Source organism: Camellia sinensis, chromosome 3 (genome assembly GCF_055761805.1).
Source record: "Camellia sinensis isolate YWXY chromosome 3, ASM5576180v1, whole genome shotgun sequence".
Lineage (NCBI taxonomy): Eukaryota > Viridiplantae > Streptophyta > Magnoliopsida > Ericales > Theaceae > Camellia > Camellia sinensis.
In genome coordinates, this window is record NC_138963.1 from 9,682,980 (window position 1) to 9,801,509 (window position 118,530).

Here is a 118,530-nt window from a genome sequence, read left to right on the forward strand (position 1 = left end):
TCTCCTTTCTCTCTTTTCTGGTAAGAAAATATAATCATCTTGCTCTCTATGTTTTCGTATTTTACTTTCCATGCCTTGTATGTTTTTTGCAAACATCTTTCTCCATTTATCTGCTTTGCTTTTGTACTTTTTATGAAGAAACCAGTAGAACTCCATGCATGTATGAACTATTTTGTAGGAAAATAGTCTTAGATCCAAAATCACCTAGCAACCGGACTAGGATACTGTTTGTGTTATGTATGTAGATAGATTCAGAGAATGACCGAACTAGAACTTGTAGGAATGTCAGTAGTTTCTTTTGACCCACTCGAGCCAAGATAAGTTCACCGAACAAGCTTGCACTTACCGAACTAGGTACTTCGGTCTCCAACCGAGCTAAGACCTTGGGGCCAAGCCGGCTTTCTTAGTTCTGAAACCGAACTCGGAAAGCCGCCCCTAGGGGCTCAGTCGGAGTAACTTTCCTCACACTGCAACCGATTTAGGCCTTGGGACTAAACCAGCTTTCTTAGTTTTTTAGACCGAACTCAGAAAGCTGCCCCTAGACGTTAAACCGGTCTAAACTGCTCAAAACCGAGCTAAGAATCCTTCTGATGAGCCAAGGTAGAACCAGCCCACTAAGCCGAAGTAGGATTTGTATATCTTGCTTATAATTTGTAGCGCGGTCCAACGATCTGTGCTTAACCCCTTTGTTTTCTACTTTGCAGACTTAGGTTGCCCAGGCACTCCTGCGTGTGCTCAACCGAGCTACTGAGCCTAGTTTTTGCACCGAAATAATTCATTCATAAATTATACAACAAATGGGTAAGTATAGATATTTAGTCGAAACCCCTGGTGGCATGGCCGAATTTAGGCAAGATTACCAGATTCCTGATGATGTCCATCTGACGTTGGCCGAAAAAGATGCTACCCCCTGGAACAATGAAGGCTTCGTGCCCTTTACCCTTCAATCCATAATAGAAACCGGACTACGGTTTCCTGTCCAACCGCTAATCTGCGAATTTCTTAGACAGACTAGGTTATGTCCCACCCAACTATCCACCAACACATATCGTATTATAATGGGGATAGCCGCATTAAACCACCAAACCGGACTGAATCTTGGTCTGGCCGAGATCTTTCATCAATACTCTATTGGCTCAAAGAATGCTGGGTGGGTCTACTACCTTAGAATTCGTCGCCGTCGAGAGAAGATAATTAAACATACTCCGGATAAAGATCTAAATGATGATGATTTCTTTTGGGTCTCTGGGAACTTTGAGGATTTTCAAGCTCAAATTCCTGGCCGACCTATAAATTGGAAAATGGGAGAGCCTGGTAATTTTACTTCGGTCTTCTGCTTTGTAAGTTATCTCGGTTGTTTAGTCTATTAGCCGAACTAACACTTCTCTTTTTTACAGATTTCGCCCATCTCCATTCCTTGTATAGCTATCCCAACCTCGGAGTTTTGCGAGCCGCATTTCGGGTTAAAGAAAGAGATTGGGCCAAGCTTCTAAATTTCGAACCGACCTACCGTTACAGCGGTCGACGGAAAGCAAAGGTAACCGATTTTCTTCTCGAGGAAGACCCAGAACCGGACCCAACTTTGCCCGAGATAAGACTTGTCCCACTAACAGCTGAAGAAGAAATGGCAAAGAAAAGCAGAGTTAGGGCCCTCCTGACCGCAACAACCAGGGCCGAAGTAACACCAACTACTGAGGTTCAGCCCGCCGTCGTAGCCCTTCCTTCACAACGGCCTTCTTCATCTCGTCCTTCAAAACGCGCCCGATCTACGTCAGCCGAACAGCAACTTGTTGATGAAGTCGAATCCGTCCCCCAAAGTCCTCATCCTGCCTCCCAACCAGAGCAAACTGATCGAGCTCGATCTCCGAAGTGGGCTCCGCCTTTGATCTTCAATGACCGAAACATCAAAGCCACTGATTCGGTCGTGGCTGAAAAAGACCACCAACTGGCCTTTAATCTGGCCAAAAGTGTGTGCCTCCCCAAGGACATGGAGCACCACTTGAAGCAACTGAACACCGAAATGAAATCAATTCGGTCTGCTTCCAAGTCCATGATCTTGGTAAGTAGCTCTGTCTGCTTTTTCCTGTCTAAATTTTTCTAACTTTTACTTCGGCTGAGACGAGATTTTTGTTTTGCCAGGCCTTGCAAAAGAACAATGTCACTTATAGGAAAGTCCAAGAGCTCCGCAAAACCACAAGGCAGGCAATGGCGGAAGCCGAAGCAAAGTCGGCCGAACTACTACAAGCCGAAAAGAGAATGGCCGAGCTAGAAGCGGAAAACGGCCGTCTTGCCGATCTAGTTAATTCGGCGGAAGCGGAGAAGCAGAAAGCTGCCATCGTTATGAAGGACAAGTATTTGCGGGAGTTGTTGAAGCTTGAGAGGAGAAAGGACGCCGAAATAAGCGAACTGAAAAAGAACATGGAGGCGGTCGACAAGGGGGTGTACAAGCGAGGTTTCAAGGAGGCAGAGGAGGCCTACGTCAAGCAATGTGATGCCGCCAAGGAGCTTTTCTTCAAGTGCGGCTGGAGGGCGGCTGTGGAGAAGCTCGGTCATGATCAACAGACCGAGGTCTTCAACCCTCCAGAGTACTTTATACCGAAGTCCCTTGCGGGGTATGCGGATGCCATGCAGCAGCAATTCCTTGAAGGTTCAGATACTGACGAAGATTCTGCTTCTGAGGGTACTCCGGTTGAGAACGTGGATCAGATAGATCGGCCGGAGTCCAGAGTGGAAGATCTGACTACTGAACAGCCAAATGAAACTGTGGCTCCGGTCGATGCCACTGTTGTGACTGAAGGAGTCCTGCCACCAGAGACCGGTCTTCCAGCTGTCACTGATGCTGCCTTTGATGCCGAGATTGAAGATCTTTTCGCTTGACTTTGTATTCTGTTTTTCTTTGTAACCGAACTAAGCCCCCTTGTAATGACTTCTCTTGCAATGAAAATTTTACGTCTCTTATTCCGGTTATTGTGTGTATGCTTGCATTTGTAATGTCTTCTATTACTCCAAGTGTTATTTCGGTTTTTGGTTGGTTAAACTATACTTACCAGCCAACCACGCCTTAGCCGACATAATTACTTCGGCTGAGGAGTACTAAGCGTTGGTTTAATCCAGCCAACCACTCTTCAGCCTTACACTTACTTCGGCTGAAGAGTGACAAGAGTTGGTTTATTCCGGCCAACCACTCGTCAGCCTTGCACTTACTTCGGCTGAAGAGTAACAAGAGTTGGTTTATTCCAGCCAACCACTCTTCAGCCTTATACTTACTTCGGCTGAAGAGTAACAAGAGTTGGTTTATTCCAGCCAACCACTCTTCAGCCTTGCACTTACTTCGGCTGAAGAGTAACAAGAGTTGGTTTATTCCAGCCAACCACTCTTCAACCTTACACTTACTTTGGCTGAAGAGTAACAAGAGTTGGTTTATTCCGGCCAACCACTCTTCAGCCTTGCACTTACTTCGGCTGAAGAGTAACAAGAGTTGGTTTATTCCAGCCAACCACTCTTCAGCCTTACACTTACTTCGGCTGAAGAGTAACAAGAGTTGGTTTATTCCAGCCAACCACTCTTCAGCCTTACACTTACTTCGGCTGAAGAGTAACAAGAGTTGGTTTATTCCAGCCAACCACTCTTCAGCCTTGCACTTACTTCGGCTGAAGAGTAACAAGAGTTGGTTTATTCCAGCCAACCACTCTTCAACCTTACACTTACTTTGGCTGAAGAGTAACAAGAGTTGGTTTATTCCGGCCAACCACTCTTCAGCCTTGCACTTACTTCGGCTGAAGAGTAACAAGAGTTGGTTTATTCCAGCCAACCACTCTTCAGCCTTACACTTACTTCGGCTGAAGAGTAACAAGAGTTGGTTTATTCCAGCCAACCACTCTTCAGCCTTGCACTTACTTCGGCTGAAGAGTAACAAGAGTTGGTTTATTCCAGCCAACCACTCTTCAACCTTACACTTACTTTGGCTGAAGAGTAACAAGTGTTGGTTTATTCCAGCCAACCGCTCTTCAGCCTTTCACTTACTTCGGCTGAAGAGTACGAAGTGTTGGTTTATTCCAGCCAACCACTCTTCAGCCTTACAATTACTTCGGCTGAAGAGTAACAAGTGTTGGTTTATTCCAGCCAACTATTGAAGTTAGTTTTTCCAGCTAACTTCTAGTATTTGGTTATTCCGACCAAATGTCCTGCAGCCTGGATCCTTATCCTGGGCTTAGGAAGGGTGTTGGTTTAATCCAGCCAACCTCTAAGTTTGTTTTTCCGGCTAACCGCTCTTCAGCCTTTCACTTACTTCGGCTGAAGAGTACGAAGTGTTGGTTTATTCTAGCCAACCACTCTTCAGCCTTACAATTACTTCGGCTGAAGAGTAACAAGTGTTGGTTTATTCCAGCCAACTATTGAAGTTAGTTTTTCCAGCTAACTTCTAGTATTTGGTTATTCCGACCAAAGGTCCTGCAGCCTGGATCCTTATCCTGGGCTTAGGAAGGGTGTTGGTTTAATCCAGCCAACCTCTAAGTTTGTTTTTCCGGCTGACTTAGAATGGAATGCTTGCAATATACTTAAGTCTTGAAAGCTAACTTTTACAAAGAGTAATCTGTGCTAAAAAGAATCTCATTTTATTGAAGGAAGAGAAAATTACATAATGTTTGAAAGAGAAAAGCTAAAAGTAAAATATCTTGAGATTGGCCGTATTCCATGGCCTAGGGATTGCCTTGCCATCCTTGTCTTCTAGGTGGTATGCCCCTTTGCCGGCTAACCCAACCACCTTATAAGGACCTTCCCAATTTGGGCCTAACTTGCCGTCTCCTGGGACCAAGGTGTTTCCCATTACTTTGCGCAATACCCAATCGCCAATTTTGAATTGTCTTGGATGAACCTTTTTGCTGTATTTTTTGATTAACTCTCGTTGGTATGAGGCGATGTGGACCAACGCTCTTTCTCTTCTTTCTTCTGCAAGGTTGAGTTCTAAGGCTATGGCTTCTCCATTTAAGTCTGGATCAAAATTTTCGCTTCGAATTGTGGGGAGGCCAACTTCTAGTGGGATCACTGCTTCCATGCCATAGGCCAAGGAAAATGGTGTTTCTCCAGTTGATCGCCGAGGTGTGGTGCGGTAAGCCCATAAAACATGAGGAAGTTCATCCGCCCACTTGCCTTTTGCTTTCTCTAGCCTTTTCTTTAGCCTGCCCATTTGCTTGAGGATACGCCGGTGTGGAATTGTAGAACTCTATCTTGTATTCTTCACAAAAGCTTCTGAAGATTCTGCCGTCGAACTGAGTTCCATTGTCTGAGATCAGTGCTTTTGGTATGCCAAACCGAGTGATAATATTTTGCCAAACAAACTTCTTCACATCTTTTTCTTTGATTGATGCCAATGCTTCTGCTTCCACCCATTTTGTGAAGTAGTCTGTTGCTGCGAGAAAGAATTTTCTGCCTCCGGGTGCTGTTGGAAGTGGTCCTACTATGTCTAAGCCCCACATTGCGAAAGGCCATGGGCTAGTTAAAGGTAGGAGTTCTCTTGCTGGTTGATGTATTTGGTGTGCGAATTTCTGGCATTTTTCACACTTCTTCACGTATTTCTCTGAGTCTGCTTGCATATATGGCCACCAATATCCTTGTGAAATAGCCCTGTAGGCGAGCGACCTTCCCCCTTGATGACTTCCACATACCCCTTCATGTATTTCGAACAGGAATGTTTCTACTTTGCTGGGATGAACGCACTTGAGGTAAGGCCCAGAGAACGACTTCTTATATAATGCCAAAGATGGAGATAGCCAAAATCGTTGTGACTTTGCCCTTATTCTGTTGGCTTCTTTTTTCTCTTCTGGTAGGATGCCGTCTTTCAAGAACAGGATGATGGGATCCATCCAAGAAGGGCCTAATTCTGCGCAACATACTTCTTCTGCTTCGGGGTCTTCTATGCTTGGTCTTGGTAAGAAGTCGATGAGTAATGGATGAGGGATTGATGTATCTGCCATTGAGGCAAGGCCTGCTAGCTCGTCCGCTCGGCTGTTTTCCTCCCTGCCAATTTGTTCTATCCTTACCACATCAAACTTCTTGATCTCCGTTCTGACTAGCTCTTGGTACTTGGCCATTCTGTCATCCTTTGCTTCGTATTCCCCAGAAATTTGGTTTACCACCAGCAGTGAGTCACTGTACACCATTAGTTCGGTTGCTTTCATGAAGTGTGCCGACTTGAGTCCTGCGAGAAGCGCCTCATATTCTGCTTCGTTGTTGGATGCTGGGAAGCCAAGGTTGATTGCTTGCTCTATAACCAGGCCGTCTGGAGAGATGAGGACTATGCCAAGCCCTGCACCATGTCGGTTGGATGCTCCATCCACAAAGAGCTTCCACATCTCCCCAACGAATAGTTTCCAGCAGGTGGAAGGGTCAAACGATGCCGTGGGGTCAAGGATGGTGATTTCTTCAAAGTCCATATTGGCTGTCTGCCCTTCGTCCTCTGTTTGAACTGCTGGTGAGCCTTTGTTTGGCTCCTCCTTGTCGTCCTTAATGTGGTCTGCCTTTGTGCTTGATGGACTACCTTCCACTAGGGGTTGCGCTATTCCGGCGTCAACTTCCGTCCCTAGTTCGGTTGATGGACTACCTTCCACTAGGGGTTGCGCTATTCCGGCGTCAACTTCCGTCCCTAGTTCGGTTGAGTCAGTCAGGTCGACTGGGCAGATATGATGACTTCCAGGAGTAAACTCTGCGACGAAGTCTGCCAAAGATTGAGCTTTTATTGCGGTCTTTGGTTGGAACTTGATGTCGAATTGTCCCAACTCTACTGCCCATTTCAAAATTCGCCCACTGAAGTTCGCCCTTTCAAACAGAGCTTTTAATGGAAAGGCTGTGAGGACGACTATAGTGTGGGCGTGAAAGTAATGCGCCAACTTTCTGGATGCCATCATTAACGCTAATGCTAGCTTCTCTAAGGGCAAGTACCTTGTTTCGGCTCCCAACAATGTCTTGCTTACATAAAAGATGGGTAGGTGTTGTATTCCTTCTGCACGAACCAACACTGCGCTAACTGCGTGCTGAGAAACTGCTAGGTACAAAAAGAGTTCTTCACCAGGAACTGGAGTAACAAGTAGTGGTGGGGAAGACATGTACTCCTTCAAGCTTTCCAGAGCTCGGTCGCATTCTTCATCCCACTCAAACTTGGCCTTTAAAGCTTGGAAGAACGGTCGTAGTCTGTCCGACGATCTGCTTATCAACCGGTTGAGTGCAGCCGCCATACCAGTGAGATGCTGCACTTCTTTGACTGAGTTTGGTCTCTCCAACTCCTGGATTGCTTTGATCTGAGAGGGGTCGGCTTCTATACCTCGGTTGGTCACCAGGAAGCCCAAGAATTTGCCAGATCCAACTCCGAATGCGCATTTGGACGCATTGAGGCGTAGCTTGTGTTTCTTCAGGATCTGGAACATCTCGCCTAGGTCTTTCAGATGGTCATTCTCATCCTTGCTTTTGACCACCATGTCGTCGATGTACGCCTCCATTGTTCTGCCTAACAATGGTTCAAACATCTTGGTGACCATCCTTTGGAATGTCGCCCCTGCGTTCTTTAGGCCAAAGGGCATGACCTTGTAGCAATATAATCCCCTTGGTGTTGTGAAGGATGTGACCTCCTGGTCTGGTTCATGCATGGCGATCTGGTGGTAGCCTCTGTATGCATCCAAAAAGCTAAGTCGGTTATGTCCTGCCGTTAAGTCCACCAGTTGATCTATCCTTGGTAGAGGGAAGCTATCTTTTGGGCACGCCTTGTTGACCGTTTTGTAGTCGACGCAGACACGCCATTTACCGTTCTTTTTTGGCACTACGACGGTGTTGGAGATCCATCTTGGGTAGTGCACTTCCCTTATCGCTCCTACCTCCAGCAGGTTGCCTACCTCTTCTGCCACTATTTCGGCGTGGTGGAGTGCCGATCTGCGTGTGCGTTGAATGACTGGTCTGGCAGATGGGTGGACATTGAGTTGGTGACTGATGAAGTTTGGATCAATGCCTGGCATGTCGTAAGGTGTCCAGGCAAACACTTCGATATTAGAGGTCAAGAATTCCAAGACCTCTAATCTCTCAGCGCTGGTCAATGATGAGCCAAGCAAGAAGAACTTATCCGGGTTCTTCTCATCTATTTTTACCTCCACCAAGTCTTCCACCGCTTTCTGATCAGCCTCTTTGCCGACGTCAGCGAATAGTTCATTACTTTCTGGCTCTTCCACCGAATGAACGTATCCTTTGGCAGCTCGGCTTCCATTTGCTGTGGCGAAGCACTGTTTTGACATGATCTGATCGCCATAGACTTCTTCGATTATACCGGCGTCATTGGGGAACCGCATTACCTGATGGTATGATGACGCTACCGAACGCATGGCATGCAGCCATGTTCTGCCCAGGATGATGTTGTAGGTGGAGGGGACCTTTAATACCCAGAACTCCACCTGTTTTGATACACTTCCTGCTCTGACTGGAAGGATTATTTTGCCGACAGGCCACTCTGGCATGGAGTTGAATCCAATCAGGGGAGAAACTACAGGTGCCAAGTCTTTGTCTTGCAGCTTTAGTTGTTTGAATGTGTCGTAATACATGATCTCACATGAACTACCCTGGTCAATCAGAATCCGCTTGACGTCAAAATCCTTGACTCGGAGAGTGACAACCAGGGCATCATTATGGGGGCAGTAAATTCGTTCCAAGTCCTTATCCGAAAAGGACATGACGTTTGTTGCCTCTGTCCTCCCCTTCTTGATGGCGGGTTGGGCACTTAATACTTCCCTAAAGTGCTCAGCCTTCTTGATCGAACCTCTAAGCTCGCATACGCGCTCAGGTTCAAAAACTCCATGAATTACATTGATAATGCCTTGTGGTGGTGCATCGTTTGGCATTCTGTTGGGTTGGTCATTATGATCTTGGGGGGCCGGTTTTGCTCCTCCTTCAATGTATTCGTCCAAGTGGCCTGCTGCCACCAATTCTTCCAAATGCTGCCTCAGTGGCGTGCAATTCTCAGTTCGGTGTCCTTTTTCTTTGTGGAAGGTGCACCGAGATCTGTCGTCGTAATTCTTCTGAGCTTCCCCAAGCTTGGCTGGCCACTTGACAAAAGGCTCATCTTTGATTTCGCTCAGAATCCGATATATTGGTTTTTTGAACACCGTTGTTATGGCAGTGCGGATTCTCAACCATCTTTTGTCTGGGTCTTCTCCGTTATCCCGTCTGCCACGTCCGTTCTTGTTATTTCGGTCAACCGTGTTGACCTTGGCAGGGGTTTTCTTTTCTGATGCCGCGATCGTACTTGATTTTGCTTTAGCACGCGCGCCATCCTCTTCTACCCTGATGTGCTGATGCACTCTTTCCATCAGGGCCTCCATGGTGAGGGGTGGCGTCATGGTGATCGAGTCCCTTAATCGGTTTCCTACTGGTAGGCCTCTTTTATATTGCGCAATGGCCAGATTGGTGGGGCAGTCTCCAATCTGGTTGAATGTCTCCCAGTAGCGACTGTTGTAAGATCTGAGGGTCTCTTTTTCACCCATGTCGATGGAGAGTAACTGGTCTATCTCCACCGGTGTCTTAGTATTTGTCCGAAACCTTGTTACGAACGCTTCTGCCAACTGGGCCCAGGAGGCTATGCTGCCCTCTGGGAGCTTTTCGAACCAAGTCAAGCCTAGGTCGCCCAAACTTGATGGGAAAAGTATGCACATTAAGGCCTCGTTTCGCCTGTACACGGCCATGACTTGGCGAAAGTGGCTCAAGTGTGAATACGGGTCCGTCTTCCCTTCATATGTATTGAACTTCGGCTGAAGGAAGCCTGATGGTAGGGGTGCGTTTTCGATCGCTGGGACAAACGGCGAGGTCTGTAGTCTTGCCAATGCCTTGTCCGTTGGTTCGTAGGCCGGTCGCGGTATTGGCATTCCAACCTCGACGCTTCCGTGCGTCCGAGGAGCCAACCGTTGTAAGGCCGAAACTCGGTGTGGATCCCTTGCCCTGGCATCTTCCTTGCATCGTGCTTTTTCTTCTAGCACGGTTCGTAAGTCGGATGACCTGGGTAGCTCGGTTTGTATGGATCTGGTTTGGTGTGAATGTGAAGGCCAATACGTGCTTCCTTCAGTGTATGATCTTTCGGATCTCGTCCTCTCAGACCTGGAGTGACGAGTCCTTGAAGATAAGGAGTGAGTGTCGTCTGTCCTGAGGCTTCTGCTCTCTCCTTGGGAGGGTGTAGTATTCCTACTACGACTTTCTGAGTGGCGAGGGGGCGTCTTGTGCTTGCGCCCCTCTCCTGTCGCCACATCTTTGGTCTTCATCTGGCGTTTCAAGGCCTCCATGTCCGCCGCCATCCTTCGAATTAGTTCATCTTGTTCCTTCACGCGATCTTCCAGGGCTTGAGGATCAATCCTCCTCCTTTGCCTGTCAGGACTCTGAGAGTGACGAGGGCTGCTATTCCGCCTTCCCCTGCCACTCCTCCTGGAGTTATGTTGTTGGGGCTCCAGATCCGCCATAGGAGGGACAGAGGGTAATCCTTCGCGCCTTGCGCCCCCCTCTGGAGTTAGTCCGTCGACGGCGGACTGCGGCAAGTCTTCAATGTGTGCCATTGAATGAGAAAAGGAGAAGCTTAGTCAAGAGGTTTTTGTTCTTGTCTGTTCTTCCCACAGACGGCGCCAATTGTACGGGGAGGAAATAACTCTCCTCGTATAATCCTGTTGACCAAGTCCACGCTCCTCCGTACGACGTCGCTTTGTTACCTGAAAACACAAATGTGAGCTAGCCGGCGGGTGTGTGCCGGAAACCTCTCCGATGCCTAAGTCAGAAAACTTGACAAATAGACAAAGCTCTAAGTTCTCAGAAAGATTGTGTTCAATTACCTCCTCCAAGGTGATGCTTGTGAGCTTTTATAAGTTTCCCGTGGCACAATCCTAGTAGGACTTGTACTTCTCCATGCAGAGTCCTCCTAGGATTCATTCTCCTAAGGATAATGCTTATCCTTTTACACCCTCCCCCACTGCTTAAACCAAGTGGGATGGTTTTCTTTATGGCCGAACTTCCATTTGACCGAAGTAAAATTGGCTATACCGAGCCACAGAGGGCCGAACTATCCTTAGCTCGGTCTTCACCTCCAACTCTTCACTTCGGCTGCCCTGTTCAACCTTGATGTGCTTAGTTCAAACTTCCAAGTAACAAGTTCTGACCGACCTAACCATTGTAAGTCACGACCGGACTGATTCCGACACCGGCCTTCCCAGAACATACTGTGACCGGACTAACTGAGACCGGCCCAACTGTGAGTTGCTTCCAAACCGGAGTAGTTTTACTCTTCCTTGGACCGAAGTAACTATCTCTTCTTGAGCCGGAGTAATCTCACCTCCTTGGGCCGGAGTGAGTTAACATCTCCTCAGAACCGGAGTAAATCTATCGTTCTTGACCGGAGTAACTCTAACAGCTTGGGCCGGAGTGCCTTTAATCTCTCCTGGGCCGGAATACCCTTTACGGCCTTTTTTACTCAGTCCTTCGCGTTTTGGGCCTCAAAACCCAACTCGAAGCTCGGCCCAATTTTTCCAAAAATTACCCTCTCAGTAAGATATTAGCGGGTTAAAAAGGCCAAAAATAAATAATATCTTATTATTTATCTTGGTGATATAAAACAAAAATAAAATAAAATAAAATAAAAGAGATACGTGACTCTCCTCATTTCTAAACGTCCCATCGCAATTTACTACCCATCATTTTACTTAAAAGACCAAGACTTGGAATGCTAGCCGTACGTGGTCCCTTTTGATCCAATCCCTTGCTGATTCATTTTCTGTGTACTACTTTTCTTTTCTTTGCTTTTCTTTTTTGTCTTTTTTTTTTTCTTCGTTCATTTATTGTTCCATCCATTACTAAAATTCAACTTTATTTGCCAGTGGGAATGAAAGCTTCTTGTGACCATAGTGTTTGGCTGAATTGTCAATTTTTGTTTTTTGTTTTTATTACAAAAAACTAAAAACTAGTTTGGTAAAAAATAAAAATAAAAACTCATCATTTTTGTATGGTTTTCTTTTTTAGAGTTAAAATAATTTTGAAAAATTAATGTTTATTTTCATCAAATTTAATTTTGTATTTTTAAAGAAGAAAAAATATATATATATATATTCTAAAAATTCAACCAAACAAAATGTACTCGGGAATTCTGAAGTGTAGATTACGGCATTGTTCTATGGTCTGTATTTACTAGGAACCAATGCCAATCTTCTTCATTCATTGAGACAAACGAAATCAAGAAAAAACAAAAGCACTAAAGAGACTCCAATTCTCATTGGACTGCAATTGCAATCGGTGTGTATTTTTCCGCTAATTGTGCCTCAACCTTTCATAATCTGTTTTTGTTCAGCAATGAGAAAATGCATTTGAAGAATGATTGGAGTACAGAATGGGAAAGGGATCAAAGAATGGAAAAAAGGAAAAAAGAAAAAAAAAGAGCCACGTGGCGAGCCACATCATTTTCATTCGAGTAACATGGCATAGCCACATTGGTACTACAAATAATTTCACCCAAGATTGAGGCATGTAATTGATGGCAACTCACACAATTTGTACATGCAGAAACAAAAATTAGAGTATCTCTTTTCCCTTCTATTTTATTTTTCCTTACACAAGTTCAAAATTCGAAAAACAAGTGTACTCTTGAATTGTGATATTCTTTTCATCAAACGTAAATTCTCTGAATCAAAATTTTGTGAACTCTTCCTTCTTCAATCTTCTTGACAAAGAATATTGAAGAGAGCCTTTATTAATATGTTTCCAGTACCAATTTCTCCATCTTGTACAATGTAAAGAACAAAAAATAAATAAAATAACAACTGGTTATGTCTTTGAATAACTCTTTCCAGGACATTATCATACAATTGTTTTTTTTTTGGGGGTGGTGGTGGTGGGGGGTAGTAAATTTATTTATTTTAGTTAATAAAAGTAGTTAACAAAATAACTAAAGAAAAAATAATAAAAGGAACACAAATATCAAACACCTGAATGCATTCTGCCTCTGCTGCATTCAACTTTCCTCTATTCAGAATTATTACAGGAAAAAACTAAAGCCGACCTATTCTTATTGGCATCACTGCACAAGATATGGTTAATTTGTTGGCTATTGGGAAAGCTATGGAATGCAAATCACACATCAATAGTGCAAAGAACGAGTCAAATTGTCATTACCATGACATCATATACCAATAATCTTCATTTCACTCATCTAAGCTAGTTACCATGGGCGCGAGGCCTGCCTGACCCCATCAATTTTATCTGATATTGTTAGGGTTTGGGGTATTTGGCCCATGGGATCAAGTTGAGCTGAGATTTTGAAACCGTTTAACTTTCAAGGTTGACTTGGGACAAGAAATTGTAACCCAACTTGACCTGGCCTGCCCATTTATAAAATATTTATTACACAAAAAACTAGAAAAATACTAAAAGACAAGATATATATAATGCTCCATTGTGTGGTTTAAATTTAAATATTTCTTGGAAGGCCAATTCAAACATTTGTTAAAAAGCCCAAATTCGTTTTACTATTAGATTTGGTAACGACGTAACTTCGCCAGGGTTGTTTAACAACTCTACTGGTCCCAAACCCGGGTAAAGGAAGAGGGTTGTATGTTAGGTAGCCGACAGCCAACACGTAAAAAATAACCGCTCAGATCCCTTATGAAAATGAATCTTATTTTGAATCGATTAAATACTAGGTTGTTCCCCTTAAAACTAACCAAATGGTTGCTGATAGAATCGAGTGGAGAAGAATGATTCATGTAGCCGACCCATTTGATGGGACTTAAAACTTGGTTTGGTTTGGTTTGGTTATTTGATAATGATCTAAATTTAAATAATTATTAAAGGGTCCAATTAATTTAATACTAGACTCAGAACTAAAAAAAATTAGTAGCCCGTATATATTGAGTTAAGTAGACATGTTTAGAATTTAAAAAACCTTTTAAAGTTGTGCTTAGGATGACTAGATTAAGCCTAATATCAGATAGACCGAGCCTAGGATGGCACATATATCCTCAGAATGTAGTGCAAGCACAATCCAACCCGCTCTATACCCACCCCTTTACTATGCAAGCTTCACATTATCCAAAAGTTAGTCACATACAACTATCATGCAATAGTATATGCAGGTTTACCAAAGGCATTGACAATTTGACACATTTTTTTGCTTCTTTGCCTTTGCATTGAAAACAAATTGAGCCAAAGCATTCTGCTTTCAACACTTTTCTTCAGCAGTGATGATTTCTTCAAATCAGATTTATGTAATCTCTAACATGAAACTCACCAATGTATAAAGCATCACATTGAATCCACCCTTATAAAAAAAGTAAGAATAAAAAAAACTCAGATACCAGCAATCATGTATATTAGGTAAAACTAGGCACCACACTAGTAAAAATCAAACCAAGGACAACAGACAAGGTTTATTTTTCGTCCCAAGATAAACCACTTTACCACTGAACTATTCGTGCAGGTTTTTAGCGTAGGTCTTGCTGACATAGAATCATGAAAATAACTTTATCAACATGCTTGTAGTAGCATTTTCTCCATCTTTTGCAATACACGAGTGGCCCAATAACAACTCCAAAGCCCACGCTAAACCCCAATGTAGCGCTTATGTTCACCCAATTAATGTGAGATTCACAAGAGTATGAATGTCTATCATTAATTGTTGGTGTAGGCAATCCTATCGGTTCAGCTTCACCGCGACTAGGGTTCAAAGGAAACCAACGTAATCCTTTGTTTCCTTCAAATGAAGATTCTGGAAATGTTTGAATTTGGGAGCCTCTTGGGATCATTCCAACCAGTTGATTGTATGACAGGTTCAAGAATGAAAGAAATGTAAGACTTGCAAGTTGCACTGGAATGCTTCCACTTAGCTTGTTCCATGAGAGGTCTAATGATTCTAGCTGTGTCAAGTTTCCAAGTGATGATGGAATTTGACCTGTGAGGGAATTGTGCGATAGGTTGAGACCATAGAGGTATTTCAAATCCCCAATTGTATCTGGTATCTCTCCTTGAAAACAATTGTTTGAGAAATCAATGGAGGTAAATCCAGTGGAGATCTTCACCAGCTCTATCTGTATCCCTTTGATGGTAACTGTCACTGTACCCTTGTAGAAGAAGTGGTTAACCATCAGGAACTCATAATGCTGCTGATTGTAAATTGATTGTGCATTACCCCCATCAACCATCATTGCCTTCCAAGATAAGAAGCATTTATTTGGCAGAGGACCACTGAAGTTGTTCAAAGCTAGGTCAATAATTTGAAGCTTAGGCCAGCTATTATTATGGTCCTCTCCACATTGAATGCCTCCTTGGAACCTATTGGATCGCAAATCCAGTACACGCAAAAGCGATGAGCTCTTCAAGAAGCAAGGGAAGATATCATTTATGTAGTTGTTACCAAGATTTAAAACCTCCAACTTTGTTCAATTGGTTAGAGATTCTGGAACATGTCCTTCCAAGTGATTCCCATCAAAGTCCAGTGTCACTAAAGAGCAACTTATGGGGAATGTCCCGAAAATATTACCAGTAAGACTGTTATTGCGTAATTTCAGTACCCCAAGCGTCGTAGTACAATTTTCAATCAAACATTGTGGTATAGTGCCACTGAATCTATTATTGGACAAATCAAGAAGTTGAAGGTTGCTTGAGTCACATATTGATTGAGGGATGACACCAGTGAGGTTATTATTTGAAAGAGAAAAGAAAATAGAAGATGTTAGGTTGTTGCCAAGTTCTAGAGGGATAGAAGAATTGAAATTGTTGCTCGAGTAGTCCACATAGACAGCTGATTCTGGTGGTGTTGGGATCTCACCATGGAGTTGATTGGAATGGAGATCAAGGACAAAAAGACTAGGAATAGTATATGGTCTCTGCATACCCACTAGGAGATTATAAGAAAGATTCAAACACATTAGAGTTCCATTGCCAACATTCCAAATCCAATTAGGTATTGCCCCAGAAATTTGGTTGTCTGAAAGGTCTAAATAGACCATGCTTGACCAGTTCATTAGTGGAGGAAATTCTTGCAGCTTGCAAGAAACCAATCGTAATGTGCTGAGCTGGGGAAACGAAGTCAAGCTAGAATTACTCTCACTTGTACTGATTGACAGGTTGTTGTACGAAAGGTCAAGTCTCGTAAGATTTTGCAGCCTTTGAAACCATTCAAGCTGTATGGTGCCACTGAAGTTGTTGAAAGAAAGTGAGAGGATATCGAGACTTCCAAAATCAAAGAAACATGTGGGAATAGGCCCTTGCAGTTTGTTACTACTCAAATCTAGTGTATCCAATGGAGACAAGGATCCATTTGGAAATAAGGCAACTTGACCAGCAAATTGGTTGTTGGAAAGCAATAATTTCTGCAGAGATGGAAGGAAAAACAGAGATGAGGGAACACGTCCATTGAATGAATTATAAGCTAAATCAATAGATACAAGATCTAAAAGCCCTTCAAAGTAACTAGAAGGAGCTGGACCTGATAGAGCATTATGAGAGAGGTCTATATAGGTGATATTCTTGGACATATGAAAGGATGGGATTGGACCACTAAAGTTGTTAGATGACAAGTCCAAATAAACAAGATGACTGAGGATTGAATTTGGAATGGGTCCGCTGAAATCACAGAATGAAAGATCTACCCTGGACAGATTTCTCAGGTTACCAATAGAATCGGGTAATTTGCCTGAAAAATTCGTGTTGCTAAGCACAAGCCTCTGAAGGGATCCAATTTGTCCAACCTCTGGCAAAGAACCATTAAGAAATCCATTGTTTGTCAAGTCCAGAGTTTGCAATGTTGGTATCTGGAAAATCTTTTCTGGAAATTGTCCTTTCAAGTTAGAAGAACTAAGACTCAAGACTGTCAAATTTCTGAAATTGGCAAAGAACTCCGGAACTGGAGCAGAGTAATTGTTCGAACCCAGATGGATTTCAGAAAGAGATGAAGCTTCAGAAGAGAAGAATCAATAGGGCCAGAAAGATTACAATTGGACAGGCTCAAAACTCGTAGATTAGGCAGTGAAGATGAAATTGCCTGACACCACTCACTCCCCTTGGCTGATATATTTACGCCATCAAGATAAAGTTCTGTAAACCCAGTAAGATTCTGAAGAAGGGTTGATAAATTTGGGTTCTGAAGTTGCAGTGACTGAATTCCAGGGAAGTAAAGAGTAGATAGATCAAGAGTAACCAACCTTATCATGAGCGACAATTCAATTGGAATCTGCCCAGAAAAACCAGCATTTGACAAATTCAGATATTTCACTGGCTAGTGATGTTGAGGATCGGGGGCACACCAGGGAACTCAAACAAGCAATAACACACAAGTTTTAACGTGGTTCGGCAAGTCGCCTACGTCCACGGGCAGCGGATTCACTATATTGAACAAATGGTAAGAATTACACACTCTCTGTAATTCTCTCTCTCTTTGCTCTCAACTCACACCTCTCAGCTCCACATCTGATAATTATATCCTCACCCTCCCGTCTCTATTTATACACAAAGGAGTAGGTGGGAGAGCCTTCACTCTTGACTTTTGACATGGTTGGTGGCCACCAAGCTTGACTTGGTTGGTTGCCTTGGTAGGTTGCCTTCCATTGTTGACATGAGGATCACCCCTTTCACATGGGGTGACCTCCAGAATCTGTAACCAATATTCAACAAATCTCCACCTTGGCGAGGATTCTTTTATCCAACATAGTGATCGATCAACACTGCCATGCACCCGAAGGTGCTTAGTTCCGAGAGATGTTGACCAAGTCCAAACAATGTTGGAACTTGATCCCAGAAACTACCTTTGTGAGCATATCGGCTGAATTATCTGCAGTACCAATCTTTTGAAGCAGAATATCCCCTTCATTCACTATTTCTCGGATGAAATGGAAACGGACATCAATGTGCTTAGTGCGGGCATGATGAACCTGGTTCTTTGCCAAACAAATGGCACTCTGACTGTCACAAAACACCTCAACGTGCTTCTGAACAATTCCCAAGTCTTCAATCAACCCATGTAGCCAAATAGCTTCCTTAAAGGCTTCCGTTACTGCCATGTACTCTGCCTCTGTAGTAGACAAAGCCACCGTTGACTGAAGCGTTGACCTCCAACTTACCGGCCCTTTAGCAAGCGTAAATAAATACCCTGTTGTTGACCGGCGTTTGTCTAAGTCACCAGCATAATCTGAGTCCACATATCCTTCCAAATTCTGCCCGAGTCGGTTATCTCTCTCGAACTTCAATCCCAGATTGACCGTGCCATGTATGTACCTTAGGATCCATTTCACTGCCTGCCAGTGATCTTTTCCTGGATCATGCATATACCTGCTTACCATACTCACAGCATGCGAGATGTCAGGCCGTGTACAAACCATAGCATACATTAATGCACCAACTGCATTTGCATATGGAACCTGTGCCATATGCTTCCGTTCTTCTTCTGTACGTGGAGACAACGAAGCACTAAGCCTGAAATGAGGGGCCAATGGTGTACTTACAGCTTTGGTTTTCCCATTGATGCCAAATCTGTCTAACACCTTTTTCAGATACTGGGTTTGTGTCAGACAAACCATGCCCTTCTTCCTGTCTCTCTTGATCTCCATGCCAAGAACTTTCTTTGCTTCTCCCAAATCCTTCATTTCAAACTCCCTTGCTAACTGTGCCTTGAGTTTGTCAATCTCCACCTTGCTCGTAGATGCTATCAGCATATCATCTACATATAAGAGCAAATAGATGAAGGAACTGTCGGGAAGCTTACGGAAATATACACAATGATCAAATTGACTTCTTGTGTATTCTGTCTCCATCATGAACCGATCAAATCGCTTGTACCACTGTCTCGGGGATTGCTTCAATCCGTACAGCGATTTGTTCAGCTTACAGGCCCAATTCTCTTTTCCAGCAATTTTGAAACCATCTGGCTGGGACATGTATATCTCCTCTTCAAGATCTCCATGTAAGAAGGCAGTTTTGACGTCGAGTTGGGCGAGCTCGAGATCAAACTGTGCAACCAAAGCTAACAAGATGCGAATAGACGTGTGCTTCACAACAGGTGAGAATACCTCATTGTAGTCTATTCCTTCCTTCTGAGCATAGCCTTTAGCTACCAATCTAGCTTTGAATCTGATGTTGTCTCTGCCTGGAATGCCTTCCTTCTTGGTGTAAACCCACTTACACCCAATTGCTTTCTTGCCTTTTGGAAGTTGCACCAACTCCCAAGTCTGGTTCTTGTGAAGTGACCCGATCTCTTCATCCATAGCCTCCTTCCATTTGACACTTTCTACATTATGCACGGCTTCTTTGAAAGTGCAAGGAATATTGTCTTCAATGATTGGAAGTGCATAGGCTACCATATCGGTCATCCAACTGGGTTTCTTAGTAACCCTTTTCCCTTTCCTGATTGCAATGGGTTCTGATTGTTGCGGAGCCTCTGGATCTTCATTTTCATCTGAACTCTCTTCAGAGCTATCCTCTGAGACTTCTTCAGGATGGTTGATTGGCTGACTAGTCTTTGTTGGAGTCTCAAACTCCACCTGCACTGACTTCTTCAATGCTTCCTCATTCTGTTGAGGATTTGATTGCTTCAGCATTGCAGACTCATCAAAGGTAACGTCTCTTCTGATGAGAACTTTCTTTGATTCAGGGCACCACAGTCTGTATCCCTTGACACCGTCACCGAAGCCCAAGAAGATGGCTTTCTTGGCTCTTGGATCCAACTTAGATTCTGTAACATGAAAATATGCTGGACATCCAAAGATACGTAACTGGTCATAATCAGTAACTGGGACTCCTGACCATACCTCTATGGGAGTCTTCCCATCTAATGCTGCAGTAGGTAATCTGTTGACAAGATGACGAGCATAGTTCAATGCCTCGCCCCAAAATGCCTTGCTCAATCCAGACTGTGACAGCATACACCGGACTTTCTCCACCAAAGTGCGGTTCATGCGTTCTGCAACTCCATTCTGCTGCGGTGTTCCAGGAACTGTGAAATGTCTCACTATCACTGCATTCTGGCAAACCTCAAAGAAGGGATCTGATGTATATTCTCCACCATTGTCAGATCTGAGCTTCTTGATCCGTCTGCCTGTCTGGGTCTCAATCATCTTCTTCCACGTAAGAAAGATGTCTAAGACTTCATCTTTGTGTTTCATTGTATAAATCCAAACTCTTCTAGAGAAATCATCAATGAATGACACAAAGTAGTGTTTACCTCCCAACGAAGCAGTCTTGGAAGGACCCCATACGTCGGTGTGGACATAGTCTAGAATCCCTTTGGTACGGTGAATTGCAGTACCAAACTTGATTCTTGTTTGCTTGCCCAATACACAATGCTTGCAGAACTCAAGCTTCCCCGTCTTGGCGCCTTTCAACAGGCCTTGCTTTACCAACCCTTGTAAAGCCTTCTCACCGACATGCCCTAGGCGCATGTGCCAAAGTTTGGAAGTGTCTGATGCATCATCTTCTGAGCTGGTGGAGACAGCCACTCTCCCTGTGACTGTAGAGCCATCTAGGAAATATAAATTTCCCTGTCGAGTACCCTTCATTGCAACCAATGCTCCTCGAACAACTTTAAGGACTCCACCTTCCATGGTTACTCTGTAACCTTTGGAGTCTAAAACTCCCACTGAGATGAGATTCTTGGTTAGATCTGGTACATACCGTACATCTTCAAGAATTCTGATTGTTCCATCATGGCTCTTCAGTTTAATTGTTCCAATCCCCTTTGTCTGGCAAGCTTGGTCGTTGCCCATCAGCACAACTCCTCCATCGAACTCTCGTAAGCTCGAGAACCACTGCTTGTTAGGACACATATGGAATGAACATCCGGAATCTATTATCCATTCATCTGACTGGCCATATGATGAAACTGTGAAGGCTCCTCCTTCATCATTATCTCCATCTCGTGCAATATTCATCTTCTCTTCTGTCTTGTCTTTATTTGGACAATCTTTTGCCCAATGTCCCTTCTCGCGACAAGCTGCACACTCGTCTTTTGCAAGACGTCTTTTGTCTGAAGGTTTCCCCCTGGATTTTGAGCGAGACTTTCCTCGCCTTATATTTCTTCTGTTATTTGTTCTGCCTCTGACTGTTAATGCCTCGGATGTTGAGTCCCTGTTTGCAGACTTATCTTTCCTTCTGAACTCATTGTTCACCAAGGCGTTTGCAACATCAATATACTTGATCTTCTCTTTACCGTACAGTAAAGTAGTAGTGAGATGATCATACGAGTCAGGCAAGGAATTTAACAATAACAGTGCTTTGTCTTCATCACCAACGTCATCATCCAAATTCTTCAAATCCGTAATAATTTTGTTGAAATTATTTAGGTGTTCGTTCATCGAAATACCTTTAATGTAGTCGAAACGAAACAACCTCTTCCTCAAGTAGAGCCGGTTCTCAATGCTCTTTGTCATGAACTTATCTTCCAGCGCCTTCCAAAGCTTCTTCGCAATATCATATTCTGTAAAGGCATACTTCTCCTCTTTTGCAAGGCAAAGTCGGATGGAACTGCAGGCCAGGAGATTCACCCTCTCCCATTCTATCTCGTCCAGGTCATCTGGTTTGTCTCCCAGAGTGAAGTGCAGGTTCATTTGGACAAGCATATCCTTAACTTCGCATCTCCACATGCCGAAGTTGCTGCTTCCATCGAACTTCTCTACCTCGAACTTGGCATGGGACACCGGGGTCCAATGCCTAGAAGTGCTTGTACTGGCTGGATTACTTACGGACTCGGATGCTCTAGATTATGCCATTTTTTAGAAACTTCAATTCAAAAAACTGACCGTACAGATGTGTCCGAAATACTCCAAATAGTTGGGAAGCACTATTGGATCGTCAAAAACGGACTCCGAATGGCTCCGATCTGGCAAAAACACTTTGGACGGGTCAGATCTGCAGAATCTGGTGCGCTGAGATGCACCGGATAATTTCTCCCGTCAACGGCTGGTCAACGGCTCGGTCAACGGCGCAGGCGGCGCGGTCAACGGAGGATCGGCGGCGCGGTCAACGGCTTGACGGCTGGTCAACGCGGCTGGTCAGCGGCTCAGGCTGACTTGGCTGACACGTGTCTGACACGTGGCCTGACGGTCGGACGCGTGGCGATGACGTGGCGGATGACGTGGCGCTGACGTGGCACTGACGTGGCGCCACGTTGCTCGTCTTCTACCTGGGAGACGCGCGTGTGGCGCGTGGGTGAGATTGGAGATCACGCGCCGGTGACTGAACGGCGCGTGGCGGCGCGTGGTGAGACTGGGTCTGACGCGCTTTGTGCAGAGAGCGCGTGAGGGCGCGTGTGAAGGCTTCTTGGCTCTGTTTTTGCTGTTCTGGACTCCTCTTGGGGAGTTCTTCCTCCTGGTATGGTCAAAAGTGGATTTTGAGCACTTCGAAATCTGGGCACTTTCGGGAAAAATTCGATTTTTCGCAACCCGAGCTCTGATACCAATTGTTGAGGATCGGGGGCACACCAGGGAACTCAAACAAGCAATAACACACAAGTTTTAACGTGGTTCGGCAAGTCGCCTACGTCCACGGGCAGCGGATTCACTATATTGAACAAATGGTAAGAATTACACACTCTCTGTAATTCTCTCTCTCTTTGCTCTCAACTCACACCTCTCAGCTCCACATCTGATAATTATATCCTCACCCTCCCGTCTCTATTTATACACAAAGGAGTAGGTGGGAGAGCCTTCACTCTTGACTTTTGACATGGTTGGTGGCCACCAAGCTTGACTTGGTTGGTTGCCTTGGTAGGTTGCCTTCCATTGTTGACATGAGGATCACCCCTTTCACATGGGGTGACCTCCAGAATCTGTAGCCAATATTCAACAAGTGAGGCTGCCGAAACTGGATGGAATTTGCGTGAAGATGAAGCTATTGTTGGCCAAATTCAGGCACTCAAGAAACTGGAGTCTGAAAAGACTGCTTGACTGGTTGACTCCACCGGAGATTGATTCACTGTTCAGGTCCAGACCTGTAACATGACCCGCTTGATCACAAGTCACACCCTTCCAACCACAACAATCATTGCTTGGAGTCCAATTCACTAACCTGACAGAAATAGCTGGATTAAATTTGAGGCTATTCTTCAATTGGAGCAACAAAGATTTTTGATCCTCCAAACATTGGCTATATACTGGAATGGCTCTAATGCAAAGGATAGTAAGTATGGTGATTGAGAAAAGCCGGGTAATGAAAATAATTCTCATTTTTAGCTTATGGTGAAGCACACAAATGACAATGAAATGAATTGCTAAAGTTTGGAGTGGTGGCTTTAAGATAGCACAAAAGAGGCCTCTCAGTCATGCATGTGGACTTGACTCGAAATATACTTGACAAAAGGCAAAATTGTTATTGGCTTATACTGTTTGACAGAATGGACTCAACACAAAACTGTACGGAAATAAGTTGAATACGAATCGTAGAATACGATTAAAGATTGCTTGCACCAACTTTGAATGTTCTAAGTCGTGCGTAGTCGGACAATGATATGGGAGAGACAGACTAATCAGCAATGAGGTATAATTTCACCAGAAGTTCATGTTGGTACAATGGTATTGTATTCATTTTCTGTGTTCATTTGCCAAATAGTCTCGTTGAAATGGTAGTGACCCCAGATTCGTGACTTAAATTCACCCTTAACGACACGTCAGGAAGTTGGATTTGAAGCGATTAATAAATGAGACGAAACAATCCACAAATTTGAGATTATGTTTTTAGGGTAGTTTTTTCCATGTTCTGGTGGCTGTGGGACCACTACATTCACTGGTGGCAGACTTGGACTTATCTGTTCCATGCCAAGGTCGAGGCCTACGTCGTCTTCTCTTAATTAATTATAAAAAAAAAATACTAGGAAAAACAAATGGCTATTATCTTTCATTTGATTTAGCTTTGGTGAAATGCTTAGAAACAAATTAAAGCTTACAGGAATGTTGAAATAAATGACTGAATTAAGGACACAGTACATAAATAAAATTTACTCTACATGATAATGCTGTTGAATTGTGGAGCGCAGACTAGGGGTAGAGGTTACAAATCTTAGAGCATCCTTATCTGACTATCTAAATTTTATCCTAAAATATTATTAAAAAATTCATTCTCTATTTTAGGAATCACTTTTTCATCTACTTCTTCTAACAAACTCCCTATTCTTTCTCTGTTCTACTAAAATAATATTTTTAATTACTTTTAATTTAAATATTTTTTTAATAATAAAATAATAAAAACAAATGCAATAGCACATGCAACAACATATCAGAAGGAGCAGAGTAAAGATTGGGGCGGTCGACCAGTCAAGTTAATTTTGAACATTTTTCTTCTTTAGTTCCAGGACTCTCACGGGACATCCAGGAAGATGTCTGGGAGGACATACTTTGCGCCTTCAACACGAAATAAAATAAGAATTTATCAGATTAGAAATATGGAGTCACTGTAGCAATACTTATATTTGGGGATTGGATAGGGGAACTGCGGGGGGTGTCTTTTGACAGAAAAACTCCTTATTTTGAGTAAGGAGGTAATATAAGGAAAGAGATGGGGATGCTCTTAGGCCATGTTTATTTAAATGAATTAGATTAGATGATATTAACACTTATAGGACTATTAATCTTAAGATCATATATTATATCTAATACTTGGTTAGGTCTAATATTATGAAGAATGATTAACAAATAAATTTTGTAATCTAATTCATTATTCTAATTCTTTTTTTAATCTCTTATATTGTATTTCACGCTTCTGGGGATTTAATGGTCACTATATGAGGATATTATGTATGGAAAGACTATTTAAACCAAACGTATGGATAGACTATTTAAACCAAACGAGTACTCATATAAACAGAATCTCTAGCCAAAATTATGTTTGAATAACATTTCTATTACTAATTTGCACTACCTAGCTACTTCTAACAAGTTAACAATCTTGAAAGAAACTTGAAATTAGAACTTGAGATTGAATTTGATTTAAGATGAAAAGTGATGAATAGCATATAAAAGATTAAAAAAAAAATTACAATTCCCCGTTTACTTAGCATTAAAATGGTAAAACAAATGTAGAAAGTTAAATTTCTTTTTTTTTTTTAACAAATCATATTATCATGGTATAGGTAAAAAAAATGAGTTCCGATTCGTAGTTCGAATTTGGAGATTCGAATTCGGAGAAGAAGAAGAAGAGAAGAAGAAGAAGGAGAAGAAGAACAGGACTGGAGGGGCCAACAAAATCTGGTGGAGGCGGCGGCGGGCGGAGGTGGAGGCGGGGCTGCGATTTGATGATCGGCCAACGAGCGACGAGCTGCCAACAAGCTGCGACGACGACGACGGCGACTCTGTTTCTCTCTCGCCTCTGCTCTTCTCCTGTGTTCAACGAAGAAGAAGAAAAGGAAGAGAAAGAAAAGGAAAAGAAAAAAAAAATTCGAGTTACGAGTCATTTTTCAAAAAAAATACACCCAAAAAAATATTGTGAAACTGGCCAATTAATTTCATCACCAAATCCCAAGAGTTTGGCAGAGCAGATGAGACTTGAGATTTAGGTGTTTAATTCTTTTAAGATTTCACATTCGACTACTTACGATTCCCTTCGTCAACAAAATTTTTTGGGGCTACAAACCAAACTTAGTCAAATGCGTGCAAACTATAAAAAATAATAATAATAATAATAAATCATCACCAAAATTCCCCTAACCAAATAGAATTTTCATTCATTTCACTTCTATCATCTTTATTTTCTATCTTATTTTCCACTCTAAGCAAAGAGACACAAAAATTTTAGATTAGAATTGGAAAGTGTAAAATTTTGAGGAAAAATTTTTGGTTGCATTTTAGAATCATAATTTGATAATAGAGTTGTATTTTGAGTTTATAAGTTTTAAAATTATGATTTAAGTACAGAAAATTTATTTGGTTATGAGTTTTAAAAAGAGTTTTAATTGAATGATGTGACATATAATATTAAAAAGTAAGTGTTTTGAAAAGTGGATATAAAATTAATTATCTAAAATTATAATCAAACAATACACTCAAACTAATGAATAGAATTAAACTTCAAAATCTCTAGCAAACAGAGTTGAATTCAATTAATAAAAAAATAGTTTAAAGTCAATGCAGTAACATTCTAGTACGGGTTAGGCATTTTTCGTGGCTAACATTGGACTCGTAACCAAACACACCAGGCTGCAACAATTGAAAGCGAATAGAATTGCAGAACCAGCAATGGCGAACCCAGATCACCACCACCAAAAGGTTCGTCACATCAACAGATAGAACGAACGAGATTGAAGACATTGAAAGAGCATATTTCAAAAACAATGGAAGTTGATGGCCAATCCTCAACCAAGGGTACGCAAAACTCACAAATTCCATATTCTCTCTAGGGTTTCGATTAGTTTCCATAACAAATTGAAGTCAGTCTCTATGTGTATGTGTGTGTGTTTGTTCAAATAGGTGAAGAAGAGAAGAGGAAGGCCATTGTGGTGATTCTGGTGGGTGCACCTGGTAGTGGCAAGTCCACCTTCTGCGACCACGTCATGCGAGTCTCTACTCGGCCCTGGGTTCGTGTCTGCCAGGTTGGTTTCTCCCTCATTTTCACGGTCCATCTTGTGTTTGATGAAATGCTTAACTGGGTTTTTTCATAGTCATCATCTTAGAACTGTTTATTATGTTTGTGTGGATCAATATTTGTATTCCTTCACACTATATATATATATACAGAATTCCAACTTTAATATATTGTTCAGCAATTAGTTTTTGTGGGAAGCTCTATTAGCGGCATAGAAGTTTGGGGCAACATAAGCATTGCTCATAACTCAAATCTTACCAATATGATAGAATTTTAGTGAAAGCATAAGATTACACACACACCATTTTCTACCGCCTAGTCACAATCCACTCCCATTGTAAGTAGGCAGTGGAAAATGGTGTGTCCATAGCATGACTAGGGAAGGGAATAGACTTAGTACAGTTATTTCAGTTCAGGTAGCCATTAAGAACAAGCCCGTGGCCATCATCGTGCCCACTCTCACAAGCGTTAATTTTGATACTGGACCCCACAAATATTAGCTTGAATTATAGATATGCACCGAAAGAAATCTTTGTCTAATTGTATCAGTCTAGAGCTTCCAACCCAACTAGCCGTTATGCCTTTTTCTATTTTATTTGCTAGTTCTTAGCTTAAAGCCATGATTATCATTTTCATTTGTTCACCTTTGTGCTTGGGAATCAAACCTTTAAGCCCAACCTTTATGCATTCATCCAAAAAACATCTCTTTTAAAGTTCCTTGAAGTGACTTTAAGATTTGATCAGTTGATCTCTTTTAACAAAGAAGCTGATGGCTCAGGTTGCTTAGATTCCCTTTGCATTTTCATACAGGACACTATTGGTAATGGTAAAGCTGGAACAAAAACTCAGTGCCTTGCAAGTGCAGCCAGTGCATTGAAAGATGGAAAAAGTGTATTTATTGACAGATGCAATCTTGATAGAGAACAGCGTGCAGACTTTGTGAAACTTGGCAGCCCCCAAGTAGATGTGCATGCTGTGGTGCTTGATCTTCCTGCCAAGCTTTGCATATCTCGGTCTGTAAAGCGGACCGGACATGAAGGAAATTTACAAGGTGGAAAAGCTGCTGCAGTTGTGAATAGAATGCTGCAAAAGAAGGAATTGCCTAAACTGAGCGAAGGGTATTCTAGGATCACATTTTGCCAGAATGAAAGTGATGTTCAAACTGCTATTACTACATATAGTGCACTCGGTCCACTGCTCACCCTTCCATCTGGCTGTTTCGGCCAGAAGAACCCAGATGCCAAAATTCAACTTGGAATAATGAAATTTCTTAAAAAAGTAGACGCCCCTGTTAAAGCCGTATCTACAGGACATAGCTTGCAAGATTCTGTTACCACTGAAATCACTAAAGAAAACGACTCCTGCTGCAAAGGACCAGAAGGTATTAAGGCAACTGCTGGTAAGGAGGTAAAGGAAGGTGAAGATCTGGCAGTAGGTTCTGTTGATGGCACTTCATCTTTGAACAATGTTCCAACTTTGGCATTTCCATCTATTTCAACTGCAGATTTTCAGTTTGACCTTGAGAAGGCATCTGATATTATTGTTGAGAAAGTTGAGGAGTTTGTGACTAAGCTTGGCAATGCCAGGTTTGTTTTCGTAGATTTGTTCCATGGATCGAAGATACTGTCCTTGGTTAGGGCTAAATCTGGACAAAAGAACATTGACATTGATAAGTTCCTGACATTTGTGGGAGATATAACTCGACTATATTCAGGAGGACGTTTACACTGCAATGTAATAGCTAATGCTGCTAACTGGTAAGGTTTTATACAATGCTTTTAATTTATTACATGCACACCCTTCATTAAGTGTTTGTCTATCTGCAGAAAATACAAGTATGAATTTTGTGTCTTGATATAAATTCAAGTAACCAAAGCACTGCTTTCCAAATGTTTGTTTGGAGCAAGAATCCAAATCACCATTTTATCTTGTTTCCAAGCAATAGCATTCACAGAGTATACATTTTAGGTATTAAGGTAGATGTTGAAACTTTAATTATGGTCCTGCGCTTTTTATTTCTATTTATATTTAGAAAAAATTATGAATTTGGAATCACATGCAACCCTATGAAATTGAGTGTAGTTATAATTGATGATCTCCCGAAGTCCTAGACTTCTACTTTTCTTCTGATAATATGTTAAAGTAATCTTGGGAAAACCGGATCTAGTCTTTCTGAATCCATGTGTACAAGAACACATTTATTCACCCATACGTTGCAAATTCGTAGATAGTGTGATACTGAAGTGAAAGATAATTATCTTTCTGCAAATATAATCCAGGTGATATTGAACTACATTCCGGCTGATATTGAACTAAGACCATAAGGTTGCTCATATTCGCAGAACACTCTATTTTGATTGCATGTCTGCCCTTTTAGTGATGATGGGAAGTCTAACCATCTTCATTACTATCTTAATGAAATATTATACCACAGTAAACTTGTGTCTATAAATATATATATACAACGGGTGATTACAAGTTTCTACATTTCTTTGCCAAGAGATCAACTGTAAAGTAAGCTTTGTGCAGGCGATTGAAACCTGGAGGTGGAGGTGTGAATGCAGCTATATTTAGTGCTGCAGGCCCAGCCCTAGAGATCGCAACCAAGGAACAGGCTGGATCTCTTACCCCTGGAAAAGCCGTGGTTGTTCCTCTCCCTTCAACTTCTCCCTTGTTTAGTAGAGAAGGGGTAACCCATGTCATACACGTTCTTGGACCAAATATGAACCCACAAAGACCAAACTTTCTCAACAATGACTATATCAAGGGCTGCAAAGTTCTTCGTGAGGCTTACTCATCGCTTTTTGAAGGTTTTGCATCAATAGTGAGGTCCCAAGAAACATTATATGAGAAAAAGACTGAACGGATTGAAAAACATGAGTCAGTGCTGTCAGAGTCTCCAGTTGACTTTGAGATAAGTCATACAAATCAATTTTCAAGTACTGATCAGAAGGTCAAGAGAGAGGCTGTTGATGAATCTGAGAAGAACAAAAGATGCAAGGGATTTCAGGAAGAACTTCGACCTAATATAAGTGGTGCTACAGATGGAAAGGACAATGCAAAGAATGAAAAGAACTCCAGAACCATGTCCAAGGCCTGGGGTCCATGGGCTCAAGGTCTTTACCGCATTGCCATGCGACCTGAGAAGCATGATGATGTGATAGAGATATCAGACGATGTTGTTGTAGTGAATGATCTTTATCCAAAAGTAATCTCTCTCTCTCTCTCTCTCTCTCTCTCTCTCACAATTCATTTTTGAAGTTCAAAAGAAAATAAAATTCCATTCCTGTTTGCAGGCAAAATGTCACTTTTGAACTTAAAAAGAAATTAAAATTCTATTCCTGTTTGCAGGCAAAATGTCACCTTTTGGTTTTGGCGCGTTACGAAGGACTTGACCAACTTCCAGATGTAGGTAAAGAACACCTTCAGCTATTAATGGCAATGCATGAGGTGGGCTTGAAGTGGGCTGAGAAGTTTTTAAATGAAGATGGAACTTTAGTTTTTCGTCTTGGGTATCATTCTGTATGTACTCTTACGCTCCAGCTACTTGCTGACCTTTTTATCATCTTATTCCATTCCACAGTACCACCATTAATTTGACAGTGTCCCCTTTTTTTGGTTTTTTATTAGTTGCTTTTTTCTTAGTAACATTTTGAACTGTCTCTCTGCTTGCAGGCCCCATCAATGCGACAATTGCACCTTCATGTCATCAGCCAGGACTTCAATTCAAAACATTTGAAGCATAAGAAGCACTGGAATTCATTCAACAGTCCTTTTTTCCGTGATTCAGTAGATGTAATAGAAGAAATCAGCAATAGCGGACGAGCCACATTGAAAGATGATGACAAAGTCTTGTCGATGGAGTTGCGTTGCCACCGGTGCAGAAGCGCACACCCTAACCTACCCCGCCTCAAATCACATATTGGCAATTGTCGAGCACCTTTTCCTGCATCTCTACTTCAAAATGGTCGTCTAGTGCTTGCCCCAAACAAAGATGGCTCTAATCAATAGGTGTGTTTGCATCCTTTAGCTTAAATTTTTTGTGTTGTATATATTGTCTAAGTTGCACTGATTTACTAAGTCTTTTCCTCACCAGCCAATGGGGCTCTGGTGAAATCCTTGAATGTTTTGATCCATGGAACTATCAAGTTTTTGCAAGTTAGGACTGGCAATTGGGTGCTTTTATATGCAATTTTCCGATCAAGAAAACTTTTTGTGTAGTGATGATGCTGGAAGTCTCTGCTTCACTCATGACCCTGGGATTCTTGATTGTTGTGTTGCTGAAAGACCTTTTTCGGGGCAGTAATGCTAAGAACGCAAATTTGAAATACATAATAAATCATAGAAAATGTATTGACAGATTGAGATTTATTTTGAACGTTCATTCACCATAACTGAGTTTAATCTGAGCCATTTCTGTAGTACATTTTGTATTCCTACCATTCTGTAATTGGAAATTAGTCCCATTTCCTGTGGAAACATGTGTTGTAAATGGAAACAAAGTTTAAATTTGTCAAAGGAAAAGAAAATAAAAGAAGTGAAATTACTTATACAAAAAAAAAAAAGAAGAAGAGGCAAATGCTTATTTATTTTCTTCTAATTTTCTAGCATTTTAAAAAAATTAAATTTTACTATTTTTTTTTCTTTTTTATTTTCCTATTCTTTCTTTTTATTTTCTCTTTTCCTCCATAAAACTAAATTCAAATTTTACATTAACAATCGGTTTAGATAGATGTGTATTTCAAATAAAGGGATTTGAAATTAAAAATATTGGATTGTTAAGTTATTATATGTACATAAAAATTTATGAAACAATTTTTAAGAAAAATTATTGTCGAAGAAAAGTATTTTAGCAAGATCTTTGGCCCTGTTTATTTCACTGGATATAAAATGAAGAATATAATATGATGTGAGATTTAGTCAGGATATATAATGAATAGGATATAGGTATTAGATAATATATCCCCCAATTTATGTTTGTCGACTTGATATATAAGATTGGATATATATTATCCATGTTTGTTTTAGAAAATATATTGTGGGATATAAATAAGTAATTTTCAAGATTGCCCTCATAATATTATATTATATTATATTCAAAATTTATATTAAATTATACTATATTAAATTAAATTCAATAATATTATATTATATTCAATTCAAAATTTGTATTAAATAATATTATATTAAATTCAATTCAATTCAATAATATTTATATTAAATTAAATTCAATAATATTATATTTTATTAAATTCAATAATATTAAATTAAATTCAATAATTATACTATATTAAATTCAAAATTTATATTAAATTCAAAATTTATATTAAATTATATTATATTAAATTCAAAATTTTATATTAAATTATATTATATTAAATTAAATTCAATAATATTTATATTATATTAAATTCAATAATATTAAATTAAATTCAATAATTATATTATATTATATTCAAAAAATATATTAAATTATATTATGTTAGATAGACAAAAGGGTAAATTGAACTTTTTAAATCATATCCCAACCAAGGGGATATGATATAAGGGTGCTGTTATGGTGTCCAACCCTTTAAGGTTGCACACCATATGCAACCAACACAAAAGGTGTAAGTGGAAGGTGTAAACATAAAACAGGACAGCAAACAGAAAGGCGTAAGTGTAAGGTGTAAGTTGCACACTTAAGAAAAGTCCATGATATAATGGGGGGGTGATATTGTATATCCTCCACTTTTGGGGGATATACAATCTCATGGGATATTATATCCTCTTTGAAAAAAAAATTACAAGCATGGGATATGTAGGCCCCACAGGATACAATATTCAATCCTACTCTTTATATCCTGTAATCAAACAGGGCCTTTGTAACTAAAAAGGAATTTTTAACATGATATTTTGGGGTGTCTTAAATAAGTACACTCTTTGTCTTTTTGGACTAAAAAGTTAAGGGAAAAAATATGGATGTTTGGGTTAACTTTTTGACTTTTTATGAAAAATTTTGTATTAAAAATTTGTATTAATAAGTGTGTAGGGGAAGATAGGATAAAGAAATGGTACGGATTGGCAGCGGACCGGCTGGGTGAGTAGATGAAGAAATATTGTCTAGTTTGTGGTCTTTGATTGGATGGTGTTGTTTGGCCCGTGGGGGCCCACCACAGGTCCCGTTCTTCTAATCGGAACCGTTTAATGTATAAAACTCGTCGAGTACTATATACTTGTAAAAAATCACATTGATTGGATATCGATAGTTATCTGATCGTGTTAGTTTTTCTTGTTAACTGTCCTAAATAACACTATCCATTTTTATACAAAACTGATTTGATCATATAATTAGCGATATTAGGTAGAAGTAATTTTTTACAGGCATATAATATTAGACGAGTTCTACATACGGTTCAGATCATCAAAACGGGACCCATGGTGACCCCTCACGGGTCCAACTTTACCATGTAATTTAGTTAATATTCTACTACAATTTTTTTTTTTATGCTGTCAGCGACTAACAGTATCACGTCAATCATCATTTGGGCTGGATGTTTGATTTGTATTCATATTTATATATTAATTTTTTAATATTTTTTTTTATGAATATTGATAACTTTTTAACTTTTTGGAGAACTTTTTAGCTTTTTAGATTTTTCTAAGGTTGCCAAACTTGGCCTAAATAACTATTTTTATAAAATTATTTTAAATTTATTATAATAAATTTATTTAATTTAATCGTAAAATTTGGATGTAAATTATTATATCTAAATTTAAATTATTTTTCTTGAATGATAAATGTTGAATTCATATATTTCAAATTCACATCCAAACTAACCCTAATATTTTAAGTAGAAACTACAAGATAGCAGAAAGTGAAAAAATTATTTACCAAAAGTTGAAGGTATAACTTTTGATGTGATTTTTTTGCATAGAAAAATTTATATATTTCTATATATTTGTAACTATTTTTAATCTTTTATATCAATCTGTAATTTTTCCCTGTTTTAATGTGAAAGATTTCATACACAAAATGACAATGGATTTGTGATGTCCGAAAAAGGTTCAGGAGATTGGACTAGAGCATGGTATCGGGCTCCTGAGGCCTATTATAAATTCTGTTTTAATAATTCAAATTATTGAATCTGTAAAATTTTTTGAATATTTTATTTATGTAAAATTCATATTGATTGGATATCGATAATTGCCTAAGTAGAATAGATTTTTGTCAATAATTTTTTTTTAATTTATATTTATCGTTGACAGAAATATAATTTGATCAAGTAATTGTTGACAGAAATCTAATCTGATCAGGTGACTATCGATATCTTATTAATGTTATTTTTTGTAGTGATGACATATTCAGTGAGTTTTGTATATTAAACTGTTCAAATTATCTAAACAAGAGCCGTGATGGGTCTCGTGACCAAAACAGCACAGAATCTAATTCCTGTTAAATTCATATATTTCAAATTCGCATCCAAACTAACCCTAATATTTTAAGGAAAAATTACAAGATAGAAAGTGAATGTTATTTATCAAAAGATGAAGGTATAACTTTTTATGTGATTTTTTTGCATAAAAAAAATTACATATTTCTATATATTTATAATTATTTTTAATTTTTATATTAATTTGAAATTTTTTCATATTTTAGGGGTTGTTTGGGATGATCTAAATAAATACATTTTTTGACTTTTTATAAAATATAGGTTGGGTTTGAAGTGATGTGTTAGAGAGATAATGTGACTTAAATAAGATGATGTGACTTAAATAAAATAATAACTTTTTAATTTTTGATCTTTTTTTAAGCATGCCAAACTTGACCTTAATATGAAAAATTTCATACACAAAATGACCAGCTTGCTTGTTTTGGTTTTTTAGAAAATACTTTTCAAAAAATTCTGCATTCTTATTTTTCGTGTTTTTTTTGTTTTTACTGAATTTTTTTTAATATTTTAAGTAATTTTTTTACTTTTTAGACACACCTAACATAAATACACCTAAAAAGTAAAAAAATTATAAAAAAAATCTTTTAAAAATTCACTAAATACCAAAAATATAAAAAAATACAAGAATTCAGTATATTTTTTATATTTTTATGTATTTATTAATTTTTTAAAATATTTTTTCACAAATTTTTTATTTTTTAGATATATCTAACTAAGGTACATCTAAAAAAGTAAAAAAATATATTTAAAACTTAAAAAATATTCACTAAAAACAAAAAAATACAAAAATTAAAAAACTTAATTTTTAAAAAATTTAATCTAAAAAATTTAAACCAAACACACTGAATCAATTTGTAATGTTCCAAAAAAATAGTAGACTCTATTGAATGCCGACCACATTAAGCCTCTGTTTGGCAAGTGAGGTTGGAGGCTTTTTTGGCTATTTTAGCCACAAAAAATAAAATAGGCTATTTTAGCCATAACAAACAAAACATCACATCCAACCCATAATCATTACATTCTTCTCTCACAAAAAAACTCAAAAAAGCCAAAAAGCCAAAAAGCCCTTCCCAAACCAAGCTTTTAAGCCCAGGCTAAAATAGCCAAAAAAGCCAAAAAGCTAAAAAGCCAACCCACTTCCCAAACCAAGCCTAAAGCTGCTACAAAGGCTAAACTTAAAAAAGTGGGTTTGACAGCATCGTACACGACATGACATGTCACGTCCCAATGCCCCCAAAGATATTTTCAAGTCCCATTTACTCTGTCATTTTCATGCCTGTTTTCTCACTTTAATCATGCATTTATTCATGCTCTCTCTTTGAGGAATGACAACGGGACAGGTCAGGGTCGGGAATCATACTTTTCGTCTCTAATTTCCGAAGTTATAGAGTTTCTCGCCCCCATTTCCGATCCTCGACGGGGAACCTATCATCTCCTCCGTCCCCGTCCCTTAACGGAGATCAGATTTTTCCGACCCAAAAAAATCCCCGCAGCGCTCTTTCTCTCTCTGTGTGTTTAGCTTTCTCTCTTAATCATAAATCATCATTAACAACATATTTTCATCAACAACAACATCATCAACGGCAACATCATCAACAACATCATTTTCAGCAACAACAACAACATCAACAAAAAAAAAAAAAAATTGAGATAGATTGAGATAGATAGACACACACACATATATGTATACATACACAGATCTGCTCAGATCTGCCGTGTATGAAGGTTCAGCAATGGTGCGGAGGAGGAGGAGGAGAAGGCGACGGAGGATGAGGAGGCGACGGCGGACTGCGTACTGTCGCGGAAGAGGAGACAACGCCATCACCGACCGGCGACTACAGAGAGAAGAGAGAGTGAGAGAGAGCTTTCGCCGACTGTGGAGAGGAGAGAGTGAGAGAATCGCCGACTATGGAGAGGAGAGAGTGAGAGAGAGCCACTGCGGAGTGAGAGAGTATAGAGGGCAGAGAGAGAGAGTGAGAGATCAGGAATGAAGGTTATATTATATTACATATATATATATATATATGTGTGTGTGTGTGTGAATAGATAGAGGGGCATTATAGTAATTTTATGTCGGGGAGAAACGGAGCCGGGGCTGGGCCAGGTCGGGCCTGTGAAAGCTATCCCCGTCTCCGGCCCCACCTCGAATCTGATCGGGGATTCAATTTCAAATACCATTCCCGGCCCGTGGGGAGTATTTTTCGAGAAAAAACCGCTCTTATCGAGGACAGGGGGTCGGGTCCTCGTCGGGTCGGATTTAAATTGCCATCCCTACTCTCTTTCATACCCATCAATCACGCATTGTTGCACATCACCGGGGTGGTAGCCTAGACATTTTTCGTGTGACTCAGATTTAAATTTTGAGAGGGTAAAATATTAAGTAATTTCTTTTCTTTCTTTTTTTTGAAAAATTCACTCTACATTTTGATTGAAATCTAAGTTCATATAACATCTAATTAAACTTTATTGATACCTCAATAATAAATAGTTTCTTACGAATTAGTTTAAATTAAGCAGACAAAGCATTCTTTTTTTATCGTTCAAAACAAAAAATAAAATTAAAAAAAAATCATGCATTGTTGCACCGGACAACCCCTTCACACACACACACACAACACACACACTCTCTCTCTCTCTCATCCAAATATCCAATCATTCACCCGTCAAGTTGAAAAGAAAATCTTAACATGAAAGAGAAAATATAGGTGAGGCAAAAAGATTGATACACATCAGCATTGTCACATTCATGGACTATAAATTTTTTAAAATTATTTAAATTTATGTATGCCTAATTCCTTTTTTGAATTATTCAAACATATGCATGTCTAATTGGTGCATGTTAATCTTTCAATCGGCCATTTGAAAAGTCATTTGATCAGTCATCTAATGGATGTCAACTAACACACTAATAGACGAAAATGATAGCCACAATTAACAAGAATAATAAGCCTCCGTTTGAAAAATGGGTTAGCTTTTTGACTTTTTTAACTATTTTAACCTGAGCTTAAAAGCTTAGTTTGGGAAGGACTTTTTGACTTTTTAAAATTTTTTTGTGAGAGAAGAATGTAATGATTATGGGTTAGATGTGATGTTTTGTTTGTTATGGCTAAAATAGCCTATTTTATTTTTTGTGACTAAAATAGTCAAAAAAACCTGCAAACCCACTTGCCAAACACAGGCTAACTGTGATTAACAAGATGCCGATCGTCTAGTCAGTTGTCCAACCAAACATCTGGCTTATGTAATTCGAACAATTCAGATAAATTCAAATTCGATAGATCAATCATTTTCGATAGATATTGAAAACCAAAAGAAAATACACACAAAATCAGCAATACTCAGCAAAATATACAAATCCAGTGGCTCAAAACAAACAACATAGTATTCCCTTAAGGAAGCACAAATATGCTGGTCCACTTTAGCCAGCGACTGATTCAATCCCTCTTCACAGCAGCAGTGGAGAATAATTTAACAAATCTAGTAGACACAAAATTTTCACATAATGAAATGTAAATGTGAAAGGATAGCAGTCTCATCCTTTTATCAAACAACTGTATCCTATTCCTAAAATATCTTATTACTGAGGGTTTGGCGGGCGGCTGTTGGCAGCGGAGACTCTTGATCCCCATTCAAGCAGCTCTTTGCTAGTGTCATCCTTGTGGACTATCACTTCTATGAAGCACAAGCAATCTTTCTTTGCACCCGTGGCTGTCTCAATTGCTTCAGTGAGCTCTTCTTCACATCGCACCTGAAACAATGAAATTCAACAAAAGCTTGTCACAACTATTAATCATTGTCCCATTTCGATGCATTAAAGCAAACGCATTGAGATTTTCTGACTCACCTTAGTTGTCCAGCACTTGCCTTCGCCATTATGGATTGCTTCAACCAAGCCAGTGTAGTTCCAGTTCTTGATCACATTGTAAGGCCCATCATGGATTTCAACTTCTATGGTGTATCCACCATTGTTTATCAGGAAGATGATGCTCTTCTGTCCGCATCGCAGCATTGTCGACACATCTTGTGCAGTCACCTGCCAAAGCATTTGCCAAAAAAGTGTTAAAACTCACCCAAAATCCATGTATGCACTCTCAACTGTACAAAATAGAATCATGCATTTGTGTGTATACCTGGAAGCTACCATCACCAATGCAAGCAATCACTCGTTTGTTCTGTGCAGCCTGAGCATATCCAAGTGTTGCACCTACTGACCAACCAATTGAACCATATTGCATCTGGAACTCGTACCTGAAAAACCCAATTTCACAATATTTGTTAAAAATCATAAAATGTGAGCAAAACCAAAAATCAAACTCTTTTTTCGAGTGTTTTGTGTCCAGTTCCGTGACCTGTTATAGCTCAAAAACACAACATTCTCTCCACTACTTACCCACATCCCTCAGGCAATTTCAGCTTCTGGCAATTAAACCAAGAGTCCCCTGTCTCAGCAATCACTGCTGTTTCACTTGACACCACCTTCTGAATATGCTGGAACAGAACATTGACCCTTAAGGCCTCTTTAGGCTCACATTTCAGAGGATGCCCCTCAGGAACATGGATCCTATGGTAATTCTCATAAGCAGTCTTGTTGCACTTAAGCCGCTTCGCAAGAGCTCTCAAGAAATCCTTCATCAGAACACACCCAAATGTAGGGCCATTCGCAATCACCACGCGATCAGGATGCATGATGATCGCCTTCTCTTTCTTCAGAAGCAAAGAGTACCCAACAGAGCTGTAGTCATTGAAAATGGGTCCTGCAAACAAATAAGCATCCGCGGATTCCACGATTTCAGCGCAAAAGGCAGTGCTCACCGCGCCCCAATAAGTCCCAATGAAACGAGGATGGTGTTCGGGCACAAGCCCTTTCGCCGATGGCATCACTGCGAGAGCATAGCCACAAGCATCAGCTAATTCAACAAATGCTTCACAAGCTTTAGCCACTCGAAGTTTCGGCCCACCCACCATTACCGGCTTCACTGCCTTGTTTAGGAGCTCTGCTGTTGCTTCCACTGCAGCTTCCAAACCCATCTGATTACTCAATCTGTACACCCACAAAAATCACAATCAATTCAAATTGAACCAAGAATTCTACATACCCAGATCATGAAATTCAAAGATTTACCTTGGGGAGAGAAAGAATGGGACTGGTTCGCGGCTAAAAGTGGGATGTGGAATTGCAGGCAAGTTACAGCTTATGCTGATGTAAACAGGCTTGCTTTCTTTCAATGCGGTTGAAATTGCAGTATCGATCAGTTCATGTGCATCCTCCAAGTAGTTCACAACAGCCTAATATCATTAAAAACAACACAATCCCATCAAAACCCACAATTCACACAAGGATTTCACTTCATCAACAGAATGACATTCCATTTCTAATGTATTTTTTATTATTTTTAATCAACCAAATCTGAAAATAGATGTTTGGGTAAAACTTAAATAAATAAATCTACAGCGGATCTTATAAACAAAACAAATCCTAAATTTTAACTAAAATCGATGAAAATTTTGTATTTTAATTATTAAAATTAATATAATTGCACGTAAAATATCTAAAATCCTCTTTTTGTTTAGTTTAATAACTTTTTTATTTTATTTTACTTAACATTTAAATTAAAAATAAATTAAAAATTTTTAAATTTAAATTAACAAAATTAAAAAATACATATATTTATTTTATTCAAATAGTCAAACCTAGGATTTTTATTTTTTATTTTTTAAATTTTTTCAAGCAATATTTTTTAAAGAAAAATGCTTGGAAGCATGCTCCCACTAATTAGGTGGCAGTGAGTCCCGCCATTAATGATGTGATGTTTTGATCTTGGAATTGTATTTTTTTTTTTTTTACTTTTTTAATGCATTAGTGCTATTAGTGGTGATATTTTTAATAGGATGTTTTTTAAAACAGTGGTGCTACATACCACTAAAAAAAATCACTAAACCAGTTCCGGCAGTGCTAAAAATTAAAAAAAAAAAAAAGTACTATTAGTGGTGATATTTTTAGTAGGATGTTGTTTTCTAAAACAGTGGTGCTACATACCACTAAAAAAAATCACTAAACCAGTTCCGGCAGTGCTAAAACTTAAAAAAAAATAAAATAAAATAAAATATCAAATCAATTGGAGTTAGAGCTATTAAAACTCATTATTTTAAAGCTCCTAAACAATTTTCTTTTTAAAATGTTTCATAGTGTAGATGTTTTTAGTGAAGTTCACTACAATAAAATGAATATTTTATTAAAACATTCATATTGGCTAAATTAATTTTAAAAAATAGATTACAAATCTTCAATCACCATCGTAATATCTCATTGAATTGAAATGAACCAGAGAGAGAGAGAGAGAGAGGATCAGAGTTCTTAGTTCTCACCTGATAGCAAGTAACAGTTTGAAAGCATCGAAGCTCTTGACTAAAATCAGGTAATCCGATCGTGTGGTGGAGAATTCTGTTAGTTCCATAATCATTCGAATTCGGACCTCCAACGATGCAGATCACCGGAAGGTTCTCACTGTAAGCCCCGGCGATGGCATTGAGAACACTGAGGCCGCCGACCGTGAACGTGACGACGCAAGCTCCGACGCCGCGGGATCGAGCGTAGCCGTCGGCGGCGTAGCCGGCGTTGAGCTCGTTGCAGCAGCCGATGAGGTTGAGGCCCGGCTCGGCTATAAGGTGGTCGAGGAGAGTGAGGTTGAAGTCGCCGGGGACTGAGAAGACGTCGGTGACGCCGATCTGGACGAGCCGGCGAGCGAGATGGCGGCCCATGGTGGAGTCGGCTGAGCCGATGAGGGTGGAGGAGTTTTGGATGGTGGAAACGACGCCGTTGTGGGGGAGGCTGCCGACATCGTTGCAGGTGACGTGGCAGGCGTCGACTGCTCCGATCTTAGTGTCCATTGGTTGAAATGGAAAATCGGAAAACTCACAAGCGCGCACACACTATACTTCAATTAAGAGAGATATGTATAAATAAATGAGAGGAGTTAGAGAGAAAGAGAGTTGGGGGGTTTTGTGGTGAGTTTGGTTTTTTAATTGTGTGAGAGGAAGAGAGAATGGGTTGAGAATTTATATGGGTGGTGATGGTGGAGGTAGTAGTGGTGGATTAAATACAAGGGGCCGGTTTTGGATTTTGGGATGGCGGTGCTATCTCTATGTTCTCTTGCGCAATTACAGATAAAATCAACGTCAATTGACCACAGTGCTCAGGAGGCAGATGTGCGGCAGCACGCTGTCATTGGCTCTCATTTTTTAGACCTCTTGTTTGGTAGAGCTGTGGAAAAGTGCTTATAGCTTATGCCTAAATAATTTATAGTTTATAACTTTCAGCTTAAGCTGATTTTTAGTTTATTCTTAAAGCATCTCCTGCCCCACTCAAAGAATAAGCTGATTTCTGACTTCCACAAAATTATAAGCTATAAGTTATAAACTAAATCAAACACATCAAAATAGCTTAAATTAAGCTGAAAGCTGAAATAAACTGTAAATAATTTCTGCCAAACAGGCACTTCGTTTGGGAAGACATGATTTGGACTTTTTTGACTATTTTAGTCACAAAAAATAAAATAGGCTATTTTAGTCATAACAAACAAAACATTACATCCAATCCATAATCATTACATTCTTCTCTCACAAAAAAAATTCAAAAAAGACAAAAAGTCAAAAAGTTCTTCAAAAACCAAACTTTTAAGCCCAGACTAAAAGAGCCAAAAAATTCAAAAAGTCAGCCCACTTTCCAAACGGAGACTTAATAATTTTAACTATTTATTTTTTAAGATATATTTAAATAAAATATATTAAAAAAATAAATTGATGATTAATTATTTTATCAAATTATATTTGTATTTATAACAAAAAAATAAAAAAATGTAATTTGAAATATAAAATTAAACACAAATACTAATCGATAAAAGGATTATTGATGTCTATTCAATTTATTTTTTACAAATATATTTTATTTAATATATTTTAAAAAATAAATAATTTAAATTATTAAAATAGACCCAAAATAAGTCTTAATAAGCGCAAAACAGAGGTCCTATTTGGTGCTGCTGTTAAAACAGATTATAGATTATACCTTAACAGATTTTAGATTATGACTTTAATCAGAAGTTGTTAATCTATTTAGTGTAACTGTTGGATTATAGATTTAAGTTGCTGAGTAGTATTTGTTAAATAAGCTGTGAAGTAACTTTTTCAATTAATTTTTATTTTTTATTATTCACTATTTGTCTACATTTCTCATAAAAAAATAATAATAATATTCTATAGTCCATTTAGGTCTTTTTTATTTTTAAAAAAATAAAAAATAAAAAAATATAAGAGTATAATCATGAATTAACATGTCCACAGCAGAAGCTGATAATCAGAAGCAATGAATGAGCAGCTTCTCAGAATCAGTTTTTTTGACTTAAAATAAGTTGCTAGAATCAGAAGTTGTTTAAAATAAGTTTAACCAAACAGTCCAAAATAACTTTTTAAAAGCCAGAAACCATAAGCTGACTCAAAAAAGCCCCACCAAACACCCCCAGAGGTTGTTCACAACCACCCCATCCATCTTCTATTTTGAAAAAGATAAACAATCTATAAGAGTATCTTCAATGGTGAATCATTTTTCTCATCAAATCTGAGAAAAAAAAAAAAAAAAAGTAATTTCCTCAATTTGATACAAGGTGTTCCAATGGTTGTACTGTAACTTGCATCAAAATAATGTGGACGTCTGGTGAGACAACCGGCTAGTAGACCGATTAAGGGTTTGAAAAAAAAAAATTCCCTCCATTTCGTTTCCCATTTCTTTTTTTCCTCCATTAAATATTTTTCACTTTTTGTTGCTTCCAATTTCAATGGGTTTTTTTAATTTTGCTTTTGTCTTTGTTGCGTAAAAGAAATAGGAAGTGGTGAAAGTTTGGGTGTTCCAATTTCAACAAAACTGGTAACTGTTAAGGGCTTAGCCTCGGCTTGCCTTTTTTTTTTTTTTTTGGTTGTGTTTTCGGGTGTGGCACTACAGAAAACTAGAAGCATCTCATTTTTTGTTGAGTGTGTTAGGAAAGTGAATTCTTTAGGTTTTTGTTTGGTGGTTTGTGTGCCAATCATATGGTAATGGCTTCAATCCAGCTATTGTGATTTTGTTCTCTACTCCCTCTCACATGCACACAGACACCCAATGTTCATAGAGAGTGGCTTTTGCATTTTGTCGATTGATCACTGGTTGATGATGAACATATATTGCTTTCATGTGGGTTTATGGCTTTCTCTTTCACATTCAACATTTGGTGATGATCATGGGTTCATTTGTTTATCAGATTTTCTCTGATTTCTCTAAGATGATTCTTTTGAGCTCCTCAAATTTTGTTTGATTGTTCATTAAATTAAATAAGATATACATATTTACAACACTTCATGTTGTTCTTGATCTTCTCATTTATTGCAGTGCTTCAGTTTGCAAGCCAACCAAACATTGAAGCACTGCACAGCAGCTTCGCATTTTTTGTATGCAAGGGATGATTGGTGGGATGACTGGTGGGACAACCGACCGGACATCCAACCGGTTGTCTAGTGGGATCCACCTCCATCGTAACACACAATATTCTGGTAAAATTTGTCTAGCTTCTCAGTTTGGTGAAATTTTTGAGCTGTTCTCATTTTGATATTATTTTGATAAAACCGTTAGAGACAAAAAAAAGTTACATTTTTTCACCAAATTCAAATTTAGTGATGATTCTGCTTCATCGTTGGAGATGGTCTATGTAGAGATAAAAAAAAAAAATTTAAACAGTGATATAATATTATAATTATTAATAATTAAAATTACAAAAAAAATTATTAATGTGTAATATTTTTTAGGAAAACCTACATATTAATGGAAAGTTTATAAAATATTTACAGATTAATAAAAAAAATATAAATTTAATTATTAATATTTGTAAAATTTATTATTGATTTGATTTTTTTTTTTTAATAAAAAAGATCCTGATGGGTCGTTGAACACACCAAAATTAAATACTAAACTATACCAAATTCTATCAGAATAATGGCAAGTCCAGGTATCGATCCACAGTGACAATTGTGAAATTAAACTAATTTAATTGTTAAATTCCTAAATTAATTTTGATAAAAAGATTGATTGTTTATAACCTAATTTAATAACAAATAAATTAAACTAAGGAATTAAATTATCAATAATAAATGAAATTGGGTTTACTAAATTAGGGAAAAATCCTAGGGTAGAGAATTCACCACTAACCACATGAATGAGATTTAACATCAACCACCAATCGTAATTCGGTTTGAACAACCCAATATTTCACAGAGGGTTGTTACATTCAATGTATAGGCACGAATCATCCCGAGTAGTACGAGTCGTTTGCTCTAAACTATATTAGCAAAACGACCCGTCTCTCATAGCATGACTCGTCTCATACTTTGAATACAAACACAAAGAATACTAATGTATGGAAAGCATTAAACAATCACAGAGAGTAAAAATGCTTGAAGAGAAGAACGAAATAATTATTTATGAACTTCTAAAACATCCATACATTCATTCAAACCAATTTACAATTAAAGCTCATGAAAAATTTCATTACATGGCTAGGATTTCATCAAAACCCTAGAAAAGACGACTAGCCACTCATGGAGGAGTGGAGGGAGGAAGAAGATGAGGAAGACACCACCATGGGAGATATCCTTGAAGCTTTTTGTTTTTCTTCCCTTCCAAACCCTAGCCTCTCCCTTTAGGTCAAAACAACTTCAGAACCCTAGAAAAGCCTTTTTCTTGCCTTTTTATCCTTCTACTCACTTCCAAACAGGTTTAAAACGTCGATTTGACTTTCCCGGAAAAAGTCAACGCACGTGCGGGAAAAGTCAACTCTGCCCAAATTCTGTCTTTTTGCCCATTTTATGCTCCGACGATGTACAACCTGATTGACATTCAACACACATAAAGTATACAGTTTGACCAGCAAGTAAAGTTAAGAGATTCTAATTAACGGCATCAATGATGTACGTTTCGGCCTTAATCAGATCCACTAACTTTTAACTTCCCCGAATTTTTAAAAATTATCAACGATAATTTCTCATTTTATAAATTGGTTATTTGAATTAATTTTTAAAGTTTTATAAAAAGATGTGTAAAAAAATAAGTAAAATAATTGCTTCTTTTTTTTTTTTTTTTGGTATACTTCAGTCAATTTTGGCTTGTTTTGGCAACTCGGCTAAAAGTTTTTTTTTTTAGTTTTTTGACTTTTTTAGATCACATCTGTCATGACCCAAACCCGTCCCTATGGGTTTAGCACCGTAATCGGCTAGTAATCCGAGATTACCGAAGGCCTGCTTAACAGTAATACAGTAAAACAGAGTACAGGGGCCTGGCGGAAGCCAATACATTAAATAAACAATGTCCAATGAGCTGTGACAGTCTGTATGCAAAAGACTTTTTCATACATATATGCAGTTAGTGACAAAACAATATGTACATATATACAATCATTCAGTTCTGAGACCTAATCCCTATTAAACAGTACGGTAACAGTCTACAGTTTACAAAACAGAACAGAATGGGGAAAACTAAAACACCCCATAGCCTTAGCTTGACAGGCTCGGAATCTCGCAGTGAGGCACATAGGTTGGCTTGACAAAACTGGAGCTTAACCCCGACGCTTCTAGCAGCAGTCTGGTGCCTGTACACCTACATATATATATAAGCAGTGAGCTAAAGCCCAGTGAATAATATAATGCGTAAAGGGTTTAGAATGAATGTCCTTGCAGTAATGAAAATAGTTCGTTAATTCAGTATATCAGTCATTCAGTCATATGTGGTACATCCATTAGCATAACAGTACAGTAAACAGTAGGTCTTAAAAGACCGAACAGTAAATAATGGCCATCAATCAGTAAACAGTAGTGGTTCCAACAAGGAAACCGACAGAGATCTCTGTAACAGTAACAGTAAACAGTAGTTGCTAAGGATGCCACAATACAGTTCAGAATATAGGACGTACATTCATTCAATTAACAGTATCAGTTCAAAAAGTAATACAGTTCAATTGTTCAGAAGATAATCATTTTGAACATATCTTTACACAGTTGTTACTCATAGAGTTCTGGGCTACAGTAAAGCTAGAGCGCATCCCCAGTCGCCAACCCTATACAGTTACAGATTGAACACACACTAAGCTACACAGTTGGGAAAGATAAAAATTTAATCCCTAATTTGCCTCGGTGTGTTCTACATTTATACCCTCATTAAGATGCCTTAAACTAGGCCTAAGGATGCCTAGGATGAAATGAGGATGCAAAGATGCACTTTAAAAGCATTTTCAGAATTTTCAGAAAACAGGGGTCCCACTCGAGCGTAGGTTAATCCGCTCGAGCGGACATGCAGACAAAAGTTTCCGCTCGAGCGCATACTCAACCGCTCGAGCGTACCTCAAAACAGTCAAAAGTGCTAGATAGGTGAAATCCACGCTCGATTGGGCGCTCGACATCCGCTCGAGCGTAAGACACAAGGTCCCGCTCGAGCTGGCTTAAAAACAGAACAAAATGCTGGGAGCACGATTTCCACGCTCGAGCGCCAGTCACACCGCTCAAGCGTGAGTTCAAAATCTGGAATTTCCAGATTCGAATCTCAAGCTCAAAATCAAGTTCAAATGCATTAAAACCAATTCCTTTGGGCCCTTTTCCTAGAAAACGTTTGTAAATATATAGAATAACATGATTCAAAGCTCAATTTGTAAAATCAAGGCCCAAAAGAAAGATCAATTCAACTCAATTTGAAACCAATTTTCATGAACATAATTCAAACATAACATGCATGAATTTAAACCATTTCAAAGCTTCAATTTCATGCTCTAACGAGTCAATATCTTCAAAGACAAGATGAAATCATAGTCTACACTCAAAACATGGACATGCATGTGAGGAATTATGGACTACAACCTCAAAACGTCAATATATATACATGCATGCAACACTTAAGCTCCAATTCAACAATTTGAGCCATAAATTGGCTCTAGACTTCAACTTTGCTCAAAACCATGCAAGAACAAGCTTAAACACAACAATGAGAGGTTGAATTCCCTTACCTAGGTCTCCAATACAAGGTGAGAAAGCTTAATTTGCAACCTATATTCCAATTCTTCAAGCCAATGCACAAAATCAACTTGAATTCATTCCAAACCTCTCACTCTCCTCTTGGTCGGTTGTGATGTTCAATTGTGGCTGATGAAATGTTGCCTAAGTATATAATAAGGCTCAAATATGGTTCATCTAGTGGGCCACTAGTGTGGTGTTTTGGTAATTAAGCCAAACTATTGCAATTTAACTCATTATTATCCAATTTAATCATACCAAATCACATTTTAGATAAATACACCATAAAATCATATAAATTCCAATGAACACAGATCATCAATCAGTTTCAGATTCGGCCGCCGATAATGCCTTCAATTCGCAATTTAAACATAAAACATGAACAAATAATCGAACAGTCAAACAGATAGATAATGCATTTAAACAGATATAGTCAATTAACCAGTTTCAGATTTCAGTCAGTCAATTCAGTATTTCAACCAGTTCAATTACTTTTCATAATCAGTCTCAGTTTAGCGGTAATCGGTAGTTTATCGATAAACAGTGGTGAGGGTTGTTACAACATCACTTTTTTATTTTTTTATATGTTTTTCTTAAAAAAAAAATTAAAAAGTCAAAAAATCAACTTTTAACTTATTTTCCAAAACAAACATTTATAATCCTTTGGATTTTAGGTCAATGGAGCAAATTGGTTGTTAGCTGTTAAATAAATACCTATGAAAGTTTCTAACGCCATATTTGATAATATTGAATTTTAGTCCAAAAAAAAAAAGTCATTATAAGTTCTGAAATCATTCTATCTATTTTTATATACTTTTTTTTTTGTAAAAATTAAAAAAAAAATACTCTAAAATCTAATTTCCAAACGAATCCTAAGAAGGTCAAATGTACATCTTCAATCCAAAATTTTAATCCTTTTTTTGGTTACTTATTTAAGGAGCAATGCTACCTCAACTCAATTTTTTACTAATAATCTTACTAAAAATATATATATCCAAACATCATGGAATGTTTATATATCATTAATTTTTTGACAACTAATCACAATGAGCCTCTTGTATTTTTAATAAAAAATTTAGTAAGGTTGTTAAAATATGTAGAATCATTCCGAGAGATTATACTTTCAAGATTAGAATAAAATGTAATTGTATTCCATAAATCTATGACACATAATTAAGTACAAAATCAATCACATAATCTTTTCCCATAAGTTTTACTATGTTATATATGGCTATGAGTATTTTATGTGATTTATTTTATATTTAGTTAAGCGTATAGAGGCCCTGTTTGGTAGAGATTATTTTCAGCTTATTTCAGATTTTAACTTAATTTAAACTATTTTGATGTGTTTGGTTCAGCTTAACAATACAGCTTATAGCTTTTTATAAGTAAAAAATCAACTTATTATTTGAGTGAGGGAGAAGAAACTTAATTTATAAGTCAAAAATCAATTTATGTTCACAGTTATAAGTTATAAGCTGTTAAGGTATAAGTTATAATCACTTTCTCATAACTCTACCAAACGGGGCCAGAGTCTTGTTAAATTATATTTATATATAAACATAAATTATTTTATGTAACAATTATGTTACATGACTGAATTGACATAATAAAATTTTAATTTGTTACTTGTTATTTGTTATGTAATAAACATATAATTTAAGAAATTATTTTCTGCTCGACTTGAACTGCTAAATGGTTGGGTTTTTATCAAATTTTAATTGCACTTTTGATAAATAAGTAATAAGTAAAAAAATACATTACCTCAGCTCAATGACGTGGAATATTTAATAGGAAAAGACTTTCACGTAAGGTATTCGAAGGAAAATAGCATAGGGCTACCAGTGTCCAAACGTGTATACCATGTTCACATTCCAATGACTGAGGAGGGACTCTCGGACCATTTATTTTTTAATATTTGGAAATGAACCCAAAATTGAGAAGAGCAATTCATCTTTTCTTCTTCCTCTTCGATGTTTATTTTTTTAAATAAAAATGTAGACACATTTCTAAATAAAAATAAACAAAAAAACAAAAGCATGTATACATTGCGATTTTGGTTATTAATTGGCTCACAATCCCTAATTAGTGTTATGTTAAATATTTCTTTTCTTTTCTTTTTTTTTTCTTTTCTTTTCTTTTGGGATCTTTATTTGGTTTGTAATAGTGGTGATATTAATGAGTGTTGTAAGAATATTGACTTAAATATTAAAAATTACACTAAAAACAAGTGATTTGAACAAAAATTTATGTGCATTTTTGTTTGAATTTTCAATTTTTTTTTTTTGTGAATTTTTTTTTCATATTTTGGTAAAACTTTTTTACTTTTTAAATATATCTAATCTTAATGTATCTAAAAAGTTTTTTTTTTAAAAAAATGATTAAAATAAAAAATAAAAAAAAATCAATAAAAACAAACAAAAATCTATTTAAAAATAATTTCTAAAAATTAGAACTAAACAAAGCCATGTGGGCTAGAATAGAAGAAGATGGGGAAGTCAAATACAATGACCAAGTTGAAACCCTGATTTTGCTAATTTCCTAGTTCCAATCCAACCATTTGAGCACGCGTTACGTAATTGCCTTCAAACCCGCACCACGTTTTTAAATGTCCTAATGTATTTTTATTATTAGATTTTATCTTAAATTTCACATATAATTTAATAATTAAGAATTTATTAAAATTGAATGACAAAATAATTTAAAATAAACGATACTCGGGTTTTCAAAAGTCAAAATTCAATCATCTTTGAATGCATGTCAGGATCCTAACACTTTTTAATCTCAATATATATCAAAATATCTTTACACATTTTAATATATTTTTTCAACAATCTTAAACGTTTTTTATAACATTTTTTTTATGATAATATACTAATAAGATGTTCTTTTTATTAGTGCGCATGGTAACTTTTTAGGAGAGATTATACAATAAACACCATTAAAAAATGTATTATATATAAGTTCTGACATGTTGTGATGTTTATATTACTTTGTGTCATAATCAAATTACTTTCATTATGACAAAAAAATATTACAATAAATTATAATTAAACATCACTTAAAATTATTATGATCCTAATCAGAATAACAAGCGTACTATGTGATAACTAAATCATAAACAATATTACAATAACTAATAACCAAATAATAATTAACACAATAATTAGGAGCCATAACCAAATATTATTTTTAAAAATGACGAATATGAGGCACTATATTTCTATTTTTATTTTTATTTTGAAGCCTGTGTTATAAAAATTTGAAAAATTACAGAAAAAGGGTTGTTTTCACAAAATATTTATAAATTTATAGAAAAGTTTATAATTTTAATTATTAAAATTGAACTGGACATTTGGTCTAGTAGTCGTGTAACACCCTTTGTAATGTGAGATTTATAAGTAATAGTGAAGTGGTTATTAGGTTTTGTTAATTTTTTAATTACTGGGCTAGAAATATAAAATATCATAAACAATATTACAATATGTAATAACTAAATCAAAAATAATATTATAATAACTCATAACCAAATTATAATTAACATAATAAGGAACCATAACCAAATTTCATTAAAAAAAAATGAAGCATATGATGCACTTTATTTTTATTTTGAAGTTTGTGTTATAAAATTTTGAAAAATTACAAATAAGGGGTGTTTTCACAAAATATTTATAAATTTATAGAAAAACTTATAATTTTAATTATTAAAAATTGAACTAGCGGATTTGGTGTAGTGGTTGTGTAACACCCTACAGGTTTGTAAGTAGTAGTGAAATGATTGTTAGGCTCTATTGAGTTTTTAGTTACTAGACTGGACTACCAGTTTATTTGATAATATAATTATTCTTTTATCAATTGATAAAATTTACCATTTATAATTTTATAAAAAGCGTTTTGAAAATATATTTTTTAAAAGTAAATGCTAATAAGTGACCTATTATTTAATATTGGAAAGCATGTGAAATTTTTTTTAAAAAATGTGTAAAAATATTAAAAAATTATATTAATTTCAGCAAAAATATATTGAATTTAGCGAAAAAATATCTTATATTTTTTAAAAATTTTATTTTTTATTTATATCATAGAAGGACTTATTAGCAATACTTTTCTTGACAAATTTAAGGGTTGTTTGGGATGACCTAAATAAGTGTATTTTTTATCTTTTTACGAGAAGATGTGCAGAAAATTAAAGAGGTGATGTGATGTAAAAAAGATAAAAAAAATAAATTATTTTGTGTATGTCAAACTTGATCTTATATTGAAGTCCAATTTCCTAGAAATTTCTTCCTAGGTATACAATTTGTCTTGTAAATCATTTTTAAATGGGATACCCCAACTCTACTGACCAACATTACATGTCCAAACTTTCACTTGATTGGCTGTGAACAGCAGCCAAACAGAAGTCCGCTGGTTTTAGAAAACCAGTATTCAGAGTTCGCTGGTAATAATCCAACTGATTCTGACTCCTCCTCGAACTCACTTTCTTCCTCTTTGTTACTTGTTGCGTTTAAAATGTTAAATCTTACTTGTTGCGTTTAAAATGTTTAAAAAATATATAGGATTATTTTGAAAAGTTAATTAAAAATTAATTTTTAATTTTTAAAAAAATATATATATAAAAAATTAAAAAGACAATATAACTCAAAATAAATTAAAAGTTAAAAAATAATTTTTTACTATCTTCTTAAAAAAGGCCATAACTGTATAGAGGTGACTTTTGATTAGACTGTACAAAGTACAGGCACAATTACTCTTAAAGAGTGATATATCATTTGGGTATTTTGGCACCATGATTTTTAGTCACTTTTTTAGATTTGTAGAAAAAGTTAAAAGTTAACTTTTGTGTGAAGTTAAAATTCTACCTTCTAATGAGTTAAAATGTGTTACATAGATGAAGTTGTAAATATTTTAAATAAATAGGGATAGTTTGATCATTTTATTGTGATTTGACATCATAAATAAATACTAATCAAAAAAGTCAAAAGCAACTTTTTACTAACTTCTTAAATCATTTGTCTAAAAAAATCAAAAACTTAGTCAAAAACCAAAAAATAATTTTTTACCATTTTTTCAAAATAAGCCATTGTCACCTAAATCACGAATTCATAAATTATGAGACGTTGGCAGATTGGATTGGGTTTAATAACCTCTTATATGTCATCCGTTTAAATTTAAGTAGATTGAAAAAAATCAATCTATATTTATTTACCTTGTCTATCTTATTAATAGATGTGGATTGAATAGGCTATCCGAGTTGATGGGTAAATACGAATTTGGTGATTTGGATTTTACTATCTTATTTTTTCTTATAACTATTTTAGAGTAATTTTTTTTACTATTTTAGACTTTATTTCAGTCCAAAATATTTTATTTATCATTTTTTATAATTAAAATAAAGATCAAATTTTTATATTTGATAAATAGTTAATATTATTATTAAATAAAATATTTATTTTTAATCGTATAAAGCATAAAAATATAACATAACTTTTTAACAGAATTGACGAATAGAATTGAGTCCAATTATCGATTCTACTATAGCCGAATTAAAAAAATTATATCTGCATCCGTTAAATTATATTATCAAATTATTTTAAAATGAATAGATTTTTAAAAATGAATAGATTGAATCGGAGTAAGGATCTTCTAAAGTTTTTTTTTTTTTTAAGTTTCTTAGAGTGGTGCATTGTGTGGTTGAGATTTAATGACAAATCGCATTAATTTTTTAATATTAAATCTCAATCACACAATACACCACTTTAAAAAAATTTTAAAAAAAAACACTCTAAAAGATCTTTGCTGATTGAATCGCGTTGATCCATCTTGACATATTGGTCGGATCGTGACCAATCCTACATGATACTGCTACTGTGTTAGAAATGTTTGCTTTCTCTTTTCTTGTGTCTGATGAAAAACAAAGGGGACCTACACGTGGTGTGATGGAGTAGTTGGCTACATCACGAGATTGATACACCATTGGTACACTGGTCGATTCCACAACCTACTTACCAATTTTTTATTTCATTTTACTAGTATTATGATATTATATAAATAATTAAAAAATAATATTAATATTAAATAATATTTTAAAATATTAAAGAAAAAAGATTTAAAATCAAATAAATTTTAATAATTTTTATGTCAATTACAATTAATGTTTTTTTTTAATCTTGTCATCAATAGTGCATTCTGGGTATGTTTGATTGGAAGGATTAAAGCATAGGATTGGGATTATTAATCCGTGGGCCCAATCATCCTATGTTTGTTTTGACATTTTGGTTTAGGATTATTAATCCAATGGATAATTAATCCAACAAATTTGTAGGATTATTAGTAATGGGGTAGGGGTAGGATAACTAATACCACACTAATTTAATAGGATTATTAATACCTCACTATTAGTGTTGTGAATCAAACATGGCCTCTATGTATTAAAAACAAAAATTTGTGTGATAATATAATTAGTAAAAATTAAAGACAAAATAAAAATAAATTATAAAAACTGTACTTACGATAAAATATAAATAAATTATGTCATTGAAATTTTGTAATTATAATTCATCTTATATTAAAGTTCATCTGATTATATAAAAAATACTTAACATTAAAATTAATTTACAAAATAAAATAGAAAAGAGAACAAAGGGAATAGTCCTTCTCTCGATCACTCAAATTAATCTTTCTCTTGTTACGCGTAGTTGCAAGTTTTTTTCTCAAATAGTTCAATTACGATAAAATTAACTATTGAAAATAAAAATTAAAGTTCAAATATGGAATAGGCTAGTCTAGCATTTAACCCAATCCAAAATCATTCTTTTAGTCTGACATTACCATTAAGATCAATATTTTCTTAATTTTAAAATTAATATATATTTTAAAAATTTTCATATTAAAAAGAATAAATTACACTAATATCCCTTCAACTATTTATCAATATCAACTTGTCTGCCAAAATAACTTTTCTTGGTTTAACTAATAAAACAATTCTCATTGTCTTATGATTCAAATTTCTTTTTTGACTTTCTATGTAAATTTTTTAATAATAAATATAGCCAGATACACTAATAATTTTATGCCACGTGTATTTTATAAATTTTAAAATTAAAAATTTTAGATTAATAATTTAAAGCTCCTAAAATCTTTTATCCAACATATCACTTTGCACTAATTTATGAATATAAGTAAAATATATAGAACAATTACAGGAATAATTAATTATTGACAATTTCAAAGTGCACTTTTAGATGTCATTCACACACAAAGTCTCAATAAATATATTATAAACACCATAAAATTAAAATCATATTAATATACTGTAAAAGTTTTGTATGTATATATTTAAACTACATGTACGAATTGTCATGTATAAATTTTATTTGATAAACTATGTTTAGATTGAAAAGACACCAACATAAATGGTATTGAAATTGAATACTTTATGATTTTGCGTAGAAAGATGGAGAGAAAGTTTTTGAATTTATTTAGTAGGAATTTCTTTTCATGATCAAGATACAAAACTTGTAAATTTTTTAATACAAATTTTAAATTTAAACTATATTAATTTATAATTTTGTATAAAACTATAAAAACACAAAGAGTCCTACTTTTTTTATTATTATTATTATCAATACACAAAGAGTCCTATAGTCAAACACAATACTTCAACCGATATATAGACTGATGTATCTAACCTCCAAATAGACGTGCATCGTAATTATTTTTTTTCGTTAATAATTCAAAATTTTTCCTTGTTGAGATATTTTATAAATCATTTGAAATTCTCTTGAAACGATATAAAAGTCATCTACCCATGAACCACATAATACATACTAAAAAAAGTATATTAAAAAAAAAAAAAAAAAACACATGGTATGAAACAATCACATAACTAAAGTGCTTATTTTGAAATGATAATAAAGGTTTAAATGTCTTAAAAATACAATGTGAAAAGAGAAGAGGAGAAAATTTGTATAAATTATCATGAATTTAACAAAAAATAATTTTAAAAACATGTGGTAGGAAACATATTGTAATTTAAAAAATAATAATAAATTTATTACCATGAATTATGCAAACATATACTACATCTACCAACACCATTCTTAGAGATTTTTTTACAAATCACTTGATTATTTCGAAATGATTAGGGATCATTCACACCAGAATCAAAACAAATATAAATGATTTAAAAGTGAATATTATATGATAAATAATTGAAAAATATCTATATATACACATTAACATAAATTTTACAAAATGAATAGTTAATAGAATTACTTGCAATTATGAGGATAAAGTAAATTGGGTGGTGTTAAGAGAGTTGAGGAGACTACAAGAGAGATTGATAGACTTCGCAAGAGCTCCAAACCACATTCATCTATAGACAACAAGATTTTGTGTTTATGATTTTTTTTTTAAAAATTTTTTATGACTGATACCTAAGCCAATTTATGTATATATTGACTAATTTTGAGACTCACACAAGCGCTGCTTACGTAGATCGAGTAAATTTCAAGTAGAGTTTATAGACGTGATGTGATTCTAAAAGTTAATAACACAATAAAAATTGAACCTGAAACCTGAAAAGGAACGCAACCCAAGCCCAAGTTGCAATTACTAGGCCAACCCTGAAGGACTTTTTGTGTTCATGTGATGGAAAAATGGAAGAACATCTAAACTAGGATGGTCTCTCAAATAAAAATGAAGAATCAAATTGATGACAAAGATTTAGAGAGTCAACAATCACGGAAAAACATGTATCAGGCCAGTAATTGTGGTTTTGCATTTATAATTATTGACGTAATATCCATGTTATGCATGGTTTTAAATAAATAATAAATAATTAATTTTAAATTTAAATTAAACAGTAAAAAAATAAAATTAATTAAATTTTAATTATTTTATCACAATTTTGCTTATAGATTTTTTTTTTTTACCATTAATGCTATGTTTTAAGTTCTAAATAACAATAACATGAATCATAATGTAATTAGTAAAAATTATGATAAATTATAAAATTACACTTTTTTATTTTTATTTGTAGAAACAAAAACTATGATTAAACATAAATACATTATTATTTTCTAAGAGTTTCATAATTTTATTTTGATAATATCGTTAATTATGTGAAACTCAATAATAAGTATTATTTTTTTTTACAAAATACATTTTTTTATATAATAGTAATAATAATAATAATATTTTTGTGAAATTCAATTTAGCAAAATTTGTTTAAATCAAAAAATTGAATAATAAAATAAAATGATAAACAATAAATTAACAGTGGCTCCTATCATTTTATCTTTCCTGAAATCAGCATTTACCTACCAATTATAACATTTAGATTTTCTCACAATCACTAGATTCAGCATCTCACATTGGTCATTTTCTTATTCTTCTCTCTTACTCATTTTTGCTTAATGGATCTTCATAGCACAGGTGTAATTTTTTAAAATTATTTTATAAACCATTATACTCATGCTATGCACGGGTTTAAATAAATAATTAAAAATTAATTTTGAAATTAAATAATAAAATAAAATTTATTTATAAGAAATAAATAAACTATGGTGTAAAATTATAGTTTTGCAATTTAGTTTATTTAAAAAAAAGTGCAATAAAATTACAAAAACCATATTTACAATGAAATATAAATGCATTTTGCCTTATAAGTTTTGTAATTTAGTTTATTTTATGTCATAAATAGCCCAATCATATAATAAATTATATCTGTCAATCTATTAACTAGACATTGTCAATTTTGTAAAATTTTAAAAATATGTCTACTTAGGTATAAAATTATAGTTTCTCCTAGGCCATAATTTATAAATACAAAAGAACAAGAGTTGGCTTGAGAATTTATAGTTGTACTAGACACTAAAATGACATAATCCAATTGACTTAGCGTTTATCTTAACTTGATCATGACCTAACCATTAGAGAATTGTCCTAGTCTTTCCCTAAAAAAGAACCACTTAACTCATTTATTTATTAAATTGGTGAATAAATATATGTTAGTATTTTTTTTAATAAAATAATAAATATGTACATGTTTATGCATAGTTATTAAAAAAATCAAAACTTTGATAAAATTTTATATTGATATTTAAAATTATTAAGGATTTATAATTGTGCTGTAACGCCCCCAAAATAATACAATAAAGATAGCTCATATGCGGAATAAATATGAGAAACAACATACTTTCATATATCAGAGTTCACTGTTTAACAGTCAGTTAAATGCCATGTAGGCTTACATCTTTCCAAGTCGTTGCTTGGTTACACAAATTGAGTCTCGCTCATTACAACTTAAGCCTCTGGCTTTACAAATAACAAACATACATACATAAAGCATAAATAAGAAGCTCTTGCTTCCCAAAAGTCCATCCACCTTATTGCCTTGGAGGAAACACCTCGCCTGCACCTGAAAATTATATTGCCGTATAGGTGAGCCAACAGCTCAGTAGAGATAATCTAACACAATATATGAAGTTTAGCAAAGATATAAATATCACGTGCATACACAATACCGATACTAAAACATTTACAAAGCCTGCATATTCATATGCCACTAAGACCAAACCTCATTTCCATTTTCCTTCAATTCATTTCAAGTTCATATATGTTACACAATTCATGAGTTAAATTCATTATCCTTCAATAATCAAAGTGAGACTACAACTCAATGGTTTTCCAACTATACAAAATACACATAAACACTTCAAACCTTGCCATTTTACGGATATTTTGTCCGAAGGAACCGGCACCCATTTATATATAAAATTTCGTGTCTTTCACCTAGGACACTCCGGCCAACTTGCTTTAGATGGAGTCCATCCCCTTTCTCCTCCTAAATAAACATACATATGCAATGTATTTATAAACATAATCATATATGGAGTATATCCCCTATCTCCTCCCAGTAAATATACATATATAATGTATTTATAAACATAATCACATATGGAGTACATCCCCTATCTCCTCCCAATAAACATACATATACAATGTATTTATAGCACGATCATATTCAATGACAACCAACAATTGATTAGCATTAAACCGCCTAATCCTCATACAATTTCTACAACAATCATGACTATCCTCCACCGATAGCCCAATACATTTATCTCTAGGCATATATTAAATCTCAAGATAAATAATTATTTAAAACTTCCAAAGGTGTGAGATAATATATATCCAATTTCACCACCTACATCAATAACCATCCAATTTAACATATTCAATGTTAATTCCAATTATTTATACAAAATAATCATTTTATCAAGTTAGGGCAAAAATCCTCATTTTTCCAATATTGACCCAAATATCCAAAATTAACTATTTTGGTACACCAAGATCTTATATTCAAACCCCATACTCGTTTATCTCTCATACATCAAAAGCCCCTATTTTCATTTCACACCCAATTCTTAGATTTGTCCAAACCACAGCCATATCTCATCATCTATACACAATAGCAAATAACTAAGCTAAAAACCATATTAGAGTGTATAAATTCCCTACCTCAAGTATTGAAGAAGAATAGAGACGAAACCCCAAAATTTACGGTGTCAAAACTCGATCTCCATCGTACACAATAAAGCCCTCAAGAAATTATACAACTTTGGTGAAGAACTTAGGTCTAAAACCAATGGATTTGAAGAAATCAAAGGGAGAAGATGACTTCTAGAGAGAGAAGCTCTAGATCTGGAATTCTGGAGAGTTTTAGAGAGAGAGAGATCTGAAAAAGTGATCTAAAACATCAACTTTACGGACTGATATAACATGGTCCGCTTGAGTGTGGAACTCCTCGCCCAAGCGTCAGACACAAACTCCCGCTCGAGTGTGGAAAGATCCGCTCGAGCGTCGAATACAACTTTCCAATACTTTTGCAGACAGGTCAAAGTGCAGGAACCAAACATTCTCCGCTCGAGTAGGGAAATGGACGCTCGAGCAGACAAGCAACTTCGAATGCATTTTTCCTTTCTACTTCGAGGGGCGCTGCCCCTCAACCCTGCTAGGGCACTGCCCCCTTGACCCTCGCGAGCTGACCGGGCAGCTCGACCCCCGACCGGCACAGTCGAAGTGGCAAAACGTGAAAAAAGGATCGAAACCGGGATCGCTATATGTGCTAGACACTAAAAGTGAAATAATCTAATTGACTCATTATTTATCTTAACTTGGTCATGACCAAATTATTAGAGAATTGTCTTAATCTATGCTTAAGTATAAACCATTTAACTCATTTATTTATTAAATTCCTGAATAAATATATGTTAGTACTTTTTATAATAAAATATATAAGAGTTGAATTGAGTATTCATAATTATGCTAGAAACTAAAAGTATATAATTTAATTGACTCAACATTTATCTCAACTTGGAAATGACCTAATTATTAGTGAATTGTCTTAGTGTATGCCTAAGCATGAACCGCTTTCTCACTAATTTATTAAACTTGTGAATAAATATATGTTACTATTTTTTCTAATAAAACAATAAATATGTACATATTTATGCATACTTATTAAGAAAATTAAAACTTTGATAAAATTTTATATTTATATTTAAAATTATTGAGGATTTATAGTTGTGCTAGACACTAAAAGTGATATAATTTAATTGACTCAACATTTATCTCAACTTAGCCATGACCTAATTAGTAGAGAATTGTCTTAGCCTACGTCTAAGCATGAACCACATAACTCATTTATTTATTAAATTGGTGGAAAAATATATGTTAGTATTTTTTATAATAAAATATATATGAGTTGAATTGAAAATTTTTAATTGTGTTGGATACTAAAAGTGACATAATCTAATTAATTCTATATTTATCTCAACTTGGCCATGAGTTAATCATTAGAGAATTGTCTCAGTTTATACCTAAGTATGAACTACTAAACTCATTTATTTATTAAATTGGTGAATAAATATATTTTAGTATTTTTTATAATAAAATAATAAATACGTACATGTTTATGCATAGTTATTAAAAAAAATTAAAATTTTATAAAATTTTATATTTATGTTTAAAATTATTGAGGATTTATAATTGTAACGCCCCAACTTCCGGACCGTTAAATACGTACAATAATACAACACAATTAAGATAGATAACCAAAACATCTTAATACACATATGTAACCAGAGTTAATATCACAGATAATTCGTTTATGTTCCATTTCAGGATTACCAAAACATTGCCATACCAAAAGTCAAAAGAAAAAAAAACTACTAGTCTAAGTCTTCATATGAATCACACCTCCAACACTTCATCTTATTTGCCTTCGAAATAACCTTCACCATTGTAAACTGTTTCATCACCTGGCATGACATGCCATGAGCTTGGAATGCCCAGTGAAAACACACGCATCCCCATATATTCTATCAACTAATCAACCATACACAGAACAAATAGGGTAACATGACATACAATATTACAACAAGGTTCTATGAATTAGTAGTTAGACTAGACATCTAGAATCTCCCAAAGAGATCCTTCAATCCAACCACAAGGATTAAACACCGGACTATTCAGAACTCCCCATTTTGCTGCTTTGCAGACCTTACCACCTATACCCACCTCCCGGTTATTTATCGGTCATGAGTGACATTGATGGACCTCAAAAGGGACGGCCAAACAAGTGGGCTCGCTTACGCCCAAATCATGCCGTGGGCTCGCTTATACCCTGCACATACCATACCAAAGGGCTCTCTTACACCCTGAAATCACTGCATAGAGTCTGAATACATCCGTGTCAACCTAGGGGTTCGCTTAGACTGCTTGCACAAGACTTAACTCATTTGGTATTAATTCTATCACAATTCATCTCACTCATATGTATATTACATAAATTATTTCGAAACACTAGTGTGAACGTCACCCATTACTAACCCCTTTTCATTTCTCGTTTATTAGATATTTTGATAAGCGAGTTAGTCACATTCGGTAATTTGGTAATATATAAGAGCATAAGACAACCATAAGAGAGGAAGTATAGCCCATGATAATCATACATAAGTATGGTAAGGCAAGCAAAAAACAACATTAGGCATGCTTTGAAATACTTTGAGGCAAATAACACAATAAAACACCATTTCCAGCACTGTTCAGTTCTGCAGGGTTAATAAGAATGCTTTGGTAAAAATACTTCCAGGTCATATTAGGGGCTAAAATTGCACAGAAATAATAATCAACCTGTCTAGTTTCAGTTCCAGTTCTTAGAATTTGCACAACACCTTCAGAAATTCATTTACAAGCTATATTCGAAAACCTGTCCAGATTTGTTACCCTTTGAGAAAACTAGTTTTCCTCGCAATCTACCCAATGATTTTCACCCAAATAAATTCCGTTGGAAAGAGGACTCGGAATTCTAAATTTTGACAGAAGAACCAACATGAGATGATTTTTCTAGAATTTTATAAAATTGAAAGAAGTGGACTGTTTTTCAGAGACTCAGGACCAGATTTTTAAACAGAATATCCAAGCCCTAAAATCACACAAGGAGTGGCTAATAAAATTATCACAAGCTTTAAAAACACCAAATATCCTACATTAAATTCAGATTTGAGAAATAAATAGGTTTGATATTTCTTTTAAATTAGAGAAGTTGCAGCAGTGCATAATTTGACAAATTTATAAGGTAAAATCACTAAATCAAACCCACACTTTCATCCACATCAAAAACCCTATTTACCATTAATATGCAACACAAGAGGGCATCTAGACAATAGGATGAGATGGGTGAAAGAATTGGAGAAGACATAGAAGGGGTGTGTTCTTACATTAACTCAAGAAATCAACTTTTCTTCCTTCTTCTTCTTCTTCTTCTTCTTCTTCTTCTTCACTTCCTTATAGTTCACAATCTCCTCCTTTCACCCTCTCCTTGGCTGCTGAAAATATGTGTAGGGAATGTGGAAAATGTTCTCAATTTGTAGGCAAGGGATTTAGGTTGAAAAGACAATTGTATCCTTACTCAATTATTGTTTTTTAATGGTTAAGAAAATTATCTTAATGACTAAGGAAGGCATAAATATCTAGATATTTTTTATTTTGTTTTTCAACCAATTTTCCACCAAAAAATTATTTATAATACCTATGTACATATTCAAATAAATAATAATATTCTATTCAAATAAATAATAAATGAAAGAACAATAAAAACAAAAATAAAAATAAAAATAAAATGTATGAATTAATTCATAAACTAGGAGGTAAGTAAATAAAAACCAAGTTTTAGGTTATTTCCAATTATAAAGTGATGTTCCATGATGTACTTATGATAATATACGGGAAAATTATCCACTACAACAAAAACACATTTTAGTGGCACTACACTAGTGGCATATTTTTAGAAAATGTCACAAAAATAATATTTAGTGGCACGTTTTTGAAAAATGCCACAAAACGACAAACATAAAAAGCTTTTGTGACATTTCAATAAACAAGTGTCACAACACTACAACAAAAAATACACTTTAATGACACTATACTAGTGAAATGTTTTTAAAAAATGTCGCAAAAAGAATATTTGGTGGCGCGTTTTAGAAAAATTTCAGAGAACCACAAACATACAAGGCTCTAGTGGCATTTTAATAAAGAAGTGTCACATTACTATAACAAAAATGTGATTTAATAGTATCAATTTTATGGCATTTTATAAAAGAATGACATAAGAAATTATTTTAATGACATTTATCAAAAGATGTCTCAAGAAGTAGAATGTAATTTTCAAAATTACAGGGAGCAATTTGTATTTTAATCAAATCTCATTGAGTGTATTTATAATTTACCCTATTTATTTTTTATATCACTTTTTCATTAAATGTGATTATATATATATATTTTTAATCACACATTTTAATTAAAATATAATTATATTTATTTTTTATGTCACTTTTTAATTAAGCCCCATTGTATATTTTTTTTAAACCACAATATAACTCTTCCTTTTCAATTCTTTTTGCCTCTCTTTTAGATTCATTAGCCTTAATTCAATTTTCTTAGAGAGAAGAAAACGCAAGAAAAGAGGATACACAGAGGCCAACAGACCACTATCATTGCGTCAAAGAGACCACCTTTCACATGAAACATTTCTACAGGCTTATCCTATTTCTGTCTCGTTGGACCATTGGATCACTACCATCACACCATTTCCATACAGGTAACGAAACTTCCATTTCACTCTCTATTTTCTGAAATGGGTTTCCATGAGTGAAATAGTTTTGAAATGATTTGATTTCAGTTATGAAATGGTGTGATTTCTTTGAAATGGGTTTCCTAGATAGTTTATGTTTCTATTTTCTGAATCTGAAATGGGTTTATCAAATGGTTTCCATCTTTGATTTCGGATATTAGTACATTAGCACTCTGGCAAATTGTAGTAGACATGAGAACTCTGTTTTTGGACTTTGGTCTTCATGCTTTGTGAATACTTGTAATCTGAGTGCTCTCGTGCCTAATATTCTTCACTTGATGAATGTGAGGCATGATCTTGCTTCTTCACAAAAAGCATTCCTAATGATTTCTGTGAAATAGTTGTGAAATGGGTCTCTTTCTAAGAAATGAGTTCTATGGGTTTCTCTTTAATGGGTTTCAGGGGCTTCTAATACATTAAAAGGCAAGAAATAAGGGAAATCAAGCAAAAATGAGGCTGCTTCTGTTTCTAACTTTAACTATCAACTAAAGTTAATAGGAGTTTCTCTAATTAACTTTAGTTCATAAATTTTATTATCGAGTAATGGTTAATTTTTCCATTGTGATTCTGTGGGTGGTTTCCATTCCAATGTGATTCATGGCTCATCATCTTATTAATAAATATGATTCATGTTTCTAATTTTCTTATAATTTTTTTATGATTCATGTTTCTTATGTTTGTAATTTTCTTATGATTTTGTGAGTGAAAAGGTGATTATTTGATTCATGGTGTTGGAAGGAATACTTTTCTTTTGTTCAGGTATGAAATGTTCTTCCTTAATTTCTTAAGCTTCTGCTTATATATTTCTTCTCTGTAGATTTTATTTATTTTGGGTGTATTATATGGCATTTAGGTGTATTTTTTTTTTTATCTCTTTAAAATTATGCTATATTTTCTCTTATGTTGGTGTAAATAGGTGGTGCTTTTGGTGTTAGAAAGACTCTTTTTGATTTTAGGTAAGAAACATCTTCTATTCATTTCTCATGCTTATTCTTATTTTTATTGGTTTACACATTTTAAATGTTAAATAACTGTAAATCCTTCATTCACATTTGTTTCCTGTGGTTTTTAATATTACTGTTGGAATTTTTGCTCTATCCCAAATCCCTGTTTATTTATATTAATAATTGTTTTAGTTTAGTTTGGATTTTGTGAGCAGTATGTTAATTGGTGGTGTTTGGTTGGGTAGTGTTGGAACTCATTATTTTTATGACAAAATTTATAGAGAACAAATCTTACTTGAAAGTAATTAATTGATTGTCATTTTTCACAACTATATTTGATTTATATTGTTGAGTTTAAGGGATCTTAATATTGATAATAGGTACGGTTTTGATTGTTGTTGATTGGTGCCTTTGGTTATTATTGATTTTTTAAACTATTGTTTAATATAGTCTAAAGATTTATAGTTTTTACTTTTATGTAATTTGTTGTAGTGTTGTAAACCAATTAAGGGAGTAAATCATGTGGCTTGCTTATCTAATTGAGAAATGTATATCAATTTCAGTTGTGATCATCTTCACTCTGACACTTTGTACTAGTTTATTTTTTAAATATTATTTATTAATTGTAAATATATAATTACTTAAGTAGTTAAATCTTGATTTACAAGTAGGGGATATAGTTGTCTCAAAAAGTGTCATTAGGTCAACAAAAACAGTTGCAATTGGAGTACTTAAAAGTACAGACCCATCTAAATAACTAAAAGGGCAAGAACTAGGATCTGACTAATATGGAAGGCACATGTTCAAGTGTCAGTCAAACCTAATGAGAGCTTGATCCGATCATATGGACTTGTCAAAACAATTAGACAAGCTATTGGAACTCATGTTGCTTGGCCTTCTCCATTTGTGGTATATTTCTTTCTTAAATACTAATTTCATTAACAAATTTATATTAACTTAATATAATTTCAATTACCTTTATATATTTATCTTTTGGATGCAGATTTCGCAAGTTATGGATACTAGTCGAGAAATTTATACCGGTGAGGTTGAGAATTTGGGAACTAAATTTGTTTTGATAATGTCTCTCCGGAAGATGGATATCACTATGGCTTTTCAGAATTTATAGTTGTAATAATTTTCTTTTAATTTTTTTTTTTGCTTTAACTTTGTTAGTGTGGTGGAATATTTTATAATTTTGATTATGATTTTTATTGCAATATAAATAAATTTATATTTTTAGATAAAAAAAAGGATTGTGGTTTGAATTTTTTTTGTTTTGATGTGATCCTATGGTGATAATGTTTGTTTATTATTATGAAAATAATACAGGATGAATGGATGTCAAATTAATATAGGATGTGGCAATTAATATTCAATTATTTATAAAATCGATTAAATTTTTATAGGGATTTACACATGCTTAGTTGTGGCTTTTAAAAGTGTCAATGAAAAGAACATATAAGTGGCATTTTATAGGAGTGGTAGTAGCTTTACAAAGTGTCACTAGAATAAGCTCCAATGGCACTTGTATCCATTTAATGGCACAAATGTATTGGATTTAGTGGCATTTATGAAGTTGTTAAAAATATCAATTGTGGCATAATAAGCGCCATTAAAAATTCATATAGTGACATTTTTTAGATTGTAAGTCTTCTTTAATGGTACTTGATAGAGTCACGAATAGTATCTAACATGACATTAAAGTATCACTAAAAGTCTTTAACCCTGATGGTGTAATGGCACTTACAAGTGTCACTAAGACTTTTTTTAATGGCACTTGATAGTGTCACAAATAGTGTTCATCATGACATCAAAGTGTCATTGAAAGTTTTTAGTCATGATGGTGTAGTGGCACTTGCAAGTATCTATCGTAGCATGGGTATAAATGGCATTTGTTCAAAACGCCACAAAACTAGAAAATGTCACTGAAAGAGTAGTTCAGTGACACTTTCAAGTGTTACTAAACTAAGAAAATGTTGTAGTGATCCATTATTGGGCCACTTTGTAAAATTTTATGAAATTTGGGACTAAAATGCAATTAACCTAAGGCTTAGGGTTTCAAGTGTAATTAGCAAAATTTAAGGTCTCTACAATAGTTCTGCTAGACACTAAAATTGGCATAATCTAATTAGCTCAACATTTATATCAACTTGGCCATAACCTAATTATTAGAGAATTATGTTAGTCTATACCTAAGTCTGAACCACTTAATTCATTTATTTATCAAATTGTTGAATAAATATATGTTAATATTTTTTTAAATAAAATATATAAGAGTTGACTTCAGTATTCATAATTGTGTTAGACACTAAAAGTGACATAATCTAATTAGCTCAACATTTATCTTAACTTAGCCATGACCTAATCATTAGAGAATTGTTTTAATCTATGCCTAAGTATGAACTACTTAACTCATTTATTTATTGAATTGGTGAATAAATATATGTTAGTATTTTTTATAATAAAATAAAAATATGTACATATTTATTAAAAAAATTAAAATTTTGATAAAATTTTATATTTATATTTAAAATTATTGAGGATTTATAGTTGTGCTAGACACTAAAAGTGAAATAATCTAATTGACTCAACATTTATCTCAACTTGGTCATGACCTAATCAGTAGAGAATTGTCTCAGTCTATACTTAAGTATGAACTACTTAATTCATTTATTTATTAAATTGGTGAATAAATATATGGTAGTATTTTTTTTAATAAAATTATAAATTTGTGCATGTTTATTCATAGTTATTTAAAGAAATTAAGATTTTGATAAAATTTTAAATTTATATTTAAAATTATTGAGGATTTATAGTTATGCTAGACACTAAAAGTGACATAATCTAATTAACTCAACATTTATCTCAACTTAGATATGACCTAATTATTAGAGAATTGTCTTAGTTTATGCCTAAGTATGAACCACTTAACTCATTTATTTATTAAATTGGTAAATAAATATATATTAGTATTTTTTATAATAAAATATGTAAGAGTTGATTTGAGAATTTATAATTGTACTAGATACCAAAAGTGACATAATCTAATTGACTCAACATTTATCTCAACTTGGTCATGACTTAATCATTAAAGAATTGTATTAGTCTATGCCTAAGTATGAACCACTTAACTCATTTATTTATTAAATTGGTGAATAAATATATATTAGTATATTTTTTAATAAAATAATAAATATGTACATGTTTATGCATAGTTATTAAAAAAAATTAAAATTTTGAAAAAATTATTGAGGATTTATAGTTGTTTGCAAGACACTAAAAGTGATATAATCTAATTGACTTAACATTTATTTTAACTTGGCCATGACCTAATTATTAGAGAATTATCTTGGTCTATATTTATGTGTGAATCACTTAACCCATTTATTTATTAAATTGGTGAATAAATACATATTGGCATTTTTTATTATAAAATATATAAGAGTTGACTTAAAAATTCATAATTGTGTTAGATACTAAAAGTGACATAATTTAATTGACTCAACATTTATTTCAACTTGGCCATAAACTAATTATTAGAGAATTATCTTAGTCTATATCTAAGCATGAACCACTTAACTCATTTATTTATTAAATTGGTGAATAAATATATGTTAGTTTTTTTTTTATAATAAAATATATAAGAGTTTGCTTGAGAATTTATAATTGTGCTAGATACTAAAAATGACATAATCTAATTAACTCAACGTTTATCTCAACTTGGCCATGACCTAGTCATTAAATAAATATCTTAGTCTATGCCTAAACATGAACCATTTAACTCATTTATTTATTAAATTGGTGAATAAATATATCGTAATATTTTTTTAATAAAATAATAAATATGTGAATGTTTATGCACAATTATTAAAAAAATTTAAACTTTGATAGAATTTTGTATTTATATTTAAAATTATTACATGAATAATTAAGTGTATTTATGTGTGAAATAATTATCCAAAGTCAACCTAAAATATGGGTACTGTTCTAATCAAACTTTGGATCTTATTTAAAATTTTGATTGATCAATTAATAGAAATAGTTGGTAATAATCTTTTTAAATTTTATGTTCAAATTATATAATAATTTCTCAAGTTTTAAATATTATGAACTAATTTTAAAAATAGTACTCGCATTAAACATTAAAAGTTGTTTAGAAGTTAGATTAAAATCAATTTTTATGCCAACAATTAAATTCTTAAAGAATTATCTTCATTCATACACAATTCATGATCACTTAATCCAATTATTGTTTTTTTTTTATAAAATCGGTAAATATATTAATATTACTTTTTATAACCAAAATAAGAAAATGTATGTATATTTTAGGCATATTTATTTATTTTTTGTAAAAAATTTATATATTTATATTAAAAATTCTTACACAAATAATTAAGTATATTTATGTATGACAAAATTATATAATACTGGGTCAACCTAAAATGTAGAGCTTGTTCTAGTCCTATCGTGGGTTCGATTTAAAAATTGATCAATTAATTAGTGAAAACAGTTAATAATAATCAATTTAAATTTATGTTTAATAATTTGTTAAGTTATGATGGGTATGAGCTAATACTGGATTAAATACTAAAAGTAGTGTAGAAATTAGATTTGGTTGATTTTTATGCTATACATCAATTCAATTTTTAGATAATCGTTTTGGTTCATACACAACCGTCACTTTGCCCACTTATTTATTTTTTTAATTGGTAAAAATATTGTAAATTTTTTTATAACCAATATAAAAGAATATGAATATATATTTTGCATAGTTATTAATATTCTAAAAATTCAAAAATAAATTATATATTTATTCTTAAATTATGTCTAATTAAATTATATTTACATCTAAAAGAATTATTTAAGATCAGATTAAGGTAGTTCATAAATTTTAAGAAATTTTTATTTAATACAAATTATTGCATAAAATACTTAATATTTTAAAAATACTTAATATTTTAAAAATAATTAACTATTTGAGAAATGAAGTTATCATTATAAAAAAACACTAAAAAAATTGTATTTTAGTGGCGTGAAAATATATTAACTAAAGAATTAAATTGATGAGATATAGAATTTTTTTTTAAAAAAAAACAAAATCAATGAATGTAGTTAATAGGAAGGGTGCTTATAATTGTACACACTTAATTTCTTTACACACCCATCATATATATTAAAAAAGGGAGTTTTTTTGATAAATCATCTTTCTAAGAGTTTTATTCTATCAAACCCATATTCCTTTTGAGTATTCCATTAAGTCCTATTTGAGGTAAGAAGACCAAAACACCGTCAATCTCTTCTACTCCTATTAATGTTGATATTTAATGTTGATTGTCATTATGTTTTGGTAGTTCCCATGTATCAAGATGTTAATTATCATTATATTCATATTAATTTGAAATGAATTTTTGTCATTGTGTTGTCAATTAAATGATGTGAATATTCACATCATGTATATGAAATGAATATTCACATTAATTTAAAATGAATTTTTATCATTTTATTGTTTACATGATGTAAATATTCATACTAAAACATACAAATATGAACGTTCACATCACTATGTTAGATGAGAGAGAATGTTCACATGTTGTGAATGTTCACATCACTACATGTTGTGAATAAGAATGTGTTGTCAATTAAAAATATAATGAACGTTACTTTAATATGTTGTCTATTAAAAATAATTAGGTTCACATATTGTGAACGTTCACATCACTACATTAAATGAGAGAGAATTTTTCAAAAAAGTGCTGTAAACGTTCACATCAGATGAGAGAGAATGTTCACATTATTTTTAATGGGTTGTCAACTAAAAATATATTCACATCAAATGAGAGAGAATGTTCACATTATTTTTAATATGTTGTCAATTAAAAATATATTCACATTATATAATAATATAAAATAATAACATTAATACTATTTAATTTGTGTATGAAATTTCTTATGCCTTGGTCCTTTCCCTTCTTTCTCCTTTCCCAACATTAAATATCAATATTAAATACAAGGGCATAAGAGTCTAAGAAAATAATGTAAATCAATAAAAACGACTTTATGGAATAAAGGTATAAATACATGGGACTAAGTGGGTTAAAAAATTTCTTCATGGACTTATTGGGTTAGAACACTTCTCAATGGAATTTATTAATAAAAAGCCCATTAATTTGGGCATAAATATTAGTACATATACGTGTACAAAACAAATCAAAAAAGAAAAAAGTGTACAAAAGAAATTAAATATGTGTAATTAAATCAAAATATTTTGGAGGTTCTTAATCTTTATCATGAATTGTAAAGATTTTAGAGTAGTTATATATGATATGAATAATATAGTAATATACTAAGAAACACGTTTTAATTTTTTTAAAGGAATAAAAGTTAGTGGGAGAGGATTTGGTTCGAAAGATATAGAATATTTTTTTTATTTTTCTTTTTGAAAACTATAAATTATGAAATTATTAATATTTTAAAAATTACTATTTCAATGGATTAGCCAATGCTACTTTTTAAATTTATTTTTTAATTCAATAAATTCACAAATTTATTATGAGATTTTGGAGTTCTCACAATGCTCCTCATAAAAATCTCATTTTACTTATATAATACTAGCATATCACCTCGTGCTATGCACGGATTGTGTTTACAATTATCTATATATATGAATTGTGATTTTTAAATCTTTTTTTTTTAATGTCTTCTTTTTTTTCTTTTTTATATTATATTAAAATTTAATATTTTGATAATAATCATATGTGTTAGACTTTTCAAGGAATTAAATGTCTTTTTTTTATTATTATATTATATTAAAGTTTAATATTTTGATAATAATCATATGTGTTAGACTTTTCAAGGAATTAAATGTCTTTTTTTTATTATTATATTATATTAAAGTTTAATATTTTGATAATAATCATATGTGTTGGACTTTTCAAGAAATTTTTTTTATGCTTGTTCTTAATGCATTAAAGTATTATTATGAGGGATAATAATCATATGTGTTGGGACTTTTCAAGGAATTCATATGTGTTGGATTTCAAAGAATTTTTTTTATACTTGTTCTTAATGCATTAAAGTGTTATTATGAAGGTAAGACTTGGGGGTTGAGAGAAGTTAATAAATACTAAGGTTTTTTTTTTTTAAATCAAAAAATCAAGAAATTTAGATTAGAAGATCGGAGCTCCCACAAGGCTTGGGGTTAAAAATCCTCTTTTTTTTAATATATAGTATAGACTAACATATCACCCATATTATACACGGGATTAAATAAAGATTGATAAATAGGGAAACAGCCAAATCGTGCTGTGAAATTGATAAATTCTCATATTTCTTTTTCTAAATCATAAATTATGATAAAAATTATTTTTTAAACTTAAAAATTCATAAATTTAGTATGACAAACAACCAAATTAGTTTATTTAATTTATTTAAATGGAAACAATTTAATTATAGGAAAACAACCAAATCAGTTTTCCAAATTAATTTTAAGGAAACAAAATCAATCAAACAAAACGATTTAAACACATTTGAGTTGATTTTTGTTTAATTTATTTTAAGAAATGAAAGATTTTAGGTAGAGATATTAGACGATGGATAAATAAATTGAAAAGTCAACAAACTGTGTCTATATATTTGATTTTAGGAAGTGATCATCTTTTAGAAAATGATCTTAAGAGACGGGCTTGATGATTTTTTTATTTATTTACTCTTTAAATAAAAATTTATTTGAAATATATGAATAATTTTTTTTTAATTTGAAAAAATAAAAAACTGAAATTAGACATGTGGAGATTTTAGAAGTTTTCTCACTAAAAAATTTCTTTTACTTATATAATATATAAATATAGATTTGACTTTGGGTCTCATAAAAATTAAATTAATCGGACATTCCTATAGCCAAACCATTAAATCACATATGTTCTTAAAAATAATAAAACGACAAACATAATTTTAATAATAGACCCTTCTTTCTTTTTATTTTTGAAACAATTAATTAGTGTTTAGTTCATTAGAATAAAATAAAATAGAATGATCATTCTATCAAAATATATATTGTCACGTTCGATTTACTAAAATAATGATAAAAAATACATTATAAATAGATTCATTATTTACTATTGTAATAGAATGGTTTTAAAAAGACTAAGAATGATTATTCTATTCCATTTCAACTCATTCAAATGAAGTGTTAGGACATAATCATGTAATTATCATATTCGATTAACTTAATTTTTTACATAGTTAATCCACTTGATGAGTTCTACAAAATATAAAAAATAGACCCGAAATGAATCCATTCTTGATAGGAACCCCTTACTATCAAGGATCCATAGTTTCTACGATTTTATTTTAAGGCTAGGTCGGGCTGGGCCAGCCCATTGCTGAGGCCTACTACTGATGCAGATCGAGTGATGATTGGATTGTTGGGTTACAACCACAAATATGTTTCCAACTCAAAATTTTTGAAGTGTATCTACAAGTAATCTCCATCAAATTGGCCATGACATGGGTCTCTGATATTTAATTTTGCAAAGATGACCAAGTAAAAAGAGAAGAGCTCACACATACAACAAATGCTATTAAGATAATTGGAAGCACTGCGAAATTCAAATATCAATGAAGAACTCTTCACAATTTTATTTAATCTTTGTATTTTCTACAAGAAACTAGAGCAAAAGGTATAAAGAACTATCAGTATAAAGAACTATCAGAAAAGTCGAATTCTAAAATTTACACCATACCAACAAGTCAAAAGGACTTTTAAATTACAGACCATTGACCCGATTACAGATTTTCCAGAAGGGTCAAGCATTATACCTACCCTGTACTACAATATCTCGAAAAATGCTTTCCTTGAAGACGATGACACTCACATTTTGTACACTTTAATGCTGTGTTTAGTTGGGAGATTTAGGGAAGGATTTGGAAAGTGAAAAGGAAAAGGTGTGTGAAATATAGGTATGTTTTATTCACATTTCACCTACTTTTTCCATTTCCCTTTCCAAATCCCCCAACCAAACACCAACATAAAAGTGTTGTTGGGTCAACGAGAAAAGAAGAATATTATACCTCAACGGGCTGAAGCCAGGTCAGCTTCTTCAACTGATGACCAAAGACAGAAGCAGTCTTTTTGCAATTTACATATGAATTCAGAACCCAAACAACCTAATTCTAATACTGTTAGATTTATCACTTGATTTTGGGTTTTTGCCTCGTCTTGGTAAACCGTATGATCCCATTAAGGACCGAACTGATAAACCTCTCCACTTCCTCTGTAGTCATGCCACCAACGAATGCTGCAAACTTACCCTTTCGACGTTTGTAGGCAACGAGGAGATTGTCAAATGATTTGAATCCAAATTTATCAAATGAGTTCAAAAATGATGAATGCTTGGAAGCATCCAAAAGTGAATAGAAAATAGAATCCCCAAAACTGGAGGCCACATTCCGTCGCCTTGATAATGATTTCTAAGAGATCTACAAGCACAAATCATGCAAGAAATGAAAAAATTAGTTGTAACCGGGCAATTTATGTTAGTGTCCAGCCTATTACCAAAATGGAACTCCCACTTAGTCCACTTTCAGATAATGGAGAAAGTGGCTCTCCTACTCTTCCATTCACTCACTAATGGAAGAGGTTGGTGACACCCAATAAGCTCCTCCCTTAATTGTGTATAAATTGAGATAAGGAGGAAGGGTTAGATACAAGAGATTGCAATGTGTAATCTGAGAGAGATTGTGAGAAACAACAAGTGAGAGTGCTATAGTGAGTGTTTGTGAGGTGTGAGTGTGTAAACTCCCTCCGGGAAATTCTATAATGGATAGCTCTCCGTGGACGTAGGCAATTGCCGAACCACGTAAATATTCTTGTGTTATTGTGTGTGATTGATTTTTGGTGTCTCACAGTCCCAACAAGTGATATCAGAGCCGAATCAGTTGCGTTTCGAAAAAACAGAGTGCGTTTTTTCGAAACTGCCAGAAATCAAGTTGCTCGAAGTCAGGTTTTGAGCATACTAGGAGCAAGGTCTCATCAAGAGGAGTCCAAAACTGCAAAGCAGAGCTCCAGAATCCTTTCCACGTGCTCACACGCGCCACCCAAATCAAGTGCGTGAATCCCAGTCGCATCACGCGTTGCCACGCGCCGTTGAACCAGTCGGCGCGTCTGCCCACTCTCGACACGCGCCTCACGCACGTCTGAAGGTAGAAGACGAGCCGCCTAGCAGCCACATCAACGCCACCTCAGCACACGTCAGCACCACGTGTCAGAACACGTCATCGCCTACGTGTCAGAGTTGACTGAGCCATTGACCAAGCCGACAAGCCGAGCTGGAGCCAAGCTGCCGCGCCAAAACTGCGCCTCATTGACTAGCTGTTGACCTAGCTGCAGAGCTGTTGACCACGCCCTTGACCGCGCTGAACTTGAGAAATCATCTGGTGCTTCTCAGCCTCACCAGATTCTGTAGATCAAAACCGTCAAAACTATTTTGGCTCGATCTGAGTCATTCTAAGTCCGTTTCTGACGATCCAATAATGCTTTCCAACTATTTAGAATATTCCAGACACTTCTGTACGGTCAGATTTTGAAAATCAGATTTCAAACATTTACAGTTTTTATTTGGACAATCCGAAGTGCTTTTCCAGTTAATTTAACTAGTCCGGACTCAACAGCGAAGCCTGTTTTTCAGACAGAGATTATTTTTTGTATAGAAAAGTACTGATGGAGGAATCAACGTTGACTTTAGGGTCTATGTTCAAATTGACTCCTTCCAATTATGCAATTTGGGAGTCACGGATGGAAGACACCCTGTATTATAAAGACCTGTTTGTCCCTATTTTTATAAAAGGGATTAAACCAGAAGCAGTGAAGGATGATGACTGGATAAAGATAAACCGCAAGACTATTGGTTGTATCAGACAATGGATAGACCACGGTGTGTACCATCATGTTGCCGAGGAAACAGATGCCTATTCTCTATGGACAATGTTAGACGATATGTGCCGGTCAAAGACCGCTCGGAACAAAGGTTGGTGATGAGAAGACTTGTAAATATAAAGTTGAAGAATGGTGTGTCTGTCGCCAAGCACACTAGTGAATTCAAAAGTCTGGTAAATCAGCTTACAACCGTCAAGATGCGCTTAGATGATGAAATGCAAGTCGTCCTACTGCTCAGTTCATTACCGGATAGTTGGGAGACGTTGGTGGTTTCTCTCAGCAACTCTGCACCATAAGGGAAACTGACCATGAGCATGGTCACAGACGCCATGTACAATGAAGAGACAAGGCGGAAAGACTTTGGTGAAGATCAATCCCATGCCCTCATCACAGAAAATAAAGGTAGAGGCAGAGGAAGAAGCAAAAGTAGAGGACGCAGCAGAGGAAGATTTCAAGACAGAGGGAAATCCAAAGAAGGTATGAGCTAGCTGAAGTTCAAGTGTTACCATTGTGGCCAAAAGGGTCACATAAAGAAATATTGTTATGCCTTGAAGGGAGAACAAAAATAAGGCAATAAACAGCCAAAGACTGAAGATGGGAACACTGCAGTTACTGTCTCAGAGGATATTGCATTATTCTCTATTGAAGAAGAAGAATGCCTCCATATGTCAGACAACGGCACCGAGTGGGTGGTAGATACAATAGCTTCCTACCACGCCACACCCCGGAAGAAGTTCTTCAGTATGTACCAAGCTGGAGATTTTGGTACAGTGAAGATGGGCAACTCTAGTTTTTCAAAGATTGTGGAAATCGGTGATGTTCGCATCCAAACCAAAGTTGGGTGCACGATGGTGTTGAAAGATGTCAGGCATGTTCCCGATTTACGCCTGAATCTTATCTCAGGGATAGCCTTAGATCAACAAGGTTATGAGAACTACTTCAGCAAAGGCATGTGGAAGTTGAAAAAAGAATCTCTAGTGGTAGCCAGAGGACAAACAAGTGGCACGTAGTATAAGACTCATGTGGAGGTGCATTCAGATACCCTCAACGCAATAGAAGATGAGGCATCACCAAATTTGTAGCACAAAAGGCTGGGTCACATGAGTGAGAAAGAGTTGCAAATTCTGGCAAAGAAGTCACTTATTCCCTTTGCTAAAGATGCGAAATTGAACCTTTGTGACAACTGCTTGTTTGGGAAACAACATAAAGTCGCTTTCCACTCATCATCCAGAAGACAATCAGAGTTGTTGAGCAGAATATACTCTGATGTATGTGGTCCCGTAGAAGTGGAATCTTTGGGTGGCAGAAAATACTTCTTGATGTTTATTGATGACGCATCACGGAAGGTATGGGTTTATGTCCTAAGAACCAAGGCTGAGGTGTTCCAGCATTTTCAAACATTTCATGCTATGGTGGAAAGAGAGACCGGAAAGAAGCTGAAGTGTCTCCGAACAGACAATGGGGGCGAGTACACGTCAAAGGAGTTTGAAGCCTACTGTGCTACTCGCGGCATCCGACATGAGAAGACTGTTCCTGGAAACCCATAACACAATGGTGTAGCTGAAAGAATGAACTGGACCATTGCGGAGAAGGTTATATGTATGCTCAAAATGGCAAAGCTGCCAAAGCCATTTTGGGGAGAAGCTGTTCGTGTTGCCTGCTATTTGATCAATAGATCGCCATCAGTTCCACTGAATTTTGAAATTCCAGAAAAAGTATGGTCTGGAAGGGAGATTTATTACTCTCATTTGAGGGTATTTGGGTGCAAAGCATTTGCACATGTATCTAAGGAGCACAGACAGAAACTAGATGATAAAGCTACTCCATGCATCTTTATTGGCTATGGAAATGAAAAATTTGGATATAGATTATGGGATCCGAAAAACATAAAGGTCATTCGAAGCCGAGATGTGGTATTTTAAGAAGGCCAGACCTTAGAAGACTTTGGGCAACCAACCAAACCCAAAGTTAATGATGTTTTAGAAATTGTTCACAATCCTGCACCATCACAGCATGCCACTGATGAAGAAGAGCTACTGCAGCATGCAGCTAATGATGTAGAGTTGCAGGATGGATTGCCGGAAGAAGATGATCCAGAAGAAGAGGGTGTGGAGCAGGGGGAGCCACAACCTCCTCCGCCAGAGACTGTTGGTCCACAGCTGCGAAGATCAACAAGAGAGTCTAAGTCGTTGTCAAAATACCCTACTTCTGATTATATTTTGCTTACTGATGAGGGGGAGCCAGAAAGTTTTCAAGAAGCTCAGAATCATAAGGAGAAGAGTAGCTGGCATCAAGCTATGCAAGAAGATATGAGGTCCTTGCAGAAGAATCAGACTTATGATTTGGTAAAACTTCCCCAGGATCGAAAACCATTGCAAAACAAATGGGTGTTCAAGTTGAAGAAAGATAGCAGCGGAAAACTAGTCAAGTATAAGGCTCGATTGGTTGTAAAAGGTTTCGAGCAGAAGAAATGTATTGATTTTGATGAAATCTTCTCGCCAATTGTGAAAATGACATCCATTTGAGTAGTTTTGGGACTAGCGGCCAGTTTGAATTTGGAACTTGAACAGATGGATATAAAGACGACATTTCTCCATGGTGATCTGAAGGAAGAAATTTGCATGGAACAACCAGAAGGTTTTGAAGTAAAAGGGAAAGAAAACTTAGTTTACAGATTGAAGAAAAGTCTTTACGGCCTCAAACAAGCACCTAGACAATGGTACGAGAAGTTTGACTCATTCATGGTGGGTCATGAGTACAAGAGAACTGCTGCAGACCAGTGTGTTTATGTCAGGAAATTTCTCGATGGAAACTTTATCAAACTCCTGCTTTATGTTGATGACATGCTGATTGTTGGATAAGATCACTGAAGAAGGAGTTATCACAGTCCTTTGACATGAAGGACCTAGGCCCTGCACAGCAAATGCTAGGCATGCAAATTGTGCGTGACAGAAAAGCCAAGAAATTATGGCTATCACAGGAGAAGTACGTTGAACGGGTGATTGCAAAGTTTAACATGAAAGATTCCAAGCCAGTCAATACTCCGCTGGCCAATCATTTCAAACTGAGCAAGAGTTCTTGTCCCTCCTCTACTAAAGAAAGAGAAGAGATGGAGGTTATTCCCTACTCATCCGTTGTAGGGAGTTTGATGTATGCAATGGTGTCTACCCGACCAGATATTGTTCATGCTATTGGAGTAGTAAGCAGATTCCTTTCTAATCCAAGAAAAGAGCATTGGGAAGCAGTCAAGTGGATTCTGAGGTACCTCAAGGGTACGAAAAAAATGTGTTTGTGCTTTAGAGATACTAAACCAATCTTGGAAGGCTATACGGATTTCGATATGGCGGGAGATCTTGATGGTAGAAAATCTACATTAGGATTTCTGTTCACTTTCGTAGGGGGAACTGTGTCTTGGCAGTCCAGGCTGCAGAAGTGTGTTGCTTTATCCACAACCGAGGCAGAATATATTACCGCAGCGGAAACTAGAAAAGAGGTGTTGTGTGACGCCCCAAAATTTAAGGACATCATAATAAGATTTAGACCTTAAAACTAATATTGCCACCAATATTATTAACATCCATTAATTAACAACCCAGAATTTAAAGTTCTTACAGAACAGTTAGACAGTTTGAAGACAGGCGGGGGAAAACAAACAAAACACCCCAAAGCCATAGCATGGCAACTCGGAACCTCGCAGTGAGGCACAAAGGCTGGCTTGACAAAACTGGAGTTACCCTGACGCACCTAGCTCCGATCTGGTGCCTGTACACCTACATATATATATGAGCAGTGAGCTAAAGCCCAGTGAATAACATAAAGCGTAAAGGGGTTTAGAATGAATGTCCTTACAGTAATGAAAACAGTTCAATTCAATCAGTATTTCAGTTGTTCAGTACAGTAAACAGTCATATGTGGTACATCCATTAGCATAGCAGTAACAGTAGGTCTTAAAAGACCGAACAGTAATGATGGCCATCAGTCAGTAAACAGTAGTGGCTCCACGAGGGAACCGACAGAGATCTCTGTAACAGTAACAGTAACAGTAAACAGTAGGTACTAAGGATGCCACAGTACAGTTCAGAAATAAAGGACATACATTCATTCAGTAATACCAGTTCAGTAAACAGTTCAGTTCAGTATTCAAAAGATATCAGTTGAACATATCTTTACACAATTGTTACTCACAGAGTTTGGGCTACAGTATGCTAGAGCGTGTCTCCCCAGTCGCCGACCCTACACAGTTAACAGATTGAACACACACTAAGCTACCCAATTGGGAACGGTAATAACTTAATTCCTAATGCCTCGGTGTGTTCTACATCTATATCCTCAACAAGATGCCTTAAACTAGGCCTAAGAATGCCTAGAATGGAATGAGGATGCAAAGATGTACATTTAAAAGCATTTTCAGAAAAACAGAGTTCCGCTCGAGCTCAGGTTTCCTCGCTCGAGCGGACATGCAACAAAGGTACACGCTCGAGCGTAAACTTTCCCGCTCGAGCTTACCGTAAAAGTACTGGATGGGTGAAATCTCCGCTCGATGCCCGCTCGAGCGTGAGACATGACTCCGCTCGAGCGCCCAATCCTCCGCTCGAGCGGACTGCAAAACAGTGCAGAAATACTGGATGCTCGAATTCTACGCTCGAGCGGCACTTCCTCCGCTCGAGCGGAAGTGCAGAATCTGGAAATTCCAGATTGCACCTCCAAGCCAAAAACCAAGTTCAAAAGCATTAAAACCGATCCTCTTGGGCCCATTTTCTGGAAAACATTTATAGACACGTAGAATAACATGATTCAAAACTCAATTTGGGAAATCAAAGCCCAAGGGTGTTTTATTCAAACCCAATTTCAAACAATTTTCAAGAAGAAGAAGAACATGCAAACATGCATGAATTCAAACCATTTTGAAGCTCCAATGTGATGCTCTAAGGAGCCAATTCTTTTCAAAACATGGTGAAAACATGGACCATTACAAAATTATGAACATGCATGTAACCTTTTGCCATGAACTCAACTCAAAATCCAACAATACTAACATGCATGCAAAGATTGAGCTTCAATTCACCATTAATGGACCAATTCATGACTTAGCTCTACAACTAGACATGAACCATGCAAGAACCAGTTCAAACACAAGAATGAGAAGATAAAATCCTTACCTAGAGCTTGTATTCAAGGTTTAGGAGTCCAATTAGGCAAATCTCCTATGATCTCTTCAAGCCTTTCAAGCCAATTCTCTAGAACAATTCCACTCTCTCACTTCCTCTCTCTCTAGTTCGGTGGTGTGCTCAAAATATGGCTGAAGAAATGTTTTGATAAAGCATACACAAGGCTCAAATATGAGTAAACAAAGGCCCCACTAGATGGCAAAAGTGTAATTACGTCAAACTCTTTAATTGGCTTATTTTAATCTAATTTAATCATACCTAATCGGTTTTCAGATAATTATACCATAAAATTACATTAATTATGAGGATCATAAAACACTGACCAATTCCGGATTCGGCCGCCGATAAGGCCTTCAATTAGCAGTTTAAACATATAAGCATGAACAGATAATCATACAGTCAAACAGATAGAATGCAATTCAAACAGATGTATTCATTTAATTTAGTTTAAATTTCGGTCAGTCAGTTCAGTACTTTAATCAGTTCAATTATCAGTCAGTTATCAGTCATTATCAGTTCCGTTTAGCAGTAATCGGTGATTATCGGTAATCAATCAGTCATTAATCAGTAAACAGCATGAGGGTTGTTACAGGGAGGAAGGGTTAGATACAAGAGATTGTAGTGTGTAATCTGAGAGATTGTGAGAAACAACAAGTAAGAGTGCTATAGTGAGTGTTTGTGAGGTGTGAGTGTGTAAACTCCCTTCGGGAAATTCTACAGTGGATAGCTCTCCGTGGACGTAGGCAATCGCCGAACCACGTAAATATTCTTGTGTTATTGTGTTTGATTGATTTCTAGTGTCTCACAGTCCCAACAGTTTCCACCCCTTGAACAACATATATATATATATATATATATTTGTAATAAACAGTAATTCATTCAAGTTGTAGAGGCAAGCCACGTATTTTGAACATTCTTATTAGCTAGTGTAGAGAGAAAGAGAGAGAGGTATGCTACTAAGAGAGTGGAAGAGAGACCTGAATGCACTGATAAGAGAGGCGAGAGAGGGAGAAACAATAATAAATGGAGAGTAGGATAAAGAAAGAGAGATAAGCCATCCACCAGGCAGCCTCCACAAAAAAAGGCTTCCATTTTTCACACATACTAATAATCTAAAAAGGATAAATGTGGTATCCAATTCAAGAACATTCACTAAATGCTTATATTTCATAATGACTATCATAATCAGCAGACTCAGAACAAACTTGATGGCTATTAAGGCATTTCATTAAAACAACGTTATTTTAAATTAGTAAAAGTTTTACTAACCGATGATAAAATTGTTTCCAACTTATCTCTTGCTCTGGATGATCTGAAAACACCAATGATGCAAACAGGATTGGTCTCTCCACAAAGAGCATCAACATTAGTCCCAATAAGTAGGGAAATTCGTTTATCCCCTGATTCACTTTGCTCTTTTTTAGCCTAACTTGAAGCTGCCTTTTGATTCTTTTTCTCAAAAAATTCAAGTAAACCACTAAGATCTTGAACTACAAAGTTTATGTATTTAAGAGAAATCCCTATTTTTAAAATAAGTGTATCCTCATTTGACAACCAACCAACAACAGCAGGAAGCACATCAACTCCCAATCTCCTCACTGTTGGATCTGAAATATCATAAACCTACATACATGTGAAAATAGTAATCAATAAACCATTTCGCACAAATTATAGAAAGAAGGGAAGATTCTAATTTACTTTAGAATGAAAATGATCTTGGACAAATCAATTATTCCAAGTTGAGTTTCATCGTCATTAGAGAGCATAATAATACAATGACAAATTTCCAATATTAAAAGCATATGACTCACATTCCTTTTAAGAATAAATAAATAAATGAACAAGACAAGTGCATTACAATGCAATGCCATGCCAAATAAAAACAATAGACCAATGAGATCGTAAAAAGAAAAACGTTTGTGATGCAAGCCACTAAGAACATGCCAAATAACAGGTATATCTTTCTTTGTTGAGAGAAACATCACTTTAGGTAATGTTTCCCCAATGCCAGACAATAACTAAAAATGACTCGAGTTGATACGTTTTGAAACCTTGGTAGATGTTCTTGGCAAAATGTTTTCAAATTTTTCACAGTTGATCCCCAACATACTCTACCAAGGAACCACTGTCATTTGCTTTGTATGAATAAACAAAACCCTAGGTGCTCTGCAAGGTTATACACCCAGGTCCTTGCAGAAAGACAACTCGGTTTCACAGTTTACGCTTCCAACCTAAAAGATGACATAACAATTAATATATGTTTAATCAGAAGATACCTAATGGAAAAGAACACACAAGAGATACACCATACCTTTAAAGCTCTTTGCAATGAATTAGCTACTATGAAGCACGGATATTTTAAATAGGAAGACATATCCGTATCGGATACCGATACTTTTTGGATACTTACGGATACGTATCAGATACTTATTAAAAGTATCAGATACTTCTTAATTAATTTTTCATTAATTTTGAAGTATCTGATACTTAGTTTTGAAGTATCTGATGCTCCAAGTCACATATTATCGGATACTTTTGAAATATCAAATGCTCCAAGTCACATATTACTCCTTTTACTAAATTAGAATTGTATCATTTCTTGCATAACATCATAATATAATATAATTGCGAGGATAAATAGAACATTTTTACAATACTTTGCTTAGTTTTTTTTTATAAAAATAACATAGTAAGCTAATAGAATTCATCAAATTGACATATCTTCATTGTATCATGCATGTCCCTTATAACTACATAGAAGTAAGGATTAATAAGATAATATAACAATAGTAAAATTAGATATCAATAAATAAATAAGCAAATAAACTTGAATAGAATATTTTTGACTCGTGCAAAAGGAAAAAACATAGGGGCAAGTTGTGGATTGTTTTGATATTATAATATCAACATATTAGACTTGATATTGAAATGAAATATTTGCAAGACCTATTGAAAATTTAAAAACTAAACTAGCTACTGCCTTAAATTAATACCTAATTCTTAAAGATTAGTATTTTGCACCATAAAGTTATTGTGGTTTTTCAACATTCTTGAGCTTATGTATAACTCACTGTTAATAATTATTTATTTTTTATTATTTGCAAATGTATCCTAACCGTACCCGTATCCTACTTTTTTAGGTTTTGTTGTATCGCTGTACCATATCGTATCGTATCCGTACCTCGTATCCGTATCCGTGCTTTCTAGATTAGCTATGTAACGACCCAGAACCGTATACGATGATTACCAGTAATTAATTATGTGTTAGTATGATTTAATTGAAGATTATCTGTTGAACTTAGAAAATACCTGTTGAGATTACGACTTCGGGACTGAAATTGATGACCGTAATGGGTTCAGATAACGAAATTGAGCACGCCTATGTGATACCGGGAATTTTTAGAGCCATTTGGGAAAATAAATTGAGAACTGAATTTCGTCTGATTCGTTAGGCCATGTTTGGCTCAAAGTTTGGCACAATTGTTTATAAATGATATATAGATAAGTATAAGGGCCTTTATTGACTCTTTGACTCAAAAACAAAAGAGAAGAAAAAAATCTGGAAAGGAGAGAGAGAGAGAGAGAGAGAGAATTCGTGAGAAAGGGGAAGAAGAGGAGGAAAGAGAGAGTCAAGCTAAATCTTCTACAATTAAGTGATTAAGGTAAGGATTCCTCTCTAATTTCCTGAAATAAGGTTGTTACATCAATGATCTCGTGTTAAATAAGAGGATTGAAAGGGGAAATATGTTTAATTTGAGCATGCATGGCATGAATAGATGATTTATGGTTATATTTGTCATATTTTGAGGAAGAACCTCCATGGATTTAAGAATGAAGCTTTTATGCTCAAGTTTATGATTTTCTATTTTACTCCAAGATTTGAACTTCTATTGTTCCATATGGGTTTTGATTTGAAGTTTTGATGTTGATTTAAGATGGGTTTTAAGTGTTTTGGGTCTTGGATTTCATAAATGTGGAAAGTGATTTTGTAAAGAGGAGAATGAAGCTTGGAAGAAGAACCAGAAATTCGGATTTTTGCTCTGTACGCTCGAGCGGAGGGAAGCCCGCTCGAGCGGTGAAAACAGTCTCCCAGCAGTTTTGGGACTTTTTACAGTACGCTCGAGCGACCAAAGTGGCGCTCGAGCGGGAAGGCCTTTTTCAAGAAAACTTTGGGGAAGTTGCAGACTTGATTTTAACATGTTAATTGCATCATTTATCATCTTATGAACATGAAATGAGTATGAATCAAAGTAAAGAAAGATTAGAATGAACATGAAATGAAGTAAAGGAAAGAATGAAGTGCATGAATTACAGGATTTAATGATAACGTGTATTGAGAAATGTGTGATATGTTGATATTTGCAGGTCAAGATTTGAAGACCGTGCATTCGGTTTCGGAAACCCTCTGTGAGTAACATTTCTGTAAAGATATGTTATTATGAACTATGTTTTAAATGTATTACGTTATGCTATGCTTTGAAATGAGAATGTTTTCCGTGAATGAATGTCCTGATTTGCGAATCTAGTATGGCATCCATAGATAGTTGGGTCATGGGGGCGGGAACATGCAGGCCCATGCGTCATGAGTCATGGGGAACGGCATGGAAGGACAAGCCCATGACTAGTTACGAGATCTCCTAGACTGTTGACTGATAGACTGTTATGAAAGGTTCTGTGGAGTATGCCATTACGTATGTTCTTATGATGACTGATGACTGATATATGTTTATGATTGATTTATTGTGGATTTATGAAAATGTCGGACTTCGTTCACTAACCTCTTTACTGTTATGTTACTTGCTGAGCTCTAGCTCATTGTTTGTAATTATGTATTATAGGTGAGCATTCTGGAAGTCAAGCCTAGGCGGAGTCCAAGCCGAGCCGCCGTTTTGAAGCCTACCCGGTGTTTTGGTGCCTCCGAGTTGGGGCTAGGCCTAGGAAGGCCGTTAGGAAGCTTAGTTTTGGTTGTGCATATGGCGTGAGCCTATGTTTTGTACATGAATTTTGATTATATGTGATGTAATGTAGTGGGTAAATTAACATTTTTGGCATGTAATGTATGTTCATATAAATGCACAGCTCTTTGGACTATTAGTGGTTATTGTTTTCGCTTCCGCGAGCCCCTTTTATTTATGTTTTGTATAGCAAGGCCTGTGGTAATCTAGGATTACTGGCCGGTCTCGTTGCCAAACTTCTAGGGGCGAGTTTGGGGCGTGACAAGCTACCTCTTCAATAATAGATTCATAATTTTGAGTCCCCTTCAACATATATAATAATAAAAGCCAAGTCATTCCTTTATCATATATTCTTGTACAACTGTGAATTTACAGCACGAGTGCTCTTAGGGGAATTCTTAGAACCAGATTGAGACCTGGTTGAACTACTGAAACTTCCAGACTGACCCCCACCTCTCATACCACCCCCAAAGAAGTTTGAGAAAATATCATCTAAATCGAAACCAAACAAGCCCTGACCACCCTGACCACCTTGGCCTCCAAAGAAAATTAGAATGATTTTGAACTTCCATGTCCACCCATATTTTTCCATTCATCATGCCTGAAGGAAAACCCACCATGCCCTGGTCCACCACTAGTGAAGTAGGTGTATCTCCCCTGGTCCCCAGCATTTCCAGCATCAAATCCAGGATTGCCCTTCTCATCACCATATAGATCATAATTTTTTCTCTTCTTTTCATCTAATAAAATGTCATATGCTGAAAACAAACAAATAATTAGCACTTAAAGCAAGAAATGTAACAAATAGAAAATACTCTCAAGGCAGAAAAGTATGGACCACAGTCCTAATCATCTATTCTCTATTTTGACTTAATTTCTTGGGGGTGATAATCAAATATCAGATCACAAACATTTTAACAACACATAAAAAAATATATTTGAAAAAACCATAGGCTATGGGAGAAAAGAAACAATGCAACAACCATGATTTTTTCTCCACATCTAGAGAGAGATCCTACAAAAGAAAATGGAAGAAAGAATGAGTTTGTAAGATACCGTATAAGTAAGAGTGTGGGCACTGAAGCTAAAAAATTAATGATTTTACGGCTAAAAAATGTCAATGTATGTCAAGGATGAAGTTAAAAACATGGTCAGAAATACCAATAAATCACAATATGATAAGAGGCTGAGAATGAGAGGAATGTCTGTTGGATATCACCCCATGTGAGAGGTGATTTGTTCAGCTCCATGTGAGAAGTGGTGTATGCGAAGGAAGAAGAAATCAAGAATGGCGGCATCGAATTCGGCGGAATATGGCGCATGTGGGAAGTTGTCAGTGGAGTCGGATTTGATACTGCAAATCTGGAGTGATTTGCGGGAAGGGCTGTGCAAAATACCGCTCTAATCACTAACCGTTGTCAGAGGAGCTGGATTTGGTACTGCAAATTTGGAGTGATTTGCAAGAAGGGTTGTGCAAAATACCGCTCTAACCGCTAACCGTGGTTTAAACTTCAAAATTTATAATTCGCCAACCGAACCGCTCCACTCTGTTTTGCTATAGTTAATACACATATATTTTTTAACTTCCAATGAAATATCAATGTAAAAATGAGTGTGAGAGAGATTTAAGATATGAAATTTATTACAAATTAGTGGTTATATATATGAAACATATTATGTAAAATTATTTTGTGTTATATTTCTAAAAAAATTATATAAATTAGTGTTATATATTATGCAAATGTATGATAATTAGTTAGAATGTTCTTCAATCCGCCAAAAACCGCCCAAACAACAATTTGTCAATCCGCTAACCCGCCATTCGATTTGTAATTTTACTCTCAAACACCCCGAATAGCACCGCCCACACCCCTATGCGGGATAGTGTTAGCCAACCTTCTTTATTCGTTGGTGTATAAATAGAGAAGTTGACGGGTGAGCTCAGTGAGTGAGAAAATCAGTAGAAAAATTTAGAGAGAAAACAGGGAGTCCCTTTGTGGTAGAGAGAGAGCTCCCTCGGTGAGAGAGGGTGAGCTGTGTGGGAGTTGAGTGAGAGTCTCCTCCGTTATATAAATCTCTTTGTATTTTATCTCTATTGATATAGTATAAATGGTTTCTCTTCCGTGGACGTAGGCATTAGGCCGAACCACGTAAATATTGTGTCTCTTTTATGTGTGTGTGTTTTTCTGCTTGATATGATTTCTAGAAGGTCTTGGGCAGGATTCCAGATCCCCAACAATGTCTAATGAAAAACTGTACTTGTGGAAAGTTTTCGGCATTTCGCTAAACACCAAGAACCTAAAACAGAATATAGTTCGTATAAGAATTAGGAAAGAAGGTTAATCAATTCCCAAGGATGAAAAGAAAACAAAACAAACAGAACCTGCATTCATCAACCACTGTAAATAAAAAAAATGCACTAGAATGAACATACATGAGAATTCAAGATCAAACACTCTGTCCTCTTATCATCTTCCTCCATGACATCAAATACTTACTGTCACGACCCAAACCCGCCCCTGTAGGTTTAGCACCGTAACCGGCCAGTAATCCGTGGATTACCAAAGGCCTCTGAACAGATTAGCAAATAATAAGGGGCTGCAGAAGCAATAATACAAAATAGACAAGGTCCAATGAGCTGTGATAACGTATATGGGACAGAAGATTTCAAAACTTATTTATATATACATAAACATGCCAGTCCAGATACACAATATTTACAAGGTATTCACAGATTGTATTTCCCAAGACCTGACCTTACAGAACATACACAAGACTAGCATGAATACAAAAACAACCATGGCTTTAGGCTTCGTTCGGAACCTCCTCGGGAGGCACAACAGTTGGCTGACAAAAACAGAACAAAAGGCCATCAACTCTGGCCCTGGTCATGTGCCGGCTCACCTACATACATAATATAAACTGTGAGCGAAAGCCCAGTGAATAATAATAGAGTAAAGGGTTTCAATGAATGAGTTCGTACAGATTCAGAAATCATAATTTAGATTTGTATCAAATTCATCATTTGTCCAGATCATATGCAGACAGAAATCATAAGTCGTGATTAAATTTACGTGATACATCCATTAGCATAAACAGAACAGAACAGAACGTATACACGTGAGGTTACGAATAACCAGTTCCATAAAGGAACCTCTAGATCTGGGCAACAGAACAGAACAGAAGCTGAGCCCCCGTGACAGGGCCTCCGGTACGGGTAACAGAGTGCAGATAGAAATAAGTTCCATAAAGGAACCTTCGATACTAGGTAACAGCTAACAGATATCACATGATGCTAAGGATGCCACGAATACATGTCAGAAATTGAACAATCATTCATTGTACAGAACATATCATTTCGAAAAATAGATCTTGTTTTATCACACAGAAAGTAGATACAGTTTGAACATAACTTTACTAAATTATTACTCACAGTTGGCCTTGGAACAGACAGACGAAGTAGATTGATCACACAGTACGCGGTACGTGACCTACATAACACATAACGGACACACACTTGAAACACACATTCTAATTGCACAAAACTTACGTCGATGGTTCTTAGTGTGTTTCTAACCTTAAATCCTCACTATAGAGTCTTAAACATGGCCTAGGAATGCCTAGGATGGAATGAGGATGCAAAGATGCCTTGGAAAACATTTTTCAAAACTTGCTGAAAACAGGGGTCTCGCTCGAGCGTGGCTTCCTTCGCTTGAGCGAGCTTGTCAAAACAGAGGGGTCGCTCGAGCGTAGACTCCTTTGCTCGAGCAGTCTGTAAAAATGTAAAAGTACTGGTTGTTGAAATTTTACGCTCGATACCTACTCGATGCTCGCTCAAACATGAGACACAGCTCTTCGCTCGAGCGTATGTCTCGTCGCTCGAGCGTGCGTCTGCGTGCACCAAAAACCTAAGAGCTTGCAATTTACGCTCGAGCCACCATTCATTCGCTCGAGCGAAGCTCTGAACAAACGATGGTCGCTCGAGCGTGGAATCCTTCGCTCGAGCGAGGAAGTCAAATTCTGAAATTTCCAAATTTGCCTCCCAAGCTCAAACCAAGCATTAAACACCTCCAAACTCGACCTCTTGGGCCCATTTTCTAGAAAACACTTATAAACTCATAGTATAAGATGTTTCAAAGATCAATTTGTAAAATCAAAGCCCAAGGTTGAGTCAATTAAACACAATTTCAAATAAAACTTCAAGAACAAAACTTAAATGTAACATGCATGAATTCTCATGACTTCTTATGTTCCAAAACATGATCCAAAGCAAGATTAAGCTCAAGAATAGGATGAATTCATGGACTATAACAAAAATATGGACATGCATGTGAGGATTCTATGAGAACAACCTCACAATTCAAGAATGTAGACATGCATGCATGATTTAAGCCTCAATTCAACATTTTCAACGAATTCATGACTTAGATCACTAATGTCTCATGAACCATGCAAGAATTAATCTTAAATTCACAATTGAAAGGGGAATCTCCTACCTTAAACCTTGAATTCTAAGCCTAGAAGCTCAAATATGCAAACTACTCTTCAATTCTTCCAATTCTCCAAGGAATTTTGTTCAAACCAAAACTTCTCCTATCTCTAGCTCTCTTCCACGGGTTGGTCAAGAAATGGATGATAGAATGATGCACAATAAGTTCCAAACAAGGCTCTTAAAAGTGGCCCACTAAGTGGCAATTAGGTAATTAACTTGAACTAATGTAATTTAGCATTATATAATCTAATTTAATCACTCCGAACCGAATTTTAATTAAACCTACCATAAAATTCTATAAATCCTAACTAGCACATAAATCAAGTCAATTTCTGATTCGAACGCCGATAAGGCTTCCAATTCGCAAACCGAAACTAAAATGTGAATAGATCATTTTATGGCAAACAGATAGAAATACAAAAATAATACAATACACAGGCAAATTAATCCCAAATCCTTCCTAAATTACCATCAGACATAATTAAGTACGGATTAACGTTAATCAAAGGCTGGAGTTGTTACACTTACACAGTACAGGTTGCTTTCAATTCTTTTTTCTTATAAGTAAATTGTTTTCAATTCTTTACTGCAAATTCTAAGTAAGCATTTCCCATAATTAACCTACTTCAACTTTTGCACAATCAAATCAAGCATCAGGTAGAGATGGCCTTATCAACCATACTGTGATATTCCCTGACTCACTATATAAATTACTAAACATAATGTAGCAGTGCCATCAGGGGTGGAGGGAATGAATGTCGGGGCGGTCCTGGCCAACCCACATTTTATATAAGGGCTACCATTCAACATTTTTTGAACTCCATATTATGGCCCCCCAAACTCGCTCACTCAAAATTTCGAGAATCCCACATTGTGCAAGGATTGCCCCAAAAATTTAATGCATAATTTGTGGTTCAAAAATTTCAATCCAGCCTTCATGTTATAAAACTATAAACCACATGTTAGAAAACATTGCATAAACAATGAAAATAGTTAACTTGATTGGTGTGAAATTATATTAAACAAATTTTTTTGGGAGGGCCTAAAGTAGTGAAATTTTGTTAGACAAAATAGATTAATCTCGTGTAGGTTCCTATAATTTTTTTAATTACCACTTGAAAATCTTATAGGCTGAGACACGTTGAGTAAAATTCAAATAATTAGATGGGCTTCAGAGAAGTGGGTAAATATTATCGGTCCATAGAATTAAAGCGGGGTAACTTAAGTGGCGGTGTGTGTCTAGAGTACAATGCGATAAATGAGTATCCACTAGACTAAAAGAGAGTTTCTATAGCACGACTATTAGACCAGTGATGTTGTATAGATCAGAATATTAGGCAACTAAGAAACAATATGTAGATAAGATGAGTATTGCTGAGATGAGGATGCTAAAGTGGATGTGTGACAAGACTAGAAAAGATAGAATTAGTAATGAGTATATTCGAGAATGGGGGGTAGTACCGATAGAAGATAAGTTAAGAGAAAATAGATTGAGATGATTTGTTCATGTGCAATGGAGACCAATAGAGACAGTAGTGAATAGACATGATACAATGTCGGTAGACGGAAATGTTAAGGAAATGGGTAGACCTAGATTGACATGGGTTGGTATAATAAATAGAGATATGAACCTCCTTAATTTGACTAACGAAATGGCCTTGGATAGAAGAAGAAAGATTTATATAGCCGACCATATTTAATGGAACTTTAAGGCTTCATTTAGTTAAGACATGCCGCTTATAATTTTTAAATGGTCCAATTAGCTTGTTTGGTTTCATTTTTTAGAATTTATTTTTTTGGAAATTGAGTTTTTTTTTATTTTTCATGTTTTTTTTCTTTTTGGTGAATATTTTAAAAAATTTAAGCAATTTTTGTTACTTTTTTAGATGCACCCTACTTAGATATACCTAAATAGTGAAATATTTGTGAAAAAATATTTTAAAAAATTAATAAATATATAAAAATACGAAAATTTTATTGAACTTTCGTATTTTTTTTATTTATATTTTTGGCGTTTAGTGATTTTTTTTTTAAAAAAAATTCACAAATATTATACTTTTTAAGTGTATTTATGTTAGGCGTGTCTAACAATGTTAAAAATTACTTAAAATATTTTAAAAAAATCAGTGAAAATACCAAAAAAAAAAAAAAATTTCTAAAAAGTGAATTCTGAAAACTAAAGTCAAACAATACAATCCTAAACTACACTCTAGTCTTTTGCCATTCACTATCATCCTAACAATCTTGACTTCATGTAATCCAAAATTCTTCATATCACTCAACAACTGTATTTGTTTCACAATGACAAACTAGAATTTGAGTATTTCAAACAATTTTCTCAATAAATTCTATGAAAGTCACATCACAAGCATTAGTCAACTAAATTAAAAATTAAAGATGTAACACATTTGTGTATATGATCATACCTTGTAGTGGTCGAGGGTTTTTCTTCTATGTCAAAGATCTGGAGCGAAATGAAGAGAATGTACAAATTCCAGAGGTTTTACGGTTTTAAGTACACGTGGCGGCTAGAGACTACATGATGATTGACCAATAGGATTTTAGAATTCTTGATCACGTGATGACTTTTTGCACATCTCCGACCGATACCCGACCCGATGACGTTTTAAATGAATTTGGGCATTAAATTTTATTTTTTAATAATTAAAAAAATATATAAATATTGGTAGGAAAAAGAGAGTTTAGAGATGAACTTTTCAGTCTGCACCATGCATTAGGTTATTTTGAGTGTCATTTATAAGTTGATTTTTTCTATTTATAAAAAAAAGACGTTAAAAAAAGTAGAGATATGATATAACAAATAAGTTAATAAGCTGCATTTTTTAGATGTTGTCATGCATGCTTCAAATTTCTTGAAACCTCACCATATTTGATTCTAGAAAATTGAATTTTTTGTATTTTTTATATATTTAATGAATTTTAAAAATATTTTTAAAAATAATTTGTACAAATTTTTTATTTTTTAAATATATCAAAATTATGTGGTGTTTTGGGAAGTTGGTAAAAAATTAATTTTTTTGACTTTTTTTGTGATTTTTTGTGTTAAAAAAATTGACTTTTTTGTGACTTTTTTGTATAAAAAAACTAAAAAGTCAAAAAACTGATTTTTTTAGAATATTCCCAAAACGCCCCTATGTGGATTTACAAATATAAAAAAAATGATTAAAATATTTTGAAAAATGATTAAAAATACGAAAATAGAATTGAAAACTCATAAATTTATTTTTAAAAATTCAAAACCAGATAGGGTAAATTTAAATTAATAATATTATATTATCACATTCTATTAATTATCTCACATGCTGATCTTACATAATTAATTTCAACACTCATATATTTGTTATATAAATAAATTAGTAAAAAAATTACTTATTTTAAAATAATAATAAAACATTAACGTCAAATCAAGATATAGGAGACTAAGGTTAGACTAATAGCTAATGTGATGTTTAAGTTCAAATAAGATATAGGAGACTAAGGTTAGACTAATAGCTAATGTGATGTTTAAGTTCAAATATTGTTGTCTGATGCAAATTCCCCTATCATATCCATCATTAGTTCAAATGTTAAAAAAAATATTTTAAAAAAAATAAGATGAGAAAGAGATAATAATAATAATAATAATAATAATAATAATAATAAGTTATGTTTGACACTAAAATAAATTATTAAATTTTTTACCAAATCTCTCACATGTTTGTGGGACCTACACAAATAACACGTGTGTGGGTCTCACACACATGTGAGAGGTTTGGTAGAAAATTTAGTAATTTATTTGGAATTTATAGTATTTTTCAAAAAAAGAAAAATTCACAATTTTATTATGTTAGATTGAAAATAAAAGATCAATAAAATGTCAAAGTCAAAGTCAAAGTCAACGTTAGTTCAAATATCAAAGTCAACACTCTAAACTCGAAATATGCAAAAGATCAACGTGTAAATAAAATTGACTCTTAATATTTGAATCGTGATTGAACATGACACTTCAAGAAAAAACAATTGATATACATATCTTTTAATTCATTACGATGGCATTGAATTCTCGTAAGTAGTATAAGCGAAAACCATCACATTAACATTTACAAAAATGTTGAGGGCTTGCCACGAGTCATGTTTAAGTAACCAAAATTTTCTTTTAATTTCGCCTTGTTCACTCCCCTTTGAACAAGAAAACCAGGGGCCTCTTAATCTTCATCCAACACGAAGGCGAAAGAATACAAAATGTTAAACATGTTTGGGCTTTCAAGAATATTTTTACTACATGAATTGCTTATCTCATTTAGAAAAGTTAGAAACTTGGTCTGTGGCATTATTTATTCCCTCATTTTTTTTATTCCCTCAACTTTTTCCTTTCCTTCTCTTAGTTTGGACATCAATTAATTCATTTGAAGGGACTTTACTCCGTCATTTTTTCTTCCAAGCTTCACCCACAATCTCTGATTACTTCTAAATATGACTCTAAACTAGTTGAATTGGGATCCCTTTTGCACTTCCTTCCACATTGGACCGTTATCACTTTATTCCTTAATAAAAAAATTATTATATTTTATCCCTTTGATCTTAGTATTCGTTGCAATCTCAATCCGGTCCATGATAACATTTTGTCATAAAAATATAGCATAAAAATGACATGTGAGCTGCCCATTCTAATTTATGATCTAAATGTTCATTCAATATCTAATTTATTTATATTAAAGTGATATATATGTATATATTCTCCTCTTATATGAAGAAAATGTAAAAAAAAAAAAATATGCATATATCAATTTTATAACCAGATAGAAAAATAAATACAAACCTTTTACATATGCTTATAAACCTCCAATTGAGAAAACGCTCTCTCTAACGGCTATGTCAGTCATCGGAACTGAACCTCCAAACTTGACTAAAATCTCGTCAGAGGAAGAAGATCACCTCATCTGAAACGGAAAATTATTCAATGTTCTCAGAGTATTAAGTATCTGTGCTCCTTAACCAGTTATCATTCAATATGCCCTCTCATGTTCCTCAATCACTCAACACAATATTCCATTTACCCATTTTTTCCACTAATCACAATGTTATGAAATACCACATATTTATATTCCGAGATTACTGAATAATTATCCATCCGAGACACACAAAAAAAAATCAAAGCCACTAATCTAACAACTACCGACGACGCTGTACAGGGAAGAAATAATTCTCCTCGTATAATCCTGTTGACTAAGTCCACGCTTCTCCGTACGACGTCGCTTTGTCACCTGAAAACACAAACCTGAGCTAGCCGGCGGGTGTGTGCCGGAAACCTCTCCGATGCCTAAGTCAGAAAACTTGACAAATAGACAAAGCTCAATGTATCAGGAAGCAAAATTGTATGTTGTGTTATGTTACCTCCTCCAAGGTGATGCTTGTGAGCTTTTATAGGTTTCGAGTGGCACAATCCTAGTAGGACTGTTATTTCTCCATGCAGAGTCCTCCTAGGATTCATACTCCTAAAGGATAATGCTTATCCTTTTACACCCCCTCACTGCTTAAACCAAGTGGGATGGTTTTAACTACGGCCGAACTACTATTTAACCGAAGTAAACTGGCTAAGCTGAGCCACGAGGTAGGCCGAACTATCCTTAGTTCGGCCCTTCCTTTCACTCCTCATCTCGGTTCTCCCATGCATGAACCATGATCTGTTGGGACCGAGCTACCGAGTAGCAAGGTCTTGACCGATCTATCCAGAATACGTCATGACCGGACTAACTCAAGTTGTCCAAACCGACGTAGCTTTACAATTCCTGAGCCGAAGTAACTTCACCTCTTTTGACCGAAGTAACTTTATTTCTCATGGGCCGGAGTAACTTCTCGGCCCATTTTACCTGGTCCTTCGTACTTTGGGGCCATAAAGTCCATTTCATAGCTCGGCCCAATTTTCACCAAAAATTACCCTCTCAATTGCCCCTTAATTCCATCTGCACGGCATAATTGGGATTACCTAGTGACCAGCCGAGCTAACGTCTATAAGCTTTTCCAGCCGAACTAAAAAATCACTTAGCCTCTCCAGCCGAGCTTATTTTACTCCGGCTCTACGCGTTCGGTCAAAACGTCTCTTCAATCACTGACTGTAACGCTTCATTTTCCAATGACACATGGCAGGCTCTGATAGGCTGTGAGCAGCTGTCACGCCGCCCTCGTACCACAAAAATTTTGAACAGTCCCGCCCCTTTTTGCCGCTCGTTCTTTTCACAAAACACCCCTTCCTTTCTCAATCATCCACCTACATTCATCTATCCTATCTTCTCTTTCTGTGCCTCCATTTCTTTGCTTCCAAGTTCGTGCTTTTCATTGCTGCCACTGCTCCAACTCCAGTTCCCTCTTCTTCAATCTGGTAAGTAAGCCCATCCTCTTCCTCTGTTTTTGCTTTTGTATCTGCTTTATGCATTTGGTTTACTGTATTTTTGCAAAACGTGTTCTTCGATTTCTGCTTCACCTCTATATTTCCTTGAAAAAACATTAGCAGATCTTATGCGCGTAAGACCAATTCTGTAGAAAATTAGTCTTGAATCCAAAATCAAGTAGCAACCGAACTAGAATACTGTTTGTCCTATATAGGTAGATCACTTCAGATAATAACCGAACTAGAACTTTAGAAATCAGTACTTTCAGTAGGTTATCAACTCCTGAGTAACTTTAGCCGAGATAAACCCACCGAACGAAGTTTGACTTTAATAAATAAGGAACCTCGGTCTTCAACCGAGCTAAGCTTTTGGGGCTAAGCCAGCTTTCCTAGTTTCTAAACAAAACTCAGAAAGCTGCCCCTAGAGGCTCAACCGAAATAACAAAACTCCAAATTCAACCGATTTAGGCCTTTGGGGCTGAGCCAGCTTTCTTAGTTTTTTAGACCGAACTCAGAAAGCTGCCCCTAGACTATGAACCGGTCTAACAAAATTGTATCCAAGGCCAGTATGCCGAGATACCGCCAAGATTTGGCTCATAAGAACCTTGCTCAAACCGAGATACCAAGTATTTTACTGAACCGAGATAGAACCCGTCCATAAAGCCGAAGTAGGACTATTTAACCTCGCTTTTAATTTGTAGCACAGTCCAATGATCTGTGCTTAACCCCTTTGCTTTCTACTTTACAGACTTAGGTTGCCCAGAGATTCTGTGTGCTCAACCGAGCTTTTGAGCACAGCTCTTGCACCGACATAACTTATTCATAATTTATTCCTTAAATGGGGAAGTATAGGTACCTAGTAGACACTCCAGACGGCTTAGCCGAATTTAGGAATGACTATAACATACCTGATGATGTCCACTTGGTTTTGGCCGAAAAAGATGTCATTCCCTGGGATAACGAAGGCTTCGTCCCTTTTACCCTTCTATCCATAATAGAAACCGGACTACGGTTCCCAGTTCAACCGTTGATCTGTGAATTTCTTAGGCAGACTAGATTATGCCCTACCCAACTGTCCACCAACTCCTACCGCATCATTATGGGGATTGCCGAACTGAACCGCCAAGCTGGACTAAACCTTGGCCTGGCCGAAATTTTTCATCAATATTCCATTGGCTCTAAAGAGGATGGGTGGGTTTATTACCTTAGAATACGTCGCCGCCGAGAAAAGATAATAAAGTATACACCGGACAAAGACCTAAATGACGACGACTTTTTCTGGGTCTCTGGGAACTTTGAGGATTTTCAAGCCCAAATTCCTGGCCGACCTATAAATTGGAAAAAAGGAGAGCCCGGTAATTTAACTTTGGTATTCTTCCTTGCATTTTTTTATTTCGGTTTGTTAGTGTATCAACCGAACTAACAGTTCTTCTTTCGCAGATTCTGCCCACCTTTATTCCTTATACGGTTATCCAAATCTTGCAACTTTGCGAGCCGCACTACGATATCCAGGACGTAGCTGGGCCAAATTGCTGCAATTCGAGGCGACCTACCGATATAGCGGTCGCCAGAAAGCCAGAGTAACTGACTTTCTTCTTGAAGACGCCCCAGAACCGGACCCCTCCTTGCCCGAGATCAGACTGATCCCACTGACAGCCGAAGAAGAGATGGCGAAAAGGAACAGAGTCAGGGCACTTTTAACCGAGACAACTAGGCCCGAAGTAACGCCACCCAGCCAGTCGCAACCTGCTGTTGTGGCCGTCCCTTCTCAACAGCCGTCCTCTTCCCGCCGAACTAAGCGCGCCCGGACTGCTGAAACCGAACAAATTTTGGTTGATGAAGCAGAACCAGCACTTCCACCGAGCTTGCCACCGAGGCCCCAACCGGAACCTTCTGACCGAACTACCGGCAGCTGGGCCCCAAAACTTACTTTCAACGACCGAGACATCCGAGATACAGACTCGGTTGTTGCTGAGAAAGACCACTTGTTGGCCATCAATCTGGCCAAGGGTGTGTGCCTCCCCAAAGACATGGAGCACCACCAAAAACAACTGAACATCGAACTAAAGGCCATCCGGTCAACGACAAAATCCATGATTCTGGTAAGTGACTTCGGTCGCCTCTCTGTCTACTTTTCTTTTTTCAACTTTTACTTCGGCTAAAGGGAAATCTTTGCTTTGTCAGGCCATTCAGAAAAACCAAATTACTCATCGGAAAGTGCTGGAGCTCAGGAAAGTAACAAGGCAAGCAGCGGCAGAAGCTGAGGCAAAAGCAGCTGAGCTGGAGGAGGCCAGAAAGGAAATGGCCGAGCTACGAGGTGAGATCGGCAGACTGACCGGACTGGTTAGTTCGGCCGAAGCCGAAAAACAGAAGGTTGCCATTGCTCTGAAAGACAAGTACCTCCGTGAGCTGGTAAAGCTTGAGAGGAAGAAGGATGCCGAAATATCCCAGGCGAAGGAGAGCGCAAAAGAAGCTGAAAAGAAAGGCTTTAAGGAGGCAGAGGATATATATGTCAAACAGTGTGGGGCGGCCAAGGATCTGTTCTTTAAGTGCGGCTGGAGGGGAGCCGTTGAGAAGCTCGGTCACGATCCACAGACCGAGGTTTTCAACCCTCCAGCCTACTTTATACCGAACTCCCTCACGGAATATGCAAATGCCATGCAGCAGCAGTTTCTTGAGGGCTCAGACTCTGATGAAGACTCTGCCCTTGAGGATACTCCGGTTGCGAATGTAGATCAGTTAGTTCGGTCGGAGCCCACGGTGGAAGATCTAACTATTGAACAACCAGGTGAAACCGTGGTTCCGACCGAAACCACTCTTGCGACTGAAAACGTCCTTCCGCCTGAAACCGGTCTTCAAGTTGATGCCGACGCTGCCTTTGACGCCGAAATTGAAGATCTTTTTTCTTGATTTTGCACTTTTTTTTTTTTGACCTTTTTGTCTTTGTAACCGGGCTATGCCCCTCTGTACTTGCTTTTCAATTTCAATGAATGAAAATTGTTGGACTCTTATTCCGGTTTTGACGTGTGCTTGCACTTATAATGTCTTCTATTGTTCCAACTGCCATTCCGGTTTTAAATGATTAAACTAACTATGCTTACCAGCCAACCACTCCTTAGCCGACATAATTACTTCGGCTGAGGTGTACTCAGAGTTGGTTTAATTCAGCCAATCACTCTTTGGTTGACATAAGTCACTTCGGCTGAAGAGTACAAAGAGTTGGTTTAATCCAGCCAACCACTCTTCAGCCATACCCATACTTCGGCTGAAGAGTACAAAGAGTTGGTTTAATCCAGCTAACCACTCTCCAGCCATACCCATACTTCGGCTGAAGAGTACAAAGAGTTGGTTTAATCCAGCCAACCATTCTTCAGCCATACCCATACTTCGGCTGAAGAGTACAAAGAGTTGGTTTAATCCAGCCAACCACTCTTCAGCCATACCCATACTTCGGCTGAAGAGTACAAAGAGTTGGTTTAATCCAGCCAACCATTCTTCAGCCATACCCATACTTCGGCTGAAGAGTACAAAGAGTTGGTTTAATCCAGCCAACCATTTTTCAGCCATACCCATACTTCGGCTGAAGAGTACAAAGAGTTGGTTTAATCCAGCCAACCATTCTTCAGTCATACCCATACTTCGGCTGAAGAGTACAAAGGGTTGGTTTAATCCAGCCAACCATTCTTCAGCCATACCCATACTTCGGCTGAAGAGTACAAAGGGTTGGTTTAATCCAGCCAACCATTCTTCAGCCATACCCATACTTCAGCTGAAAAGTACAAAGAGTTGGTTTAATCCAGCTAACCACTCTTCAGCCATACCCATACTTCGGCTGAAAAGTACAAAGAGTTGGTTTAATCCAGCCAACCACTCTTCAGCCATACCCATACTTCGGCTGAAGAGTACAAAGAGTTTGTAATATTCCTGTCTTTGCTAAAACTAATTTTTACAAAGAACAACTCATGCTGAAAAAGAATTGGTTGTTTTATTGAAAAAAAAGAAGAAATTACATGTTTGAAAGAAAAAAAGCTAAAAATAAAACAACTTGAGATTGGCCGTGTTCCATGGCCTAGGGATTGCTTTGTCGTCCTTGTCTTCTAGGTGGTATGCCCCTTTGCCTGCTAACCCAACCACTTTGTAAGGACCTTCCCAGTTTGGCCCTAACTTGCCATCTCCTGGTACCAAGGTGTTTCCCATTACCTTGCGCAGTACCCAATCGTCGATCTTGAATTGTCTTGGATACACCTTTTTGTTGTATTTTCTAATTAATTCTCGTTGGTATGAAGCAATGTGCACCAATGCCCTTTCTCTTCTTTCTTCTGCAAGGTCGAGTTCCAATGTTATGGCTTCTCCATTTAAGTCTGGATCAAAGTTTTCGCTTCGAATTGTGGGGAGGCCAACTTCCAGTGGGATTACTGCTTCTATTCCATAGGCTAAGGAGAATGGTGTCTCTCCTGTTGATCGTCGGGGTGTGGTGCGGTAAGCCCATAAAACATGAGGAAGTTCGTCCGCCCACTTACCTTTTGCCTTCTCTAGTCTTTTCTTAAGTCCATCCAAGATGACTTTATTTGATGCTTCTGCTTGGCCATTCGCTTGAGGATATGCCGGTGTAGAATTGTAGAACTCTATCTTATACTCTTCACAAAAGCCTCTGAAGATTCTGCCGTCGAATTGAGTGCCATTGTCTGAGATTAGGGCCTTTGGTATGCCAAATCGAGTGATGATGTTTTGCCAGACGAACTTCTTCACATCTTTTTCCTTGATTGATGCCAACGCTTCTGCTTCAACCCACTTTGTGAAGTAGTCTGTTGCCGCGAGAAAGAACTTCCTGCCGCCGGGTGCTGTTGGAAGTGGTCCTACTATGTCCAAGCCCCACATTGCGAAAGGCCATGGGCTAGTCAATGGTAGGAGTTCTCTAGCTGGTTGATGTATTTGATGTGCGAATTTCTGGCATTTTTCACACTTCTTCACATATTTCTCTGAGTTTGCCTGCATATATGGCCACCAATAACCTTGCGAAATGGCCCTGTAAGCTAGTGACCTTCCCCCTTGATGGCTTCCGCACACCCCTTCGTGTATTTCGAACAAGAATGCTTCCACTTTGCTGGGATGGATGCACTTTAGGTAAGGCCCTGAGAATGACTTCTTGTATAATGCCAAAGATGGAGATAGCCAAAATCGCTGCGCCTTCGCTCGTATTTTGTTGGCTTCTTTTTTCTCTTCTGGTAGGATGCCGTCTTTTAGGAACAGGATGATGGGATCCATCCAAGAGGGGCCTAGTTCTGTGCAACATACTTCTTCTGCTTCGGGGTCTTCTATGCTTGGTCTAGGTAGGTGTAACAACCCTCATGCTGTTTACTGATTAATGACTGATTGATTACCGATAATCACCGATTACTGCTAAACGGAACTGATAATGACTGATAACTTACTGATAATTGAACTGATTAAAGTACTGAACTGACTGACCGAACTTTAAACTGAATTAAATGAATACATCTGTTTGAATTGCATTCTATCTGTTTGACTGTATGATTATCTGTTCATGCTTATATGTTTAAACTGCTAATTGAAGGCCTTATCGGCGGCCGAATCCGGAATTGGTCAGTGTTTTATGATCCTCATAATTAATGTAATTTTATGGTATAATTATCTGAAAACCGATTAGGTATGATTAAATTAGATTAAAATAAGCCAATTAAAGAGTTTGACGTAATTACACTTTTGCCATCTAGTGAGGCCTTTGTTTACTCATATTTGAGCCTTGAGTATGCTTTATCAAAACATTTCTTCAGCCATATTTTGAGCACACCACCGAACTAGAGAGAGAGGAAGTGAGAGAGTGGAATTGTTCTAGAGAATTGGCTTGAAAGGCTTGAAGAGATCATAGGAGATTTGCCTAATTGGACTCCTAAACCTTGAATACAAGCTCTAGGTAAGGATTTTATCTTCTCATTCTTGTGTTTGAACTGGTTCTTGCATGGTTCATGTCTAGTTGTAGAGCTAAGTCATGAATTGGCCCATTAATGGTGAATTGAAGCTCAATCTTTGCATGCATGTTAGTATTGTTGGATTTTGAGTTGAGTTCATGGCAAAAGGTTACATGCATGTTCATAATTTTGTAATGGTCCATGTTTTCACCATGTTTTGAAAAGAATTGGCTCCTTAGAGCATCACATTGGAGCTTCAAAATGGTTTGAATTCATGCATGTTGCATGTTCATATTGTTCTTGAAATTGGTTTGAAATTGGGTTTGAATAAAACACCCTTGGGCTTTGATTTCTCAAATTGAGTTTTGAACCATGTTTAACTATGAGTTCACATGTGTTTTCTGGAAATTTAGCCCAAGAGGTCGAGTTTTGATGCTTTTGAACTTGGTTTTGAGCTTGGAGGTGCAATCTGGGTTTTCCAGATTTCGCACTTCCGCTCGAGCGGAGGAAGTGCCGCTCGAGCGTAGAATTCGAGCATCCAGTATTTCTGCACTGTTTTACAGTCCGCTCGAGCGGAGGATTGGGCGCTCGAGCGGAGTCTTGTCTCAAGCTCGAGCGGGCGTCGAACGGAGATTTCACCCATCCAGTACTTTTACAGTACGCTCGAGCGGGTAAGTTTACGCTCGAGCGTGTACCTTTGTTGCATGACCGCTCGAGCGGGACTCTGTTTTCTGAAAATGCTTTTAAATGTGCATCTTTGCATCCTCATCCCATTCTAGGCATTCTTAGGCCTAGTTTAAGGCATCTTGTTGAGGATATAGATGTAGAACACACCGAGGCATTAGGAATTAAGTTATTACCATTCCCATTTGGGTAGCTTAGTGTGTGTTCAATCTGTTAACTGTGTAGGGTTGGCGACTGGGGAGACACGCTCTAGCATACTGTAGCCCAAACTCTGTGAGTAACGATTGTGTAAAGATATGTTCACAAATGATTATTTTCTGAACAACTGAACTGTACTGTTTTCTGAACTGATTACTGTTAACTGAATGAATGTATGTCCTTTATTTCTGAACTGTACTGTGGCATCCTTAGTACCTACTGCTTACTGTTACTGTTACTGTTACAGAGATCTCTGTCGGTTCCCTCGTGGAACCACTACTGTTTACTGACTGATGGCCATCATTACTGTTCGGTCTTTTAAGACCTACTGTTACTGTTATACTAATGGATGTACCACATATGACTGTTTGCTGTATTGAACAACTGAAATATTGATTGAATTGAACTGTTTTCATTACTGTAAGGGCATTCATTCTAAACCCCTTTACGCTTTATGTTATTCACTGGGCTTTAGCTCACTGCTCATATATATATGTAGGTGTACAGGCACCAGATCGGAGCTAGGAGCGTCAGGGTAACTCCAGTTTTGTCAAGCCAGCCTTTGTGCCTCACTGCGAGGTTCCGAGTTGCCATGCTATGGCTTGGGGGTGTTTTGTTTGTTTTCCCCCGCCTGTCTTCATACTGTCTAACTGTTCTGTATAGACTGAATGTTTACCGTACTGTTATCAAGGGATTAGGTCCCTGTACTGTGTGACTGTAAATTCTGTATAGACTGTACTGTTTGTGTATGTATGAATGCATGAAAAATCTTTTTGGCATACAGACTGTCACAGCTCATTGGACATTGTTTAATTACTGTATTGGCTTCCGCTAGGCCCTGTACTCTGTTTTACTGTATTACTGTTAAGCAGGCCTTCGGTAATCTCGGATTACTGGCCGGTTACGGTGCTAAACCCATAGGGCCGGGTTTGGGTCGTGACAGTAGGTAGTCGATTAGTAGTGGATGAGGTATGGAGGAATCTGCCATTGAGGCGAAGCCTGCTAGTTCGTCTGCTCTGTTGTTTTCCTCCCTGCCGATTTGCTCTATCCTTACTACTTCAAATTTCTTGATCTCTGTTCTGACCAACTCTTGGTACTTGGCCATCCTATCATCCTTCGCTTCATAGTCGCCAGAAACTTGATTTACTACCAGTTGTGAGTCGTTGTAAACCATTAGTTCGGTGGCCTTCATGTAGCATGCTGATTTGAGTCCTGCGAGAAGCGCTTCATACTCCGCTTCGTTGTTTGATGCTGGGAAGCCAAGGTTGATTGCTTGCTCTACAACCAGGCCGTCTAGGGAGATGAGGACTATGCCAAGCCCTGCACCATGCCAGTTGGATGCTCCATCCACAAAGAGCTTCCACATCTCTCCAACGAATAACTTCCAGCACGTGGAGGGGTCAGATGATGTCGTGGGGTCAAGAATGGTGTTTTCTTCAAGGTCCATGCTTGCTGTCTGCCCTTCGTCATCTGATTGTACTGTTGGTGAGCCTTTGTTTGTTTCTTCTTTTGTTGTCCTTAGTCTGGTCTGCCTTGGAGTTTGATTGAGTACCTTCTACTAGGGGTTGCGCTATTCCGGCGTCAACTTCCGTCCCTAGTTCGGCTGTGTCAGTTAGGTCGACTGGGCAGATATGATGACTTCCAGGAGTAAACTCTGCGATGAAGTCTGCCAAAGATTGGGCTTTTATTGCGGTCCTGGGTTGGAACTTGATGTCGAATTGTCCCAACTCTACTGCCCATTTCAAAATTCGCCCAGAAAAGTTTGCCCTTTCAAACAAAGCTTTTAGTGGGAAAGCTGTGAGGACGACTATGGTGTGGGCGTGAAAGTAGTGTGTCAATTTTCTGGAGGCCATCATCAAGGCTAGTGCCAGTTTTTCCAGTGGCAAATACCTTGTTTCGGCTCCCAGCAATGTCTTGCTGACATAATAGATGGGCAAGTGTTGAATTCCTTCAGCACGAACCAATACTGCGCTAACTGCGTGCTGAGAGACTGCCAGGTACAAGAAGAGTTCTTCACCAGGTACTGGGGTAACGAGCAGTGGTGGGGAAGACATATACTCCTTCAAGCTTTCCAGAGCTTGGTCGCATTCTTCGTCCCACTGAAACTTGGCTTTTAAGGCATGGAAAAATGGTCGCAGTCTATCTGACGATCTGCTTATGAACCGGTTGAGTGCAGCTGCCATGCCGGTGAGATGCTGCACTTCTTTTACTGAGTTCAGTCTTTCCAGATCTTGGATTGCCTTGATTCGAGAGGGGTCTGCCTCTATACCTCGGTTGGTCACGAGGAAGCCCAGGAATTTGCCAGATCCTACTCCGAATGCACACTTGGACGCATTGAGGCGCAACTTGTGCTTCTTCAGGATCTGGAACATCTCGCCTAGGTCCTTAAGATGGTCATTCTCTTCCTTGCTTTTGACCACCATGTCGTCGATGTAAGCTTCCATTGTTCTGCCTAACAATGGTTCAAACATTTTGCTGACCATCCGTTGGAATGTTGCCCCTGCGTTCTTTAGGCCAAAGGGCATGACCTTGTAACAGTATAATCCTCTTGGAGTTGTAAAAGATGTGACCTCCTGGTCTGGTTCATGCATGGCGATTTGGTGATAGCCTCTGTATGCATCCAGAAAGCTAAGTCGGTTGTGCCCCGCCGTTAGGTCCACTAGTTGATCTATCCGCGGTAGAGGAAAGCTGTCTTTTGGGCACGCCTTGTTGACTATTTTGTAGTCGACGCAGACTCGCCATTTGCCATTTTTCTTTGGCACTACGACTGTGTTGGAGATCCATCTTGGGTAGTGCACTTCTCTAATTGCTCCTGCCTCCAGCAGGTTGCCTACTTCTTCTGCCACTATTTCGGCGTGGTGGAGTGCCGATCTGCGTGTGCGTTGAATGACTGGTCTGGCGGATGGGTGGACATTGAGTTGGTGACTGATGAAGTTTGGATCAATGCCTGGCATGTCGTAGGGTGTCCAGGCAAACACTTCGATGTTAGAGGTCAAGAATTCCAAGACCTCCAATCTCTCAGCGCTGGACAACGATGAGCCGAGCAAGAAGAACTTATCCGGGTTCTTCTCATCTATTTTTACCTCCACCAAGTCCTCCACCGCTTTCTGATCAGCCTCTTTACCGACGTCCGTGAATAGTTCATTACTTTCAAGTTCCTCCACCGAATGAACGTATCCTTTGGCAGCGCGGCTGCCATTTACCGTGGCGAAACATTGTTTTGACATGATCTGATCTCCATATACTTCTTCAATTATACCGGTGTCGTTGGGGAACCGCATTACTTGATGGTAGGATGACGCTACCGAACGCATGGCGTGCAGCCATGTTCTGCCCAAGATGATGTTGTAAGTGGAGGGGACCTTTAATACCCAGAACTCCACTTGTTTTGTTACGCTTCCTGCTCTGACTGGAAGAATTATTTTGCCGACGGGCCACTCTGGCATGGAGTTGAATCCAATTAGGGGAGAGACTGCAGGTGCCAAGTCTTTGTCTTGTAGCTTCAGTTGTTTAAATGTGTCGTAGTACATGATTTCACATGAACTACCCTGGTCAATCAGAATCCGCTTGACGTCAAAATCCTTGACTCGGAGAGTGACGACTAGGGCATCATTGTGAGGACAGTATATTCGATCCAAGTCTTTATCCGAAAAAGACATAACATTTGTTGCCTCTGTCTTCCCCTTCTTGATGGCAGGTTGTGTACTTAACACTTCTCTAAAGTGCTCAGCCTTCTTGATTGATCCCCTGAGCTCGCATACACGCTCAGGTTCAAAGACTCCATGTATTACATTGATAATGCCTTGAGGTGGGGCGTCGATTGGCATTCCGTTGGGGTTATTATGATCTTGGGGGGCTGGTTGCGTCCCTCCTTCAATATATTTGTCCAAGTGGCCTACTGCCACCAACTCTTCCAAGTGTTGTCTCAATGGTGTGCAATTCTCCGTGCGGTGTCCCTTTTCTTTGTGGAAGGTGCACCGCAATCTCTCGTCATAGTCCTTCTGAGTTTCTCCTAGCTTGGCTGGCCCCTTGACGAAAGGCTCATCTCTTATCTCGCTCAGAATCCGATATATCGGTTTCTTGAACACCGTGGTTATGGCAGTGCGGATTCTCAACTATCTCTTATCGGGGTCTTCTCCGTTATCTCGTCTGCCACGCCCGTTTTTGCTTTGACGATCTACTGTATTGACCTTCGCTGAGGTCTTCTTTTCCGGTACTGCGGTCGCACTAGATTTTGTTTTGGCACGTGCGCCATCCTCTTCTACCCTGATGTGCTGATGCACTCTTTCCATCAGGGCTTCCATAGTGAGGGGTGACGTCATGGTAATCGAGTCCCTCAGTCTGTTCCCAACTGGAAGGCCTCTTTTATATTGTGCAATGGCGAGATTGGTGGGGCAGTCCCCTATCTGATTGAATGTCTCCCAGTAGCGACTGTTGTAAGATCTGAGGGTCTCTTTTTCGCCCATGTCGATGGAGAGAAGCTGGTCGATCTCCACCGGGGTTTTAGTGTTCGTTCGGAACCTTGTTACGAACGCTTCTGCTAATTGCGCCCAAGAGGCTATACTGCCCTCAGGAAGTTTCTCGAACCAAGTCAAGCCTAGGTCGCCAAGACTTGATGGGAAGAGTATGCACATCAAGGCCTCGTTTCGCCTGTATACAGCCATGACTTGGCGAAAGTGGCTCAAGTGTGAGTACGGGTCCGTCTTCCCTTCATATGTGGTGAATTTCGGCTGAAGGAAGCCTGATGGTAGGGGCGCGTTTTCGATCGCTGGAACAAACGATGAAGTCTGCAGTCTTGCTAATGCCTTGTCCGTCGGTTCATAGGCAGGGCGCGGTATTGGCATTCCCACCTCTACACTTCCATGCGTCCGAGGAGCCAACCGCTGCAAGGCTGAAACTCTATGTAGATCCCTTGCCCTGGCATCCTCCTTGCATCGTGCTTTCTCTTTGAGCACGGTTCATAAGTCGGATGATCTGGGTAATTCCGTCTGTTTAGATCTGGTTTGGTGCGAATGTGGGGGCCAATATGTGCTTCCTTCAGTGTATGACCTTTCAGATCTCGTCTTCTCAGACCTGGAGTGACGAGTTCTGGAAGACCAGGATTGAGTGTCGCCTGTCCTGAGGCTTCTGCTCTCTCCTTGCGAGGGTGTAGTATTCCTACTACGATTTTCTGAGTGGCGAGGGGGCGTCTTGTTTTTGCGCCCCTCTCCTGTCGCCACTTCTTTTTTCTTCATTTGGCGTTTCAAGGCCTCCATGTCCGCCGCCATCTTCCTTATCAATTCATCTTGTTCTTTCACGCGATCTTCCAGAGCTTGAGGGTCAATCCTCCGTCTTTGCCTGTCGGGACTTTGAGAATGGGATTGACGGGGACTGTGAGTCCGTCTTCCCCTAGCATCCCTCCTGGAGGTATGTCGTTGGGGCTCCAAGTCCGCCATGGGAGGGACAGGAGGTAATCCTTCACGCCTTGCGCCCCTTTCTGGAGTTAGTCCGTCGACGGCGGACTGCGGCAATTCTTCAATGTGTGCTGTTAATCATATTATTTAATTTTGATGATGTCTAAAATATATTAGTTAATATACATATTATTTGACACAAATTATTATCTTTTTAAAATCTATATATTTGTTAAATATTATTTAAATAAAATAATATTATCTTTTTAAAATATATATGTTAAATATTATTTTAAATATTTTCAAAAACTTTACTATTCACTTTTTGAAAAATAGGGTTAATTACTATTCATCTTTTGACAAATCGATTAATTATATTATTTTGACAAAAATGATTATTTTAAATATTTTCAAAACTTTACTATTCACTTTTTGAAAAATAGGGTTAATTACTATTCATCTTTTGACAAATTGATTAATTATATTATTTTGAAAAAAATGATTGATTGGTTGTATTATTTTGACAAATTTGATATTTATGGGTTGTCTTATTTTGACAAAATTAATATGGAGTGGTAAAATACATTTAGTTTAAAATCTTTACAACATATACAATATTTTAAAGATGACATATATTTTCAGATCCATCATAAATATTATTTATAGAGATTTTTCTGTATGCAAAATTTTGATCAGAACTTATATAACATTATATGCAGAATACATCATGTGCGCTATTAAATTTTTTACACTATATTAATTATATCATATTATAATTAAACAAGAAGAACAAGATGGAGTTATGTATATATGTATATATATATATATTATAAACTAGATGGAGAAAATTATTTGTTTGTTTGAAAGTTGTGAACTTTGTATTAAATTGTCTACAAAAACGGTGGCTCCATGTTTGAAAAAAACAAGAAGAAAAAATCAATCTTATTTTTATCTTTTTAATTCTTATCATTTGCTGACTATTTAAATTTAAGGAGTGTGCTTATGTAAGCAATGACATCAAGAGCCTGCTTATGTAAGCGATGACATCAGGAGCGTGCTTATGTAAGCAATGACGTCAGGAGCGTGCTTATGTAAGCCATGACGTCAGCAAGGAGCGTCCAACGGGTATATTTTTGTGTATAAATAGAGGTGTTGGATGTGGAGAAAAAATCAAGAACTTGAAGAGAAAATATTTCTGTGAGCTCCAAAATTCTGAGTATTCTGCTCTTTCACTTTCAGATCTAAGTCTAGTTTTTGTTCTTACACTTTCATATCTACTCTTTGTGAGAGAATTATTGTAAAAGTGGGTTCAATTACCACTTATTCTTATTCCTTTTTTTTGTGAGAGATTTTGTAAGGGTAAGGCATTTATTGTTGAGTGAGGCTCAATAGATAAGAGTAAGTCCTGTGCCAAATCCACAAGCTTGGTGGTGTATTTATTCAATTGATAGTAAAGAAATTCTCAAGGAGGTTCCTTGGGGAGTGGACGTAGGCCTGGCGTGCCGAACCACTATAAATCGCAGTGTTTGATTTTCTCTCTCTATCTCTTCTACTTTTATATTGATAATTATTATTCTGTTTTTTTTATTTATTAAAATTCTGAATATTGTGTTATTTTTAATATTGTAAAATTTTTAATAACCCAATTCACCCCCCCTCTTGGGTTGCCTATCTGGGATAACATGTGCCATTGAATGTAAAGGGGAGAAGCTTTAATCAAGAGGTTTTGTTCTGTCTGTTTTTCCCACAGACGGCGCCAATTGTACGGGGAAGAAATAATTCTCCTCGTATAATCCTGTTGACTAAGTCCACGCTTCTCCGTACGACGTCGCTTTGTCACCTGAAAACACAAACGTGAGCTAGCCGGCGGGTGTGTGCCGGAAACCTCTCCGATGCCTAAGTCAGAAAACTTGACAAATAGACAAAGCTCAATGTATCAGGAAGCAAAATTGTATGTTGTGTTATGTTACCTCCTCCAAGGTGATGCTTGTGAGCTTTTATAGGTTTCGAGTGGCACAATCCTAGTAGGACTGTTATTTCTCCATGCAGAGTCCTCCTAGGATTCATACTCCTAAAGGATAATGCTTATCCTTTTACACCCCCCCCCCACTGCTTAAACCAAGTGGGATGGTTTTAACTACGGCCGAACTACTATTTAACCGAAGTAAACTGGCTAAGCTGAGCCACGAGGTAGGCCGAACTATCCTTAGTTCGGCCCTTCCTTTCACTCCTCATCTCGGTTCTCCCATGCATGAACCATGATCTGTTGGGACCGAGCTACCGAGTAGCAAGGTCTTGACCGATCTATCCAGAATACGTCATGACTGGACTAACTCAAGTTGTCCAAACCGAAGTAGCTTTACAATTCCTGAGTCGAAGTAACTTCACCTCTTTTGACCGAAGTAACTTTATTTCTCATGGGCCGGAGTAACTTCTCGGCCCATTTTACCTGGTCCTTCGTACTTTGGGGCCATAAAGTCCATTTCATAGCTCGGCCCAATTTTCACCAAAAATTTCACTTCTTGATTCAAACCCACCCTAGAGGATGGAAACAGAGGAGTTATCTAGGTCTCAAGTGGAAACAAAAAGTAGATCTTTCAAGCAAGTGCTACTAAACACAAGGCCAAATGATAAAGAGTTTGATAATGACCTGGAAAACCTCTCTACAGATGATGAACTCATGAGCGATGGAGAAATAGAAGAAAATCAAGAGGAGCAAGAATAATAGTGGAACAAAATTAACCCTGGTATTCCAAGGGTGAGATTACCAAACACCCCTATGCGTAAAATTAGAAGACCATGGAAGGAATGTTTCATTGTGAAGCTACTGGGTAGAAATATTGGGTACAAGGTTTTAATCAATAGAATCAGGAAATTATGGGGTCTTCAAGGGGATTTTGAGGTAGTAGACATGGGTCTAGGGTTTTTTCTGTTCAAATTCGAAATGAAGCAAGATAAAATTATAGTGTATTCAGAAGGTCCATGGATTTTACTTGATCACTATCTAACGGTAAGGAAATGGGAAGCAGATTTCAAACCATCTGCGGCTAAAGAAATTGCAATTGCAATTTGGGTGAGATTTCAAAAGTCAAGAGTTAAATGGCTAACTCAATAGGAGAGAAACACCAAATACTTCCACACTGTCACCACTACCAAGAGAAGACGTAACAAAATCAATTTGCTTGTTAAGGATTATGGCGCCTAGATTTAAGAAGGATCAGACATTAAGAACCATGTCCAAGAATATTTTATGAATCTTTTCAGGGGAGAAATTGTTGACAGATTTGAACACAAAAGCTATAATCCTGGCATTAAAATGAGGGATGCGGACAACCAAGAGTTAACCAAGCCTGTAACTAATAAGGAAATGTGGGAAGCTGTTAAAAATATGAAAGCATACAAGGCACTTGGTCCTGGAGGCACTCAAGCTATATTTTATTACAAATTTTGGGATATTGTTGGGTCATTTGTTTGTATTTTTGTGAATGGTTGTTTTGAGCATAGGAATGTACCTCCTGAAGTGAATAAAACTCTCATTTCTCTTATTCTCAAGGTGGATAACCGGGATAGCATTAAGAAACAAATAACATTATTATCACTCAAGAAATCATACATTCACCTCGATTCAGGAAAGGGAAAATTGGACGTATGGTTACTAAAATAGACCTTGAGAAAGCCTGTAATAGAGTTTTTGGGATTTTATTCATCAAACTTTGACTGATTTTAACTTTGATGGTGCTTGGATAGATTTGATTATGAGTTGTATCTCATCTATTCACACAGCTATTCTTTGGAATGAGGAAGCTTTGCTGGAATTTCCCATGGGAAGGGGTCTCATCATATATCTTCATACTATGCATGGAACGATTCTCACACATGATCAACTGTAAAGTCAACAATGGAACTTGGAAATGAATCAAAGTTGCAAGGATTGTTCTCCTATTTCACACTTGTTCTTTGTGGATAACCTCATTCTGTTTGCAAAAGCTAATACAGACACTTGTGAAGTTATTATGGAAGTCTTGTAAGAGTTTTGTGATGTTTCAGGGTCAGAAAATAAATCCCCAAAAATCCAAGATTTTCAATTCACCTAATGTGCCTAGAACCAAAGCCAAACAAACTAACAACATGAGTGGATTTCCACCCACACAAAACCTTGGTCATTATCTAGGCACACTCTGTCACGACCTAACCCTGATTGCTTAGGACTAGAAGTGACTTACTAATTTATTATAATTTTAACAAATTAAATGGCGCATGTGCAGGCGAAATAAAAGTAAGAATATAATTAAATAGATAATTAACTTCATTACATATTTTACTATTTTAATAAAAGGAAATACATCAATTTGGCTTTTCTTATTTTATTATTCGGTGACAGACAATTATAAAAAAGAGAGAGAAAAAAAACATCCGCATCAAATTCTGTGCTGGTTCCACCACACGAGGTTACAATCCTTCTTTATATTTCATCACCTAAAAGGGGTAATAGCTATAAGCACATAGCAGAGTGAAATATATTATGCCAAGAGCGTAGGGCTCAAAATAACCATAGATAGTGATTTAAGCTAAAATATTGTACAAACTTAATTTGAGTAAATAAATTAATTAAGTGGTAGAAACTGAAATTCAGAAGTTATGTAAACAAATAACCATAACTATGGTATATAACAGAACAAAATAGAGGTAATTGGAGTGACAATCAGAATAGGGGTCAATAGATCCATGACAAACAGAAGGTCACAAAGTGACCAATCACCTTAAGGTATAATATAATTCACCTTAATATTGATTCATACTATTTCCTTTCTATTTTCGTTGGCTTTTTGAGGCCTCTTTTCCTTACCCCTTATTCTTCTGAATTTTGGTTTCATTAGACCCCTTTTATACCTGAGCTTTTGGCGATGACTCACCCCATAATCATTACCCTACTTGATGATTTACTTCCTTTATTTCTTAGGCTTAACAGGTGGTCCATCTCTTAGGTTTTCAGCCCATTTGCACACCTTTCACTATTTTTTCTATTTGGCCCAACCATTACTATAATTTCATAGTCGTGTTAATTTAGCCCTAATCAATATATTAATCACATTTTTGATAAACCAATGCCTAATTAGATTACATTTTAGCACATATAGCTATGTAATTAGATATATTATTTTATATATTTATTTATTATTATTATTTCTTTTTCGTCATATTTATTTTGGTAGTAATGTAGTGTTAATTAAATATTTGGGATGTTACACATTCATTTAGGGGTGTAAATTTGGCTCGGCTCATGTTGGGCCTCGTGGGCTCCAGCCAAAATTCGAGCCGGGTCGACCCGACTCATAGGGTATTTGCGCCTTGGGCGGACTGGTGGGCTAGGCCTCTGGTTTGGGAGGGCCTGACCATTTTTTTTTAAAAAAAAAAAATTTCTACCAAAATTTTATTATTTTCCACTAAAAAAAACACTAGGCCTCGGGCAGGTTGGGCCTCGGGCCGGGCCTTAAGCGAGCTGATAGGTCAGGCTTCAAATGATGTCCCAAGCCCAGGCCTAGGGGCTCAGGCCCACCCCAGGACCGCTGACAGGCTTCGGGCCGTCCACGGGCCGCAGGCCATTTTTATACTCCTATTCATTTTTCAAGGTAGAGCTAACATAAGTCAATTTCTGTAACACCCACAAAAAATTATATAAATCAATCATACATAAGATCCATACGCATAAAAGAAATATTATATTTTCATTCATCAGAGTCTTCTTTATAAAATGAATTACACGCCTTACATTATTATAAATATACGTCATGAAACTATAGCATGTAGTTCTAACTGATAACAAGTGAGTAAGTGCCCTACGGGCTTACAGCTTTTCAAGTTATCACTTGGTTACAACAAAAGAAGAGTCCTAACTCTTTTACATATAAAGCCCTTGGCTTGAATTTACACGTAACACAACAAAATAGCAAAATGGAGCCTTCAGCCCCTTGACCTCCCAAGCTATGTCCTTGGAGGCGGCATGTCACCTGTACCTGAAAATGGTGTCCCAAGTAGGGTGAGCCAAAGCCCAGTAGAGATATGCTAAACCATATATGAGAATTAACTAAAATATAAGTATCAGATAAATGTGCAACATTCTTAATCAACACATATTCTTTTCAAGGTTATTCAATATAGATAACCAAAATTTCAAATCATTTCCCTTCTTCCATTTCGGGTAAATCAGTTAACCAAATTCATTATTATCAAAGCAACCAATACAAGACTACAACTTAATGGTTCACAATTTAATACATTCATTAATCCAACACTTCTATTTCTTGCCATTTTACGGAACCACGTCTGAGGGAACCGACATCTATAAATATATAAGATTTCGGGACTTTCACCCTGGACATTCCGACCAACTTAATTATCAATGGATTCCATCCCCTATCTCCTCCCAAACAATGGAGTACATCCCCTATCCCCTCCCAAACAATGATACATATACAATGTATTTAAACACTTTGTTATGTACAATGACTAATCAAAACACATATTTGATGGTTTAATCAAACCGTCATATTCAATGACATAATTCAATTGATTAGTTTCAATCTTCCTAATCCTCATGCAGTTTCTACAACAATCATGGCTATCCTTCATCGATAGCCCAAAACAGATATTCCTAGACAGATAAATAAATCTATCAACAGATAATTTATCAAATTTCCATAGGCGAGAGTGATTTATCAATCCAATTGCACCATTTAATCACAATTTCCTCCAATTTCATAATTCTCAAACCAATTTCATTATTTATACAAAATCATTTATTTAATTCAAATTAGGGCAATCGCCCCCCTTTCCAAATATTATAACCAAGATCAAATTTCATAAATTATACCTAAGTTATACCATGTTCAAGACTTTTATACACTTATGGTACCAAATGTGGAAACTCCTCTTTCAAAAATCAACACCCAAACCTTAACTTCACTCAAATCTTCCCAAATCCTACCATTTATATAAAATGACAAATATCAAGGTTGAAACTTATATTAAAGAGTAGATTATCCCTATCTCAAATGAAGAAGCTCAAAGAAGAAGAAGGAGAAACTTGGTGATGCCCCAAACTTGAACTTTTTTGGGTCAAAAGGAAGCCTACGCGATACTCTATCTTTTTTACAAAGGGAGTAGGGTAGAGACACCAAGATCATGGAGTATTTGTAGAGAGAGAGGCAGCCGAATTAGGGTCTTGGGTGAAAAAAGACAAAAAAGTGATATAAAATCACGCTGCTGCGAATTGATATACGAGGTCCTCGCTCGAGTGAAGGAGTTGTCGCTCGAACGACCAAACACAACAAGTGACCTTGCTCGAACGCAAGAAATGTCACTCGAGCGTACAATGCCAAGCTTCAGGTCTGCCACAATGCAGACGCACGCTCGAGCGCAAGAAGTCTCGCTCGAGCGAAGAAACAATTTCACAAGGCTCGCTCGAGCGTAAGAAGCCTCGCTCGAGTGACGCACTTTCACCTTCCCAAAAAAGTTGCTTTTGGGAGAAAACCTGAAGACTCTCATTTCTCGCTCGAGCGTAAGAAATCTCGCTCGAGCGAAGAAACAAACTACACAAGGATCGCTTGAGCGCAAGAAGCCTCGTTCAAGCAAAGAGGCCAAACTCTGGGTAACAACCATTTGTATCAATAGACAACTAACCTGTTCCAAACTCGTCCAACAAGTCCAAAAACTCAAATTCAAAGAATTAAAGAGAGGAAACAAGACATAGACAACAACACAATCACTGAATCCGAGTTCGGAACACAACAACGGTCGGGGTAAAATCGGGATCGCTATAATTATATCATTGAGAAAATGCACAAAAATCTCTCAGAATGGAAAACTAACACGTTATCCATGGCTAGCCGTGTTATCCTTATACAACCTGTTACTTTAGCCATGTCTTCATATGTCATCTCTATGACAAAACTTCCCCAAAACATCTACAAGGATATTGACAAAATCAATAGGAATTTTTTTGTGGGGTGACAATGGGACTACCAAAAAAAAAAAAATCTTGTCAATTGACGTCAAGTATGTTAAGCCAAAAAACAAAGGGGGATTAGGGATAAGGAAAGTAAAACATCACAATAAGGCTTTCATGGTGAAACTTGGGTGGAATCTTCTTTATGGGGAATAAACTTTGTGGACCAATCTGCTGCGAAAGAAATACCTCTCTAATCATAACCTTTATAATTGGCTTATCAAACGCAGGGGATCTCACATTTGGAAAAACATTATCAAATCTAAGGATGTACTTAGGAAATGTATGAAATGGGTCATAGGTGATGGTGCTTTGGTATCTATATGTAAAGACCGGTGGTGTGGAGATAATGCAACTTATCAATCCAATTTTAGATGAGAAAATTAATTTTTTTTTGACTAATCAGAATATTACTAATATTCTTATTATTCATTCATCCAGATATGCTATTTTCCTTGATAAGCCCAATTGGAAGGGTTTCTTCTAGTACAGCCTATGATATTATTGCAAATACGGAGGATCAGGTTGTGAGCTGGAACTAGATATGGAAACTCAAAATTTCACAAAAGCCCAAGGTTTTCTTTGGCTTATTATGCATAACAAACTTCTTACTAACCATATGAGGAAAGTGAGAGTCCTTGTGGAGAATGATCATTGTCCTAGGTGCAAAATGTATAGAGTAGATATTCTTCACCTCTTTTGGGCTTGTGTTTACTCCAAGATTATTTGGAATACTCTTAAATGTGACCAATGGCAAAAGGAGGCTGAATCTCTTTCCATTAAGAACCGGTTTTGTGTTAATCTCGAGGATAAAGTTTTGAATATAGAGGTATACCTTGGAATATTTGGTTTGTTGTTATCTTACGGAAAATTTGGAAGGATAGAAATAAAAAGGTTTTTGAAAATTTGGTGATTAATTCCAATAGTAGCATTTACCAAGCATTCCAATAAACCTCTCATATTTATGAAGCTTTTAAGTCCCCTCTTGCAAATGATCGGTTAGATCCCATCCTAATTACTTGGTTGCGCCCTCGTATAGGTAAATTCAAGCTAAATGTTGATGGATGTGTGAAAAGGAATTCAGGCAAAGTAGGTTTTGGCAAGCTGTTCAGAGATGAAAGAGGAAAGTGGATTATTGTCTATTCAGGCAAATCGAACGATGCCACTAACAACTTAGAGGTGGAGCTTTGGGAAATTTACCGCGGCCTTACCATCATTCTTGAAAAAGGTTGAAGGCAGATAGAGATTGAAATAGATTGTGAGGAAGTGTTTACGCTCACTTCCACCTAGGACATCTAGAATTGCCCATTTCGAGCATTAGTGGCAGACACCAAGTTCCTACTCCACTGAACAGATTGCAGTGTCAAACATATCCTTCGCGAGGCACACAGATGCGCTGATGCTTTAGCTAATATAGGTACAGAATAAGCAGTGGGGCTCGATGTTTTTGATGATCTCCTGGGGCACTTAGGCCTATTCTTGTAGCTGACATGACCGATATTGTGTATTTGAGAGGCTATTTACTCTAAACATTGTTAACTCTTATTTTATTAATGTATTTCTTCCCATTGCACCAAATAAATAAATAAATAAACCAACCTCCAATTGAAAAGTATTTTTTTAGTATTTTCAGTGAACATTTTTTCCTTTTTGAAATTTCAAGATGTTTTAATTTAAAAGGTTCAAAAGTTTAAAACCTGAATGTTCAAAACAAAATGACACTAAAATCAAAGAAAAAAAAAAGATTTTTAAGCTGGTATCAAACCAAGTGAATACCAAAACTTCATTTGTTTAAAAAACAAAGGGGGTGTTTGGTTTGTATTTGTAGAATAGCTTTTGAGATAAAAAGTACGAAAACTTGTTTGATTTGCCTTTTTTCAGAAATGGTTTTAGAAAATTGTTTTGGGGAGAGAGTTTTAAAAAAAGTGATTGATTTGATGTGCATGAGAGAGAGAGTGATTTTGGAAAGTAGGTAACCAAACAAAATTGTGAGATTTTTTTTAGAAAAATTTGTTTGGTTTAATTACTCTTGAAAATTCATTTGTAGAGAATTTTTTCTAAAATTTTTCTGAAAAACATGTTGGATTTATTTTCTAGTGTGACCCAATAGCCTACATTTTTTTACATGTTTTATCTTATTTGGACTCCACAATTAGATAAAGCCAATATTATATATAAA

At 36.3% G+C, this 118,530-nt stretch overlaps 2 protein-coding genes, 2 long non-coding RNA genes and 2 pseudogenes across 6 annotated transcripts; 2 read left to right on the forward strand and 4 right to left on the reverse strand.

The window, feature by feature from the left end:
- Positions 1–14,279: 14,279 nt before the first annotated feature.
- On the reverse strand, positions 14,280–23,346 carry LOC145822323 (receptor-like protein 6; annotated as a pseudogene). The gene is made up of 2 exons (XR_014363431.1): positions 22,823–23,346; positions 14,280–17,262 (listed from the first exon to the last, which is right to left on the reverse strand). The product of XR_014363431.1 is annotated as a receptor-like protein 6 (transcript).
- A 2,669-nt stretch (positions 23,347–26,015) lies between these two features.
- Positions 26,016–30,918, forward strand: APTX (APRATAXIN-like protein). Of its 2 annotated transcripts, none has more exons than XM_028201658.2 (7): positions 26,016–26,327; positions 26,433–26,554; positions 27,358–28,304; positions 29,077–29,755; positions 29,899–30,069; positions 30,223–30,558; positions 30,644–30,918. In XM_028201658.2, exons 1-6 carry the CDS (start codon positions 26,297–26,299, stop codon positions 30,556–30,558), a joined length of 2,286 nt encoding a protein of 761 aa, XP_028057459.2. In that variant the 5' UTR covers positions 26,016–26,296; the 3' UTR covers positions 30,644–30,918. The 2 variants fall into 2 exon arrangements, with proteins under 2 accessions (XP_028057459.2, XP_028057460.2); XM_028201659.2 differs by having other exon boundaries at positions 26,054–26,327; positions 30,769–30,918.
- Positions 30,919–37,340: 6,422 nt separating this feature from the next.
- LOC114261387 (pyruvate decarboxylase 1) lies at positions 37,341–41,234 on the reverse strand. Its single transcript, XM_082919032.1, has 6 exons — positions 40,347–41,234; positions 39,103–39,266; positions 38,371–39,021; positions 38,111–38,228; positions 37,825–38,013; positions 37,341–37,728 (listed from the first exon to the last, which is right to left on the reverse strand). The coding sequence occupies exons 1-6, from the start codon at positions 40,866–40,868 to the stop codon at positions 37,558–37,560; spliced, it is 1,815 nt and encodes a 604-aa protein (XP_082775158.1). The 5' UTR covers positions 40,869–41,234; the 3' UTR covers positions 37,341–37,557.
- A 16,009-nt stretch (positions 41,235–57,243) lies between these two features.
- Positions 57,244–61,952, reverse strand: LOC145820914 (uncharacterized). The gene is made up of 2 exons (XR_014362953.1): positions 61,847–61,952; positions 57,244–57,480 (listed from the first exon to the last, which is right to left on the reverse strand). It is a non-coding gene; the product is annotated as an uncharacterized LOC145820914 (long non-coding RNA).
- Positions 61,953–63,096: 1,144 nt separating this feature from the next.
- LOC114261414 (uncharacterized) lies at positions 63,097–64,310 on the forward strand. Its single transcript, XR_003628946.2, has 3 exons — positions 63,097–63,225; positions 63,969–64,017; positions 64,175–64,310. It is a non-coding gene; the product is annotated as an uncharacterized LOC114261414 (long non-coding RNA).
- A 9,084-nt stretch (positions 64,311–73,394) lies between these two features.
- Positions 73,395–87,083, reverse strand: LOC114261373 (dnaJ protein ERDJ3A-like; annotated as a pseudogene).
- Positions 87,084–118,530: the final 31,447 nt, after the last annotated feature.

What these genes read in the sequence shown, in the direction of transcription:
- LOC114261387 (XM_082919032.1), bottom strand. Translation starts at nt 40,868, where the DNA reads ATGGACACTAAGATCGGAGCAGTCGACGCCTGCCACGTCACCTGCAAC. An exon ending in AAACTGTTACTTGCTATCAG is followed by an intron (nt 39,267 to 40,346) that starts GTGAGAACTAAG and finishes TAATGATATTAG; the next exon opens with GCTGTTGTGAACTACTTGGA. An exon ending in TTGGTGATGGTAGCTTCCAG is followed by an intron (nt 38,014 to 38,110) that starts GTATACACACAA and finishes ATGCTTTGGCAG; the next exon opens with GTGACTGCACAAGATGTGTC.
- APTX (XM_028201658.2), top strand. Translation starts at nt 26,297, where the DNA reads ATGGAAGTTGATGGCCAATCCTCAACCAAGG. An exon ending in ATAGCTAATGCTGCTAACTG is followed by an intron (nt 28,305 to 29,076) that starts GTAAGGTTTTAT and finishes AGCTTTGTGCAG; the next exon opens with GCGATTGAAACCTGGAGGTG. An exon ending in TGAATGATCTTTATCCAAAA is followed by an intron (nt 29,756 to 29,898) that starts GTAATCTCTCTC and finishes TCCTGTTTGCAG; the next exon opens with GCAAAATGTCACCTTTTGGT.